General features: G+C 40.6%; 3 protein-coding genes and 1 long non-coding RNA gene across 14 annotated transcripts; 1 reads left to right on the plus strand and 3 right to left on the minus strand.

Annotated features, from left to right (window-relative positions):
* Positions 1-39,297: 39,297 nt before the first annotated feature.
* On the minus strand, positions 39,298-56,230 carry ppfibp2a (PPFIA binding protein 2a). 11 transcript variants are annotated; one of them, XM_040202831.2, is made up of 23 exons: positions 56,040-56,230; positions 54,912-55,159; positions 51,970-52,056; positions 51,031-51,144; positions 49,240-49,371; positions 47,364-47,630; positions 46,990-47,082; positions 46,293-46,404; positions 45,580-45,641; positions 44,832-44,910; positions 44,545-44,669; positions 44,388-44,455; positions 44,241-44,301; positions 43,927-44,056; positions 43,033-43,174; positions 42,681-42,809; positions 42,167-42,317; positions 41,864-41,975; positions 41,565-41,653; positions 41,340-41,462; positions 40,906-41,031; positions 40,619-40,807; positions 39,298-40,519 (listed from the first exon to the last, which is right to left on the minus strand). In XM_040202831.2, the coding sequence occupies exons 1-23, from the start codon at positions 56,101-56,103 to the stop codon at positions 40,298-40,300; spliced, it is 2,925 nt and encodes a 974-aa protein (XP_040058765.1). In that variant the 5' UTR covers positions 56,104-56,230; the 3' UTR covers positions 39,298-40,297. The 11 variants fall into 11 exon arrangements, with proteins under 11 accessions (XP_040058765.1, XP_040058773.1, XP_040058791.1 ...); XM_040202839.2 differs by lacking the exon at positions 51,031-51,144 and having other exon boundaries at positions 56,040-56,229; XM_040202857.2 differs by lacking the exon at positions 47,364-47,630 and having other exon boundaries at positions 56,040-56,228.
* A 1,359-nt stretch (positions 56,231-57,589) lies between these two features.
* syt9a (synaptotagmin IXa) lies at positions 57,590-70,997 on the minus strand. The gene is made up of 7 exons (XM_040202903.2): positions 70,436-70,997; positions 65,894-66,389; positions 65,021-65,576; positions 59,847-59,967; positions 59,583-59,754; positions 59,253-59,382; positions 57,590-58,352 (listed from the first exon to the last, which is right to left on the minus strand). The coding sequence occupies exons 1-7, from the start codon at positions 70,581-70,583 to the stop codon at positions 58,284-58,286; spliced, it is 1,692 nt and encodes a 563-aa protein (XP_040058837.1). The 5' UTR covers positions 70,584-70,997; the 3' UTR covers positions 57,590-58,283.
* Positions 70,998-73,642: 2,645 nt separating this feature from the next.
* Positions 73,643-78,729, plus strand: LOC120834714 (uncharacterized). Its single transcript, XR_005714493.2, has 3 exons — positions 73,643-77,152; positions 77,267-77,453; positions 77,604-78,729. It is a non-coding gene; the product is annotated as an uncharacterized LOC120834714 (long non-coding RNA).
* A 5,756-nt stretch (positions 78,730-84,485) lies between these two features.
* On the minus strand, positions 84,486-121,687 carry spon1a (spondin 1a). The gene is made up of 16 exons (XM_040163694.2): positions 120,827-121,687; positions 119,807-119,913; positions 116,141-116,274; positions 111,974-112,047; positions 111,432-111,554; positions 108,753-108,901; positions 95,081-95,145; positions 90,753-90,954; positions 89,032-89,172; positions 88,176-88,251; positions 87,885-88,067; positions 86,797-86,967; positions 86,528-86,695; positions 86,055-86,219; positions 85,510-85,776; positions 84,486-85,383 (listed from the first exon to the last, which is right to left on the minus strand). The coding sequence occupies exons 1-16, from the start codon at positions 121,500-121,502 to the stop codon at positions 85,220-85,222; spliced, it is 2,865 nt and encodes a 954-aa protein (XP_040019628.2). The 5' UTR covers positions 121,503-121,687; the 3' UTR covers positions 84,486-85,219.
* Between the last annotated feature and the right edge of the window lie 209 nt (positions 121,688-121,896).

The raw sequence follows: 121,896 nt of genomic DNA on the forward strand, positions 1-121,896 counted from the left end.
CTTATCTTGTTGAACAGCATACAGTATGCTAGTTTACTCCTAAACCTAAACATGGTAATTCAGCAACAGATTTGATTTTTTTTAGAAAACAAAGCAGCAGAAACATCAGCAACAAGTGTTGTACAAAATGAATGTGAAATGTAGAATAATTTGACCTTGATACAAAAGTCATATAATTAACTAAATTAAACTGTAGAGAGAAACCAAGCCTGGCTGCAACGCCTCCGCTGAACAAATATCGTCAGTTATGTACATTATCCTACACATCACATTCCTCCCACCTCAAAAAACCCCTTTATCTCCTGCTAATGACGAGAGGCCTTTAGAACTCTGCCTTCTAGCATTATGTCACGACCCTACCCTGAATCAATTCATCTAAATGTAAACTGGACTCGGTACTCGGGTCGTGGCTCAGGCGTCGGCCACGAGGTACTGAGTGGACCTGTGAAAACCTCCAGCTGGGGTCCCGCTGGCATCCACGCCATCTCTGCTATCCAGCGGTTGTCCTGAGAAGATGGACTTCATTATGTCAACACAATGTTTAATAAAGTATGTGATGGAGTTGGGTTGAGTTTTGACCGAGGGCTCGGTTACAGATGCAGTAAAGTCTGACATTTGGGCCGCAGGAGCACGGCGAGGAAAAGAAACCTAAGCTGGTTTAATGAGAGGTCAAAGGTCATTCTGGGTCAAGTACCTTGCCTGGGGACAACATGTTAAACACACTCCCCGGGGAGAAAGACGGACAGCACAATGTCGGACAAGATCAACAACGCTGGGCTAATTAGAACAAACACAGACACCGGGGTTCAACCATTTCTCTGAAGAGTAAATGGAACAAAGAAAATCTCCCTGTGTGTCGGTATTGTTTTGAAATAAACTTATTTCCTTGAATTATTCTTTCCTCTTCACTTAGTCCTTTAGTTTACCCCACCAACGAGGATTTACCGTCTGCAGTGCAATTTGGAGAGGCTCCTTGAGGAAACAGTCTCCTCAGGGGGAGAGACAATTAGTCCTTCAGCAAACAGCACGGATCAGTCGCTTTCATTAAACAACCTCCCCCATCGTTGCCCCATCCCTCTTCCTTCCAATTCCCCTCCCCTCCCTTTCATCCATACTTTTTCTCCTCTCCTTATGCGAAGGAGTCAGGATTTCGAGCCAAGGCCAGATGAAACCCTAATAATTTGTTGTGTGGCTTGGTGAGCTCCTAACCAGCGGATTAGATGGATATCGGTCGGTGGTGTAGTTTGTGGAGTTAGCGCTAACAGGATTTACTATCTACTGAGTATATCAAAGGCGCAGTCCTCTGCTAAGCACTATGCACTTCTCCAAATTAAAAAGTGACCCACAGGTGGGCTCTCTGCTCTGTTTGTGCCGATGGGCCATGATGCTAATTGCTTTCTAACTCTGTTACGAGTTCCATCAAATCACACTCGTCAATTAGAGTGAAGAGTGGTGTTTGGAAGGTCTGAGAGCTTATGCCAATGATCACTGCTGTGTGCTTTTATTCTGGAATAATTGCCCACTGGACATTGAGTCAGATACGGACAACGTGAAAACGATCTCTGTCTCTCTGTTTCGTTTTTCTGCTGCATAGTTATTTAGAACGTGGACCAATCAGGAACAGCCAGGCCAAGCGATCTCTTAAACTTGTTAGACAAACACTAAACAGATACCATGGCCTGCGTTATTCCTGTTGTATCCTAGAAGATCGGGAGGTGATTAACGAGTGTTTGCTGCGAAACGGCAAACACAAAGCCTAGAAAGTAGAGTAGCAGAGAAAACAAAACTGAAACAGCACAGGAAACAACTCAACCAATTCTCTGTGATGGAATGTGCTCTAGCGTATGTGAACCCGATTGATTTGTGTTTGTGTGGGTGTGGGTGTGTTTTCATATGTGTGTGCATTTACTTGAATGTGATGTGGTAAAGCAGTGAGAGGAAGGCAGGATGTGTACGTATGTACGACCTGTGATTTTGGGGAACCCCACTGTTGGCTTTCAACTTTAAAGCATGTTAAAACGCTGCAGCTTTTCTTGTGCTGGTGTGAACGTGTTTCTTTGTGGACCGTATGTCCTAGAAAAACCGTTTAGATCCCTTTGATTGCACAACATTTACTCTTATGAAGTTTCCACAAGCAAGACCTTGAAGTTCCCCGTATCAGCTGTAGGTTCACTAAATGTAAAACACCATTTTAGTATATTTAAGGGAGAAAGGTCAATATGTTAACTTCTTAATAAACTTCAAATCAAAAATGGTCTCTTGTCAAAACACATAATGTTAGCTAATTTCTATATTGGTGTTTGACTAGTTTGGCATTTGTGCTGTATCTTCTTAAGTGTTGCTGCGCTGACAAGACTTTCAGGGAAGTTTTTATTTTTGTAGCTCGGTGACCCATAAGCCGAGTTTAGCGAGTGACATGCGCTTGGTTAGAAGACGGGGGTGTGACATGTGTACTTACTGGCAGGCGCAAGGCGCAGCCTTCCTGGAAGAGGAACAAAATAATGGGGGAAGAGAACAAAGAGAGAACTGACTCCCTCCAGACAACCAGATCAGACCACACACCTGTCGCAGGAGGAGAGCGAGTGGCTTTGCCAGGCTCGTAATTCCACTTGCACTACCTGCTGTGGGCAAACGTCCACAAGTGCATTGATACTGCAGTTGATGTCCCCACAAATTAGTGGACAACTTGAACTAACATTAAAGTCAAGGGTATATATTTATACTACCCAATATCACAAATTTGCATACGTACCGTGTCCCAAAAGCCTCACTCGCCATGTATCAGTGTTGAACTTTGTTAACTTTAAATCTTTTCGTAATGTAATATTTTAAATTCCGTGATTAACATTAAAGTTATTAATCCCAATAGTGGAAAGACTGTTAGCCTGGTGCTAGCCTTTAAGACCAGCACTGCTCGTAACTATAAACTGATCTGTAAAATGAACAGATCAGTGAATCAGATCAATGAAAAACTTCAATCACTAATCTTGTAAACACAACGCTACAGCATCCTGCGTCTGTAGTTTCAAATTTGCAGAATGAAAGGTTGAGAGTTCATGCATTCAATGATATGGAAATATATGTCATATTGTCATCTTGAAACATGCAAGGAGCCAATCAAGAAGCATGAGTTTCGTTTTTAAACATACAGTATTGCAAAATGGTTGTACATGTATGAGTGTGTGTGCTTATCACAGTGCGGCTTTAGAGATATTTTGCAGTCTGCACGTGCAGCAGCATGTCCTACTCTAGGATTGCTGACAGAAAGTCGATGTATTAACCATGTATTAACCATTTGGGCACCCTTACTTTAAGGTGTTAATGCTAATTGTAATCATCATTGTAAACGGTCAAATAAAAGCAGACACATTTCTTATGCAGCAGAGATGCCTTCTAATCTATGGCATATTTAACACTATGTGTAATGATACAGTTCATTTATTTACCCCACTTAGAACCACTGTAAGGATGTTCTAAAGCCAATGTTGAGGCTCAAAAAGTCATCCCCCAAAATATCCTCAGCTGTTTGTTTCACATTAAGCAGTGTCGGTGTCTTTGGCCGCAGTGGAGCAAGAATTGTTGCATATTTCCGAATACTGCAGACAAGCATAGTGGAGTAATATGACAAATAATACCAGATAATTATAAAACGTTTGGTTGGCTCATTTGGAGATAATTACCAGATTAAATGTAGTAAAATGCCAAATCGGGGAATGCATTATCTGACAAATGAAGGGTCAGATGAATGTTTTCTCACCTGCGTCACATCTGTATGTGAAGTGACTAATAACCTCAGTGATCTATGAACAGCAATCTGGGCTCGGCCAGCTTTGGAGGTGAACACGGAACATTTTGAATCTCTATAGTCTACATTTCCCCCCGATTCTACAAACCTTTCCATTCTACAAAGGGAGAGGAGGCTATTGCTAGTAAACACTAGACGCTTATCAAAAACAGTCTGAAGTAAAACAAAAGTTAATGCAATGCAGTCAATGCATTAAAACTGTCATTGCTTTACGGCTCTTTATGGGGCTTTATTTATTTTGGCTGGTGTACAAGCTATTTCACTCATGAACATCATTCGTCCAACAAAGCACACACAAAACTAAATGTACTTTAGTACAATTTTAGATATTCACATGTATGACAATTAAACCATTAAGGTTTATTTTTTGAAAAAAGTTATTTTCAAAATCTCCAGACCTCAAACAACAAATTACCCAATACACAGGGTTTAGACAAAAGTGATAAATGCCCTTGGCACCTCGTTCCTCTTAAAGAAAACCCACTACGTGTAGCATCATGTTCTGCCTGCCCAAAGAGAAGTGTGTCTAATTGAAGAAGACATGATGTTTGTCCTCACGATGTTGGGCTGGGGCCAAACGCTGAGCATCAGGGGGCCGGGCCCCTCCAGGCCATGGAGCCTCTAAGATTACCTCCCTCTGTTAGCTTACATCTTCACTGGCTTTGCAGCCCTCCCCCTTACTGCTCTCTTTTCTCTCTCTACATGAGGCCAATTTGTTGTGGCAGGCGTGCGTCTCAAGGTCTAGAGATCTTGTTACACAAATTTAGGTTTTGCTGGAGGGTTTTGGACCTGGTCCAGACCCGATAGACTAGGCGGTGTGTATCTCTAAGGAGTGTGAGGCAGAGAAGACATGATATGGGCTGTAATAGTTGATGCGATTTAATAGTTGCTCTGTGTGGTGTACAAACAGCAAAGTCTGTGTACGTTATGACGTCGCACATCACTTCCTGCGTGACATCAGAAGAACAATATTCTACAACGTTCCACTTCATGGATAAAATAACCCAATGAGCTCTGATAATTAGGCACAAAATGACAATACCAAACATGATGATTATAATCAATTCAAATAAATAATGATGTTGTGATTTCAGTTGCTATTCAATTAAACTATTTTCCTCCCGTTGAGTCCCGTTGCGCTCCTTTGCCACAGTCCACCAAAACCACAGGATGAGGATTAGCTACGAGAACACTCATCCGTTCCTGGATCAAATCCTGCTACAATCTCTGACATGGGAAGCAGTGACTGTGGGTTTTGTGTTCAAGAGGAAGAGGAGCTTCTGTGTGGTTTACACAGCACTGCTTTTATCTCCCCTTGTGTTGTTTTAGGGATCGGTTGGTTGGTGATGGCAGGCCGGGGTTGAAGTGGTGATGAGGGATGTCCGGCGGTGATTACCATCTCTAGGCAGTTTGATGACGGTACTCAGGCCATTACAGATGAGATAACGTGTCTTTCATAGCGGCAGACACACCATTCATGTAGGCAATGTTTTGTGATTTACATTTATATAACCATAAAAGCAAAGATTGGAAGAATGAATGACTTTGTAAATGCCTAGTCAAACATATCATGATGCTTTATTGTAAATATTTAAATGGGGGCATTCCCCTCAGTATATGAACTTTCCTCATTTTCGGGGTTTCATTTAGTTAACAACACATTCTGCATGCAATTAATCCCAAGTATATATGATTTTCAAAGTAAATGTAATTGAAGTTAATTAAAAGTGACCGTTTGTTTTATGCAGACGGCCGGATCAGTATTGCCTTTATGTGCCTCCTCATGCAGCACATCATGCTTCCCACTGTTGTGTTTTTTTTTGAGAAAGCTAACATCAAGAGCGGAATTCAGCTTGAGCGCTCGGTCTTGGAGGCTCTGTGCCTCTTTCATTAAATATGTCTTATTCCACGGGCCTCCGTGTCAGCGGGACGTCGAGCAGCTACTACGGTCTCCATTCCTCTCCTACAGAACAGTGGGCCGCACGGCTGAGAACAGAGGGCAGAGAGAGGCCTTTAGAAAGTAAACAGACGCAGAATTGAAGAAACAAGGAAGAGAGGGAGGCATCTGAAACACGTGGGCATTATGGGAATGTTGGATTACATGGACAAAGGCTAACTGTGATTGCTGGAAAGTATGAAATTGTCCCTCCTTGTTTGGAAAACATTACACAATTATGACCCAGGTCATTTTCCCACAGACCTTAGGTGAAGCATTGTGAGTGCGGTGCACTGACAGGCCTTTCAGTGCACAGGCGGAGGGAGGGAAGACGCGTCGATAAACTAGGCGTTCATTGTGAACAAGCTTGCTGTCTGAATAGTGATCAGTTCGGTCATAGGAGCACTTTTACTTTCTCTCCGTGGGCTTCCTTATGCCATATCAAATGATTTCCTGTAGATCAAGTCAGCTGTATTGAAACCGCTGGCTGTGCCGAGACGCAAAAAGACTAAAAGAAGCATGAAAGTCTGCTGCACACGTGACGTATTACTGTCATTAACGGCATCATCATGCCGGACTATAGTTATAATGCTGTTACACTAGCTGACAAGCAGAGGATTTAAAGAGGGCTGTATTTCTTTGCCAGACTCTTAAACATTTCATTTTCCATTAACATGAGACCTAGAGCAGCGTGTGTCACAGAAGGACATAAATCTCCCGTTTCCCTTCCCCCCGTCGCTGGCCCCGCTCAGCGTGGAGGCAGAGAACACAATCCAAGCGGAGCAGCTCTCAGTCTGACCCTGTGTGTGCTGCTAAACAAGAGAGAGACACTAACTAAAACCGTAAAACCTAAAACCGCCTCACCGCTTTCACACACACACGCACAATTTACCAAATATTACCCTTGTATTGCTTCTGTTTCAAAATACTTTGCATTTAGTCATCGCTCCAATCAAAATCATGTCCAGATCCCAAATCTCATATACACCACAGTGCACCATCCCACACTCCAAACAAAGCCGGCGAGACATTAGCCACTCTTCCTCTGGCGAAAGGGCATCACAGAAGCCGTGATGGAGAACTCCTCTCAGTGGTCCCCCAATAAACAGGCCGCCCGCTGTCTGATCTGCTCCAGAGGTTACATGCAAACAGCCGGGAAGACGGCCATTTAAAGCACAATCCTGTTATTGGAGACTGGCCGATGGTCATCCAAAGATCCTTTATGAATGACATGAACATTGGGAGTGATGCAGAGGGGAGATCCATCCACATAAGGGATTTCTCCCTTATGTGGAAAATAACAAACACAGATCTCTTTTGCAGATACTTGTCTGTTATGTCTAAAGAGCATTTTTTGCCTTCTTAGTTATAGGAATACTTAATGCCTTTTTAAAGCAGTGTATTAGTTACTTCAGTTGATTTTGTAAGTTTATGTTTATGCCAGGATTCTTGTCCATTCCAAGCATTAAACGCCCCCCCCCTATCTTACTGACACACTGACCTGCGAATGCAAACACACATTATTTGGTCATTAAGCGCATTCTCATTAGTGGTGAATGGGTCTTGATTAGGGGCAAGTTCACGCAATCCATTTGATGGCTTTCCACAGGGATTGGAGGAGGAGAGGAAGGTAGGGGCGCACAGCCAGTCAATTAGATAGCCTTTAGAGGTAGATGGTTCTGCTGATGGGGTCACAATTGGACACTTCTGCCTCCCATTGCACATTTCCTCCCTCCCACAGGCGCATATATCCTTCACTCTCAGAGCGTAAGCACCTACATTTCCACAATCCTCTGTGGCACATTGGGTACCGGGGCAGAAAACCCACAGTGTACAATGTCACAGAAGACAGGAGTCATTAGATGGCTTTGACACTTCGACGCTGCCAACATTTTTACTTGCACAATTATTACTGGAGTATGATGTAATATTGCAAACAACACTGACCCTCAAATCTTAGACAACCCGCATAAAAAGACCACTGATATCAAAATATGGAATTCAGGGTGAAATCCCACTTTGCTCCAAACGTACACAGCCGTTACAAAGCTCTCCCACAGTTATGTAGTGTATTTTTGTCACTAATAGTTACTTTATACAGAGAAAAACCTTTAAGTTTGAGTATATGTCTACTGTATTTTTCAAATAAGTAGGGTAACATTTTATATTCCATCAAAAATCCCTGAATATACACAGTAACATCTACTGTAAATGGAAGCCAAACTGCCTAACTGTCCAAACTTATTACACAAGGTGTTGGCTGAATGGAAGCAAGACTAATGTAGCAATGGAGTTGAAAGCAGAGTGAAAGCTTTTGGAAAATGTGCAGCGCACTCCAGCTTATCCTGAAGTGACTCAAACGACATTCTCATATGACCGACTGGTTGTGAGGCTCGGGGGCCCAGCCAGTAACCATCAGCGGACACTGCCACTGGGCCGCAAGGGTTTCACTCTCAGAGCTTCACACACAGCTGTAAGCAGCTGTTTTGGTGTCTGCCAACAAGCGCCATGGAATAGCTGAAGGAAAAATACAGGGTCCAATAAGGAGTCTAGTAGGCTCGAAGCAAAATTCTCAGGTACCGGAAAAATAACATACATAGACAACTGCATTAGCAGCAACAGTTGACTAGCCTGCCATGAATGAATAAAGGACAATATCTGAGTTTGGAGTAAGCGGACATGAGACGTGACGAGCACACGGCGATCTCCGTGGATTGAAGAAAAAAACGCAGTGGGCGTGTGAAGTGAAAAAATAGACGTAGACATAGCGGAGTAAAAGAGGCAGAGAATGACAGGGTCCTGGCTGGGATAAGTCCCACTGAGACATCCCCAAACCGCTGCTCCTCCAGAGGAAAATGTTTTCACCATCCCCTAAGTGCCCATTAACTGTCTATTCCAATTGCAGGCGCTCTGCGCGCCGTGCTCTGGCACAGCGGGAGCCATGGCGGGAGCCGCGGGGAGGCCAGGCCGTGCCGAGAGCTGAGTGAAAAACGGTAGAAAATTGGGTGGACGTCCTGGTGTGTGAAGACATGTAGGTCAGTTCTTATGCGCACCATGGACACAGATAGTGGGAGATCTCATGAACAAGAGAATATTCCCCTCTAAACCTTTGGTTTTTGATAAGGATTTTATTGCATTCAAAATCTTTTTTGTTGTACATTTATATTCCTTCTCTTTTAAAAGGATAGAGGAATAAGAACGAGTGTGAGTGCCGTTATGGGTGGCAGGGCAAGCTGCCAAAACTATTAACAAGTATTAGTAGCTTATTTACTTTCTGCCATTTGCCTCATAGATTGGAACATCTGAGGATAAGAAAGATTGCACCCCAATTAGGGTCTGATAACTAATCAATAGTTGCATATTCTGCAAGGAGGAAGTAAACGATTAGGCCCCTGGGAAAAGCAGTTCAAATTACACTGTTGTCAATGCTGAGAGGGTAAATAGAAAGACAGAGGAAGAGAGCACCGGGGTAGGAAGGGCACAGAGGTACGGAGAGAGGATTACTGAGAACTGAAGTTGCATTCGTGGCTTCTATTTATTTCTTTATTTTATTTAAGAAAATGCATCGAGGCCCTCTTTTTATTCTCAATTAATAAATGTAAAACACAGAACGTCATGACCCCTTTCAACCCCAAACCGTCTCAATCAAAACTACTGAAGTAGTTTTCTGCAGGGGGAGTGTGTGTGTGGGGGGATTGGTACCTCCCAGGCTGGATTCTGTGGTACGCAGAGTGAATAACTGGGAGGATGTTCCTACAACAGTCAGCGCAGCCAGGAGCCGACCACGGACAAGGACACCACAAGTGGAAAAAGGAAGAACCACTTCAACCCCTCCAACCCCACGCCTTTCTTTGTGTATTCCATGTGAAACCACAAATATGAAGGAAATTATGCAATTTGATGCCAGTGCCTTTCTATTTGTAAGTGCTGTCTTTTGCCGTTAGTGATTGGCTTCCCATCATCTGCATATTTTTAGTGGTCTGTATCATTTTCTTGGCACCTCATTTTGCAAATTCTCTTGGGGATTGATTAACTTTGGCCTATCCGTCAACAGACTGTTTCATACTTATGATTAAATACATTTCTATAGAAATAACAGCAAGTTCCTCCATTCTAATTAGAATGCGCCCTAGTGGTAACAGGAAGGGTAACCCTTGCATATTCACGTGCATAAAGCTTCCCTTTAAAGTATTATAAGTAGTATTCCCTTGATTTTATCTCTCTCTTTTGTCTTTTTTTTTCCTCCTGCTTTTTTCAAATGTCATCTCCAAGCCAATCGATAGTTTAAGGAATCATTCAAAGCCATTCCTTTTCAAAGCAGGGCGCTCGGAAGCATGATGTGGGGCATCGTCAACGCGTGGATGGATTAGTCTTGTCTTCTTTGGCTCTCAATCAAACTGGTGAGACAGGCCAGTCCACTGTCAAGCCGAGTGGATCAAAGAGGACCATTTCAAAGGGCAGTGTTGAAAATATAATTTGCATTTGCAAAGACATTTGTTTTGTACAATATTCACGTATGCTATAACATAACTTTCAGTTTGTTGTGTGCACTGCAGAAAATAATTTAGTCAAGGCTACTGTTGCAACACAATATATTGTCATGTTTTAAAAATACAGTAAGGAGCTACAGTAGCTGGAATATCTTTAGATATAATTGAGGAACTTTAATTGTAATGAAAAAGTTGCACTTTCACATTTTGTAAAAGAAGAAGGATGAACCAAGATTAAAAAAGAAAAAAAATCTATTGATTACATTCCTTATCCTTTGATGGAACCTAATCCAAGTCTTAGTGTGGAGATGTTGAGAGTAAAGCATGCATATGGAGAAGATTGGGCCCTTGGTACTGCCTTTTGCTTTTAGTGATGTGTTGCATTAATCTCTTTTGCTGTCAGACTCAGAATAGTGAGATAGATGTATGTGAGATCTTGTGTGTGTGTGTTTCCATGCTCATGCTTTTATGCCTGTGTGTGTGCGTGCCCTTAAACCTCTGGCTCAGTCTCGTGATGGGTTTGTGTGAAGCCTACACACAGTGAAAAAGGAGCATTGTGTTCTCCCGGTGGGTAAAGCTTGTGAGCCCCTCTACTCCACATGGGGCCTGCAGCCAAGGCTCTAAACTGTGGCCTGCAAGGCACCAGAGGCCGCTCCCTTTGAGACAATACCAGCAATATCCATACACCCGTTAAATATGATCCACGGTAGAAGGGAGGAACAATGGAGGCGGCCAGAGACAAAAAGGCATGTGTAGTCATAAGAAAAGTAGTGGGATCGCTGCGTTTGGTTTTTCTCTAAATAATAGAATGACTGAATTTGTCTCATTTGTTACCAGTGAGCAGAATTGTATCTTTGCTCCAATCTTAAATCCATAGTAAATAGCAAGAATTGACAAGGCAGATGCTTAGGTCACATATAGCACACAAGAATGAGCATGCGTTTTTTTTTCCACCTGTGGTAAAGTTTTCTTCACTCCGCACGCCGCATCCCAATGTTTGCCGAGCCTTTGGCTTGTACGATGATAAATTCAGTGCAGGTGTCATCCTGGTTCCGGCAGCTGAGGATTGATGGTCTGCAGAGGCCGGCGATCCATCAGCGTCGCATCGGGATTTCAGGAATCTGTTCCTGATCACACCGCGCTACGAGGGGCCGCGTGGTAACGACCCCTCTCAGTGCGACACCACAGGAAATCGATACCCGGCACTGAAGGTCAATGTACTGTTGGAAACTACTTAAGCTCCTGACGGATGGAGGACCCATCTTCGTATGAGACAAGTCATTGACAGTTCCTCCTCCTCCTCCTCCAGCAATCGGGATACGCACGCTTGTGCAGACGAGAACAGATATTTGTGTCATTTAAGGCCAGAGTTGTCTACGTCTTCCTAGTTACTTCTGTTTGTATCTTAATTAACGGTTTGTAATTTGAGAGGCAAAATAATGGCCAACCAATGGGATGCCTTCATATGATATTGAAAGGACCACGTAGCTGGTCAAAGAGGTTTTGCATTTCAAGACAAAGAAAAAAGTGTCAATGAAAAATGAAGTGTCCCACCTGATGTTATTTTAATTTGACATGAAAGCAGCGGTGGTTTGGATCAATTTAAGCCAGATTAGAAGTTGATCTGCCAGCAACAAAAGCTGAATGAATCTCATTTTTCTGAAGCTATTTTTAAGGCACAACACTTTTGCAGGCAATCCACGTTACAAACGTAAGCAACATACTACGATGGAATATAGACCTACACCCCTAATTGATTCCCCATGCAATCCACCATAAGAAAGACAGAAATATTTTTTAAACTCTTAGACAATTCCAAAATTCAGAGTAGTACACACAAAACATGTTGGCCTCCTTTTAAAAAAAACTCATCTACACAGTACCTCCCTATTGATAAAGGTCCAATAAGAGTATATAGACATCAAGATATCGAAAGGTGAAGAAGATGGAATCTCGTTGTGTTATATCTTCTCGCCCGTGCCATCATTTTCTCCCCGTTTGACATGGACGTGCACGTCTCTTTTAGCCTGCTTTTGTGTGCCATAGCTATTTGTTATAGATACCATGAATTAAGACACTGACGTTTCGGGTGAATTACTGGGTTTGTCTCAGCTTTGGCAGCCAACGCTTAGCCACAAACCCAGAAGTGGTGTAAGCTGTCCTTTCTTTTTCCAACCTCCTCTTTAGGTTTCCCCCTTTGGCGTCACGTTTGCATTACATGTCCAGGCCACTGGAGTAACACAATACGACAAAAATCACGCTCTGACAACTCTGACGCTTATCAGAAACCGATCCCCTCTGTTTAGCTAGATATACCGTACACATCGCACTCTACAACCCTGATGCTCACAAACGAAGCAAAATCAAATTTAGCCACATTGATTATTTGAAGATGGCCTAGTCCCTCCCTACAAAATATACAAATACCGACTTATTCATGGAGTACACTTCATCAAAAAGCATATGCATCGCACAAGTTTTCTTTTGCCACTAATACAGCTTTGTTCAAGCTCCACCACTCAATTGGTTTTCAAAAACATTTCTACCTCACCCTTTAATTCAAAATTGTACCTCTTGATTCTTTAAAAATGCACATTAATTAGCAATTAGCCATCTCTGACAACATGACTGTCCTAAGGATTTCATGTCATCCATTACTGACAACATACGTTCAAATACATTAATACAGGCAGAAGGAAAAGGAGACAAAATTAGACATACATCATTCAAATTGAAAATGAGGTACAATAATGAAGATGGTCTTTTAGTCATAAAAGGATTCTGCTCTTCATTCACTCAGTAGTAAAACATTCTACTAGGCCACAAGGTACTTTTCTTTGAGGTTACGTTTCTGTGAAGGTACCAAAGAACTACATCCTGTGTAGCCGTAACAACAGGCTTTCGAGAACCTGAAAGAAAAAGTCCAGATTGGTTGGTCTGTGATCCACACGCAGTAAAGCCACAGAGAAGTTTTTCGGTAAGAGATAAAAGGCTTTTTCGGTCACAGTCTTCCTGAATAGTTGTTAAGTACGTGTGCTGTGTATCATAGAATATCATCACAGGATCACTGCATGCTTGTCTGTCTGTTAGCCTCACTGTTCACCTTTAAATGTGTGCAATATTTTATAATTGCTAAATGCAACAGTTCATCAGGCAGAGTACTAGTAAATAAATAAATAATACCATAGATTACCTCCTGCTTTACTGATTGTAACCCGGTCAACTCACTACTTCGTTTGGGGAGTAATTTATGAACTGCAGAAATTTTGAGTGTTTTGGCAATTTTAACATCTCATTTGTGTGATTTTCTTTTCTTTTTCTAATAAAACACTTTTTGTTATTTTTACACTACACTGCATGCACAAACATATAAAGGGACAACCACGCATGCAGGAAATGTAATATGACGACTGTATTTTGTATCACACCCATACAAAACACATTGGGAATATTGCTTTCATCAACATAATGGATTATTTGGGGCACCATAGAGTTAGTCCATTTTACTTTCTCCTGCTCATCTGTTTCCTTTATTCTTTTTATGCCTACAAATAATGAGTGTATCTCAGCCGCACAATGCATTTTTGTTAGCTGCATTCTCCCTGGTAACCTATTTAAAGTCTGAAGTCTCCCATACAGACTGCATCCAACTCTGCACTTCACAAATGATCAGGTTTCACTTTCTTTTTCTTTATCTTTCCGTCAGTTGGAAGTATGATTTACGTGTAGTTTGTTGGCGCAAAACCACATGGAACAAAATTAACAATAGCATTAGCAGACAGGAAGCAGATTCTCAAGAAAAGGGGTAAAGAGCCAGGGATACAAACAACCATCTGTAACAGCTGTATGCCAGGATCCGGAGTCACAGCCCTGTTTGTCAGATTACACGGACAAGGGTGAGCGTACCACAATACCAGAAAGCACAAAAAAAACGTGGTTCTGACCAAAACTAAATGAGCTTCCACTGCTTCAGAGCTGTTGGTGATGGGATCCGAGCAGAGCTACAGAGACCAAAGAGAAAAAATGGCATTGCATTACCCAAAAGTGGCCTGTTCACTGGCTCACACATACTCATTCATCTGGCTCACTTGGCAACTTAAAAATCAATATTAGTAGCTAAGAGAATGTGTAGGACATCCCTTGAATGTTACATTTTTTCTGTGTAAAAAAAAATGCTTAAAACGCTTTTCTTCATGTCAAGTAGTTGTTTGTAAAAGGTGTTTTGTGTGATTTAATGAATCTGTCACTAAAGGCTGTCAGGCCTTTCTCGTGTAGATTGTTTGAAGAAGGATCAGACACTCCGGTTGGTGGACATGTTTTACGACCCCTGGAGGGCACGGACAAACCTTACATTAGCCCTCGTCTGGGCCTGGGAGTCCGCCGCCTGTTTGATCACAAGTAATTAGCCAGGTCCTCCAGACACCGGTCATTATGTGGTCACTACTCGGCTTTTCCACCATAGCGGAGCCAAATGAGACGTGGTACCGGGCCAAAGATCCAAACTTCAAGGCTGGCTATTCATGGTAGAACCTCTTTCAGGACTGCTAAAACCATACAGGGAACTGCACCATTAATACATGGGACCGTTGAGGTGACAGATGTTTAAGAAGACCGAACGTAGGAAGAGGACAGAGGGAGCCTATGGAACAGAAGGAAGTATCAAGTTTCTGTCTAAAAGCCAGCTCAGTATCTGCTGTGGAGGCAAGCTGAGTGTCTCACTCTGGGATCATCTGGCATGAGACAAGGAGCGGCCTTAAAAATGCACACCAACATTATATCTTACCCGTTACAGGAAAATGCCCTTTTCTGAAATAGATTATTTTATGATTTGATGCGATTTGTCCCAATACAAAAATGTTTCCCTCAATACCAGCCCCTAAAAGAATAAATGTCCTGATCCTGATCTTCATTTATAGTGTGAGGGTGAAATGAAGAATTTTATATAAATTGCGGGTTGGCAAGGAAAAGGCTTCCACAGCAAAAAAGGACATGAAGGCCCAAAGTTTAGTTAGTTTGCGTGTAACAAATAATGCTTGCATCAAACAAATAAGTTGATGCATTGGCCCCATAGAAGCAGAAAACATATGCATATAGACACACACAAACACACACACATAACAGCACTTTTAACCTACTTTAAACATTGTTTCCATCACTTATGTAATTAGAACTTACTCTCAGGTTATCTAGGGGGAGCTGACCTGCTTTAAAAAAAGATATACAGAAACATACAGTTTTTAATCACTGTCTATTTAGAAAGTAAAATCAGTGTAACTGCCGATGCCTATATGAGGCCATTGTTTGCAAGCTGCAATAACAGCGTTGTCATGGTTGTTTTGTGCGAGGCTCATCTTTCCCTTCAACCTCAAATAGCCTGTGATCATAATGCTCAGGCTACCGAGAGCATTTCAGAGGAAGGAGACACTGAGAGACAGAGGAAGGAAAGAATATTAAGTCAGCGAGAGAACATATAATGGGAAAAACAATATGGAGAGTGGATGGGGAGGAATGGAGCCCGAGGGCCGTTGTTGTGGCCAACTCTTGTTACTTTAACCATGATGTTAAAATTCCTCCTCATTGTGGCTCCTCTGTCATGACAGCGGTTAGAGGACATGGAAACGAAGCCAGAAGAGACCTCCTACTCACAGCGTCCACACCAACCGTAGCCAAAGCATTGGGAAGAACAATACAACAAACAGACAACCATAAACACATGTAAAGACAAAACCACACATATGGACAAACAGACGGGTCACAGGAGACACACCTCATACTGAACAGAAAGTGGTCCAGGAACCTGCGTGCACAAAGGTCAAGTTTGCATTCTCTGAAAGACAATTTCAGGTTTGCATTTCATTTATAATATATTTTATATTCTGTTAAATACTGTTGGGAACTTTATTCTAGTTGTGTCTCGAAGATCTATTTAATGATTTTAACCAGCATTGGATTTACTAAACTGAACCAAGTGTCTGTGATCCTCTCGGACGGAGAAAGGTTTAATAATTGATATGGGGCTTCACCTTACAAAATACAGTATACATTATACAAACAACTGTGTGAGAGTATATATGTGGGTGTGCACATATATTAAAGGTAAAGACATTAAGATCTTTGAAGTTCTCTGCTTTGCTTTTGAACAACAACAACGGTGCTCACCCATATGATCATGTACCTGGCTCGCAGTGAAAGCTGTGGTGAAATATAAACTTCTTTGTTTAGTGTTTCTGCAGTCGTGTGTATTTTGGGCAAATCCAGAAATTCTGCAAAAAAAGGCCAATGTGAATTAGCTTGACAAGAAAACGATAATTTTACATTTTGAAGATGTTTGAAAAGTAAATCCCCAGGACTAAGAGACTGATGTGAGGCTGTATTCACGTGACTACCTCACCACAACACTAAAACCTGGCGTGATGATGTTGAGACACATGTTGGTAACATAAAACATAACATATAACAATCTGTTGAGCTTGTGTTGATGAAAGGCCTTATATTAGGCCTTTAACCAAAACCAGGTTGAAAAAAAAATCCATTCAATTGAAGTTGCGGGAACCGGAAGGGCAGAAATGCTTACTCATTTACGAGTTTGAGGACTCGTTTAAGCTTTGTGAAGCTGTCCGACCCCACAGCTTCACGCACCGGGGTAGATGTTACAAAATGAAATAAAGCCTTTTAAAAACATATTTCACAACCCCATGGGACCTCTCTTCGTGAAAGATCTCCTTTGTTTTCGCATCTAATCACATCCTCTTAAAGTTTTAATGGCAGCCAGTAAAATATCGATAACTAATATCAGCTGGAAGCTGGAATGGGTTTCTGGCAGGTAGCCGGAGACCCCCTTCCGCGCTGCGTCAGCTCAAACTGGCATGTGTCCAGAAGCTAGGCGCTGTTCAGATGCGTACAAGACCCACGTAAAAGGTACCTTGTGTAAGTTTGTTTTTTGTTTGAGAACTGTCTAATTTCACAGGCAAACAGAAGTAAAGTCCACAGTTCAGCAGTCTGCCACTTGCCCTTCGGGGTTACTTACCTGACAAAGACGTCGTGCTGATTCTGACAACCCTGAGGCAGTATCTACCTCCGTACGGTGTACACGGCGCACTAACGTGACAGGCAGACACAGCATATTAACTGGCATTTAGCCCAAAGGCATGCTAACACAGGTCACCCCTCAGTTAGATTTACACTCATTAAGTGTCAAAACTGCAATGAACTGCAAAATCTTAACGCGAGTGAATAAATAACAACATTAGCACGGCTGCAAATATGTAAAAAACTGTCAAGTCAATAATTGCATGTGCATTTCTGCACAGTAAAACAAAAAGGAAAATTGCAAACTGACGCATAAGTTATCCATCAAATGCAGCGGGCAAAAAAAACACAGAAGCTGGGAAAGGCGTTGGCCGGGACATCAGAATGTGTTAAAAACGAAGAGACCTTGTATGGCAAAGATAAAAAGACTATGTTTACTCTCTTTGTAGATTCCAGGGAGATCTCTCATTTATCTCTCTTCTTAAACACAGTGGTTCACCCTGCTGTTAAAAGCCCACCTCAGCAGTTTCTCTCCCTCTCCTTACCCTTTAATATTGATGATTCTCACAGGATAAAATAAGTTAAGTGGAGATATGGTAATCCCTCCTCTGCATGCTGGACTCGTTTGTTTACTCTGGGGTGACTCCGGTGAGGTAGCTACGCCTTTCTAGTCGCATATAATTTCACGTTTAACAAATGCTCTCCTCTTTAATGTGCCCACTATCAAGGTCATGAATAGCTAAATTTGTTCAGCCTCTGGACTTAATTATTCACAGATATATCAGGGTTCTCTCTGAAACTGTTGGGGCCGCTTACCTCTTTGTCCAGAATTTTGTTCAATCACTTTCACGTGCCTTCTTTTTTTTTAATGTACATTTATTTTTTCTTCTTGGATTCAATTGTCTTTTTTTAGAGAATGGATATAACTATTTATGTCTAGCGTGAAAGTCACATGGTGGAGTAAACCAAGTTGATGGGATTTAGCAATTTTCCAAGGATTGGTTTATAGCTTTGTGAATGAGAATCTGTGAAAAGGGCGTGTACATGGCATGGAAGTCCGAAATCCAATATTCTTCTCCATCCTGCTGTTAAAATAACTGAACATTTTGTGCTCAGTCACTGTCAAAATGAATAACAAATTAATTCAATATGTTCCTGTGGGAGAAGTCTTCACCTGAGCATGAAATAAGTAAAGACCAGATTTTATTTTTTGGGTAATAAGAGCAATTATTGTGCACGGAATAGCTGGAGTCCTACTCAAGGTTATAGCAGTGATCGGCCAGGACACCCCTGTGGATCCGCTCTGCCCAAACATTAGAAATGGACTGTAAATTCCCTTAGATTAGGGCCTAGCTTCATTGTATAGTATGTTTGATTATGGATTAAACTCAGTAAATCCGTTACTTGATATGGGACTCTGTGTTTGAGTTATCTTCTGCTTTTTAGAGCTGTTATTCTTGTCATTTTCACTATTCTCCTATTTTACATTTTTTACAGAATAATCCCATAAAATTGTATTTTTTATTACGCCCTCTGCAGCAAGACTAATGGTCCACGATCCACATGCAAGAATTTAATGAAAGAAAACTAATAATATTTTAATCAAGTGTTCATCCGTAGTATCAATAGTATAAGCAGAAATATTTAACTGATTCTCACATTTATCTGTATCTTCATGGGAAGAATATTCTGAATAATGTTATTTAATACTATACATTTAGCATCAAAAAGAGCCACTGAGACACAAGTTAGCTACCCACAAAGGCAGTTGCACAATTTTGAATGGTGTCTCCCAACAACTGGTCACAAGATTATGGCCTCAGGTTGTGAACAGATGAGCAGTCAAGGTAATCACATTATGCCATTTAAGATCAATGCAACTCAAAACACATGCGTAGGTCACTTTGTTAGTAAATCATTCTTTTCTATGAATACAATTTTATAAAATACTTCAAGCATAATTTCGATGATGTCCATAACTGACATAGTTGTCAACATTTGCAAAGAACTCACTTTTGGAATGAACTATCCCACACTAGTTCCAGGCAGAGTCATTTAATAAGGCAAGAGCACATATTAAAGAGCAATTTAACTGATGTAGTTATTAACATACATACATACATTTCTTATTCAGGGACAATATTCTCAAGGATCAGGTGCATATTTATTGTTTAACTGGTCTGTTTTAAACAATAGTCTGAATGTGCTGTACGTGACAATCATGTCATATTGTATTTTATGATCTTAAATCATCACATGATTGTTGTGTGACCCATCTTGAGGTCAGGAAGGGATTGATCAGGGCGGTGCCTCGGCTTCCATTTCCTTTCCCTGCTATCTGTACAAAGAACATGAGGTAAATTGTATTGACCCATTTCATATTTACACGAACGCACACACATAAAGTGAAGGCAGTAAAGGCTCTTAAAGATAAACCTATCCTCACAGCAAGGCCTCTGTCAAGACAGACACCCCAGTAGGAACAATCCATTACAGCTCCGGCCAGCGTTCGCAATTAAGCTTCATCCTCCACTGCAATGCTGTCAAATTCTCATGCATTTGCCTTCTCTTGAATGAATCACTGTTACAGTTTAATTACTCAGTCTCCTTCCCCAAGCCCACCCACCATCATCAGCCTGCCTCTTGCAGGCCACATTATCAAACTAAGGCAATTTCCCCCAAGCAACCCCATTTCTAATGCACCGTTGCTTCAAACAAGAGTGATGATGGGCAATAAAAATGTTACAGTGAAGCTGTATAAATGCTCTGGGATAAGTGAGTGGTTTCAAATCCAAACAGGAAGCAAGAGCGAGTCTGTGACATTACTCAAAAATCAAAGTGTGTTGTTTTGTCTTTATGATTATTCAACTGTTCTATTTACGTTCCATTTGGTCTGTTTCTGCAATGCAACCCCAAATACACATTGTCATAGCACAAACTGACTGTGTAACTATCAATGTATTATATAGATTAGACTGCTGTGTGTTGGGATGAAGCATTATTTAAATTCCTACAGTACAAATGACAAAGCCATAGATTTCTCAATGGAACCTTTCACTTATTTGAGGGATGACAGACAAATGCTTTTTTTGAGTGACTAGGAGAAGGGATTGCTAATAACATTTACCAGATCAATAAATGACTGCGTGCGGCTAAATAAACTGTAAATCTCATCATAGATGGATAACAAATATTATGTCAAGCTAAAGTAACAAATGAAAATCATAATTTCACTTTTATTAAAAATGGGCCAAAGCGAAATGACAATGTCTAAATCCTAATGTATTCCATTGTTTCAATCTGAGGAAATATAGTACTATACACACTAAAGGTTTATGTTGAGCATCCTTGATCAATTAATACATAGCCGATTAAGGTCTCGGGGCAAGAGAGGATGGTGTCTAGTTGTTGGAAAAGCTTGACAAGAAAGAAAGCACGATGCACAAACAGAGTCTGATTAACTGAGCGTTAGTCTCTGATATGTCCCGTATCAACTTACACTCAGAGTTGCATGTTAAACTATCAGCACATGTTTCAACAAGGAGAGATCCTTAAAATCACTTTGTGTGAATATGTGCAGAGTCTTCTTAAGACAGCACAGACATCGTGGTTGTAATGACTTAATTGTGACTGAAAAGAAGACAAACAACAGCTTCACTTTTCATAATGTATATTAAGTCGACATATTGTATCATCTCAAAGTTTGAGGTAAAACTGAATTTTTTATTCTCTGGAAAATTGGAATAGAAATGTTGGCCATGAGACCTCGGGAGCAACATCTCTGCCTGTCAACTTTGTGCCGACCACAAATGTGAACACGGCTTAACTGTGCCCTTAGGCGAGGCCGGCCGCGCTCAGCCTGCAGGAGAGGGGGAGGAATCGTACTACACGCATGTCACGTGTTGTCCCACTCTCCTTTTGCGGTGCTTGTGATGAAACGTGTTTTGCCTTTCCGCTCTGCGGTGTAAGTCCTGGGTCCAGAGGCCAATTCTTTGGTGGGGAGCCATAAGTCACGTCTGGGTTTAGCACATTGCCGAGGCTGGCTGAGGTTCGCTGAGGAACCGCAGCCTAATTCACCCAGCACTGTGAGGAGACGGTCCGTCTACAGCCTAGAGCCATGACCAACCAGTGGCTTTACTGTGGGGCTGCACGCCAGAGATATTATCCCCTTCCCCTTATTACCGTATCACCCCCTCCTTTTTATGGGCTCTTGTGTATTTATTTTGTTGTGTTTCTTGCCTGTGGAACTCAAAACTTTGCTAACCTGTTTTCTACTCACAGTCTAGTATCCCTTATTAGCCTTCAAACCTGCTACATCTACCTCAATAATAAACGCATGTGACAAGGTTTCACTGCCAAATGACAAGTGGGATGAATGTGTTTGTGAACATTTCACTCAAGTCCTTTACGACACTGGAAAAGATAATCCAGTTTCAAGGAGAGAGGCGTGTGTTGGAGAGTTTGGGGTTTAAACAGCACAATAATCTCCTCATATCTCCTTCTTGACACGGCACACTCTCTCGCCGCCACTTACTGGAGATGTGTGGATGCGATAACCGAGAGTAAACATACTCGGGCTGCATGTTCAGGCAGAAAAACACACACACACACACACACACGTACACACTCCTCCTTTCAAACATTCCCTGGTGCCACCGCAGCTACTTTACAAATAATGGCCCCCATGTGTGTTGAGGGCTCCAAGGCTGCGTGAGGCAGGGGGACTGGGCTCAAAGCCCAGTCTGAAACCCTGTCAAGATCACTGTAAATTTTCTCCTGGTTTTCAGCAGCTGTAATTTAAGGGCCAGATGTGGAGGAGACTGAGGACAGTCTCAGATAAACAGCTTGTTATATATTTCTTTTCCATGCATATTATGGTACATGGACAACCCTTCCACCACACTCTTAGGTAAAAAGATTTTTTTTCTTCACATAATCTGAAATTGATGAGTTGTATAGTCTGCTTAACAATATACATCATATCTACATCTTATTTTGTCAACAATAATTGCCTGTTCTGAATATGGTTTGTGTTTGAATTTGAATGTGGCTGCAAAATGGAAAAAACACACAAAATGATATACTGCCTCACTTATCCAATTTGGTCTGACGCACACACTCCTCATTTAAAAAAAACAACTGAAATGCAGGCTTTTCACTTACACAGACTTACCCCCTTGTTAAAGAAACATTAGTGCAGCATCTCCATTACTGTAGATATGACAACGCCTTCTCCAACTAATAGCCCCAAGTTTCCTAGGGATGAAAACATCACAGTGGCCCATTGAGACATTAGCAGTGTAAAATGCTGATGTGATGTTAAACCTTTGAGAATCCACGCTAATTGAAAATATAATGGAGGATGAAGGGACACTGCTGGACCGGGCGGGAGGCCTGATGAATATGTGTGGACATTATACTGCATATAGAGGAATCTCTCGTGCAGCCTACTGCTCAGAGCCTAGTGTGAAAAGTCACACTTTGTGAGTTTGAGTGACCAAGGAATGTATGGTATGTTACAAAAAACTGTATGGCATCATTTATGTGTTAAATGCTACATAAATATCACTTGATCACGCTTTAAGGACTTCCCATCCTATCATTTTGATTCAGAAGATATTCAAGATCATTTGTATTTATTGTCTCAGAACGTCATCCATATCTAACTGAGATTATTATGTATGTCTGTACAGTAGAGTGTATTCCTAATCACGTCTTTGTCTCTGGGTATTGAAGCGTGACTTATACCCAAAGCGCATATTATTTTACACCCCCCACTTCGTCCTTTTGATTTCATCCTGTGGTGCTGCCAGTCTCAACTCACAGCTTCTACATACACACAAGATTAATGCTGCTTAATTAAGAGCACAAAGTGACTAATTGGGGGCACATGTCAGAGGTATATGTGTAATTTGCAGATCAGTAATGATAAGTTTGGGTGCATCCCTTGTGTCAAAACATATTTAATTGAAGCTGGGATTTATAGCATTGGTTGCTAATGCCAGGGTAATTACATATGTAGAGAGACAAGTGACATGTCATATAATGGAGACACACTCATATACAGTATATACAGCAGATAAAACACACTAAACAGTTAAGGATGAGGTGTAAACATGACAAATATAGACAGAAAATTGTGGGTAAATATTAAAGCATCACGATTGCAGGCTTCATAACGGGCTCCACATTTGTCAGCATTCGAATATGATAATATGAAGCTTGCAAAGGTTGAGGGCCCTGGTGTTCATATGAAACTGAAAACTGACGGCAGTCCTCCAGTTTTAAATGTAATGGAAAAAGCGATTCGTGCAAAAACAAAATCTGCATGAAAGAATCGGGTCTTCTGGTGAGTTACACCGTCAGAAGCGATCGACCGTCTCCGCTGAAAACAAAGAAGCATCACGCAGTCAAAATAAAACCTAGGTTTTAAATACACACAAGCCTTCTATTTATGTTTGCTGTGCATGATTTACTGTGAACTTGTGTGTCTGTGTGCATCCTGTAAAAATGGTTGCCACATTAGCCGTGGCCAAGCAGTCTGTGACCACACAGAGAGTGGCAGCGGGGGGTCGACACCTCCCTGGTTTACAGCCTTCTGAGGAGGGACCCTCATTTTCTGCCGGTGTTGGCTTCAAATTTTATTTTTTTCTGCTTATAGTACGAGCACTAATATTAGATCAGCCGGGACCGCGGCTCGATAGAAAATGCTTTATGCTTGTTCAAATAATTGCTCTCAGTTTTCCAACTCATAAAATTGCCTTTTTAATTCGGTGGGGAACGTATCTACTGAGACAATCACTCTCACGCCAGAGTGATGGCAACAGTTTTAATTAGTGGCATCGAATTTCTACAGAAATGAATCCTGTGTGAAGCTCAGTGAGGTAATTGTTGAGGTAATAGTCTATTAATTCTGCCACACTTAAGGGGGCAAAAAAGCAACTCCAACTCCCCCTCCAACACAAGTCTCTAGGGGCAATTTCGGCAAATCAATTCATTGTATTTATGAATAATAATGTTTGTACTGTTGTCTTGCTGTAGCTTTTTCCAGTTTGGGGCACATGCCAAATCTGCTGTGATGCTCACAAAGGCCACAGCTCCGTCAGTCCTCCCGAAGAATTCCGCCCAGAATTCCTTTGTGTCACGGCGCTCTTGGCTGTACGGCGGTTGCTACAGAGGGCTTTCACACAGGCACGGACCCTACTGGTGTAATCCCATAATCCGCCTGCACAGGGGTCTCAGAACTAGGGTTGGGGTAGTGTGCTATAATTAAGATCTGAAAAGGGGGCAACAATGTTGATGAGCAGAGGAGGGAAATTGAAGGAATGGGGGGAATTTTAGAAAAAGGGTTATGTGTATGGAAAAACACATGCATGCGCATCGTTACGCCAGATTGTTCAGATGTGAATTAATGACATTTACTGTGGATGTAAAACACAGCTAACTAATTACTGCCTCATTTTGTTGCGGACAATGGTGATCATGAAATGCTGCTGAAACTGAATATTTGATCTATTGCCAGGAATTAAAAAACTACGTCACAAAATTGAATATTGCAAATGAACAATACAGGGTCTATTGCTTAATGAAACTCATACTCTTCAATACAAATCATCTTATTTTCAGTCTGTCCTCTCTCGTTGTGTCTGGTTTCATTCCCTTCATTTAGTCTGCATTATTGCCTCCTCTTTTGTGCTATTGATTTGGGGCAATAGGGTTATTACAGCATAAAAACAACCAGTCTCCAGCTATTCATTGCACTGTAGGAAGCAGGGGAAATACGGTAGAAACAAATCAAATCTCCAATTTACATTGACTTTAGCTGGAAAACATTTACTTTTGTGGCGACAATCAATATCACTTGCAGTATTTCTGGAAAGGTAATGTTACAGTAGGTGTGGACGCGCTCTACTATACGTGCGAGGTAACAGGGGAGATACGTTGTTGTTTATTTAAAGTGTCTTTCAATCTCATCATTTTAGTTACTTATCCATTTAAAAGGTGGCATCAGATTATAAAACATTTGCACAAGAATGACTTTTTTTCATTTCCCCTTGACTTTTCTCAAACCCCATATCCAACTGCGAGTGTCTTAGGGCAATTTAAAGCTCGGGTGAACTGTCAAAGGCCTCGGAGGCCACGCAACAGGAAACACCTGAGGTTCTCTTTGTGTTGCCAGCAGCGCTGGACCATCTCTAATCCAATCATGGAAGGACAGCAGGGCCTGATTCACATCTGGTCAACTCAAGAACACAGATCCAAAGTTCTTTTGTTTCGGTTGGTTTAATGTCTCATGTATGTGTCTAAATGCACTATTATTTCCCAGACTTGTTCAAATGTGCCATGCAAGTGGGTTTTCCCAAAGGCTTTAAAAATGTAAACCCCACACTGTTTATCAGGTCAACATTGAAGTGGCTTGCAAAACAATACGTATGATTCCACAGTTATACTTCAAAATCAATGCTCGGGAATTTTAAAAATAAGTACATATTTCAAATGTTTTTTGATTTAATACAGTGAAAAAGACCCCCAGTAAGCACTGAAGGTATCTAGCAACTGAAATAAGTAAGTATATATAATTCCAGTTTTTCACCACTAGTCTGGCCAAACCATTGTATTTTGTTATAGCCGATTGTTTCAGTTTTGTATTGCATGTAACACTCCATGTAAAGGTTTAGCGAAACAAAATCTTGAATAAAGATTTTACCTTAGTGTAACAATCGTATAATCCGATTATATAAAATCATATAAAAAATCATACAAGGTCAAAGGTCACATGTTCATTCATACTCAAATGCCTCCCTTATCAGAGTACAATGTTGTAATCATATGACACGCACAGTTGACCCGGACAACTGACTGATAAAATCTAATGACATTTCAAAGGTTTCCAAAGCAGGATCAGCCAGAGGAAACACCCTCGTTAGAATCATGACAGTGTGTCTCTCTCCCCATGCAGCAGTGTAAGCTACTGTATAAGAGGAGCTTCAGCAGAGGTGCTGATGTCACTTTCTCAAACACCGCATGCATGTTGTTTCTCTGGGCTTTTGGCAACCAAACCTCCACATTTGGCTGGCGATTTTGAATTTGACATTGAGAAAGATCTGCCAAAATCAACAAAAATGTATCTGCATAATGGAAACATGGTCTCCAACCAATCCGAAAGCCTAACTTAAACAGTTAGGCCCGCGTCTCGCTATACCACTGCCTTAACAAGGGGTGTAAAAATCCTTCGAGTCAGCCAGGAACCCTTGTAATTAGGTGTAGCGCTGGGTAGGACTATTGTAATACAAAACTACACGACTACTTATTCTAAGGTCTTGCAGACCCACAGCTAAATGGATAATAGCTCGGCCTTAGAATGGAACGTAGCTGAGCCTTAGAATAAGAGATATTTAGCCCGATTTCTCTGCTGAATACTGAAACTAAATCAAATTAATAGAATCAGTGTAATTAATTACACTGACTGTGAGTGCGAGCCAGTTGATAAGAGCGCGTTGAAGACTAGATGATTCCCTGATGTGCAGGCAGGATTACCTCTGTAATCTCTTCTGTCACGTACAGTGATGCCCCAAATCTCCCCTCGCTCAGAGGAGCGTTCAACCCGTCAATTGAAAGGAAAGAGGCCTTCTCTCCCTCTCATGGAGCACTCGGCCCCTGCTGATGTTGTGTACACTAAAGCTGGGAGATCAGAGTCTGTTGAGGTGCAGGAGGAGCTTGATTCTCATATTCCTTTAAAGAAATAAGTTGCACTCTGTTAGCTATCGTGTGTGTGCGTGTGTGTGCATGTGTGTGCGCATGTGTGTGTGTGTGTGTGTGTGTGTGTCTGCGTTTGAGTGTGAGAGAGAGATAGAAAGTAAGCTCTCATTGAATGAGTTCCTCTTGCAACATGAATCTAAAATATTTGGAAACAACAATGTAGTATACAAGTTATGTAAATAATTTTACAAAAAAAAGAACAAACATGATATATAAAAAAATTATGAAATGTTACCTGATGAAATAGTCCGGGCAGTATGCTAATATTTCAATTCCCAGTTGGAGTTATGGGACTGAGGAGAAGGAGTCCTCCTTCTCTGATATATTATCATAAATCATAGTAGGCCTATTTAGTCATTCAATACCACACTGTCCCTCAGGAGCATAATCTGTTTACAGGAGCACTGCAGCTTTGCATAGTACTTTCAAATCCATACCAAATGCATTTTTAATTGGTAAATAAATGCAAAATGCATGCTAACAGGCAATTGTGGCAATGCTCCTGAATGCTTAAATATGGTTCCAAGCATGATGTTCACATTATAGATTTTGTATCACCGTGTGTTTCCAAGGTGATTTATAATCAGCCAAGCATCTAGTCTCTGTTACAGCATAATGGAAGGTCCCGCACCAAGCTATGACTTCATCACATTTCAACAGGAATAGTGAAGATTTCCCAGAGTCTATGTGCAAGAATACATATCCATCTCATAATATGTATTTACCAGTCCCGACTTGTTCTGTGCTTTAACATAACTCCAAAGACTTCAACGTTATCCTTGCCTCAGTAAAAATAGTATAGTTACATGTTTTCTACTTAATAATGAGGGTAGCTAGTTAAAAGTATTAAAAGTGCAATCATCTTCACACTGCTTACAGCTCAATTTCTCTTCGTTGCTGTGTAAGGGCACAACAGCATTACATGTGCACATACATCAATGTGCTTCTTTGATAGCCAAGACCTTTTATTATTTTAAATGCAACGGATCCAAAAAATTAGTAAGAACTGAGACACCGAACCGGCCTTTACTTTTGTGTATCACCTGAGCAAACAACATTATACATTCATACAGGAACAAACGTAATTGCTTTTCAATTCATTATCTTTCTTGGGACGGCATTAACTTTGTTAATTATTTTTTAGCAGGATCCAGAGCGTGCTTTTAATGTGACTACTGTTCCACAGCCAGCCGGAGAGCAAAGGTCAAGGCAAAGCACTGTGTGGTGGAGCACATGATTCTGTCACAGGTTAGGGCGTAAAGAGCATTACATTTGCTTGATTACCCAACAGTTATCTCATATGATAAGTTAATATCTGTTAAGGGAAAAGAAACCAAAAGTCTTTCATTTGTATTTTGAGGTGAGAGACACTTGTCAGGTTTGGTGTAAAGGGAAAACATTTAGCGACTGAATGAAGTAATGTAAACCTTTTACTTCTACAAGGGTGTAGTTTGCATAAGGTCCCTATAGGGACTCGTCACAACCAAAGTTTGGGAAAGACACAATTGTCCCACCTAATATTTTTTTTTATTTAATTCCCTTTTAGACAAAAAGTTCTATACGATGTTCGTCACCCAGACGAGTAAAAGATTTGATTTGGGAAAAGATTTCCCAATGTTACAACGCCAGGAAATAATAAAGCTTCATATTAGTATTTTGTTTGCTCTCAGCACTGTTATCATTTGTCCCTTTGTGCTCCTTTATCTTTTGGTGGCATTTTGGAAGTCTTTTGTGGCTGCCCAACTGGGGAAAGTTTTTTTTTTACTATATTTTGGATATAGAATATACTGTTAGTGTGTACTGGCATTTTAGCAGAACATTTTTTTAATCCATTTTGTTAGTCATTATTATTATTTATTTGGTGCAGAATACTGTTTTGTATTTAAACTAAGGTTTTATCAGTGTTATTATGTTTAAATCAAGTTAAGTGTCAAGTTATACAAATGTTAATATATGTTTATAATGTTTACCTGTTAACAAAATAACAGCTACTTTTTTTATAAGGGGGGGGCGGCTGGTAGTGTCCCTAACAATGCTGAGAGCAAACTTACGCTCTTATACTTACCGTATACCATATTATTCCACTTTATTTTGCTGGACATTACCACCCACAGTATTTAGTACATGTGACATTCTCACGACAAACATTAGGATTATTTTGTATTTATTATCAGGTTTGTGGATGTAAACAAAAGTTTATTCAAGCTACAGTGAACCTTTTTTCAAACTGACTGACCTTAATTCATAAAAAAGAATGACTTTACAGCAATCGGTAACTATTATGGCACCATAACACTATCCTGTCAATAATCCCTGGCAGTACTTCCTGAGAATACAGTGTCTGTAAATTACATCCAAAGTCTAAACATTCCATTTTATTACCTTAATCGAGGTTTTCTTGACCTCATTTAAAAGCTTGCTTTGTTAAGCATTATGCGAGGTTTCTTTTTTATAATGAAAAACACAATGCAATAGATACTTGGAGTGTTCAATATCAATCTTGTAATTAGAAAAATTACATTTGGTAACACTTTGTTTTAGTTTCATTGTAAAATTTGAATCCATTGAATGAAGTGGAAATTCATTCAATATATATCCTTATCCGAGGAAGGAAGGAGGTGGTGCTACGCCATTTGTACCAACAGGCAGTAAATCAATGCAACCAGAGATTTTAGATACTGATCTTATCGTGCTTTTATCACATTCTTATCAAAATATGGGCTCCTTCAGCCTCGTGGGTGATCAATGAACATTCCTCCTGCTACTGAAACAAACACAAGGGCATCGAGTGCTCGAGTCTGCTCTTATCTAAACTAGTAATCATCTGCTCATCACCCATTATTTCATCAGTGCTCAAAACCAATTTCTTATATATTTTCTTAGAAGCTGTCTCACATCAGCTGTTGGAATCACAAATTCCTTTCCTAACAAGTAACGAACCCATTAAAGATTAAATAGAACTTTCATATAGGCATAAAAATAAACAGGATCAATCTACAACACATTACTATAGTTTACAAGACCGTATTCTATGACACTTTTCTACCAAGAAGCTTTCTGTGTCTTATCTAAAGCTGTATAAAGCTGGTGTCAGCCATGAGATGCTGGTAAATCATCGACCACGGGAATATAACAGTACGACAACCTGGTAAACAACCAGACAATTATATTTTATACTCGCTGTTTTCAGACAAACGGTGTGGAATGTTCTATTAAACTAAACCACCATGTGTTAGACAACTGGACTCAACATATCTGTTTTCCCTAAAAGTTGATACTGCTTAATTGTTACACATAATTAATTGATTAATTGTATTATCTTAAATGGGCCTTTCCCCCAATCATGCAACCACAGTCAGCCACTGTATTGGCAACGGCAAAACATTACAAAAGTCAGCTGTTAACATGATTTGAGTGTGTATCTGGTAACTGTATATATTTTGCTATACAATTGTGCTATATGCTATATATGCTATGCTATATATAGCATGTATATATATAAAACTACAAGAGCATGTAAACCAACAAAGAGCAAGTGTGTGTGTGTTTGTGCCAGATAGGGTGGTAGACAGCTTACACAGACCCAACAGCATATCACCTTGTCTGTCAATCAAGCCACAGGGGAGGTGAAGGGTAAGGAGAAGACAGGCACGCTGGCTAATCATTTTGTAATCAGGCGTCAAAACAAAACAAAAAAATGTTTATCTGATCAGCGCGGGCGGCTGCCAGAGTGACATGAATGTTATTTCCTCCCGTGTCATCATGTCAGGGCTAATGGACACTGGTGAGGAGGGGAGTTAATTACTTTTGACAACGCTCCTTGCTAATTTCCCATTTATATGGAGTCCCTTTTCTCCTCTGCCATCGGCCGGGCGGACAGAATGCTTTGCTGCCGTTTGCATCAGATCCATCAGAACATCTACGCCATGTCTTTGCTTAGCAAAACAATATGCACACCATTGTTTCCTTTCCTAATTGTTTCTGGAGCCAAGACACAGCGACACTGGACTCGCGTTGTGACACCAGCCGTCTCACACCTAAGAAACACTGTCTGATTTGCAGACAGGCATTGCAGAGGTTTCTCCTCGGACTTCCTTTCACTGTGCGTTAGTGAGGCTGTGTCATCCAGCACATAGTCACAACATTTGTCACTTTGCTTTCTGTCCCATCCGTTCACAAGTTCAACTTCTTACCTCACTTCCTTACTTTCCAGTCATCAATTCACACCCTTGATACATTGTCCTCCTCATTTTATTGTCACTCTCACCTAACCTTCCATTTTACGCTGCTCAAAACTTTTTAGAAAGATTTGCAAGCGGCATATGGTGGTAATTTGACATGTGTTTTATTTCGTATGGTCAGCGGATACGGCAGGCCAACCATTATTTATAGTATCCATTTGTCAAATTCTTTAAGCTCTTTGAATAAGAACGCTACATATATGCAGTTTAATCATGAATAATTGATGAATGAATAAAAAAGAAAAACGTAGCAGCAGGTATACAAACACCAAATATTGTTTAACGGATATTCCGGTGTTATCTCCTCCAAATTTCCCTCAACGAGCTCTGAATCTCTATGCCCCTGACATCTGGCTCTGAGACCCACAGAGCCCCCCCCCCTCCCCTCCAAACCATTTTACATTATTATATGTTATGCTAAGAGGGCAGTCAGCTTACTTCTAACTAGTGCCGGGCCTGATAAACGATGGGCCTTCTGGCACATGTACGCGGAAGGGCCAAAAGTGGAAAGGGACATTTAATTCTTGGCCATCAATCTGATGGGGATCTGTGGGCACGAGGAGGGACGGTGGTAATTCATTTTGAAAGGGTCCCAGTGGGCTGCGAAGAGGCCCTGAGGGGTGGTGATGGGTCCTCACCCTATGATTGAGATTCTGAAAGTGGAGCTGTTTTATGGGATTCTTAATTTAGAGAGGCAGGCACTGCCAAAGATGTCTCGTCAGTAAGGCAAAGGGGCAAAAGGGGCATCTGGGGCTGACCTGTGAGGGGCACATTAATTAACCATGAATTAGAACGTTTTCTGCTCACAATGTGTGTGCTTTTCTTCAGGGAAATACAGAGTGAAAGATGCAGTCAGTATACTTTTTAGACGAAAGGATATAATCTCTTACTAGGAAGGTGTATTCACAGCCTTGAATGATTGATATTGGTCATCTATCTCTGATTGAATGGGAAGTGGTGACGTCCATATACCTTGTAGGTCACAGAAATAAATGATGATACACTGACAAGAAAGTCCCCCGTGTCTCCTCACAGTCCATATGGGGAATAATAATCAATCTTTCTGCCACAGATTCTTTGGAAAAGTAACAGTGTTGAACGGCAACACCTTGATGCGGCAAACAAGGGGTCTGTGAGGGGTTGATTCTTTCAGGAACGGCTTTTAGAAGCCGAGAGATTGACGAGCATTTACGCATGACAACAATCAATCGCAAAGACAAATCCTCTGTGTCACTCAGCGCTGTGTGCTATTCTATGGGAGACAGGCATTCTCCTTGGACGCAAACACTGTCCCCGATTTGTCAGAGACACAATAACAGCGCAGCCAGACCCCATTTGCATCACTGTGTGAAACACAAATGTAATTGATCGAAATATTGATTATAGTATTTTGGAGAAAAGGGATGTCCCGGGAGAGCAGTAGAGGCGGTTGCACATTTAAATACTTCTTTGACCTTTCGAATACATTTTTTAAGTATATATTTGAATGAATAAACAAGCTGAAATGTAACCTGATTTGGACGCTTGAGAAAAGATTTATGTACAGAAAACATAGCAAGACATGTCTTCCATAAATGCAAAACTATAATATCTTGTATCACATCTTTTATTTTATCACACAAGATTCAAAGATTTTTATTGTCATTTACAAACGCCCTGTGTATTGAAATTCTTGTGCTTGCCTTTCCGGAAAGCCGACCCATTTTAAAATAAAAATAAAAATACAATATTTACATAAATGTACATGAAATAAAAAATAAAAATGAGATAAGGAGGAAAAGTGCAAAACTGAGCAGGTTGTAAAGGAAAAAACTTAAATTAAATGAAATGAGTGCAATATAAATTACCAGCACTAAAATGACAAGGAAATTAGTAACCAATGAACATTCAACATATGTATATGTAATACAATTAAATACTACAACCTTGGAGTGCTGTAATCATGCACACAGGAACATTAGCGGTAATAAAAGGAGGAGGTTTGTCCCATTGATATCGATATCAAAGCGTCATATCTTCCTTACTCGGCCAAAGTTGAAGAGTTGGAGCCTCTTCAGTTCTGCCGTCCGTCAGCAGAACAAATGATACACTTTCACCACTTGTTCGAGTCCGCGAGCAAACAGAGTAACGCTCTAATTGAAGATGTACATCACACTGCAACTGTTGCATATTATTAACACACAAGACAAGGGCCAATTGATCATTAGTGCATCAATATGTAGTTTGCATAAAATTATTTCCTTTAAATAGTCTTGTGTTTGAGGTGACCCAGGGTTGGCTCATCAATAATGTAAATGAGCCATTAGAGCATTAGGAGGCTGTCTGTGGGAATGACAGACCACCAGGCGTCAGTGAGTTAATATCCAATACAGCCCTTCCTGTCACACCGGCCAATGGCTTGCGAGTGTGTAGACACATATAACACCTAATACCTGGCCCTTTATAATCAGTCTGAATTTCAATTACGTGTGTTTTATGTGTAGATGACAAAATATATCTTGTGTCTTTGATATCATTTATTAATTTCAATATCCTAAATTGTTGCAGTTATCTGAAAACTGTTGCCTGTGACACACTTTGAGATAAAGAGTTATTAGAGCTGATTAAAAATGTGATGTTCTCTTGAGGAGAATTCCCAATGAGAGCTGACCACAGTGCCCAGTGCCTCAATCCATAAGTGCTCTTGGCTGCCACCTGCAACCTTGAGTCTCCCCTTATCCGCATCTCCCTCCACTCCTCTGCATGTCTGCCAATACCACGGAGCCAGATGAAGTCACAGAGGAGATGTTTACCATGAAATTGGGTGTTTTATCTTTAGAATCTGTGATGCAAGCAACAGATTGGGATATCAATGCAATCCATCACACCATTGATTCTTGCAGGACAACAGATTCAAACTCACAGGCTGAAGAAAGGTCTGTCAGTCCGTAGCAGGTTGCTGTGTTTAGACAAAGGTGCAGTACGATACAGTAACCACAACACTGACGATATTTAGGATTAAGACTTTAAGTCACAAAGCAATTTATTCAACCTCAGTGTACAGATTGTTGTTCAAACTTTTCTCGCTCTCTGTACTTCTCAACACCAAAACAGAAAAAATCTGATGCGTCATATGAATGTATATGTCAACCTGACGTGTCTACATCAGATTGATACTGTAAATTAAGCCTATATTCAAGAGGTTTGAATAGTGATGAACAGTAACAGCTGAAATAATATGACCATATATCTCAGCATGAGTGAGGCGTAACCTGCCATGCCACTCAGTGCCCATGCTCTGCCATCATCTCGTAATGCTAACACACAAGGGGGCTCGTTAGCCTCCTATTACGGATGTGACAAGCACACCGTGATAGCGCAATTATCCCAAAATGCCAAATTTCACTCCAAAGGAAAAGGAGCCTGTAGTGATTAATGGTGAACACTTAAGGGGAAGAGTTAGACAACGCTGTTGGGTAGGAGAAAATATGTATGAGGCTGCCACCACTACAGATGCTTCCTCCCTCCTGACAACTGCAATTCATTTGAGATGCTATTAACATGCATAATTATGCTAATCAAGCAGTAATTAAGTGCCAATTCATCAGAGACCTTTTTTTGGGGGGTTTGTAATTTCATCAAGCATGGCTGTTGGGGTTTTTGTTTTTTCTTGCATATTTTGTGAAACAATATTGCCCAAATGAGGAACTCTCATTGCATCTAAAAGCCCCTTTGCGGAGTGTTTTTGAAGATTGCAAACAGGATGTGTAAGAGACGGGATGTAATGCATCCCATCGCTGAGACATTCATGTCATTTACACAACAGGTTTTTAAGACCACACTACATGGTGTGTTCATGAATGATCACTATCAATACAATTCTAAATCAACCTCAATGACAAAATTGCCATTCGTCAGTGCTTTCCAAAATAACCCATATGATCAAAAAAACGACTTATGTACTTATTTTAATTTTGTTTGATTAAGTGTTTTTGTTGGTTACTTGGGCTGATCTGTGATCAGCATAGCAGCTGTGTCCTTGTGCGTGGGAAACCGGTTTACTGTAAACACTTCATCCCATGAGAGATGGGCCATGACATTGCATAATTCTTCAATTGATTTATCAATTTATACTCCAGGTCATTCGAAGAAACAACCAATGCTGACAGATATTTTACCTCGACATATTTTCTGGAAAAGTAAGCACAGAATTGGTTGTGTTAGGCATTCAAAACAAATGCAGTTGTTTTTTGGTGAGGTAAGTGATGTGAAAATTGCATAAATGATGAATGTGTGTTGTCTGCGTGCTCCAATCAGAACTCAAATGTCATCAAGTGTCCACAGCGCTAAAATGCAGAGGAGGCAATTTTACTTTGCAACACTTCAAGAGTGTTTTGTATTCATTGGCATTTCTCACTACAGATTGTCCACATTAACCTCCACTGATTGACTTTCCCTTTTGTGTTCCCGTAATGGGCCCTGAAGAGTAAGAATGAACCCAACGCACCCAAAGGACTGTGCTCTTTGTCTGGATCATCTTCACGCTGTCATCTTATCCCAGGTGCTACACAAAAAAAAACTTTGAAAGTCCGAGAGAGACAACAAATAGCTTTTCACTCCAGCATGAAATCCAGAAATCATAAAAACCTTGATTGATATATATATATATATTTTTTTAACCTTCTTTATCTGTTATTTTTTTATATTTCTGCCCATGCTTTAGTACACCATGTTGTCTGAGGTTGTGCAGCACATATAAAATGTTATCTGCAATGGCATTCCTCTGTCCACTTTCCCCCACTAAGTCAGACAGGTGTTCTCATCGGACATGAAAGCCTCTGGTGATGCATGTCAGTCTTGATCACCCGTGATGAAGGCCCGAGGTACGGAAACTGCTTCCATCCCTCTGACACGTGAACTCTTTTGAGTTTTCAGCACTTTTATCATAGTTTTGGCAGTCAGGACCACTAGTCAGACGTTGAGAAGCACCGTCCCAACTGCGTCGTTTATGCTTCCATTTTCCAGTCCTTTCCTTGATTATAATGTAATCTGTCATTCCTCCCTGTTTTTGTCTCAGATCACATGCCATCTATATTGTAATGCCAACAGTGGCTCCCCTGAGCCTAACGCTTAATCTCTGTGTTGGTAACATTTTCCTGCTGAACCAAAGCTTCTGGAGCCTTTTTTTGTCATAATGCTCAAAATTTGTTAGATCGGAGATATTTGTGATTTACAACTTTTTTCTACAATTGTCTCACCTCATCATCACTCCAGTCGCTCCTCTCTTTCTATGGACTCCCCACAAAAGCAGGCATGATAATAAGTAAGTTGACGATACAACAGCATGCAAAGCCAGGTCATTACGCACAGCAAGGAAAGCAAAACAGCCTGGTTGACGGTGGCTGGCTGCACAGGAAGAGATGGGCTCTGAGGTTTGATGGGGCAGAAAAAGGCTCACGCGGACGGCTGGCTGCTCCTTTTGACGGCGTGTCTGAGTTGGCTCGCAAGCTACTCAGCCGCATCCGGGTGATGCAGTCATCATTGTGGCAGGCCTGTCAGAACAAACTGGTGCACCGGGGACAGATACAGCTTTAGTGGCAGGATGGGGGAGTACGCAACACATGCACCACCCTAACATCAAATATGTTCCCCAAACTGGCAAGCTGGTGGCAAGTTAATGACAGGAACGACCGGTGACATCATATAAAAGCACGATTACGCTCCGCTGAAGACATCTGAGTGAGTCCGTAGATCAAACAGACAGGGTGATGACTTAAAGCACTAACACACTCGCTACTGGCATTACTTTGAAAGGAGCCTTGGTAACACAATGTAAGTCGGCCTCTGTAATTTAAATGGGAAACTGATACGGCATAAATAAACACTACTCCCCCACACACACACACACGCACACAGAAAGAAGATGAGAACGAGACGGGGAGAGAAGATTGAGGGCTCAGACATTGCCAAGAGGAGGTTTGTGTTGCATCACCAATGCAATGTTTGTTTTTTGTCATGGATTCAAATGAAATGACAGTCAGTGGGAGGATAATGGGTAATCATTAGCCAAGGGATTGCAAATTATTCATCCAACCAACCATAATAACTGACTTCAACCATTTTCTTTTTTTTGCTGCCATTTATTTAAAATTAAATAAATGTCACAATCCAAACAATCATTTAATTGTCTGGAAGCACAATCTGCTTTCAAATAATTAAAACAATAGGTACCATATTACAGGGTGAGATGTCAATCATACCGGTCTCCTGCTAAAGCGTTGTGAGAGGGCGACACAAATAATAGCTTTCAAGCTGTCAGCTAGTGGAGGCTGGATCACATTACTGAAATTAGAAAAGATGATCTATTATAAACGATTCCCTCCTCTCTCAACACATGTACATGGATAAAGACAGACAACAGAATGGAGAACTAAGTTTTAAAATATATCAAAATGTAAACGTACATACAGCCATGTTTTTTTGTTTAATAATGTCTGTATTTATTTTTGAGATGAATCGTTTGAATTAAGAGTTTAACTGATTGTCCATCAATTAAATGACCAGTATGACATCACACACTTCGGAACCACATACAACACAAAATTTAATTGAAATCCATTTATGTCCTTTGTGCTATCATCCGTGTTCTAATTCGTCCAGTTTAAGTATTGTAGTCCAACACACCGCACATTCTTTTGGCAAATCCGGCTCGAGGCCGTTTCACACCCCTCCAGTATAAATATGAAAATTCATCAAGACGGTAAAAAGACAAAAACCTAAATACAGAGTGGAATACCTTGTTAAGTCAGCAGGGAAGTTGTTTTATGGCCACGACGTATCCGTGGGCAACACTGACATCTGCTGGTTTAAATTATTTATTTATTTTAAACCGTTACTTTTACATGTTTATGCTGCCTTTCATTAAATGGAATCAGACGTTTCCCAAACGTCACATTTTTTACATGGCAATGCTTTATTCTGTATTTTTTGCTTGTACATCTACAAAGCCATCCCAATCCTACTTCCGTGAGTCCGTCATTTTCCATTTAACATGAATCAATTGAGTTGAGTTACCCACTTATCAGCAGGACACATTTATTAATGAACCTGTCATTTATAATAATTGATCATGGTTTTCTCTGTTAGGACACTAATGATATGCACAGGTAAAACATGGCCCGATTATTGTGTTTGGTCTAATTGAGACTGTGCTTCTCTAATATGGTTCAGCTGACCGCCGCCCTGTCTGCCACACTGGACATCCCAGCAGATTCACTAAGACTTTGTTTCATTACAGGTGAAATAGAATAGTACTGCTTCTATAATAGGATCTGTCTTATTTGGAACGTACAAACAAAATAATCAAATACCAAGCCAAGCAAATCTAGCAATAACTAAAGCGATCATGTCCATTATTTACTATCTGGTTGGAGCGCACTCATGAAAAAAAGCATTTATTTTGAAACCCCAAAAATTCTATTCAAGACAACAGGTCGCTTAGGTAATGTCAACAAATGACATTTTCATAAAATAGATTCTTGAATAAACAAAAAGGCCTCAGAGAGGCGTGGACATGCTATGATTATGGTCTAGCAAAATGTTTCCTTATATAGTCAAACATAGTTAGGGTCAGCTAAAAGTAGAGGTAAAAAAAGTGGACCATATTGCTGTGGGACCACACCAATAGAGAGTGTGATCTTTCACTGTTTTGATACGTTTACAAAATCTTTTCACAGACGTTAAAACCCGGCAATTAACTCAAAACCGCCTGTGTTCAGTGCTCGGTAAAGTTTGAGGTACAGAGGCCACATTATGCTGAGCTATGAGATTTACAAGATTAAAAGAACATTCTTATCGTCTATTATAATATATTTTATAAAATATAATAAATACTTTCAAATGAAAAAATGAAACATTTGTCAACTGTCTGAAAATATTTCCATATAATTAGAAAATAATCCCAAACAAAGATTTTTGTCATTTCTAAAATCACTGACCTTTCAATTTTTGAAAACAAACTTAATTTAAACCTGTTAATATTCACCAACAAGAAGATCATTGATTTTTAGAATTTATTTTCACTAACTCAACAACAAAATCAGAACAGGTTTTTTTCAGTCTTGTCAGCTACATTAAAGTCTCTATTAAGGCCACGTTCAAGCTGGGCTGGAAACACTAAACACAGTACTCTACATACTGTGACACAAATCATTCTTGCTTTTTCAAATTTTGACCAGTAGTCGGCACTCTTGGATCTTCTGCCCATTCAACGTCCTGAGGAAAGAAGTGATCTTTTGCCAATCTACATCTGTTACTCACATAACTACAATAAGCCACAGCTGACCATACATGTAAATATAATCCATCTGTTCAGTGACAGCCGTAAGTATTTAGGTTCCCGAAAGGCTGCAAAAGCACTTGGCCTCAAAAAATACAAAAATACGAACTATTGACATTGTTTTGATCATATTGCTGCATATTCACAAGGCAACAATTGGGTAGATCTGTGTGCATCTACTACTGGGCCTTCAGACATCCAGACCACCGGAAATCGGACTAAGTATCTTTTCTTTAAACCAAGCTAGTCTGCTAAAATTGCACTTTCTTATTTCTTGTTCTTTTGAGTTTGTATCCTTATGGTTGAAATGCACTTATTGCTTTGGATAAAAGCGTCAGCTAAATGACACGTAACGTAATGTAATGAGATCAAACAAACCTTATTCAAAAGTGCAGAAGTGAACCATTTTTAAATTCAAAAGACGAATGAATTGCACTAAATGATTCTACTCTGCAGATAAAACAAAAGTGTCTCCAAAATTTTAACTACATCTGAGGAAGTTTACATACAAATTGTTGTTAAAGCAAAAGTATAAGCTTTGGAATCCAACTGCGTACGGAATGCAGAGAGCAGCATCTGGTTACAAATACATTAACAATCAACAGCATCTTTTACAGCACAGCCATTCATTTACCCCATTAATACATCCTTTGCATCGGTAATACCACTTATTCACAAAGTTACTGAGTGAGTGACAGGGGGAGTGTGTTTTATTTTAAATCATAGTTTTGGGCTATTAGCCTGAGCTACTATCCCGACTAGCTCCCGCTTCGCGGCCTGTCGGTCCGAGGCGGGGCTGCAGCCGCGGAGCGCTGTGGAGGGAAGGCGAGAAACCCCGTTGAGCGTCACCGCCCCGCTGTCTATGGGACAGATGTAGTCCGCGCATTCATCAGGTTTCCTCTTCCTGAGGTGACTGAACTGCGTGAAGCCCAGCTTCTTTGGCTGAAAACACAAAATCAATTTTAACCATCAAATTAACGAATTAGATTCAAGGCTGCTCCAACCAGTGAAATATTTTTATCATCGGGACTGTTCTCTTACCTTGACCTTTGCAGTGGTAGTCAGGGGCACATGGCCCGTGGCGTTGCCGTACTCCCGCTTCTCCTGCGTGGCCTGATGTCCCACCAGGGTAGAGAAGGCAGTGGCGAGGTGGCGGCGGAGCAACGTTTTCTGAGGAGGTATGTTTAAAAGTAGGGCTAAAGTCTCCGAGCTGAAGCGAGGCTCCAGGATCTGTCGAAAAAGAATTTTTGCCCATGTCAGCAAACGCGTTTCGTATCACAGGGTTTACGTGAAAAAGTCAAATCTAAAAAAATAAAAAAAACACTTACAATCAGCCCGCCGTGGACGCCGCTGCCCCGTAGGTTGGGAGCAAACTCGGCCAGATCGACCGCTCTCAGCCACTCCATGACGCGGTGATTAGACCACTGCACCACCTCTGAGGGGGAGGGCTGCTTCTGAAGAAGTTAAAAACAGGAGGACAAATTTTCAATCTGACTCACAACTGGTGGACCCTTTAAACAGCCTAGAAGCTTTAATAGCACCTGGACTGTCAAGGCAAGAAATGTGAGAGCAACAAAGCGCTGCATTGGAAAGAATTCTAATAATCTGATGCCATCTCGTGGGTAACTGCTGGGACGACACCTACTACACACAAAGTGCGGCTCAACACAACACACGTCATAAAACATACACAACGGCTACGTACACCGCTCACTTGCACGATCCACAATTTCAACTTCTGCTTTTTTCCATCTCGGCTTACCTCTTCCCCTGGCCTACGCCTGAGACAATTGGGGTTAAATTTGTTGGCGTGAAGAACGTGGATGGCACATTTAATACTGAGGTGGTGAAGCTGACTGGTGACCTTCAGAGTCAAGAGGTCATTCTGAGGGAACAGCAAAGGAACATCGGTAAACTTTATGAAAAGTATACAGGTGTCCATTTTAATATATTTAATAGTTACAGTAGATGCAGGATTACGTCTTACCACTGTGAGGTATTGTATCATTCGACCATCCACTCGGGCCTCATGGAAGTGGTCTTTGTACTGAGGCAAGCCGATATCATCCAACCAGCCTAAAAGGGCGATAATCAGATTATAATTTTACACAGCTGTCAGATGTCAAAAAACTGTTCAGTTACGATGCGGTTCCTGATTTTGAATTCTGGAAGTGGCTATATTTGCATCTTTTCTAAAATATTGTCTTTGTCTTTGCTTGATTTGTGGCGAAATACGATGCCGCTGCTATATGAAAAGTTCATAATATTGCATTTAGAGAGTCTCACGGGTGACCCAGATGTAGTCCAGTTGTGATGATTTCTCTATGACTTTGGTGGGGAATGCCTTCAGAGCGAGCTGCAGCTTCTTCCTGTGCAGTGGATTCTTCATACCCATTTCCTGAGGTGAGAAAGAACTGTTTGTTAAAAAACTAAAGCTAGATTTACCCAGACCCCATGCAGATCAAAGTTTCCAATTTATGGTCTGATTGAAAACTTAAGTACTTTGTAAAGTTGTAAATACCACATATTTTCACAGTGTGTGTGTGTTTTTTTAAAGGGCCAATGGTTGTGCTTAGCTTTTTCTCTGACCTTCTCAAAGTCCTGAGGTGTGGCAGACAGCAGCGTCTGTCCGTTTTCAACCCACTGCCTGGTAAGATTGACATACTGGCCCAGTCCATAGTCCTCTAGCCAGCCACACACCTGCTCTTTGGTCCACTGGCTGAATGGAACGTTCATATCACTACAATTCAAACAGAAATCAGATATATATAAATGTTTACATTATTATATTAATGCATTGCAAGTATTTAAAATGCCCATCTTAAAATATAATTCATATATGTATGTTTTGAAAATGACTAAAGCCTGAGTGTGACCTTTTGGTTCTAGGACATGGTGGAAGCAGGTGAACCAAACAGGATTACTGTATCTAGTGCCTCCACACTGTCGTTGTCCGCTCAGGTCACACTATTCCACTACATGCTTTTATTGCAAAGTAAAGTATTGTGTGCTGTTGAATAAATAGATGACCTTCACAGGGAAACATTATAATTGTGAGTTCGTTGGCACCCTCAAATAAAAGTACAGTATTACTTTGCTTTACCGTGAACTGTCATAAGATTCAGGGGTCCTGGTCAGTCTGGGTCCTGCTGTCGACCGTAGTCCTCCTCTTCTAAACTGACTCAGGTCTGGATCCACTGCCTGGAGCCCTGCAGACTGGGTTCTTCGAAGTCTGTATGGGTGAGTGTAAAAATAAATTAAAACTTTTTGAAAGTACATTGATATTATATCTCACACAAAAGTGGTAGATAAGTTTAATAAATGCATAAATTAGTTATTTAGAAGGACTCTTTACATCACATAGAACTATAAAATATTATGTATACACGGTTTATTACATTAGATGAAAAACATCATAATAACAATATTATTTAGACTTATTGTCGCACACTCACTTCCCCCAGAGTCTCTTAAAGCTTCTGTTATTCTTCATGTATTCTGGTGAGCCCACAGCTCTCTGGAGGGGCTGTGTGTTCGCACCACAATGAACAGGGGAATTATCTGGTGAAGGGCTGTCATCAACCTTCTCCATTTTTCCTACAGAAGGTTACAAAAATCACAGTCAGATAGGACTCAAATTGCTAAGCTGTTAAACTGTTAATGGCTGTGCGACATTTTATAGATGCATTAGTTAAAATGACTTTAAATAGTTGTGGCGTATGCGAGAAGTTTCCCTAAATTGAGGCATGGTTGAAAACAAAATCTGGATGATGATGATTACGAGGATGATGATGATGACTAATAATGAGTAGAATGTATTAAAAGTGTCTCTTTTCATAGCAAACAGAACATTAGGAGATAAATAGTACACATATCTGCCTTTTCACAGTGCTCTATTCAGAGAGAGAACACAGCTCACAGATCATTGAGTGTGGGAAATAAAGTTTTTTCGAGATGTGATCTTTATTATACGTGCTGCAGAAGGTCTCCGGTCTACTGCAGAATGCAGCTGGGTGAAGTCAGGGTGGGGCACAAGTTAAAACGGGTGAGCGGAGCCGAGAAAGGGTGGAGCTGGTATGAATATGGTCAATCGCAGCCAGAGGGAGGGTGTGTTTGGTCTGAAACGCTATCCCATAATCCATCTGCTCTGACGGGAGTCTCTTCAATTAGATGTGATCAAAGGCGCAGTGGTTGTCTGCTAAAAGGAGAGGGGTTCGTTCCAAATATGAATACTTCCTGTGCTCATGGGAATTACTGCCCCTGCAACCGTTACACAGAAAGAATAAGTTGAATCGTGCATTAGGGATTATTACTGCACACTATCCATCATCATGTAGAGACTGATTTACTTTTGCTGGAGTCTCCATCTTCGCTGCCATCTGGGGACCTTTGGCTCTGGATTTCACTGCTGCTGTCTTCGCTTACATTCTGCTCCGAATTCACGATCGGCATCTGACTCCTAAGTTCCTCCACACCACTCTGGATTCACCACAAACATACACAACTGTTAATAGGAAGCAAATTGAATTACCTCATGCTCCAATTCATGTAATATACGGAAACAGTAGCTTATATACAATGTAGAAAAATCAAGGATTGGGAGCAATCGGGTTTATTTTTATTGATAAATTACTGCCATATTTGTATGATGGTGACAAAATACCTTTTGCAAAGCTCCATTTGTTAGGTCATTGGTGCTGCTTGATGAAGTCTGAGGTTCTGTTCTGAGTAGATGGAAACACAATCATCTCAGCAAAATATAACAAGAGATATTGGAGAGTTGTCCAGTGACGAAAAGGTGTCTCACTACCTGTATTCACTGTCCTTCTGTGCTGATGAGACGGATGTTGGTTGGGAGGAAGAGCTGCTTGTGGAAACCTGTGTTGGGTAAAAAAATAAATAAAAATAAAACCACGTTAGTGTGAACAGATCACTTTGAGCAGTGGCTGTAATTAGTTTGTACCTACTTCAGACTTTACGTCCACAGACTTTGCACTGGCGGAGTCACTATTCTTCGTCACTGTGTTCTCTTCTTCCTCACTGCTGCTTGACAGAGTCCTGCCATTTGCCAGTGAGCGAACAGCAGGTGGAGCTACAGTAACAAACAGAAAGTATTTATTCTTCTCCTGAACTCGGTTGGTGGCATGTGTTCCTTTTTAAGGAGGGAAGAATAGTGGCTTTCATTAAGCTCCGACGTGGACGCTCTCTAAATGCAAACACAAAAAGGGAGGAAGAAAGTCATCAATCCCATCACCTCGTCTCGCTGTGTGAGTGACCTCTCTGAATTGCTTGCACTGATTCAGGAGCAGAGTGAGTTCTTCAATTTGGCGGTCCTGAAGACAACAGAGAGGAAATGCAATTGAGATGTTTCTCTTATGACAGAAAACACGTATGTAGACTAACTGCTTCGCTCTATGTTACGGACCAACGCACGCAGCTCTTTCACCATATGGCCTTTACATCATAACGGCGGATGGGAAGGGGATTGACGCTGGCGTAACGGGGGGATTCTTAGTTGTGGTTACCAGCTGTGTGCAGTTTGTGTGTTTTGAAGTGGTGCCCGTGTCTGGTTTTGTCATGGTTCTCTTAATGCAGCTCACTCCAAAATTAGGGCTGGCAGATCGGGGCCTACTTAAGTGTGGCTTTGCCCGAAATGGTTCGCCTCGGGGTGTGTGTGTGTGTGTGTGTGTACGTGTGTGTGTGTGTCCGCAGTAGTGCGCCACATGTAGGACCCCGTCTGTGAGTCTTTAAAGTCCAAGACTCTCTGGGAGGGGTAATACAAAAACCCGTCTGCACTAAAAGCGGTTGGAGGGCGTCGCCCTTCAGAAGCGTCTAACCTTTTGAGCAGCATGATGACAGCGCTTCTATGATCAGGCCAGTGGGACAGTTTTACATTGTTCTAAATTAACAGCAACACACACGATGCTGTGCGTCACATAATCACATACAGCTGATGAGCAGGGGGGGGAGGATGTTTTTCCAAATGAGTGGTAATAACTTACCTTTTCATCATTGGCAGCTACCAGGGATTTCATTCCACTCCTGAGCCGCTCCATCTCCTGATCTAAATGTTTAAAAAGAAACCTCACACTGATTATTAATCTGTATCATTAGCTACTCAGGTCATATAAATTCCTATTTCGTATCAACGTATGCTTATTTAAAAGGAAAGCAATAATACATTCGAACCAGTGCCGTCCAAACCGTGTATTTTTAGATAGGTCTGCTTTTAATCTTAAGTCGGGTCAGCGCTAACATAGTGTGGATCACAGTCCATATATACTTCCTATGTAGCCACTGCAGGCACACATGCTAGTGCAGGCACAGACTTTATACTCTTAGGAATCCATAAAAACAATATAACGGCGAAAGGGAAAAGAGATCATGTCATTTTTGGAATCCAGTTTGTTGTTGTGAAATGTCCAATGAGAGCAGAAGGGAACAAACATACTAAATAAAAAGACATGTCTGGAGAAAGGAAAAAGATTATTCATAATGAAGACATGGCCCGTGTTTTTAATACAATTTCAGGCTTATGTTTGTTCCGTAAATCTCCTCCGAGAGACCCTACATGAGTTTATTAAGGGTCAAGACAGATTTTTAGCTTTCAGCTTTTAACTGGTGTTAATGAATGCAAAAAGGGTCAATTAACTGTGCCACCTATCGGGCTGGTAACAGTGAAAGGCCGCGGTTGGCAGATTGGGGCTTTGCTCACCTCTCTCCGGGCTCTCGGCGGATGGAGAGGGTCTCGCCAGCAGCTGTGTGTGCAAACTCTCGATCTCTGTGTTCTTGCTGAGCAGAAGCTGCTGAAGGCTGCTGATCTCTGCCTGTACGCGTCACACAGTGAGGAATCTTAGCAGAACGGACACAGAGCTGAACAGAGCTCAGCAAACCACGGTGGAACCTCCAGAAAGGATTCAGGTGTGTGCATATTTTCAACGCTTAAAAATGATGAAAGCGTTGTGACTATAAGGTCAACCAGGCAATACCTGAATGAACCTGAATAAATGAAACTACTGTTTGAGTGTGTGAGTGTGTGAGTAGGGAAACACAGTCAAATATATCTCAATACAAAGACTGCAGACGAATAGTGTATGAAAAGGGAAAGACAGATGGCAATGGGACAGCTGATGATTTTATCATGAAAGAGGACAAACGGCTGCTCACACAAGTTCAGGAGATTAATGCCATGTGAGAATGCAAGTGGGGCTTTAAAAACAGACTAAGTTACGACAATCTATTTTTACGAAAACGCAAGTGTCCATGCAAAACCAATTGACTCTCTGGCTGGAACGTTGGATTGGCTTTTTGGCAAGTTGAGTGGCGAGTTAGCAGCGGAATGTTGGCAATGATGGTATATTGAAACCTCTAGACACCACTATAATGATAATAATAATCAGAACCCACTTAACCTTTGTTGCTGTGAGTTGTCTCTCATACTGTAACTTCTGGTCCTCCAGGTGTTCCACTTTGTCCTTGAGTATCCTGAGCTCCTTCACTAAGCCCTAAAGGAGAAACGTTGAGAACATTTAGCTGGTTAATACATATGCGCATTTTATTCCATAACACACATTGGTAAATAGGGCATTAAATGCACCTATTAGTGTCACACACTGATGCATACCATTTTTACACAACAAAAATAACCAAGTAAAAAAGTACCATTTGGCGCTATGGGAAGAATATTTTGTGAGTCTGGCTCCATTTGCATCTTCAGCTATGAATAACACGCGATAAAGCGACATAAACCATGCTGCACACAACCATGCAGGGAGGCTGTGCCTACACTTTTCTCTCCGCAGCCGTACTGCTGGTTTTCATCTGAGCTCGCCTCTCCCAGGCTGTCTCCATGTGTGTTCCCGTCGGGCCCTTCTGGAACCTCCTCTGAGGTCCTCTCACAGGACAGCCAGCAGTGTGAGCCCTCGCCCGCCGAGGACTCAGTCGGACACACCGCCTCCAACGCCAATACCTTTTTCTCCTGGATCTTGCTATTGATCTCCCTTTGAAACCTACACATCTGCTCCTGCAGCTCACTAATGAAATTCACTACAGTCTGACAGATGCAATAGGGGGAAAGAATTGAGAGACATGTTAAGAGAGAATAGAGGAAGTCTCTGATAACCACAGAGTTGGTGTATGCATGTGTGGGAATGCAGTCCTGAGAAAGTGCAGATTTGATCTTGATGAATGTGTAAATATACTAGTAAGCTAGTGTTGGAAACACAAATATTTGGCTGTTCCCCATAAGTCGGATGAGACGAAAACCTCCCATTCTGTCTACTGGCCCAGTTAGTGTCTGTGCACAAAACTTGAAAAGAACTCTGCCGTATACTTTATTATTACTCAGTTAACATGTATATGTGTTATTCTGTGCAATATTCCAGTACATCCAGTTCATAAAATGGGTTTATTTATTTTGCATTCATTTAAAACAAAAAGGTGAGTAGGTTCGCCATATTTTAGAGGTCTTCCGTGACTGTGTTCCTTCCGAAGGAGTGTAAACAGCAGCCAAGCTATGCCCAGACTGTGACAGAGGAAGTCTCACTTGGCGTCCACAGGAGCGGATATGACAGATGATATGGACTGCCTGAATGGCTAAATTTAACTAAGAGCATACTGTCTCCACTGCAAGAAGGCTTCCACATGATGTTTGCGTGTGTGTGCACAAACACGCATATGTGTGTATGTGTAGTAGAGGCAGCATGTGGGAGGCCAAGTGTTCAAAGCAAATTTTTTCCTATTCCCCTTAAGTCCAAACAGCTGTTGTAGTGAAAGCTGAGTTTGTGCACATGATGAAAGCAGTCAAGAAAGTCAATTTATACTCAATGGTGCATACTGTATGCTGTTATTTCTGCTTTGAAATGCAAATACAATCCCTATGAATGCAAGCACCATTTTATAAATGATTTGTACATAATTCAATTATGTAAAAAACAATTGCAGACATGCCGCCAGTTTATTTATTTTCAGAATGGAACTATTACCCAACACCAACACCAAAGCCTACCCACACTCATATTTGGCCGGCCATCCATCATGCAAGCTCTGCTATGCAGGAACACTTTTAACTGGAGAACACAAAGGCTCTTTGACCGGCAGTGTTTTAAAAGTAACCACATAGAGTATCCTGTCTGGTGGTAGTGCTGCTTTCCCCGTTTGCACTTTCCCCAATTCATATGGTCACTAAATGCCCTGGACGTCTGCTGGTAACTTAACACGTCGGTCTTAAGCAAACATGTGATTCAGTTTGAACGGACAAAAAAAAAAAGAAATCCTTTTTCCTGTGGACTTTGCTGAGCATCAACAGAGCCAGGGTTTGGGTGAATATTCCTTCCCAGATTTTTGTGTGTAACTCTTCATTCCTGGCAGAGCTTAACTAATTCGTCCTTAAAAAGGAATGCTAGAGTATTAAGAAAAAGTTCTTAAGAGTTAAATTATTTATAGTGGAAAGTTAGAAAACTTTGCTACTAAATAATGGAAAGAAAGTGAAGTAAGTACACAGGCGTTACTCAACATGGCAGCCTTGTTTGGATGGTTACATGTTGGCTTCAAATGAGTAGCTTTAAAACACAACCATAATTACAGACTGCACTATACTGTACTATATATTAAAGAATAAAACATCCCAAGGAATAGATATAACTGACTGCGAAAAGTCCTACCTCTGCCTTGTGTTGCCTTTCAGCCCCATGGCCCTGCTTTCCCTCCATGTCTGCCAGCTTCAGTTTAAGGTAGGACACCTCCCCCAAAAGATTCTGCTTCTGGTTCTCCAGTGACGTCCGATGCAGGAGCTCCTGTTGTCAACAACACACAGCAAGCGCATGAGGAAACACAAAGGGACATAGAGTATATAAAGATACATACGTACAGTGTTCATAACTTACCGAACAAAGGCCACATTTAGTATGACGCACAGCACACTTTCACATCTGAAATAACAGTCCCTTCAAACAAACCTACTGGATTCAGACGCTGTTTGAGTGGCTAAATATACACAGCCCATGACCACTATTTATAATGCCTATTTCACTGCTCACTCAAAATACGCAGCGGACAGAGAGAGAGTGAGAGAGAGAGAGGGATACCAAAAGCATGCGAAACATTCATAGAAAGAACGTCAGAATAACCTTGACAGGTGCATTTTCGTCTCCCTGTGAACTGCTGCCACTCAAACCTGGTCCTGAGGGACAGTCTGCTCTACAGTTCTGACTCTCTCCGTCCTCAGTGGCTTTCAGCCACTATGCAGGCAGATGTATTACTCATTTTGTTGACGTCAAGCAGGTGTGAAATCACAGAAATAAGCATCAGATGCATGCAAAGGGAAACATCCGTTTAAAACTCTCTGCCTTTGGAAAATGTCCGGGTGTCTTCCGGGGCGTACACGTGGAAATCATTCAGGCTTTGTCACCAGAAAGAGATTTACGGCTCATGTCCAAAGCCTCATAATAGCCGTGTCTCCAAGAAACCAACCCCGGCTGCCCTTTGATACCCCGCACACATAAAGCTCTGAGCTTAGAAGTCGAAACGGAAGAATCGTCCACAACTCATCAGATTGTTAACAGACACATTTCTGGCACTCAAAAAACTGGTCATGAGTGTTAACATGAGCTTCGTCGACTAATTAAAAGACACAGTATAAGATGAATGAGATAAACTGATTGTGTGTAATACCTGGTTCCTCTTACTCCAGCGTCCACTCGCAGCAGAGGAACCGGAGGTGTATTCTCTTCATTAATGCAGGGGTTTTAAGTGCCTTGTAGTATCACTACATTAAAGTTTCGTACATCCATTCAATTCAGTGTCCCTCGTGGTGTTAAGTAAAGTCTGTGTAGTAGGTTTCAAGTCAAAAGCAAACAACTGTAATTTAAACGCGCACACACCTAAAGGAGCGCCACCTCTATTCTTTCTCCCTCCCATCTCCTACTTTTTAAGCTGCTGTCCCGCTCTCCTTCCCTCTGTTGTCACCTCCCTCTTTCTCTCTCTCTCTCTCTCTCCCTCCCTCTCTTTCTCTGTGTCTCTCCCCCTCTCTGTGTAAACAGGCAAGGTCACGTAGGCTGCAGGATGGGGTGTGGCAGATGGTGTTGTAATCACCTGCCCAGACAGACTCGTCTGGCGTGAACTAGAAGAGCAATTTGCTACTTCTGCGGAATGAGTCTGAGATTCCTAAATATTTTGGTTGTCAAGGTGATCTAAGGCCAGAAACACTGGAATCTTAGCAAGGAATTTGTTCCGAGGAAGCCAGACTCATCCTGAGTTACAGCTCAGCTTATGAGAAAAGATTGGGTCTGCAGAAGAGTCATTAAAAAGATTGATGGACAGTATAGAACCATTGGAAATAAGAACAACGTGGATGTAAAAACCCAGAAAGCCTCCTGACGAAAGATTTTTTTCAGTAATACATCGAATATTTGGTATCGCCGACGCTTTTACACAACATTCTTAAAGCTGTGTACCTGCTGTAGCATCTCCTCTGTGGAGTTGAGTTTTTGCTGATGCTCCACCAGAGAACTCTGTAGATTGCTGATCTGGGCCCACTGAGCTTCCACCTGGTCTGTCAGCACACTCACCTGTGTGTATTTGTGTGTTTGGACAGCAATTAAGTAGAGATCAATGACACCAAAACCTGACCATAACAAAAGTTTTCCATCATTAAGTTTCATATTTGATCATATAATTGCTCCCCAGGTCCAGCAGAAGGCTTGAGGCCTTGATTCGCTCTCTCACTGCAGGTCTTCCCGCAGTACACATTGATGCCAGCTATTTTCAGTCAAACAGTGGAAAAATTTCCTTTGAGAAAATGAATGATCCTTTGTGCTCCAGTAGACGCCTCATGGCTTACACAGTTACACATTAACTGTAAATCTGCAGAAGAACTATTACGACCACACGCCATGCTGGTCACATGCTAAAAGGCCGGTCGGACCAGCCAAGTGGAACAAACAGGACACCTGCTCTGACACACACCTACACGTTACAGTTCATGGTGGTGCTAGCCTCAACCTGTCTGAAATAAGGACTTGTTCAGCAGTCTTCACATCTAAACACATGCGCATTTGCAGTCATCACAAAAACAAGACATTCGAGTGTTGCGAGAGCACCAACCCCGGCTTTACAACCCGTTGCTTCAAATATGCAAAAGTTGCGCAACATTTATGACGTGATATTCCGACCTACCTTTGCCCTTTCTTCCACTTCTGTGTGATATGGGCACTGGGAAGAATCCGCCACCACTAACAGTGTGGTGTCATAGCTCCTCTTTTATTTCAGCAGGCTCATACACAATGCAATTGATTCACCTTTAGCGAAAGTCCTGACATGCTTTCATTTAAAAGACATATACACCTTGTAAAACAGCAATGTTTGGTATTATGAATGTAGATGAGACATCTCACCTGAAGGATTAGAGATTCTTTGTCTTCCTCAAGACGTGATAACCGCTCCTGGTAAGACTCACTATTGCCCGATGGATGGAGGTTTCCCTTCAGAATGAAGGGTTAGCTGTTAAATTCAATAAGTTCACTGCCAGTCGCCCAGTCGCTCGGATTTGTTTTGTTTTTCAAATGAGGTTGCATTCTCACACAAGCACTCTCAGTCTTGGCGTGTCAATGGATCATGTGTGGAAAATTCTGTAAGAGGTTTACCAGTCCTAATCCAGTACTAAACATTGTGTCCAGCATTTTAATAAAAACAAAAATGCTGGATGAAGGCTGGCACAGGGCTGCCTGTGCAATTAGGGATATTTCCGAGCCATCAGTGCAAGGGAAGGAAAGTGCTACCAAATGGAATCAAAATTTTCCCACAGCCATGGAAACATAGGAGATCAGCACCCACCAGCAAGTGGTTTGCAATAATCTTTAAATACCGTAGAGTTTTTAATACAGTACTCTCTAAGCATCAGAAAACAGAATCCATGGCAGCATACGGTTTGAATTGACAGTATATACACTTTAAGTGTTGTTAGGATTTCATCATGTGGGTGGAATAAAGACAGGGGCCTATTTGTTAAAATACAAGTTGAACCGGTTTAAACGGCACCCAAACCCAACCAGGCGCTAAAATCTCACCCCAGTGTGAGATTTGGTCCACACCACAACACTGGCGCCTCATTCAACGAGCAGCAGAGGAATCACAGGGAGTCCCTGTGGCACTGCCATGACAGCACTGAGACACGAACACCAGCCCATTCCTTCACTCTGCGCAGTCCACATTGCTTAAATGAGGTGGATGGACTAAAAAGTAGTCCTAACTTAAAACAGACTGTTTGTGGAATCTGAGAGAGAATCAGATTGCTTTGCCCGTTTTCCTCTTTTAACCTGCAGGAGGGAAGTCACAGAATTCCTGCGTTCTTCAAGTCAACTTTGTCAATGTTTTCTCCACGGTCAGAGCACGAAAAAAGTTTGTTTGATCAACCGAGCTGTTGTGGTAGTTGCTAGCGTAATGGTGTTGATCCGTGGGGCTTATTTCATGTTGTATTTAATGCTTAGATCAGCCACCGCGAGTAAAGTTGGTGTATTGCAGTTTTCCAGTGAAAGGACCAGTGCAGCAGCTACTGAATCTCAGTTTGCCGGTCAGGCTGCTGTGCGCTAAGGAACACACAGGGGACTTATTCTTTGGTTTTTTATCTGTTGATATTCATATATGTTTTTTCAGAGCACCTTGTATTAAAAGAAAAAACCTTTCTACTTACTCAACATACAAACTGTTTGTCTAAGTGATTCTAAACTTTGTCATGAAGATTTTATTTATACCTGTGGTTTATGGAAAATATCAACTATTTAGTCGTGTAAATTTTTACTTAAATACATGAGCATGAGTCAAAAGTTGAAAATGTTTCATATAAATATTAATTTATTATTATTATTATGAATTTATCTTATTATTTGTTTCCACCTTAAAACAATATGTTTTTGTATTTAAACCAATAGCTGTTATTGTAAACTAATTTTTTACATCATCTCTCTGCTTCTTTCAAGGAGCTAGTATACACAATTGTTGCATATTTTGCACCTCTTGAATTTACAAACAAAGCAAGTCCTCCTCCAAAATCATCTACCATGGCAACCATCACTATGTGGCAAAAGCAACAACACTGCAAGCCTAAAATTAACAACGCATATCCGTTGAGGAAACTTAAAAAAAAAATGTCAATACATAAGGAACAATTTAGAATAATACTAATAACAGGCAATCATATCTTACCTTCCCCAGCCAGGCAAAATGTTTGTGGAAGTCAATATCACACTCCATTCTGTAGGCCCATTGTACTGTACATCTGGTTCTTAATGTAAACTAACAAAATTGAGCCTGTCCAAAAAAAGCATCAGATAGACAAAATCCAGAGTTGGATTAAACAATGCTTCTTTACTGTTCTGCATTGAATCCAACTCTCCTTCTTTCATGCACCATCCTTGTTGCAGTTGTAGAGAGAGCAGAGAGGAACTTAGTCCGTGTGGTTTAGATTCTGGGCAGTCTGAGACTTTTAGAGCTGAGTCGTATAACTCAAACTATGCCAGTTGGCTGTACTTCCTCTCTTTCTTTTCTTCTCTGTTCTTTTTTTCTACCTCTTTCTAACCCCTTTTTGCTTTTTTTTCCTCGCTCTGTCCTCTCAGGCGCATTCAAACAGCTTCAGTATATCTGCTGCATTTTTGAAGGACCTCATGATTATCCTGATCTCCTATGATCGTCTTGTTCTGTCCTCCCTTTCCTTCCCCCGTACCTCTCTCTCTGTCTGTCTCGCTCTGCCTGAAGTACCTTTCGGTCGAGTGAATTTCGTGGGGCTTCCAAAAGGGGCACAGGGGAGAGGAAACGCTGTGCAGCATATGCTTGTCAGATGTGTTGCAGGGCAAAGAGTCAGCAGAGGCGAAGCAAAAGGGAAGGAGGAGGCCATGGAGGAGACTGAAAGGGAACGCAAGTGTAAAGTTGACAGTATGAAGTTAAAGTTGCCTGGACCAGAAGATCAAACAATTGTTTCAGAAAATTGGGAGAGAAGTAAGGCAGAAGTAGAAGAATGTGATGAGATAATACGTGATTGAAAGGGGGAGAAACGGCTGTACCATAAAACAGGAGCTCTGGATCTTATTACCGGTGCAGTTAGCAGTAAATCCAGCTAGCTGCTTCTTAGCAGACATGAAAAAGCCCTCCAGATGTTAATGACCAGGATCAAAGACCACCATATCACACAACCAAATAAACCCATAGACCAATGTTGCAGTACAACGTATAAGCTGTATGTAAATCACCAATGCAAAATCCTTTTCCCTTTCTCATTAACTGCATTTCAGATTGGATATTATATGTTTGAGTGTTGAAGGACTTTAGATGACACAGCACTCACCACATCTCTCTCCAGCCATTTCAGTATCACGTGTGCTGAATCCGTGGAGACTCGTTTCCTGAGACAAACGTGTTCTTCCTCGCTGCTCTGCCCCTGCAGCACTACCCTGAGGGCCTCTGTCAGTTGAAGAGCCCTGAGGGCCGGGTCCCTGAGGGGGGCAGGGGTCAAAGGTGATGTGTACGTTGAGGCTTTGCCCTCCCGGCCACCACACCGCATTAGAGCACTGAACAGCCCCTCGCCCATTTCGCCTGGAGGAAAGAACAACAGGAAATCACAGAACGGGACCTGAGAACATTTTATTACAGCATCTTTATTTATCGGACGTTGGAACTGAGTACACTGCTGATTTAGAGGAAAATGCAGTGAATAAATGGACAATCTCTGAAATGGCCTCTTGAGGTTGCTGTTGTGCACCAATTTAGCTCACTGGATTGAAATAGCATCCAATGGCTGTGCACTGTGGGTTCTAAAACCACAAATTGGAGGTTCAACTTCACTTCACAAGGTCACTGTAATCATCCTGTCTAAATTGCAAAAAGAACTTTTCATATGCAGTCCGAACTAAAATTAAAGGTGCAGTAGACAGGACACAAAATGGACTTGGTTTTGTAACGTAAGTAATTTCAGTTGACAAAGTGTGATTGTTGGTCATGTGTGATTTTTGCCATTAGTGTGTCCTAATGGTTGCACTGTCACCTCTATTAATAGAACGTTGTGGTCTGACCCTGTGCAAAAGCACCATCGCACTGCTGAGTTTGAGACAAACAGCTCTGACTTAAATGCACCTCTGTTCGAAAATATAGAAGGGAAACTTAAGTAACTTAGGAGTTTTTCAGTCAACACTGAGATTTGAAAGCCAGAGGAGAAGCAATACAAAAAACAAACATTAAATGAAGCGGAGAATACAGAGAGGAAACAAGTACAGAAATATATCAAGTAAACGCTTTGCTTTTTTCCACTCAAACCTCTCCAATGGAAACAAATAATCCCTCATTCTAAAAAAATGCCTTGATAATTATTGTCTTGCTCTTGTTTTGAGATTATTCTTGTGGAGCCAATTTAATGAAAGTATGAAACTGCAATCCGGGCAGTCTTTTGAAGCTCTGATAGTAAAACAGAAACTCTTACCAGCAATAATATCATCCATTTGCTCCAAGGCAGACTCCAACATCTGGCTGGCATTTGACGCCATGGCAACAAGTTCATAAAACGGCACTAAGAGATCCTCATTCACCGGCACGAAGAACGGCGTTGGCTGGTGGGATTCAGGAGAGTTTGAGATCTTCAACAGAAACACAGAGTGTTGCAGCCTTCTCCCCTTTCTTGTAAAACGTAGATCCTTTTAAAGAAAGTCTACAACAGCTGTTCTGACATCTGAGGGACCAAGAAAATAACCTCCTAAATGCGGCTTCTGGTTTTCAACTCGCCTCTCATTTTGTGACCAGAGCCATTCCCATTTTTTCAAACGATGCCAAAGCTCAGGTTTAGAATAGTTTGCTTCTTTGTTTTTTTGCATGGTCATTGTTTATCTCTTTACACTTTCACTCCACATAAACTCCAGAATGTTGTTTGTTAATGTTTGTTGGAAAAAAAACAGTTTTGTTTGAGCCACAGAGGTCACATCTGGATACAAGAACATAGAAACCCAAACTGGACGGATAGAGGACACACTTACTGTAGCTATGACTAACCACGAACAGTGAAGTGAATATGAATTTGAATGCATTGTTCAGTTCACTGTATATTTTATTAACACACAGACCTTTGCAGAGGTTTTGGTGGCCTACTTAGTATAGGCTCATGTTAACTTCACGTTCAAACACTAATGGCTGCATATGTGCAGAGGGAAAACCATGGCACTTAAAAGATCCAGAAATCCCATATAGTGCAATGAAATGTTCTGTTATAAGGAACTATGATAATGTCTTCAGATGTAGTGGCCTCCACCTGGCACCGTTCCCCGAGCCACTCCCTTCTCCGTCCCCTCTGCAGCCGAGCCAAACCACGCCCGCCACCACACACACGAAAAGACATGCTGGCTTCTTAAAAGTGACACTGTTTGTCTTTGTGCCATCGATTAAATGTCAGAGAGATAATCAAATCACCAAGAAAGACGATTTCTGGAAACAGTGCCTGTATCCCTCCACGTTACCGTCTACCTTGTCGGATCCCATTTGTACAGCCTACTCAAAATGTGTCATACAGAGTGCCCACTGACCAGACCTCAACAAGCAACCTACACACCTGCGTCTCTACAAGGACACCCACACCCACCCGCTCCTTTTCTCTCTTTTAGATGATATTGCATGATGATTCACACACACACAGACACACAGAGGTGTAACCAGGAACAGAACAAGTCAAGTCATGGTCATTAACCAGATGGCAGCAAATGACGGTTAGTTGCCATCGTGACTTTAATACAAACGGGAAGGGATCCATTGCAAATGTGGTTTCTCCAGACTGCTTTTGAGTATTTGCTTATTGGCAATTATTTTGGAGCTGTGCAGAGCCTACAGGTGTCCATGATCCGCTCAAACAAACAGCTTGGCTGCCACTTGGTTGTCTTTTTATGGACTGCAAGTCCAACAACACCTTTTACATTATTTTAGTAATGTAATGGATATACAAACATTTTATTACAACTTTAACAGTGTATAATTAAAACTCTTTTATCGTTTAGTTTTTCATGTTTTATTGTTTCACAGATGTCCTAGTTGTCCACCATGTAGAACTACAGTCAGTGCTTTTTCTTATATTTCCTTAAATGATTAATTATAACTGGCCGAAATAAACAACGTATTTTTTTTTAATGGAATGATATTTATTGATAACATTAAACACATTTTTCCTACAGATACTCTGTCTAGAAATCAACCATCACTGTACATCAACTGACAGAACAACACATCCTATTCCCCAAAATAGAAACGGAAACAAACAAGGAGAAGATATCCCACCAAACCAAGACCTCATGCACCAATTCATTACCAAGTGAAAAAACCACACAGTACAGGCAGTTCAACTGGTTGTTAGAACATTGTGCAATTACAGACTCACCTCATTAAAACAAGTAACAAGACCATGTAAAAATTAGTAACTACCGTATAAACCCAGGAATAGCAAAGACTTCAATTGTCTGCATATGCCTGTTTTTTTTTTCTTCCTTTGGAACAATATAGAAAAGAAAACATCCATCTTTGCATTCATTCGACATGCAACAGATCCTATTGAGCGGAGCTTTTCTCTCTTTCCAGTAGTTTCTCAATGAACGGATTATTCTTTTATGATCGTACGTGTGCAGCACAATGTCCAGAGGTGCAGCCAATGCTTCAGGTTGATTGGTGCTCTTGTGTGAAGTGTTGTTCAAGGCTACGGAGAGGGAGGCGTCTTTAGAGAATTACAGGATCCGCCCTGGCTACTGCCTGTAGTCCCTTGGTACTGCAAAGTAGAGTCAAGCGGGCGTCGTTATCAAGCTGGTCATCTTGAAACTTCCAAATAAATGTACCACCCACTCACAGTTATAAATTGGGCATAGGAAACACTAAATAAATCCCATTTGGCATTATTTCTGGGGAATAGATACTTTGCCCATTTTATTTACCAACTGGGAAGACAAAAATACAAACATTTCTGAGTGACTTACATGGTAAACAAACATGGAGACCTGCCTTATTTTTAAAAATAATGTTATTTTAGGACTGCTGTCATTACAGTTTCAGGAATGGTTTTAGGATGAGAGGATTCAGCTCCTTTAAATGAGATTAATTGGGAGGAAATAAGTAATAAACAGGGTTTCTCGAGGCTTTAATATAAATTTCAAAGTAGCCTACTAAATAGTCATATAGCCGCGTAAAAAAAACATTAAAAGCTCAATTTCCAGTTTTCTATCGTTGTCTCCTTGTCTTACTTTGCAAAAGAGAAACCTTTGATATGCACACAATGCACACAATGAAGGCCTTTTCTTATAGATAGATACCATCCGTCAGCTTCTCAGCAACACTTCCTCTTCTCTGCTGTAAGAATATAATCTTCTTAGTTATCCGTCTCATCCACTCTACTGCACCCCCGCCACCCTCCCCAAGGGTAGAGATTTGTATAATTGCATTTTTTTAATTCACCACATATTAAAAAAGTCCCCGCAGAGAGAAGAGCGGCTATTGTTTATAACCCTATACCAAATTTCAATTAATGTATTCATAGATAGACTTTTCTCTAATACTTGCTTGCTAGCAGCATGCCTAAGGGACACAACTTAAATGTATAAGAGCAGCTGTGACAGTGTTAGTTTTAACAGTGTGCATGCTAGGAAACACACGCGTCACAGAAATGTCACCTTACCTCGACAATTGGATGCCAGTGGGCAACAGGTTTTCGGGGACACGTGAGCATTTCACTCCAGTGGTTTCGGCCGAGGCTGTCTGCATCATTACCAACTCGGCACACACCAATGACCTCATTATGGCCCACTCTGTGGGTACAGGAGGGAGAGAGAGGACAAGGCATGTGATCAGAAGCCACCATGTGCTCCAAAAATAAAAATGCACCACATCTTGTGCGTGTGAAAATAGAAACAGTCCAACTATTTATGTGACAGAAACATCAATTTTATATATATATATATATATATATATATATATATATATATATATATTTGTAGAAGTTCCTTACCGGTCATAGTCCATCACTGCAATTAAAAGGCTGATCTGCTCTATATTTTCTGGAGGGACATCAAAGACAATGGCCTCGTTATAGACGGGATTCAAGGTGTTCCTTTTTGTAGATGTCTTCCTCTTCTTCAGTCTGCGACCATCACACATTAGTGAAACCTTCACATATGGATCTGTAATGGTGAGAGAAACGGGAAGATGTTCATTTCCATTCAGGAGACCAGTGAGACTCCATAGTTATAAGTAGTATCAGCTTCCAAATTACCAGATGCACCAGTGATGTCCATGGCCTTGAGATTGCGAGCCTTTATCAAGGTAATTGTCAATCTGCCGGCAGTAGGCAAGTAGCAGAGTGAAAACATCAGATCCCCGAGATCCACATTATCCTGAAAGACAACACAAAACACATTTACTCTATTATAGGTTTATCTTTGATACTGCTATTTTTCCTTTTAAGTATGACAATTGTTTGTTATGCAAATATGTATTGTGTTTGAAAGCAACTTCACTCTATAAATTATATTACTGAGATTATTTATAGTAATGCTGCTTTTCACTATTTTTTACACCAGTTGGAGGGGACAAATAGTGGTTGTGTCCAAATGACATTTGGTTACAGGATTGAAACATCTTCCTCTCTCGTCCTTCTGTCACTTTGCTCAAATAAAAGCCTCCCACATTTCACCTAACACGGAGACTTCTGTTCAGCTGCAGAAAGGCAGAAGCTTACTTCACACTTGCTCTTAAAATAACATAACCGAGGACGTGAGAACCAGGAAAGCACACAAACATGTCTGGTGAAGACAACTCCTCCTGCAGTAGAATCTCGCCCTGATATACTGGTTTGTAAACGAGATGGCCTTTGTATTATTAATTATTACATTCTATTAACTTTCACATTTTTTAGCCAAATGAAAATATGTGCAGTATGCTTAAAGATTTTACTAAGTTACACATAGTATAAAATACAGTGCAATAATATGTGTATTTGCCCCAAAAATGTCATACTCTATGTCCTCTCCATTTCTCGCTTAGCTTTATGTACCACTGTCTGCCAAGCATTATTGTCTTTTTCTGTTACATGGTAGTGTTTTTTTATGTGCATTGTGTGTGTGTGTGTGTGTGTGTGTGTGTGTGTGTGTGTATGTGTATTTCTTGTGTGTGTGTGAGTCTGCGAAAGAGAAAGAGAAGTAAGAAAGATAGAGAGAGAGAAAGAAGCAAAGAGAAAAAGAGTTCCTGCCTGAGACCTAAATTGACATTTATCTTTGTTACAATCAACCTCCCCTAATGTTGCAATGCGCACACACTGAGCTTGTTCATGTCCCAGCTCAGTGAAAGGAAAAAACAATCAATCCGCCAAAATAATAACTTAAACAATGAAGCAAATCCCATTTAATTGTATTGATTTGTAATTGTATTACACAAGGTCGTGTTGGCGTGCCGTTGCGGTTCTCAAAAATAAAAATATTCAAAGACATTTCTTTCAATTACAGAGCTACACACGCCAAATCTGGCACTGAAAACAAACCATATGGTCAATCCCATCAGCACTGACGATTTAATAATACTATCGTTCTTAACAACTAAGTAAAAGAATAGACAGTGATCATTCTTTCTTCTGCATTCAATATTTACTGTCGTACTTCTGAACTGGTGGCGAAAGATAATTAGCTTGTTTATGAGTGTATTTGTGTGGGGCACGTGTGCAAATGTCTGAAAACAAGCAGCTGCGCAAGTGTGCGAGTCTGTGTGTACCATGTGTGTGTGCGTATGTCTGTGTGCGTGTGTGTGCGTGTGCACGCACATGAGCTGACTGTAGCGAGAAACCAAAAAAAAAAACTGTGAAGGAATGAATAGCTGTCACTGTATTTCTCAAGTCCCCATTGCCACCTGTCATATGCAAGTATATCCCAACCGTACAGCAGCAGGGTGAACGCGGTGGTAAGCTATCGAGTCACGGTTGTTGGTTGAAACCCGCCCGGTGGCAGGCGTCCTCTACGTGGAGCACACAATCCTTCCTGCGGTCAAACGTCCCCCTGGTGGGGCGAATGCTTTGCCTTGATGTGAGAGTGTTGTTGCTGTATTTTGCTTTTTCAGAGGTTGGATATAATGCATTTGTGCATGGCGCTCTACTTTTCCTACCCCAGTCTGCCATGATCTCTCAAGGTGGTCTTAAGGTGGTGCACTTTGCCTCTGTGGAGTTTTTAGGATTTATTGGAGGCTAAAGACTAAGAGGTGCAAACAGTTACACAGTGTGACACAAGTACAACATGCAGACAGAGAGTAGTCACCCTGCTGCCCCTCAAGCTACAAATGCTACATCTACATACTACACAGTAACGTTACAAATGAACACTTGAATATTGTTGTTCACTGGTTTTGTAGTTTACAATAAACTAAATGTACTTTTCCATTTTTTTCTCCAATATTGAAAGAGCCGTAAATTGAGCTTAGCTATTAAACTTACACCAACTAAAGATACTAAATATTTTCTTCTATGATTTTAATGCAGTTGTCTTCTAACTTTCTCTAGATCTGAGCACCTTCTCTTCCATCTCCTATGCACACTGTAATATGAGGCTAGATTATCCGTCTACACCATACGAATGTTAATTAATTAATTCTTTCAAAATTAAAATGCATTTATTTTGTTTTTTTCAAGAACTCAATACCCAGTTAGACTTTGTATGCAGAGTGAAAGTGGGACACGTCTGCTGTTTTTGTGCATGTGCCAACTGTCGTTATGTCATTATGGCTTATACAGTATCGAGATTGGCCTATATGTGGAGTACATGTCGGATTCTCGCCTTCAGAATGAAAGGATGTTATTTTTTGATCGGATGTACTCCACTGTGCCGAAGCTTCAGTCTCCTCCCTGGACTCCTCCCACCACTGTAGCCATTCCTCTTGCTAAAGGAGCCACAATGTTAACTAATGTGATTATGGAAATTGTTTCTGACATTCACGGTGCAAATTCATCAACTGTTAATATAATAATCGTCCTCAAAGACAAAGATATATACACTGCTATGTACCGTCATTTCCAATACCTTTCTGAGCGTGAATGCTACATTACCATTCAGATTCAGTCATGTCAAATAGTGTAAAATATTATTTTTGGCATGACATAGATGTGGTTTATTTTTATGAATAAGGTATATTGTAACGAGTATGTAACATACGAGTATGTAACATGTAACAGGCAATTGTAGATGGTTATAAAGCTGTTACACAGATTCACCACAATCAAAACACGTTCTACAGATGCCGCCAAACTTGAATCAAGTTTCATAGACAAAAGAAAAAACAATACAGAAATGTATATAATAATATATAATTTCAGGTTTTACATGGTTGCGCTTTTACATTTAACAGGTTTCTTTACCCGGCTAAATTATTGATATATCAGGATAGCACTGTTCCTGTATTTAACTCTGATTGACAGTTTGATTAGTAAGTCAGTGCAATTCAGGTTATTAAGGTACAAAGGGTATTTAACATTGACAAGGGACACACAGAGACACAGCAGCTAAATCCCAAGGTGCCAGGTTGCTTTATAACTGCACATTATGGAATTTATTATATTTCTCTGCTTCATGTAAGGTACATTATACTGTTTTCTTAAGGAAAACAGTATAGTGCAACTTGGTAATCTTAACTGGGTGAGTTTGATTGGCTATGATAACCGTCATGAACATTTCCCTTAACCAACAATGTGGTCAACATTTGTGAATTCTTCAACATTGCCTAATATATGTCCAGCAGCACAATAAACCTTTGCAGTCAGATAGGTATCAAACAACTTCCACATTAGTTAAAGTGAAATGTTATTGTTGCAGATATAACCGAGGGCAGGAGCTATGGGAATTTAACACACCATGAAGTTTCACACTCATTGATCTTGCTTGGTTGACGTCCCAAGAATGTAATGAATTGTCTGCAGCAATCAAGCGCCCGGGTTCCTATTAATTCCACTGAAGCCTGCTATGAAGACAGAGACCAATGGTGCATTACACTTAGATGAGCTCTCACACACCGAGATGCCTGTCAATGAAGCGATCACTGAAAGCATGTCCAAAAATATTTATGTTTTGTCTATTTCACAAAACGCTTTTCATATATTTCAGTTGTAGGCATATAATGTGTCTTAGCAAAAATAATCAAAAACATGTAACTGTGACTTCTGTAGATATTGACAAAACAATAGTAATGTGAAATTGGAAATTAGTGAAAGTTTGACACTCAAGTGCTCAAGTTTACACAAATCATCTCTTCTTCTTCTACTTCTTGTTCTTCTTCTTCATTACCTTGATCTAAATATCCACTTGGTTCTCAGAAAGATAAATGTGCACGATTGCACATGCAAGAACGCAAAGTCAATAACACGCTGAGGGAAATTGAATCCCATTGACTTAAGGCAGTCTTGTCCTAGATTTTTAATTTACATATATTTAAAAAACTTGCGGTCCCAGCCGAGGGGGCTGAATTTAGAGTGGTAGTAGAGAACAGTTAATGGTTTTCGTCATGCAAATTTATTTCTTTCTTTATCCATAGCAACTGCCTGATGTGATGAGTTATCTGATATGAAAAGGGAATATATTTTAATCGGCAGAGATTTGTTGTCTTCATTAATTGCTCCTCCATAAATCAAATGTATAAAAGTTGTAATACATCACTAGATATCCCTGAGACGTTGGATTTTGGAGATGATTGTAATGGCAAGTCTGTAAAACGGTGGAGACAAGGATTTAGTCCACCATGAACAGATTATTTCACATAATGCTGCAAGACTTAATCCCTTTTGAAACCCCTTTTCTTTAAAGTGAGACCTATTAACCTGATATACAAACTAAGGTGCTCAGCTAAGTGTGTTAATAAAGACGGTCAACTTAATTTGCATTTCAAGTCTTTGGAAGTCATTCAAAGTCCTGTTATCATTCGTCACATACAGAAGCACATTAACTAGGTTAATTTAGAGGTTAAGAAACCAAAACTAGTTTGTAAGGTTCTTCATGAAAAATATTGTTTGGTTTAAAAGAAGTACGTAATTTGAATTACACATATCAGTTAGGTTTTTACATTGGAAATAAGCAGCAGGCCCCTGGAAGTAATTTGTTCATCTGACCTATCCGTACACTGTCCTTGTCTGCATATGGATTGTCTGTCTCTTTGGGTCACCTGACCTCATAGAGTCAAATGTAGCTGCAGTGTAAAATGAGGTATTAGAGAGAAAAAAAATGCACAGTAAAAAGCAGCAGGTCATTACCACTCCATTTGTTGATATTAGGCTGTGTGCTGATATAAACTATCCATTTAAGCCAAATATGTCCCTCTCAATAACAAGAAATCAGACTTTTGCCCTTTGTGGTATAGATAAGCTAAATGTAACAGATCTTGTCTAATTGAGCATGACACCATATTGAACATAAGTTGACTCACCGAGGAGACGTACTGGATGTCCCGGCAGAGTTTCGTCTCCCTGGGGAAATCGGCCAGATCCAGGAAGTTGTCCACCACCACTTGGCCAATAATGTCGTGGCGTGAAAAACGGTCAAAGTCATAGACACTGAAGTGCAGCTTACGTGTGGGAAGCTCAGAGTACGCAACGGGAAACAGGAAGACCTCATCAAACACAGGATTCAGCGTCTTGCGGTGCACCTTGGTCTGGTGCTTGGTCTGACGATCAGGGAGAAGGTAGATCTTAACATAAGGGTCAGAGGTACCTGAAAAGTCCTTGGCGGGCAGTTCCTCTGCTTTGTGGATCTTAACTATTAACTGTTCCAGGTCGCAGTCAAATTTGAGGATGAAGTGGAGGCACCCACAGCCCCCGCCTCTGCGACTCCCTTCATCTCCCTCAAGGGAGCGCTGTTTGTAGAGTTCTGGTTTGAGACGACCGAGGCCTAGTCCCATTCCAGTGAGAGAGTCCTGCCTTTGGAACTGAGCGACGTTGAAGTCTGGGTTGGAAAGGTTCATGTGCCTGCGAATGGACCCTTGTCTGTTGGCAGAGAAAAACGACAGAAATCTCAATGCATAATCCATGAATTGATTCATAATGGACTATTCTGTCCTTCACAATTTACACACAGTGGTATTATAGGACGTACTTTGCCCTATATTTAGTAGGGCAGAAAGCTGTGTAAAATGAAAGTAGCTGCCATGAAGGAGACCAGAGTTCAAGTCCTGTCACAGACCTGCAATTGGTGTTGAGAGCCATGAGTAGGTTAGAATACCAATGAATGTGGCAGCACATGTTTACCAAAATCAAGTAGTGCTGTTAAAAGACAAAAAAACGTAACTAAAAATTTTACTCACCCTATTTCAGATGTTAAGTTGCCAGAGGTTTGGGGATCAGTGGTCTGTCTCTGCATACGAGGGTTGGTGTTAACCCCATTTTCACGGCTTTTAGTCTGGGCATCCAGTGGGATATCCGGAGATGTGTGACTGATCTTCATAGCTGCCTCAGGTGTGGCCACGACCACAGGTGGTGGTGATACTGGAGTTGATGGAGCCTCCACTGACACCACAGATGCCACAGGAGTGGGCTCCCTGGCGATGGAGCAGTGTGATGACTCACGGCGGTTGAGAGGCAGGGGGTCCACGGCTGTGTAAACTGGCTGCCTGGGTGAAAGGTGCGAGTGCAGAGGGCTCATTATCGGGTTGAGGTGCCCATGGGCCTCCTTGGTGGTGGGGGAGAGAACACGCTCCCTCCATGGTATCCAGCAGAGCTTCCAGGACACAAACAGGGAGACGCCAAACAGGGCCAGGCCACAGGCAGTCACTACCAGTGACAACAGACTCACCGATATGTCTGAGAAGGTGAGAAGATGGACAGAAAATAAGGATCCGGCAGTGAATTATGTTCTCTTCATGATTTGTTGCAAAGCTATCCCTTCAACACTTCATTATCACCACCATCATTGGCTATTTTGCCACCTTACAGTTTTTAAATCGCTTGCCAGGATTTTCAATAAAGAAACTAGAATATAACTTCAGCATATTTCTTATATTTCATGCATGTTACACATTTTATTATTTATTATTTTGAATAATATAATAGTGTTTTCTTCTGTAGTAGTACCTGAAAAAAATGCGCAACATGAATGAATGTCAGTATACAAGCTCTACAGCAGTATTACACCAGTTTTTTTAAAGATAATATAATACAGAAAGAATGTATTTCTGACATTAGTTATTTTTAAGACTACTGTAACTCTAAAGGTACAAGCATCATACGCATTCTACATGCTCTGGTCCCTCCATCTCTGTTCTTCTATGCATGAGTTAGTTTCCTCAAGGTGAAGATGTTTGGAAGTGCTGGTCATTGTAATCATTGAAGAATATGATTACAGCAGAATGTTCATGTTTATTTTGGTCAAAACAAAGTCTTCAAATGCACAATATGGGTTATTGGACTACATCTCAATCCAATCGTATTTAAGGCAGTGGGAGAGAAAAAAACAAAAGACATCAATCAACTTACGATGACAGTGTGTCAAAATAATGGCTGGCACTGCAAATATTGTTCTGAATTCGAATAAGCCTTAATAACAGCTGTGTCCATTTGGCCATTGAGAGCATATAGAACATATATTGCCATGCGCAGCATTTTCTGTACATGGTTTGTTTTGAAATACCTGCCATGTGGTTTTTACTTTGCCTAATGTATTGGCACATATTTGTTTTCAAGTCTAACATAACACCGTACTCACATGTCCCTTGCAATACAGGGAATCAGGCGCTCTTTCCTGGGATAACTTATTTATGTTAAATGCTAAAGTACAGGTTAGCTCTGTTTTATAATAATACTATACTACCGGGCTGCAAAAAGACTGCTGAAGCCATGGTTTAAAAAACTGTGTGGGTGGGCTAGAATAGCAATGATGTATTAGAATTTTTTTACAAAGCCCCTCATATTGGAATGAAAAACTGCCCAAACTAACAAGCAACCAATTTATACGCCATTCTGTGAGAATATGGAACTGTGGTCACAGGTTTGCAAACTGAAATAAGCCTCTCCCTTCTTTCTATATGGAAGAACCCAGTGAAGTAAAATTAAAGAAATATTAAAATTACATCACATTTGTATGGAAAGGAGTAATTATTACGGCTACCAACAACCCTTTTAATGTTCATATAGGCCTGTAGGCACTATATTAACATGAATCATCAATAATAATGTCCTTTAAAGATTTTGATATTGTATTTATTCATGATACTGAATTAGTAGCATCATATCAGCCAATTGACTTTTATACAAATAGCTTAACAGATTGTGATCTTTTCACAACATCATTGATGTCCAATGTTGGGGATATAAATTGCATTTCTCTATGATGCTAAATAATTAGTTAGTTATTAATTCAGAATATTTGACACCCTTTTTTTATGCACTTCACGTCTCTGCTTAGCATTCTATGCACCTTTGAAGTGACATGCCTCTATAGCTTCTGTGCTGTTTACTACATTGAAAGTACAGGCTCCTGCAAGGTGTGTTTTTAATACCATCAGTCCACTATATCAGGGTTGCCCGATGGGTTGACCGCCAAGGCGGTGCCGGTAGATCGCCTGCCATTGATGAACAAATCCTGTCCCGTCAATTGTGCACAGTCGACCGCGGAACCTAACGGAAAACTAATGCTAATGCTCGTTAATTAACATGCATATCAGTTTAATGTCAGTTAGACTTTATGTTACACCACATTTAAAGACCCTGTCGTTTCAGCAGCAACAAATCTCCAAAGACTTTGACAATAATAGTTCTGTGTGACTTTTCCTCCAAATCCAATCTTGTTTCTGTGTGTGGGCGCTGTCATTAGACCTCACGCAGGAACTCAGACAATCTGTCCTTTCTGTGCTTGGAGATCCTGTCAATACCAGAAAATGTGTGATTTTGGAGGATAATGTGGTGAAATAGAGGCACTTGCCATCTGAGGACACTGAGCACACAGTGAGCTCGACGGGCCTCCTGCAGAGGTCCGCTAGCAACGATCTATAGACAGTTGAAGGGAATCAGAGACTGTATCACCACAAAGAGGGTGTAGCAATTTTAGAATAGAGGACTCTCAAAGAGGGAATGGTGTAGGAGTCAAAAAGGTGTTGAAGAAGCAATGTACAAACTTCTACCGCTTTAGATGTTGTTGTTTGCCATTATCATTTCTTTGCATTTATTAGTTGAAAATTGTCGGCTTGTTTTAGAACATTTGAGATTTTTTTTTTTTTGCCTACAGATATAGACACGTTTAAGTGAAGTGCGGTAAGTGAAGCCATGAAGTTCCTCAAAGTCGCATTCTCTCTTCTGGCCATCTGGAGAGTAATAATTCTTGATTAAAACTCAATAAATATTGTAAACATGAGTTTAGGGTTTCCTTTTTTAGCTTTATCTCCTTAATTATAGCACGATGTTCATTTAGTAAATGATGGTCCAGTTTAGAATAAACAGTGAAACAGGGTATGCTTGAGGTCACTGTTACCTTTTCATTGACAGCCCGCTACAACCAGAGGTGTATGAAGCAGTTCTACATTAATACGTCTTTATGTCCAAATATGGTCAATTCATTAACTGGTTGCAAAAAAACAAGATGGCGGCGGACAAAATCCTAGATGGCGATTGGCCATAACGCCGAACTTGGGACATAACAGCAGTCCACAAACCAAAGGAATGTTCAGGGTGTTTGGGAAAACATCATGTGCAGGGGCCACAAAGACGCCCATCCGCCGCGCTCCTCCCTCGGATTATCTTTCTGCTACAGCTCCATTAACTTTTACCATTGTAGGTCCCTGAAAATGCCAAATCATGATAATGTTGAATTTCGAGCATGTTTGTGAAAAACAGATGAATTTTTATTCATTGTCAAAACTAAAATTGAGCCTTATAGGAAAGCCACCCAGATAGCCAACTCCACTGAAACATGTAAATTGAATATTCAAACTGGAAAAGGAAAGGCAGAAAGATGATGTATGAGGGAATGAGGCGAGAGCTGGCAGGAACATAGGAAATTAGTAGAAGGGAAATGTTGAAGGAAAGAGGGGCAGAGGGACAGGGGAGTCGTGGGGATTCATAATGGATTTTCATTTGTAGAGGAATGATTGATGATAATGCAAACTAATGGAAGCAAAATGAAGGTATGAGGAGGATTGCAGTTAGTGTGCCTTCTTGCTCGATCAATCTCCTGCACAAACGCACTGACACACACACGCACACACACATCTTACAACATTCCCTTGAAGACGGTCATTATAGATGACAAGTGTCACTATGTGGTCACGTTAATTATTCATATGGGACTGGATATCCGTCGTCGTATTACAAAACGGTAAGATGAAGACTTAAGTTGTAAACTTTCAAAGAAGTAGAATATAGTTGGAATGCGACGATATGGAAGAGCAGGTCGAAGCGCTACTCATGGAGCAGGGAGGAGAGTAGCCTTTGTGCAGGCGTAGCCTATGTGATGTGCAATACTGCGACTGCACGATATCCACTCCTGGCATCCGTGCACGTGTGTCAAGAATGAACTGGCGTAATATCACATAGTCGGACTTACTTCAAATAGATTTTTTAAAAAGAAGTGTGCAATTTCACGACTAAAATGTGTCTCTCTGTGAAAACGAGAGCCCGATGCCGTGCAAGTGCATTTTGTTGCACAAAAAGCTTGATCATTTTAGATAGAATGATTTAGCTAGATAATTGGAAATGTGAGTGGGTAGAAACCAATCAAAAGGGTTTTCTTTGTGAAAGGGTTACATCCACTTTAACCCCCGTTGAGTTGTATGCGCAGAATGAAAGAAGATAAATGCGCGTTCACTTGAGATCAATGAAATGCAACGGTTGGATTACGCGTGTAAATGATGCTTTACCTGAATCCGTATAGCGTGGCCTGGCAAGGTCTCGGAAATAGTAGATAAAATCCAGGCAGTGTTCGTTCTGCACTTCCCCCTTCGAGCAAAGATCTGAGAGGAGTTCGAGTGCCTTTTGACAAATCTCGTCATCTCTGTCTCCAGGCATTTCCCACCAGCATCCTTATAAACGGAGTGTCTCTTAGGCGCAACCACCACTCCGACCGCCTTGCTGTCACTATTCCGCGCTACTCAACACGGCTTCTGGAGCCGACCACGCAACCGGCAGCGGCACGCCTACTCACGCGATGGAGACGCTCTACACTGGAGGAAACCAACCTATTCCAAGTGCTCCAGAATGCAAAAAGCGTTCTCCAGGTTTGGAAGACAAATAGTCAATAAAAACGTCCCCCTCGCGATGCTCTCGTTGAAAGCAACCGGTTGAATCCACGCGTCGCCACTGCGGCGTCGTGCGCTTTCCAGGGTGCTGAAATGTGTGTGCGCTACAGAGCAGGACTCTCGCTACGGTGAATAGCTGCACCGGGCGGTCCGCTGCAACAAGGTGCATCAGCACATCAGCTGTGAGAAGCTCAGGTAAAGGTTCACCAGCATTTGAGGGAGGGGTTGTTGGATTTGAGAGCGGTTCAACCTGCAGCAAAAACTACAGTGAACCTGATCTGGTTTTACGCGAAGGCACGTGGCCCATCTGATGATTTTTCTTCCGTTTTGTGAGATTGACTAATTGTTGTTTTACAAGACGTGTGTGCGTGTATCTGTCGTGTGTGTGTGTGTGTGTGTGTGAAAGAAAAAGAGAGAGAGAGGGATTTATTTTATCTTTCTGTCTTTTACTTTTTATTCTTCTGAATTGTTCCTGAATTGCCTAATTATAACTCCACGGATGAACTCCACAACTGCTGTCTAATCGAGAAACTACACAGGGGTGTTCGATATGTGCCACCTTGTGCCATTCCTGTGCTGAGGGCCAGCAGTGAGGACGTGCAGCTGTCCAATCTCACTAAAATCTATAGCACCAAAGAATGAAGAAATGGTTATTTGGGGGTTATAGGTGGTGGATATAACAGATCCTTCCAACGTCTTGAAATATCTGGACCGGCTGTGAGAATATTTTGTATTGGATGCTATAGTATGATTGACCACTTTTTGTTGTTTGAGAATAGGGATGACGATGGAGGATTTAAAGCAGAGGAGAACAGTCCGGACAGAACGGAACATGTCCAATATTTCTGTGGGCCCAGACCCTCAGGTCATTGGTGGAAGCAGGGGAGATGCAGCAGAAGGGGATTTTGCAGTGTTTTGCAGTGGGATTTTGCTTGTATATTTTTAACGTGTGTGTGTGTGTGTGTTAAACCGGATGTGTTGCAGTTTTGCCAATGTTTTACTAAGATTGGCCCTGGATGAAGTCCCATACTAAAATAAGTTTGGACTCCTGGTGCGCGGCCTCCTTCTCTGTATCCTCGACCCGCATGAGTTTAAATAAACACCCATTGGAACCAATGTAACCCAAATAGCCAACATCATTGCACAAGGAACTCTAGGTCGATGAAGACTATGGCTATGAAAATGTATGTGTTACTCTGATTGGCTTGTTTTCCCACAGAGCCCCCAAAAAACATGGTATTGGGGTTTACATGGTATCAAAGTAAAATACATATCCTTTGTTTTGTTTTTTGGAGGCGTGAGTTTTGTGAGTGGATAGACAAGTAGATGATGGAGTTAACAATTCTGTGGTCTTGTGTGTATTTTCGTTTGAAAAAAATATTCACACCGCAGAAGTCAGCTTTCTTGGTGTCCATGGCAACTGTAAAAGACAGAAGGCAGTCCGTAGCCCATTTCATCTCTTCCACTCTCTTCTGTCAGCCTCCTCCACACCATCATTCATGTTCTGTAATATGTTTTCTCCTCCCTCCATTGTAAACTAGCCCCTAATGTTTCCAAAAATTTGAATGTTCTCTCGACCTTTCTCCCCCCATTTATGTCTAAATCCGATTAATTTACTCCTGGACTGATCTATTTTTTGGTTTACCAGTCGGGATAAACAGATCAACATAATTGGGGCAGTCTTTATAAACACTGCACTCCCATAAGCTCTCTCGGCTTAAATGGAATGGGGATGGTGATCCAAAAATAATTTCAAATGATAATTTATGGATGGGTACATAGGAATAAATTAGTCTATTCCTAATCTACATCTTTAATCCTTGAATCAGCTAATCAATCAACTGTAGACTGTCGAACAAATGGACGGAAAATCATATTTTATGATTACACAATCAACAATTTGCACAGTGACAAAAGGAGGGGGTTCTATTGAGGACATCCCTCGTAGGACACAAGTGGGTGAGGCAACACGTTGTGTATCGTATTGCATCACTTGATAGAAAAATCTCATGGTGTATTGAAATGATTGGCGTGCTGATAACTATTTAAGCTTGCACAGTGATTACTTTCGATTGTCAAGTTTACCAAAGGCAGAAGTGATGTAGTATCAGTATCCACTCAAGATCAGCACAGGCAGTCAGGATTTAGACTAATGTGCACAGAGACCACAACACAATAAGGAGAATTTTGCACGGTTTAGATTTTCTTACAATGAAACAAAACAGCACAGTCACAAATGGACACATTGGGAAACAAAGTGGCCTGTAGACAAAAATGGGAATACATAAAGAAAGCCCTGACAATAAAAGGTACAGTAATTGATTGAACATTCCTGATAGCAAATACTGGTTTACATACACTGTAGGTTTGACGGTTGATAATCTGACAGAATGGGTGAACAGTTGGGGCTTAATTAATGACACAGCTGATGATTATCTGAACAGGAAAAAAGGGCAAAAACAAAACAATGGAAACTAAACAATAATAGGAAGTTGAGTAAAATGGACGTAGGTTAAATTATTAAATAATTTAAAATGTATACATATTTGTTGTTATTGTATCATTGTTTTATCCCTCTTTGCTTGCATTTCTCCTTCGGTCACAGACGTGGTAGGAGTGTCTGCCTCTGGCTTTGCAATACTGAGAAGATAATGTCAATTGAACGGCAGCTGCTGATATTGAATTCAATTCATTTGTCTCAGGGATCTGGTGGTAATTATTCCCTAAGCAAGTGTTTCACATTAAGCAAATGGGGTAATAAAAATGTTCCCTTCGTTTTTTTTAAATGTTTATCACAGAGGCGATCATCAACATTCAACAAAACAACACAAAAATAATCTTTCTGCTCAATTGTTTCTTCCAGTTTATCATATAAGGTACAAACAAAATGAATGTTATGGATCCAAAATAATTTGAATATACTGACTCACGACATTGAACGGCATAAATGGAGTTTTCTTAATGTTTGTGTGCAGACATGACAGGGAGAATTAGAAGCACCTCTTTTGGTAAATAAATCCATCAGCCACAGGTCATCAAGAACCATATATGTGACTAGATAAGTGTGGAAGGGATCATTACTTATTATTTTCCCTGAAATTTCACATCTGCTTCCCAAGCTTCTCAGCATTCTTTAAATCCCACAGTGTGGTTTGAGGAAAAGCCGTGGAGAGAAGAGGAGCAGGACGGGATAGAAATTTCTATCATCTCAATTGCTCTTTCTGTGCCTCTATTTCTCTCTTTGGGTGGAAGAGAGGCCTTGAGTGTTTGAGCAACTGGTCTCAAAAACCAAAAGGCACAAAGGCTGAGCCAATTCAAGTTATTCTGGTATGTGAGAGACAGTGTGAGATTGTGCTATGTATATGAAGAACATAATCTTGTAGGGTGTTACTGTGTATGGGGGTGGGTTAAGGATGGGAAAATACACCGAGTGAGTACAGAGACCAACTGGGATTTTAAAGACCATACAAGTAATGCCTATGGTTGACGGCAATGCCCTCATTTTAAATTACAACCAAAAATGTTTGGATACACCAAACTATGTCAATTTATGCTTCATTCACAGTTCACACGTCTGACAGAAGTATTTTTTACTTTGACATAAATATTGCAGAAACCGGTGAAAGAGTATTTGCACACAAGAGCAGGGAGAGTGAAGGAGACACAGGCGCAGACAATCAGGAGGGGGAGCTGCAATCAGCACAGAGGGAAGACAAGAGAGCATGGCGGTCAAGACATCTGATCTGGTTTTCTGGAAGAAAAAAAAAAACGTTAGATAGCTCAGTTGAAACAACAAGAAAGTAAAACGCAAAAAAAACAGATAGCAGATAACTTGCGTGGTAATTAGAACGGTTCGAACACCGTGGCAGGTTAGATGATGGGAAAGGTCCCCATGGAGAGTGAGAGACTATTTAGTTACAGGTAACATAATGAGCCATTTAGGGGCAGCTGTGTAGGCAGACAGAGGGTCACAGGGGTAATAGGCGTACGTGGGTATAGTTGGTCATGGCAAATGGATGACTACACAAGAAAGAGGAAACCAAGAGGATAAAAAGTGATCTAATGAACAATTGTTGTCAAGCCACCCCAAAAACCTGCCAGAGAGGCAGTGTGAGTTCCATCATATTATATGTTACGTGGGGGTTGAGGGAGATTATTCTACCAGTCCACCATCTTCACCTGTATGATTGGCAGACTGCAAGCAGCTTTGGGAATAAGCAAGTGTTGCTCTGCTAGACTCCATATTGCCTCAGGACGGTGCCCCCCAGAGAGAGGTTAACACCTGCCGAACCTGCTGGGGCTCGTGGGAGGACGCTCCAATAAAAAGGATTTGGCTGAGGCAGAGGAACATAAACATGCACCACATCCACCTCCTTATTGTTGTGCGATGGGTATGTTTGATGAAATGTGCTTTTGATTTATTATGATTCATTATTATGAATGTTTATTGTAAACAATTCTCAATAGCTCTTGACCAAAGGAATTCCATACATCATACCTACTTCTTCTTGTTGCACAACAGCTGTTATTTTCAGTAAATTGGTGAATGTCTAGTGGGAATAATGTTAATTAATGAATTTATTCCAATTCAATGTTTAACCACCAGTGGGTTGTAGTAAAGCAGTAATTAAGAGATCACAATCAGAAGCCATGTATTGCCACATATGTTACACAATGAGGAACTTGGCTTGGTGATTTGCTGCAATATAAGAATAACATTGAATAAAATAAAGTAAAATCAGAGAAAAATATACAATGCAAGAATAACATTGTGAGTGACTTCCACAGCAGGCGCTCAGCTCGTGCACATGCAGCAGTCGGCTGCAAAACAGCTTTATTCATTATTCATTATTGTTAAGTTAAGTTGCTGAATAAAACAGCATTATTATTAGCTTGTACCTATTATTGTTCATCAGTTTGGTACCATGTTAACTAATTACCAAATATAATGCTTAAAACTATAATTCCTTAGAATGTCTAGGTTTACTAGTTAATAAGAAAATACTGTAACATATTCAATAATTCAATATGTTGTGTTTAAAAATATCTGATCATATGAAATGTGTTGTGTTTATATTACTTCTACACATAAAAATATGTGACCATAAACAAACATATCGACAAATGTCAAAACATATTTTTGCCCAGATGGACAGTCAATTTGAGTAATGTTATTCTGTATCCTACGTAATGACGCAGTTTTACGTTATCGTGTAATGACGTCATCACGCAATGGCATCACAACGTCATTTAGCAAAAAATTGACCTGAGCAGAGTTCACACCGAGGCTCGGTATGATGAGGAATTGGATGTGTGGCGGGAGTGCATGACTGTCTCGCTCAATGCGTGACACTTGAGAGCCCTGTATCATTTCCTGTTAAAAGACAGACAGTCCGTCTGTCCAATCAGAAGGGTCCGTCCTCTGCTATCTGCTACAAGGCCCCTACCCTTTCCGTAAGGAGTTAATTTCGTTGTGTTTTCCTATTTGCGGCTGTGTTTTGCACTTCAGGGCCACCGTAACAAGGCCCAGTTTAACATCTTGGTCCATCTCGCTTGCGTGTTCATGAAGAAATACATGCCAGAAGAAAGGGCGACTAAGTTGGAAAAGAAGCCCTCCAGCCGGAAGTTTCTCCACGTATCCCGATGTTGGGATTACAGAAACATGTGCAAGCTCTTGCCATACAAGCCCAGCCGTTTAGCGTTATTTATGCCTACAATCTTGAGTGTGTCACGTTTTTGTTACGTAGTTTGAGGACGAACAGCATCAATGCTGCCTCGGAGAGTGCCAGGAGGTTTTGCAAGATGCTAAAAAAGACCATAACACATTTCAAAAGTGTGTCTCAGACAAGAGCTGCTCCAAAGGCTCTGAAAAACTGTTGACAAATTACAGATATTACTGCGAAGCGATCTTAGTACTTCGGCACTTTCAGCGTCCGGCAGTAGTGGAAGAAATGAGTTTGAGTTTACTGTATTTCTGCTGTCAAGTTACTGTTTCTTGTTCCCACAGTGGTTTGACGCGTACTATAAGTACATTCACCCCGAATACACAGATGAACACTGTGATAATTTCTTCAATGTCAAAAAGAATAAAAGTCTATAGCGTGACTAGTAACCTCAAGCGTCTGCATACGAGGCATGTAGCTAATTAAATCCATATTCTGATGAGTCACTAACTATATGTACCATATTAACAGACACAATACCATCACAACTATTTGTGTCATCTTTACTTGCGGCCTGTTACATGGCTCACCCCACCGCCATGGCACCGCATTGCTACAGGACGCGGACTGCAGCACGTGTGGTGGAGACATCTACACTGCTGGCAAAGTTGGCTGAGTAGGTTTCTTTCTCTTAAATGGACAGAACACATGAAAATAACATCTGAGAGTTGGTACCATGCTGTCTGACCTTGTGATCATTTTGAAATCCTTATTTTCCTCAATTTTACAGCGATTCCATACAAAGCCAGTAGCCCGGGACTCCTCTGCAAGAAGTCCTCGCTCCAGCCAAAGGATATGAGGATTTTACCTTTCAATTTCCTGTGACAAATGATGGCAAGCCCCCATCCAAGAAGCGGAGGATTGCTTATGATATGCGGCGAGGGGAGCAGTATATCAAGAGATCAAACATCTGCTGTGTAAGTACCCCAATCCATAAAGAACTTACACCCAGCAATTAATTTAGTTCATTAATAAAGATAATAATAAATAATAATAATAATAATAATAAAGATAATTAATAAAGATTAATTCATTTAGACTTAATATATTTGTATTCTTTCCATCAGCATATTTCCAAACTCGCAAGCCATTACCCGCGATGGTCTCCGGCTATACTGAGAAGCAAGGGTGGAGGAACGACCACCCCGCAGTGGATGAGTTTTTGAGAATGTGGAAGAAAGCCTCGAGACAAAAAATTGAGGGTGACAAGCATATCGTAAAGAGCGTGGTCACACAGAAGTGGAAGGGAGATTCTTTCAAAGACTTTGGTGGAGAAAAAAAAGGGCGCAGTAAGAACACAATTACCTTTCCTTGTAAAGGGAGACCCTGAAATGAACATTTTAGGCTCGTTGCATTCACCCATTCAAATCTGGTTATGCAGTTTATATTTTGAATACATAATGTTTGTGCAGCTGATATTTAAAAATAACCTGATACTTTCACGTTTCTTGATTACAGGAGTGATTGCAATCAAGCCCTTTTTTACAAAGGCATTGTATGCGGCTGCCATAGTGAAATTATCACAGCCAATGTCGGGAATCAAATGATGGAGACCATAATGGACAAAGCTCCACACATGCTATTCTTTAAGAGTCAGGATGAACATCTCTGCGTTGATAGCCGTCCGTGCAAGTGCCATCCGGGAATGGAGACGGTTGGCAGATTAATCAATCGTGCCAGCAAAAACCTGAGGCCGCTTCACCGTGTCTTGAGTATTGATGTAAAGGTCAGCAACATAATCCTCTTAAAGGCCCGAAAAGACGTGGACGAGGAACTTGCGTTTCGGCTTCCTCACATGGGAGACTCGCTAGAGGAAGAGATACTACCTGGCGAGGCTACATTCCATCAGGACCAAGGCCCTGCAAACAGTCCCCCCCCCCCGTCTGCAGATGGAACAAAGCCTGACAACGTTCACTCCCCTGCACGTAGCCGTTACACTTATGCTGCACTTGTTATATTACTGGTATCTGTACAGTTTCTATGTGCTGCTATTTTAATTTTACTTACTTACTGTGGACACTGGACTAAAAGTTGTTCATGTCACCTTTCCCCTGTTCCTCATTTATTGGGGCGATGCTAAATTCAGCTGATTTATTTATTTATTTCTTTGATTACAGATTACAGAATATTAGAAAACGCAATACGTTTGATATTTGGATATTGAAACATATAAATAAAGTTCTGTGTGTCTGACCGAGTCAGTATGATTACAGACAAGTCGTAAAAACGGTTACATAACGGAGGTCAAAAATGTGTAATTGTGTCTGAAAGACTGACCCAACACACGCGGCAATGGGCAAAGCCAGAAAAATCCTTTAGCAAAGCATGTTTCTAGGGCTCATATTATATTTAACATACAGTACCCACCTCAGGGACTACACTGAGAATGTAGTGTACATGTATCTCATGTACACTATTTCCTCAGTAATAATTTAACAAATAGAATCAGTAATGCTGGCTGTTCATATTGCACATGGGTTCAGTGGACCCAACCACAACTGGAATCCGATATGAAAGTGGTGCCATTATGGAATATAAAATTATATTCAAATAAAGATACTCTTTGTTTATCTTCATTATTTGATTTTTTTTCGTACAACAACATATACATATTAAAGCAAAACGGGACGAGAAGAGACCACAGGCACAGTTAACAAGATGCTTCTTCAATGGTAAATTCTGTTTTTCGAATGTTCTACTTGCTTTGGTTTTCGGTCCATTTGACACACTCAGATCTACACGAGTCCATAAGTCTGCGTCCACCAGATCAAGGTGGGTTAGAAACCACTGAACCATTCTGTCTCCTGGAGGGCAGAACAACCAAAGCTTAACCACCGCACCAAACCTCCAACGGACAATCTCAGAAAGCCAATGATGCTGCCCGACCCCTGCACAGCCTGTTGCCGTGGTAACAGTGCGGCAAGTACCTCGGTGTCTGTTCACGGTTATGGGTGTCTGTTGCCATCCTTCGGTGAAGGGATTAATCATTACTCTGATGACCGAGTGTTGAATCAGGTTGGCACTGCTGCGCATCTGACCGACTACCTGTCCGTCTGCCGACAAAGCATGTGACACCTGGCGGATACACGCACACCCCTTCATTCCTTCATCTGCTCCAGCCACACGGAAATGGGGCACATGCACTCCCAGCTGGACAGTTCTCTTTGGCACTAACATTGCTTCTTGTTTTTGACGAGAATGTTATTTTTCAGCCTCTATGTTTAGAGCGAGCAATGTTTTCGGCGATTTTGGTATTTCAAAACCTTCTTTGACTGTAGTGGGTTTATCAATTAAGATCATTTTCTGTGTTTTGTACCTTTAAGATTAAGATTGCTTAACCACACAGTTTGTCTGTGTTTTATTAGTATAGTTTTTGTTTAACTGTAATTATTTTCTTTCTTGTCTTTCTGTTTTGGTTTAGTTTTCTTTTATTTTAAACCTGTTGCTCTCATACCCCCCCCATTCAGGTGGTGAGTCTGCGGTGGTGAATTGGTGTGTATATATATATGTATAGTATATAGCACAGAGAATCATATCTGGGTAGTAAGTATCCTCGTTTAATGATGATGTAAGGAAAAGCTCCCTTGCTGCTTAGCAGTGGTGTGCTGTCATTCATGGTATTGGTTAGCACACCTTCTAGGTGTAATAAAAGTGATCTCATCTGCCAGGAGCCGTGCTTTTATTTTTCAAAAATAAGTAGTAAGGCCAAAAGAGCTTTTGATACAGTTGGAGACTTCACCTTGACTCTGACATGTGGCCTGAATGTACTTTCCGATATGTTCTTGGTATTCTTGGTTGGTATTCTTTCTCAAGAAACGTTGACACAAAAAACTTTACTCTTATCCCTGTTTGTCTTTGGTTCCACATGTAGTACCACAAAGTTTAAAGGTTACGATGTACACAAGCAAGTGTAGTAGTTGAAATATATATTTTGTATTCCTTAAACTATGAACCTTATATATTAAATTATATGAAATATTAAAATGAAAATTGAATACTTTAATAGATGTTTTATTTAACTTTGGCATGCAAATTGTGTCAATAAAGTGTAAAGTGTTTTAACACAAATAGTATCTCTAATAGTAATTCAGCAATGCTATCAGTGCTAAACGTACACTGAGGAAATGGAGTCTTATTCGCATTGGAAAAACACTGTACTGGTCTACTTCCAGCTATCTGCTAAAGTTTAATCTAACTCTAACAATCCAACAGGTTTCATCCGAGTCAAAAGGAAAAGGAATTGTAGTAAATATTACTGAGGCCGCTGCAGACAGCAGGCTGGACTCCCGTCGTGCACCGTGTACAAATTGCACCAGATTTGACACGGTACTCCCCTGCTTCCCCAACAACACACCCAAATGAGAAGTAGAGTAGATCCATGATTGTCGAGATGCAAAGGACATGTAGACCTACAGACAGAATGAGTTTTATGGATGATGGCATTATAATAGATCGAAACAATACATTTCTGTAGAAACACATTTTAGTTTGAAGAGGAGGGGCTTAAGCCGAGTTAGCCAAGTTGAGATCTTGTATAATTCAATGCTAGGTTTGTTCTTTTGTGTCTTTCAGCCTCCAAACTTCAATTTAGATTTACAATCAGGCTGCACGGAGGTCTCATAGTGAGTCATTGTAGCCTCGTTGTGGAATGCCAGTCAATTTCAGATCAGTGCTCGGGGTGAATCCCTGCAACATGTGGTTGCTCCAGCAACAGGAAGATGACACGACAGGAAAATCATCCTGTGCTATTGTTGAAAATTGGTTTCTTATCCTTTGCCAGGAACGTGACGTGACAGTAACTTAAAGAGAAAGAAAAAAATGAGCATTACAATAATCAGAAGAGCCATTTCAGTTTTGTAATTAAACATAACACTGGAGCCAGATAGTGAGCTGTACCCTCTGGGAGGCAATCTGCAGCCCAGTGCTGCAAACTTCACACAGAAAAGCGCCACCTCTACACACAGTAAATGTTTATTCAACTAATCATTCTGAAGATGCTTCACTGCTAACTGTCATCTCACGGAATGCTCCTGTTTCAAGTCTGAACAGGTTTAAAATTTAGGACATTGATTGCTGCCGTGGTCTATGTATTTGAAAAATGATCCTGGCAGGGCTAGAAAACACATTGATTTCCTCTCCGGGGTTTATTGGTTTATGAAATGCAATATTCCCCCTGTCCCCCTGCCCAGGCTGAGGAACTGCGTCCAAGGCCTATATAAACAAGAGCTTTAGCGAATTTAGTAATTCAATCACACGCCATATTTTTCCTCACTTCACCCTCTTTACAAAACTAACAAAAATGTCTGCTGTCAAATGGAAAAACACAATAATAATCCAATTTATATAACCAATCTCCGTTCAATAAAGGTTTTCCCCTTTCATTTACAATCATTTAATGGGAGTCATATTATTGTTTAAAAGGTTTGTCACATTATGAGGCAGCTGACAGACCAGCTATGCAACAATTTGAAGACTAGGCTTTGTTCTTAAGTAAAGTGATCAATAGAAAAAAGGTAAAATAAAGTTATATAAAAATAATATTGCTAATATTCATGATACAACTTGACTAACATGTATATTATTGTAGATTAAAAAATGGGAAAGGGACAGTTATATAACCTAATTAGGAGCTTAAATTCCTAAATTCCTACAAACATGTAACAGCTCGGTAAGCAGCTGAGAAAATGAAAAAACACTTCCCATAATTAATCTCCTACACAAACACATTTTGTTTCAACATATTTAGAGATGTAGTGTACAGTTTAGACTTGCATGAGATATGCTGACAAAAAAAAACATAAAGACAACAGTCCCCCAAAATAGGGACCTAAGACTTTTGTAAATGGATCTCTTGAAAAAACCCTAATGAGTCCTGATGTCGCTTAAAGAGGACAACTGTCCCTTTCAAATGACATCACGTGTGAGGGGGTGTGGCCTTACCAACTTGCCTTTGGCGGTCTTTTCAAAATGGCAGCCATCGCGACAAGAATAATGGAAATAAGAAAGGTAGGCCTGAAATTTATACATACAAATTTTTTTGTGTTATATTTATATTGGTTTTAGCAAGTAAACATCTAAAGAGTAATTTGAGTGAGTTTTCAGAGCTTAGTTTATTTATTGTCATGGGAAAACAACGAATCTATAAATGTACACTGTAGTGCGCGTCAGGACTTTGAACTTATTTCAATCTTTCTTACTGTTGAATCAACATTAGGGAAGTTGTATATCCTGAAATGACTAAGTGAGTCCATTTAAAAACATCCTTAATTATGTGTAGCTATGTATTTGGTAGTAATGTGACTCTCCCCTCTTTATGAAAGTCAAAGATACTTTATTTACATCACTATTTCTGTTTGTCCAATACATTCAAAACTAAAAACATTCCCGTCAGCCTTCCACCAGCTGTACTTTGTGCTATTTATCAAGCGCCTAAATGCTGACACACCAGGTATAAACATTATATCTGCTAAACATGAGCATCGCTCCATTGAAAGCACATAAGCATGCTAAACTTAGCTCAAAGAACTGTGAGGACATTATCATATCACAGTCATGTTGGATTAAGGGGTACACATCTTGAAATTGAGTCAAAGGAATTGCATCTCTGTTAAAGTGTGCTCATAGATGGCCGATCAAAAGAAAATAAATAAGGCATGCCACCCATGAATTTGATCGATACTGTAAAACATTTTTTTAAACAAATAAGGTGTTGCAGTAAGCTAGAGCACATTCATTTCTGTACATTCACATTCAAAACAGTTGAGGCACAAATACAGTTGTTCAAAAAGGAGAGCTCGTATCATCATAACATCGACCTGAAATTCCCTCCCAGTTATTGTAACCTTTGAAGCTCAGTGAGGTGCGGCCTAATTGAGGGAGAGGTGTGAGTTCATTTTGTTACGACAGGACTGTGACCTTCCCCCAGAATATAAATATTAATGTCCATAGAGAGAGGAAACTCATTAAAATATCACAGAGACATGAAAGGTCTACTTGTAAAACTGCATTGTTGAGTAGAATTTTCAGTGTGAGTCTGATCTCGGAACGACTACAACAGCCTGCACCGCACTACAGGGCTACATTAGTTTTAGTCCACAGACAAAAAACACACATCCCTCTGCCATTTATGTATTTATTACTTTACCCCTCCCCCCCCCCCTGCACCCCTTGTCACAGTCTCTGCAGCAATTCATGTTTTAACGGCTCAATCACAAGCATAATGAACCCTCTCCCATGTGTCCTACGCATGTGAGTGGTGTGGGCTTCCCCCCCAGTGTGGATGTGTTGGCATAGAAACAAGAATGTGTATTGAATTCCCACCTGTCCCCACAGTGAGGAGAGCATGAGACCATCCCCTCCCCCCACCTATTACACAAGAGAGTAGGGGGGCAGATTCTTTCAAGATTTCAGCCAGCACATACAATTCACTGCACTCCAAACTGGATGTTCCTTCACAGTAAAACCTCCTACTCACTGGGTTAACAAAAAACCTTTGAATGCTCCTGAATTCCGCTCTTTTGTTTTAATTGACAAGTCGTTATTCAGTCTGAATATTTTGTATTATTATGATTTACCTTTTGTTGGCCAACCTCACTTTTTTCATTGTTGATATATATTGATGCAATACTTTGTATTACATCTTATAAATGTATTCACACCATCTGCTGTTTTTACTAACCCTAACCCTATTATCTAATTAATTGTTCCACCATTGACCGAATTATAATACATCAATTAATAAAATACTCTTTGCAAATTTGAAATAGTCTGATAGGGGTGAGGGGGGCACAATGGACCAATCAGCTGGTGTAGAATGAGGAATGAACATTTTCCTTATGGGCGACAGCGGTTTTAAGCTCGGTGTCGCCACCTAGTGGCGCGCGAGTGTAAACCCCCGGCTGCCTCCCTTACATCTTCATCCTCTAAAATAAGACCACGGATCCCAAGTGGCAAGTTGTCACAATTACTTTTATTGTAAAGGTGATATTATTCCAAAATATGAATATGTTAGAGGAACAGAGATAAAGAAAAGGAGGAGAAGACATATAGAAAACAGCAACACAAGACTTTATATTAACAATCTTGGGACATGTTCTTATCAAAATTTCCACAGAAAAAAATAGCACAATTGTCTCACAATGCTCCAAATCATATAGATCTCAGTCCTGGTGCATCTACATGTATAACAATCTATAGCTGGATAAAAAGCCAACTGGGAATTTATATCCTAGAAACAACTTAGCTATCGAAAGCGTATAAAACACTGGAATGGCTGCGCCCCTGTGCTTTAAAATCTGGAATATACTGTACTACTTAAGAAAACCACAAGGTATAACAGTTATTTATATTATTCAATCAATTGATATTTAATAATCATATTTTTCAAGATATATTATACCACAACACGTTTACAGTAATCTTGCAAAATAACTATTTCAAAAGCACAAAATAATTAGCCTAGTGTAAATCCAGAGTTTGCCAGTAAGTTACCAGGTTTAATTTCATCTTCTCTTGGTGACAACAACCCGAGCTCTGGATGTAACCTGGACAGCTTCAAGCATGTGCTGTTTCAACAGAGTGCATTGGATCATTGTGCAACAGTGTGCTGAGTCCAGTCCCGTTCCCTGCTCCATAGTCGTCCCCTCCCTCACTTCAACTTCGCCCTCCTTTCCCCTACTCGCTACTAGCAGGGCTGCACATTGCACGCCCTGATCTCCTTCCTGTCCTTGCAGCTGGACAGCTGCGCAGTCTTAAACCTCTGCTTAACTGTCATGAGCCGTTCTTGGATACCTCCGCCGCACAGCTTGGTACACTCTGTCCAACTCGACCACGGCCTCATCTTGCACCCTAAAGATCGCACCCAAGAAAAAGAGAGCGAGAGAGAGAGAGAGAGAGAGAGAGATTATCACAATAACGCTTCTCTCAACACATTTTCTTCATTATCTGTGTGGCATTTGAGTTCTTAATACAAACCCAGATGCTCCGTGGCGACCTCAGCCGCGCCCTGTTTGCTCCTCCTCTTTTCACGCTGTTCCTTGCGGCGTTTCTTCTCGTCGCTGTTCGCCTGTCCTCGGTTGCACTTCCTTATTTTGCACTTCTTCCTCTGGATGGCCTCGGGACACGTGTCTCCTCCAAACTGAGACTCAAGCTTTACGACGCGTGTCCGGATGGTGTGACCCTTCCCACAGGACTTGTTGCACTCGGACCACTCGGTCCACTCTGACATGACGCAGTCGATGGCTGAGGAGACACAATAGACATGAGAGTGGTACATTATTAACTAAAGGACAAAGATAGACAGGGTTTGATTCAATGTTCCGTGTACTGTACTGTCATCGATTATATGGGAATCCATATTCAGGGAAATGTGTTTAATTGGCATAATTTGGCAGTTTAAATTCAATTAATAATTCTCGAATTTTGTTTTCATTTTCCGTGCACCAAAATAACACTGACATCGTTTTGATTTGAATCACTTGAATTTGTTTTTTAAGTAACCGTCAAAGTAAAATACTTACGACACTCAGGCAGCATGCACTTCTCCACCTGTTCTAACTCTTCTGTGCACTCCCCCAGCTCCACCGGGGACTTCAGCATGCGTTGTCGTGTCCTTGAACCCTTTCCGCAAGTCACGCTGCAGTCGCTCCATGGAGACCATGGAGTCAGCATGCAGGGGATCGTGTCTGTAACAGAACAGGAGGCACACACATGTTTGAATGACATGAACTCAAACTGATCACATTGCATCATAAATAGCTGCAGCAAAACAGTACTTGGTGTTTTAATCATGAAGGACAAGTGGACAAAATCTCACACACAAGTTTTATTGTTATGAGATAATAGTTTAATGGTGAAATAAATAAAAATTCATACGATTAAAGTTAAGAGATTTGCTGAAGCAGTAATACATGTAAACTGATCTTCAGCCACCTTGTACCGTGTGCCTGGTTGCTTAATGAGTCAAACGCCCACCAGGTGTCAGTATACTCACGACATTCTGGCATCATGCACTTCTCCACTTCTAACACCTCAGCCCCGCAAATGGATCCGTCTGCAGGAGGCATCTTCACCATGCGCTCTCTCCTCTTCATGCCCACTCCACAAGTGGCACTGCAGACGTCCCATTCACCCCATTCTGTAACAAGACAGCTGCTGGAAGCTGAGGCCAGAGAGGGAAAGACGAGGCACAGTAAACCTACAGTGTCACATTGGATCTATAGTGTGAATGATACACGTGGCAGGGAAAAAGGGAACGCTCACAGCATTCCTCGTTGACCACACAGTTGTCCGTCTCCTCCGTGGGCAAGCTGCAGAGTGAACCATCATCAGGGAACTGCTTTACGTAACGCTCCCGAGAACGTGTGCCCATCCCGCAGGACAGACTACAGGGAGACCAGGTGATCCACTCCGATAACATGCAGGTTGAAGCATCTATGAGTCAAATTACAAAAAGGGAGATGTTTGTAAGATTTACCAGATGTTTTGACCAAAGATTTTTTTACTTTATTTTCATTAACTTTTGTATTATTTATTTATTTTTAATTAATTTTCAAATATTCTTTTCCCTTTTATTAATAACATTTTTCCACCCAATATATTTCTATTGACATTTGTGGACCTGTTTTCATTTGAACTTTTTAAAGCTAAATCTTCTTTTTAATTTTCTGACCTTGTATATGTTTAATTTTTCCCATGTAACTACTACACACACGTGCTGTCTACCTCTCTGCAGGAATGCCTGTGGACAAGATGAGTAAATATATGAGTTAAAAGGTGATTTTAAACACAGCACCATTGCTCTTGTGGCAAATCAGTGAAACTTAACAGATATTTTTTTATAATGACATTTTTCATGATTGCCATTTAAAGAGTAACCCATTTTTAAAAGTAATTATAACTATGTTATATTGATTAATAAATCAATTAAAAGCCAATGACTAATTTTGATCTCATAATTCTGGGGTTAGGGCATAAGATCCGATCTCAGCTAATGTATGCAGGTAAAGCACAGGCTAAACAATAGAACAGGGACAGTTTCTTATTAATTTGGATCTTTACCTTATTTCACTGCACCGGAAATGAAATGGTGATTGTGAGATTGAAATGCCAACCTTCAGTTTAGGTTTCAGGGTGTGTACAAACACCAGACTAATTATATATTTCAGACATTATAACCCATTTTACACAACATTTTCTACAAATGAATTGACTCAGCGCCGCTTATGCAGTCGGCTATGGTGAAGGACACCAGCGTGTGTGTGTGTGTTACGTGCGCTCAAAGGACAAGCAGCTCTACTTTCTGTGCTTCTTTTTCATCTTCAGCTACAACCCTTCACGCGGCTACTCACCCTCATCACTGCATCCGGGCCCCATGCACGGCTCAAAATCCTGGGTGTGGGGGCAGGGCACACTAAGGTCCAACTGGGCCTTTAGCATCCGCTGTCTCATCCGCTTGCCCTTATCACAAGTGGCCGAACTGCATGCAGACCACGGAGACCAGTTTGAGTAAATACACGTCTCGGGGGTATCGTCTGCAAGGGAATAAAGATGCTATAATAGCTGTACACTGTTAACTAGACTTTACATATTGTATATGTGTGTGTGTGTGTGAGAGAGAGAAATGGAAGCAGGATCCAGACCTTCCTCTTTCTCCTCCTGGGCAATATCTGCTACAATGTCGTCCACGTTGTCCGGCACAATGTTGCACTGTTCGCCCTGCGGATGCACAGAGGCACAGTTATGTGGGGACGGACACCAGCACTCGGGTGCTTTGTTGTTTTATTCAGATTTTTGATTTATATAAATCCTTTGATTTGTTTTCGCTATAACAACAATGAACGGCTGAGATTAGTTTTTTTTTAAGGATTGTATTGAATACAAGTACATACATTTTGTAATTCTTAAAATGCAGACTGAGTATGTCTGCATGTGTTGTAATTAAATGATGACAAATGAAATCACGAGAACTCCCCACAGCTGCCTCTAGATGCCACTAAAAGACTGCAAACCTTTCATCCATCTCTGGTTGGAATCTTACCACCATCGCATAATAAAAACAGTATATTTCAGAGGTGAATTGTAATAGCAGCCTTACACCTAAACTGATACGTGTTTTAATCATCCTTTTTAGCTTCCTGCTTTATGTGTTTTTTATTGGCTTAAGAATAATGGTTATGAAGGGTCAGACATTACCTCTTTTTTGTCAACACTCATCATCAAATAAAGCCATAAAATACCAATTCTTTATAAAAAAAATAGGAAAATTACCAATACACCCACCCACTACTGTCTGCAACTTTCAACACACGTACATTTGACTGCTTAAAACGCATGCAAGTACAACAAATTCAAGTCTGATTTGTATATCATTTCACTTAACACTGAATGACGGTCTGGGCGTTTACCTTCATGCTCGATGCGATGCTTGTACTATAATAGTTATCGTTGGAATTGACAAAGTATCTCCACTTGCATCAAGAGTGCGTACAGACAAACCTTTCTGGCAATGCGTTCCACCATCACCCTGGCCACTGGGGTGATGGGTCCCCCTTCAGGGTCATAGAAAGGGCTCTGTGGATGATCCAGGCTGGTCAGGGGACGAATCTTGCCCGGGGACAAAGCAGGCTTATTGGGAGACTAAAAGACACACACAGAAAGACAAGAAAAAATACAAAGCAGCAGGGATTTTAAAAAAAATAACACGGTCACGATTGTTTCCCATCAATTACAATGAGCTCAAAGTCGTTCAAAGTTACACAAAGCACAAGTCACACACGGGACATAGAGTCGTAAAGCAGCTGTGTTGTATATGGGTGATGCTCTTATTGGTCCACAGCAGAGGACGGAGGACGGCCAGCATGGGGTTGATAGATGCACCACCGCCAGAGGCTGTCTGGCAGCAGAAGACTAGCTCGTCCCTCAACCCCCGCTGAGACCAAAACCGAAAAACAAAAACAGCAGTTCTGTTTGTGTTTTTGGGAGCGAGGTAGATGGAGAGAAGGGTAATGAGAGGCCGCTAATTAAAGGGTACAGTACAAGTAATGGCAGAGAGAATGGATCTCACTCAGTTTGAAAATCCCAGCTGTACACAATTCAAATTCTGCACGTTCAGTTTACTGAATGTTTTACAGATGATTTCCTGTGATATGTTTTTCTGTGTTTAAGGATTAGGGAATTGTCCAATAGTGCATGCGACAATTGGCCAACTGAAGCTGGGGGTTGCTGCAAAAAAAATCACAAAACAGTGCGAACAGAACTTTTTTCTAGACAATAGAGTTTAATTTAGTGGGTGTGAGCCACAAACGTGTCAGCAGGGACAGGCATGATGTACAAAGGAGAATATGTGTGTGTGAAAGAGAAAGAGCCAGACACAAAAACAGAAGACAAAGGGGAAGATGACGGGAGACAAATTTAGTGGGTTCATGGGTGAGCTCCAAGGAATCATCCAGAGTTTTCACCCGTGTCTTTAGAGTTTACTAAAACACGCACATGCATTTAATATATCGGTGCTGACGGGCAGGTGTAAATGGCTGTTTATGGACCATCGAAGGACTGATGACACTTAGACTGTTGCAACAGGCAGAACGTGAGGAGGCAGGAGAGGGAGAGATTGCGGAGGTGAGCAGACAGGCAGATGAAGGGGAAAAGGTTGCTGGAAAGAGTCAAGGTCAAAAACGCAATTGTGAAGAGAAGACTGAGCTGAGAGAGTCTGAGAGAGTGAGGAGGAAGGTGATCGCTGAGGTGATTGTTGAGGGATTATCGGGTTAAAACCTCAGTTACGTCACACATTCAGGTGAACATGTATTGTATTAAGGTAATAATAGATTATTTTACTTAGTTAGTTTCTTTTCCGCCAAGGTTTAAAATAAAATATCATTGAAACAAATTGAAATTTGAATACATCTGAGAAGGCAATTTTACAAAATAGTCAACAAAGAAGCAATGGGTCACATGTACCTTTCACTAAGCTTGTACAAGGACACTTTCTAGATTTTTAAACATATCTTTTTGAAAAAAATATGCATTTTGAAAGTTTCTGTGCTTCCTTCAAAAAATAACCTTGAAATGAATACCAGTTATGCTCCACCAAAGGAATCACGTAACATCGTAATACCCATAAGCACACATAACAGAAAGAGGAAACATTGCTGGTTTAGCAGCTAATTACTGAGATGACATTTTTTGTAAATTATTAGCAATTTATTTTTCACACTGACCTCATATGTCACCCCTGTGTCCGTGCCTGCATCCCAGGGGATCAGGTCCTGGACGACCTTCTGGACCCAACCACACTCCTTAGTACACAAGTCCTCAGCAGACATACCCACGTTCCAGTCCGGGCTGGGCCCCAACATGGTGAGGAAGGACATGAGATGACGACTCCGGTCCACTGAGAACTCAGCCGAGGGGGCCGCGCGCCTGAGGAGGGGAGCGAGAATGAGGTGTGTGTTCAAGGGGGCATGCAAGTGTGAGTAAGGGGGAGAGAGAGAGAGAGAGAGAGTGAATTGGCTTAAAAAGTTTGGTAGTAAAAGCTCCGGATGAAAGTTGAGACATTTTTACTGACAGGTTTCCAGGTTAACACTAATACCGCAACGAAAACAGGAAGGTAACAATTCAAAACCAGACTCTGAACAGGAGGCTATGAATAATTGAATGCAATGTCAGACAGTGGGAAGGTTTATACAATATAAACAGTATGGTATGCCCAAGGCTTTTGGCCCCGTCGCCACTATTATAGGCCGTGTCCCGATACCAATGACCATCAGCTGTCTAATGCAGATAAATACGCAAGTATAGCAGCAAAAGATACACAATCTTGACTGAATACGTACGTTTTTGCTTCCAATTATAAATGGAGTATACTCGGTTTGTTCAGATTGATATGATGTGAAATAAAGTACAGCTCCTGTTATTAATGAAACTGCATTTATTAGAGTCCGAGATCATGTGTTTCGGGGTGTTAGAACTCACTCCCACCGTTTGGAAGCTCACATGGAAGTGGGAAACGGAAAGATACTTCCAGTGCCTCTGTAAAGAAAGACTGGCAAATATTTAGTCTAGACTCACACTGCCAGACCACGTCTGGCTCCACTGCACATTCACTCTCTTCCAGGAGGCGAGACACATCTCTGACTGTCTGTCTTGACCAAGGATTGACAGCCGGACTAATTAAGAATTTTCCCTACACAAGACGAATTAGGAGCGGGAAGAATCTTGTAACACGGACAACTTGTTAGTGTTCTTTCTCTCACCTGTCATCACGCTCCATTTCACTGCAGCTAACTCTGTCTCTGCCCTTGTACACTCGACTAATGAAAGCCTACGAGGAAAAGGGCCGTTATCCTCTGAGAACACACAATTCGACTTCAGTCTGCAGGACTTCTGCTCAGCGAATACTGCAGTCAGAGGTTTATTAGGCCGCTACTTGGACTCTACAAGAAATGTAAAGTGCAATTGACTGAAAAGGAGAAACTGGGCAAGTCTGATAGCAAATGAGCAAGGCATCAATCAATCTAGGGGGAAAAAAAAGTCCCTTCGTCAGTCCAGAATGTTCTCTGAGAGTGTAGGTGTGAGTTCTACAAAGTGTTATGGTGCTGCCTCATTGATTTTTGAAAATTGGATTGATTGGAGCTTCACTTTGCTTTACAAGCAACTGCACCAGAGGTTTTACCAGATTGTGGTCAATAATGTAATAGAAAAAATGTTAGTAAATTGTCAATAAGTAAAATATGTAGACAACATTGTTTAAACATTCAATTAAACTACTTTGTTAAAATCTGCTTCGTTTATAAAAGCTTCATATTTCACAACAATGACAACCTGTTTATATTTTTAATTGCTTATAGCTACAGCGGAACACAGCTGGACTGGGGATACAAAAATGAGATAGTTGAGTATCATTGACTTACTGTAGCAGTCGCAACTATGTTAATCAAGAATAAAGTTAATTGATAAAAGATGGAAGGATACCGGTGGGGGAACGTCAGGGCCAGCAATGCTTTCTTTGCTGACATAATCATTTAATTTTGATATATTTTCCACACAAATATGTAATAAATGTTTCCCCAAGGTCTACTCCTTTCCCTTTCTCTTGGTTCCGCTGCTTCCAGCCTCAAGTCGAAAATATGTTATATAAATTGTTCCACTCAATACCTGTGCACGTCGGCTCCTCTGTAAGCCTCTTGTCTTTAAAGAAGCACAATAATTACAACAGCACTATTATACATGTGTTAGGCAAGAAAAAGAACTCACTCAGACACGTGTCCAGGAAACCTTGATATTCATAATATTTATTGGTTGGTGGAGGTTTTTATAATCACAGAGTTTTAGGACCGACTGAGACATTTGCATGGGTTGATTGAGATCAGATGGAATATATTAGTCATTTAGAAATGGCATAAAATCAGATTTTATATAACACCTTTAGTGTAAAAAATGATGTTGAAATGAAAGGCCGATAAAATGTGGCAGGTTTCTCTTAGCGACAAAATGACTTAGTCGATAGCCAGTCTGGGACCAAAGCAATTGCAATTTTAGTGGACTACATAGAAAAGCACAGTTTGCCACGGCTGCAGTCATACTGCTGTGATAATGGCTGCCACTTCAGCTCCAGTCCTTTGTCATCCTCTACCTCTACCCTCATTCTTTGTGCTTTGCACTCGGTTCCCAAAATTATTTTTCCTCTTACAACCAAATGAAATTGCTAAATTGTTTTGAGAAGAGGCACTAACCTGAGACGAAGCACGTAGTCTTAACCAAAAGCCTCATATCACTTATCACATGTTTTCCGTTCTCCCTCTCTGCCTCTCTCTTCCTATCTCTCTTATCAAAACAAGGACTATTGAAAGCTATAATTGACGGTTATTAAGTCTAATTTAAAGAAAAGCTTTCCGTTAAATGACGGCAAAATTCCCTCATTATGCTGAAATGCACAGACCCGAAAAAGCACAAACATGTTTTTGTGCACGGAATAACTGTAAATAAATTACGCAAACAAAACTCATCCAACTCTGAAAACTGTTTTGACATAAATATGCATGCATGCATTTTTCATGCAGCACATTATAGCTAATGAACTCTCTGAGGACCCTTTTAATACTTAAAAGGGTACATTTCCCGTTGACTGGGTAAAAATGTGACTTTACTTTTTCCTACTTCCATGGTGACGACACTTTCATGTAGTTATCAATGCAAAACGTCCTTTCTTTTTGTTGCTCATAACCAACATAATGGGTCTGCTGTGCCATGCACAATCCGTGTGTAACACAGGTAATTAGGAGCCTGTTCAGCATAGAGTGTCGAATTAGTTTCTATCAATACTTCCATTCCTTTGGTCTTTAATGTGGAGTTTAGAACTCTCACTGACGGCGAGTTTTGGGAGGAAACCGCACTGCACAAGCATTTGCAACTGAAGTTCTCTTCAGCTTACTCAGCCAACAAGCTTTTTATTTTTCTCATGAATAAGAGATTAAATGGCCTGCACGCTGTAAGCATCTCGTGGCAGCGCACCTTTGAGCTGTTTTTTACCTATTTTTTTACTGATCAGCAAACTCTGGGTCTAACTTTACCATGTTGAGCCTACGGTATCATATACGTGTATGTTGATTAATTTGAATGAATTAGTTCACCAGTGGTGATTATTTAAAAAAAAGAAAGGATTTCATAAAGGTTTTTAGATTGACAATCATTACACTAATTGTGATTTGGTGTGAGTTGAAAACTGCTTTGGACAATCCATCACAGTGAACAGAACCACAAAAACAACAGGACTTTACTGTTACGTTGTACGACCCATCCCTCCTGATCTAAATATCGTCTTGTCCAGTGTAATCCTTTTTTTGTTCATTTAACCTCTCACATCTGTTACTAAAGAGTATCAGTGGCAGTTGGAGAATAACTCATAAAATGGAAAGTGAATCCCAGTTTCTTTTTTTCCCTATAATCTGTGATTATTGAAAAGATGATGAAGATGCATCTTTGACTTGAGGTGTTCAAATTCTTTGTCTCAACGCCCCAAAAGGAAGCAAGATAGATTGTTTGATTAGGATGTCATTCAGAAATAGATTTGTTTTGCCAATAATTTAGAAAAAAAATGTGTTGCAAACAATGAAGGCAAACATTTTGATCTTCAGTTCGCTCTCTTTAATTTTGAACTTGGTGGATATATATGGAGCACACTGATCAGGCTCATGCATTTGTGTAAGACCTAAGAAGTTTGAAATAGTTATATGCATCACACAATAATACAAAACGTCATTCATTCACGCATTAGTATATATATTAAGACTATATATATATATATATAGTATGAATGCACCCGATACTGAATTATTTACACTATGATATGGTGGGTCTTCTGTTCCCTATTGTCTTGAATATCTTGGACAGCATGATGATACACAAAACCTCTATAGCAGCATTAATACGAGCGTGCATAATTGTGTTAAGTAAAATGTTTGATTAAACTTGCAGAACCAGCAGCACTCAGCAGCAATCAGAAGCAGATGTGTAGTGAGTAATATGATAATCAGGATGTATTACTTACACATTAAGTGGTTGCCAAGCCGGCCACTGCGCTTTCATTTTGATGACTGTCAGGACGTCATCACCCTGATGAGGGGGGACAGAAATAAGGTACACAACATCATTTAATCATTGAAATAGCTGATGAGCCACTCTGGAATAATCCCGCTCAGTGATTACTGAAAGAGGGATAACTGGACTATTTCTTTCCATTTCTCAATTTAATGGAGAAAGGCAGCGGTCTGTGATTAAAAGAGCCAAAGCAGGGTCCATTTGAAACGAGTACAATCCGAAGAAATCTGTGACCCTACAATCTGCTTTACACTTGGAGACCAAAGGACACACTTGAATTGAATTATAATGCTAAAAAATAAATTATTGTACAGGATGAAATTGTTTTGTTTTGTTTAGCATTTGTGTTATCGCGTCGAACCGCTGTTGGATGCAATTTATATTTTGCCCATGAGGGAAACCTAAAATACTCTTAACTGTTGAGCAAGGTTTGTGTTAACATTAGTCTGTATTTACCCTCAGATACCGAGCTGGGATGAGAATCTATAATGGTGAAAATGAATTCTGCCAGTGTGAGGATGAATCAAACTTGCAGCCTTCCAGGCGAATGCCCACAGCGCGGCCGAGAGCCACGTCACAAATGTTCTCCTAACACGATGCAAAACAGATTAAGTGTTTACTTTCCATGCAAGTTGATTGCTTTCACAACACAAAAGTGTGTAAGTCTATTCACAATGTGCTATTATTATGCAAGAATGTCAGTAAACCTGCACCTAACCTAATACACGTCTATTGCTCTGTGTTATTGAATTCCATCTCAGCAAATCTGACAGGCAGATAATGAGCACCACAGACTAATCCTGTTTCACATTCAAGGATGTTACCGATCAGTTGTCCTTGTGCAGAGGATTAACAATTCAACACAGTATTGCATTCTTTGGGAAGCTTCAGGTAAACATTTTAGCCACTATTGAATCCTAGTCAGTGCAGCTGACAAATGCAAAAAGATAAGGTGCTATTTCTGATTTGGGGTTGATCAGGTGAATTGACACAGTGATCAGTGTTTTGGTTAGTTCCTCCACCATAAATCAGATTTTTTTTTAAAGATTTGTTGGTGCAATTTCTTAAGTTATTGCAGATTGCAAATAAAAAATGAAAAGATTTCTAAATGTGATGCAGAACAGACGTTTTTATTGTCTAACTTCCCTTGCTAAAGTTGAAATGAAAGGAGCTTGGAAATGCAGTTCTTTCGAGGAACAGGGCTGGCAAATATTCCTCGACACCTTAAAAAAGTGATACCTACTAATTACCAGAGACCCACCTCTTAGTAATTCCCTGGACATTTTGATGGAATGGATACGTTTTATAATTAATTGTCGACTTTTCAGTATTCAGTCCGCATGCTGTAGCCAGAGGCTCATTAGCCCCTCCGATTAGTACTATTATTTTTATATTTCCTTATCATTTCCATCATCAGGGACCTTCTCTGTATGTGAAGATGTATTTAATTTACGTATCTGCTTAAAAAAATGTGCTGGTCTTTCTTAATCTCTTCATTGCATGTTTCTGTCATATTTGTGAAACCCTTACAAAAATATGGGCTCTACTTGGTCGTGTTGCAGTTTGATTTGCGTACAGTTTGAAATGCAGCAGTTTTTTTGTCATGTATGATATTGTAAACTGCTGTTGTACTGGAGAGGAAGCAAAGATTTCTAATTGTGTTCTTCCTGTAGAGATAAACATATTAAAGCACGCTGCCATGAGAAACTGACTTCTGACGCTTCACACAACCTTGCTGTGTGGTTTAATGATCGGTAGCAATGACATCATCGGCTTATTGAGCGACGGTGTAACAGATCGTTACCTTGTCGGAGAATCCCAAGACTCTGAACGCATTTTTAAATTAGAAAGTAAGACTGCGTTTGCAACTGTTCATTTAGTTAAACAAGTAGTGTGTCTCTGATAACATAAAGGACACTTTTAAAAGAGTGACAAAGAGTACCCAAGAAGGACATACACAACAGACACATCCTCCTTATTGTGTGTATGTTGATGTATTTGTTCATTTGTTTAGTTTTTGGTCTTACAGACTATATGTGCAGTGTGTGTACAGTGGTTTTGTGTTAGCAACAACACTGGCATTGACTTGGCTGTTTTGGGACTAACGATATGATTTAAGGGACGATAAATTATATTGATATTGATATTAATTAAATATTGAGCCGAGCATACTGGGCAGTGTGCATGTACGTATCTCAATAAATTATAACCATTAAATATTAGCCAAGCGATAGCTTGGTTTGAAATAAAGAATACATATTTTTGACCTCTTCAATATTGTGAGGAAGGGACTAAATACCAGCAGCAGTGCCAAAACTCAAGAGTTGTATTTTATTTTTTAAATATTCAAAAATGTTTTATTTAATTTTAACTAAATAAGGTCACTTATCTGAAGATTTTATAGAAAATATTCAATTTAATAAACGTTCATACTGGTAGGTATGGTGCATATAAGTATGAAAAGCGAGCAAGTACCAATGTATTTAGTGGCAGGAAGTATGGACACTCATTAATATGAGGAGGATTTGGTGAGGGCCCATTTAGCTTTTCAGGGGGGCCGTAACATTTCACACAGCCTTTTACTTTTATAAAGTTGATTTTTGTGAAAGTGTTTTGTCCATTTAGCTGTCTTTGAAAATATTGCATTCAGTTTATTCATGCCTGAATCACACAGTATTACATCCCCATTTAAAGTATTCCCCCTAAAGGGAATTATTTAAAAGTCCACTCCCGTTTTTATGTCAAAGAGAGGGGTCGAATTTCAAAGATTAAGCTTCGTGTAAGTAGAGCTTCTTCTGCTCAGAGGGAGGCTGTTTCTAATGACAGGGATGTCTACTACTGAGCCCTATTAGCAATAGATCGTGTCCCTTCTTTCTTGCCTGTCATTTCCTTCTGCTAATTAAATACGAAGGCAAAAGTGAGTCTGTAATTCTGTTGCATCCCTCAGGGTGGTGGCTAAGGGACAACATCTTAGGAACTCATTAGAGTGGGCAGAAGAAGTGTATTGTCAGCTCATATGTTTTTCTACGGCCCGCCATTAGTTACTAATAAATTTATTTTACTGAAGTTTGCAAAGTTAACAAGCAACGTTTAGTTGGTTACGCATGTATGAGCAATGTTCCATACAACTGATTGACATCCTGTGCTGCCACCCAAATATGTTTTTCTCTTTTGTCAGCCTTTTTTTCAATTTAATCTTAGCCAGTGCAGTTCAGTAATTATGACCACAGAAAGCGTACCAAGGCAGTGATGGATATTTACATCAGTCTCACTAGTGCATTATTGCAAATGTAGGCCTTCATTTCTATTTGATTTGGCTTTTGACTTCAGTTACATAGTTACATTATGTGATCCCATGGGGCCATGCGTGTCCTGCTGACTGGCATCGCCCTGTTGAAGTCCGTCACAAGTCTGAGGTTCTAGTCTTTATATATTCCTTCTGTGAGGTAATACTAAAGTAGTTCATGGTTCTCTCATTTGCCTGAAAAACTTTAGAAACCCTCCAGTCTTTTCCTTTTCTCCTGTGACCCGGACAAATTTATACAGTGTTTATTCTTCGTGCTCACAGGGACTGTTGCTACTCAGGCAATACCTTTTTTAACAGTGATTAGAGGTGAAGGATGTGGGATTTATCAGAATGCAAAGTAAAAGCACTTTAATTGCAGTATTATTTAGTGGTATAAAAGATTGTTGCCGTTCCGAGAAGCGTACGAATTCCCCCCACGGCTTGAACAAGACTACATACAATACATCAGTTCCTTATCTTCAACCTGCATCATCCATGCAACGTTTTTTAAATTATTTATCTTAGCCAAAACGGTATTTGAAGAAAGATATTCTTGACCGAAAGCCTCCCAGTATAATAAGGATTATTAACTTGTTAGACGGTGTGGACAGTTTTTTTTTTCACACCTGTGAGTCCTGAAAGGAAGTGACTATGGCTTAAATATGTAATCTCTTCTCTACAATAGCTTCTATTACGCAGAACAGAACTGTACGTATCCATTAGAGAAGAAACATCATGCAGTGCAGATAACAGTCTCCCAAATTTTTGATGGCAAAGATTCATATTGCATGAATTATTTCCATCTAGTCCTGACAAGCGCTTGATTTAGCATCATCTACTTATCTCTTAGGCAAGAAATGGAAGTTAAACTGGCAGCGTTGCAATAAAGAAAAGGGTTAACAGAGTGTTAATATGGTTATATATCGCATGCTTTCTACACTGACGTTTGTAATGGTCAAATATTAATAGAGGCCGGAAGAATGACAGAATGAATAATTAAAAACGTCCAGACTTTTAAATCAACAACGCTGCTTTTAAAAATAGCTTAATGAAGCATTCCTGTTATGGTACAGACATTTATTTGTTGTAAAACATTAAACAGATAATGTCCAAAAGTACGTGACCAATAAATACACAAACATCTCAGTTAAAATTGGAAGAAAAGTTTTGAGTAAGCATTTGGATGTAAAACATACCATCACTGGTCATTGCAAGCTTCAAGTAGCATCTAAAAGAAAGGTGTGTATGTATACATACTGTACCTTTGCTAACATACTCTGCTAAGGTTAACTCTACAGGTTTTTTACATACAATCGGAGTATTATAGAAATGTTGTTCTAGCCTCTCCGGGTAAGTAGTATCCCTAAAATCAAACTTTAACCATGACCAGCTTGAAATCCAGTGTTCATGATTCCCCGTAGCTCATCAGTCTGTCTGACACAGAAACAAAAGACTATTGAGATTTTTTTTGAATCGCCTATAATATTCACACGATTGTGAATATTATAGGAAAAGAAAAGTGTAGTCTCAGCTCCCGGTGACTATGCAAACAATATGATGGAGGCAGCACACTATTGCTCTTTGCAATGGCAGGAAGCATCAGTCACAGCTGGAGCTTTTTTCACATCCCATTGGAATATCAGCAGCATATAATTGTATAATCACCATGCTAAAAAGATCATTAATACTAATTGTCATGCAAATACCTCTATTATATTTCACCTAGTTAATATTATTATACATGTTAATTTCCCCTGAGTGCAGAACCATGCTGTTAAGCTATGCATGTGCTTTGTACCTACTGTTTACATATCATGGTAAAGACTATGTGGCTTGGACAATCAAATCCAATGTGGGGGAAAGAACTTCTTTCAAGAGCATCATTTTTACTTTAAATCTTAGATATAATTTGAGATGGTTAAAAAAGTTTGCATTTTCTGATCATAACTATTCAAACCCACTAAATATGAATATGTTCATTACATCATTGCTTAGCTTTGCATATTTAGTTGTGTGTCAGTAAGATTCTTTTCCGGCTAGAGACGATAAAATGCCTCATTCCACGTTCAAAGGGATTCAAACTATTACCTAGGAGACCACACGTACGGTTGAATTTAAGAGCCGCGAGCCAATGCAAAGCTTGGTCTAAAGAAGCCTTTTCCCTGGGTGAGTGAGAAACTCCTCTGATGTTGTTATCAAAGTTCTGCCCAGGAATATCTGAGCTGTCTGTCACAGCACATACTCCAAACTATTAATAAACTTAAAATATTGCTTCGAATATTCCAACGGGATGCAGGCTGGCAGTTATCAGTACACAGCGTAAAGGCTTACACGGCCTTCAGGTGTTAATTAAATCTCCTCTGAAAATACCCACATCCTGCCCTGCAGAATAAGCAGCAGATTTGCTGCGTATGTGAATTTACTTCAGTCGAACCAATCTCGCTCAAAACAGAAAAGGAGAAAGTTCCGCCGGGGTCATGACGAAACGTGGCGACAAGAGAATTGTCCGCGCTTAAGGCAGATGAGCTTGTAAGCGGCGACTACTTCTCCAGACAGCTGTGAATTGATTTGTTGACCGTGGTTGTCCTCGGCAGCAATCCCTGGGCCTCGCAGCGGAGTCTGGAAGCCTTCGGTGCTGCCTGCCACACTATTCATCAAGCAGCCCGAACCATTAAAACGGGCAGCTCCAGCAGACCCGAGCCCAGGGCTGAGGGATATTATTAGAGATGAATTGAGGTAACTGCCTCCTGATGACCCAGTTCATCCACGTCTCTCACTCTCCTTTCGTTTTGCTAACTCTCATTCTTACTTTCTAAGATCCTTGGTTTGCAAAGTGGTCAGTGGCCATTCCCGCTCACAAGACTGTATAACAATCGTGACACTTCCCACCGCCAGCAGAACACTACCAGCTCCAGCTGATGAATGATTAGAGACGTCTTTTACAGCCTTGCTGAAGCACTAGTTAAGAAAAATCCCAAAAGGCATCCTCTCCTCATTACCTCCAAATGGGAAAATCAAAACAAAAACGTTGATAAACAATATGCAAAACCAAATAGACATCTAGATCTCTTTACAGAATATGTAATGCTTACCAAAACGGGCAATATATGCTGTAGTCAGCGGTGATAAATGAATGGGACAACACAATTTAGTATTTAAGACTGCTCACTAAACTCTTCAATAATAACAAGGAGAGCTGGCCAGTGGCTGTTGCAGCCCCCGAGCTCATAACAGAAACGCCTGTATTTTATTTTGTTGCTGTTCACACGCAGAGAAGTATCATAACCACGGAGCAACGTTTATTACTGTGGGTGCAGAGAGATCGGGGGGAGAGAGAGAGTAATGATCTGTTTAATGGATTTGAGTAAAATTAATGCAACATTAGAAATGAAAGATGTCACACTTAAGATAATAGAATTTGCTATTATTGAAAAGGTAGTTTCGACTCATATTAATGACGCTAACTGACGATGATACTGTTTTCAGTAGAAAAACAAAATGTTGGTTACGCATGTATTCTGGATGCTCTATTATATTCTTTTCTCTTTGGTGACCCACGTCAGCAAAAACAGACTTCAGGTCCAAAAATAACACAATGATATTACAGTGGATGTGGGGCTTCAAAGCAATGGTCTCATTTACATGAAGACAACATAAAGGCTAGAGCCCTTGGTGGAAGCGCATTTGTCAAGGCCGACTTCATGAATAAAAGATCCAAAAATGTACATTGAGTGTTTAGTGTCTTTATCTGGCCTTGATGTAATGAAGATCTTGAAAGAAACTCAGTGAAGTCACTTTTCTCTTTACCAAAACCTCATTCAGGAGAATCAGTACTTTTTACCGGTTAACTTTGTACCGGTTTTCTTCTACCTCTAATTGTGTCACCTTGAGTTCACACAGCAAAATCCATTTGGGGGATTATTTGGGTTGCACTGTACAGTGGAAAAAACAAACGAGGATGAACGTTAATGAGGAGGAAATCAGACTGCTGAACAGATGAAATGAAATGAGGTGAACAAAACTTTCTTACAACTCACACGAACCTTTTACATTTGAAAAAGCATATGTGAACCGATCAAGTATGTTGTTACTAGTTACATTTTCTAAATAAATAGACAAAAAAAAAGTCGACCCCAAGAGGTGGATTAACAGACTGATAAGATATAAAATGGTAGAGACTACAAACACAGAGTCAACTCATAACAGCCCAATGTTTGGCATACATTTCAATTTCCCTTACATGCGTCATCTCAGACATCTAGGAACTGAAACATATTCAGAGAAGACTCCTGGGACAGCCAAATGAGATGCACAAGGCAAATGTAACTAAGGGTGGTCTGCAGCGATATCCTGTCCACTCTCCTTTGCCTGTTACTACTCGCAAACAAAGTTGCTTCCGGCTAAGATGTTTGAGATTCCACATCGATACAGTTTTTATCTCTGTGACTGTGTGTGAAGCTGAGCCGCACTAAGCACCATACATACATCAAGCGTATACCATATACATGAAATACCTGCGTAGGAAAGCTATTATAACCTTATGATGCAGGAAGATTTTTCCATTCTTCATTATTGTAAACCTGAAGAACACGCACACACGTAATCAAATTATGGGCATGTGCACACTGAGACACACACACATGCGTGAATACACAAAGCAGATTGGCTAACACAACACCACTGCCTTTCAAAACGTGCTTGCCTCCAGCTGTGATGCTCGATTTCAGCAACCGTAATTACAGTGCTGGGAAGCAAGGCAGGCATTAGGGGTTTTTTATATGCAGGAATATCTCTGCCTGGCTCATAAAGCTGACTTGACAGGCCAAGGAAAATCAGCCAGCTGAAGTAAACAAATCACTCACTACTAAACGTGGTTATTCGCTTCTAGACCTCCAAGAGGACACCCAAAAAAAAAAAAAAGAAAGTTAAGCCCCAGAGGAGTTGTGTAGCTGGGGCAAAGTGGCCATGGAGGTCAACGGCACAGAGCAGCAGCATTTCGGCACGCTCACACACCCGCTGTGGTTTGGCATAGTGTGCCAGCACTCGCAGAGGTTGGATACGGAGTTGGGATCAAGACTTTGAAGCTAATTGGTAGCAAACTGTAGCAAAACCCGACTTAGTGCGGCAGCATGCGCACACTGAGATACGCACGGAATATGGGGAGATAACGATAACAGAAACAAAGAAAGGAAGCAAAAGAGCGTGTAGCTTACGTGTGACTTATCATCTTAAAATATTATGCCTCCTTGCTGTGTCCAGAGGGCTGGAGAAGCATTTTGTTGCCATTTTACACGATCATCTAAATATCTGAAGACAAATATTATTAAAAATGTTGAATTTTGAGAAAAAAAAGCCACTAAGCAAAAAAACTTTTTTCTGTTTGTGGTGTATCTCATGCATGTTAGCATATTTTACATTGTTTAAATGATATTTAAATTGAAAAACAATTACACCTCTTGCAAAGATTAAATAGTCATTTGATTATATTATGACACGGCAGAGAGAGGATTTTAACACAGCGGCACAAGAGCGAAAAGAATTGGAACAACTGTGAATTGAAAAAGCATTTCACCCCCTAACCCGACACTACTTGACCCCTTTCAACAAAACACTTGCCTGAAGCACACTTGAATACAGCAGAGCGGCGTAATATAGTATATTACATCACAAACACCTTTCATCTCAAATACAACAGCAATACAAATATGTTCTGAATGACTGTTAATGAACTAGACCCTTTTATAGAGGATGAAATAAAAAATGTAATTGATGTATCATACATGCTGAAAGGAACACCATATATTCTCCTATACAGTAAACCCGGGCACAAGATAATTAGTTGGCCAAAAAATTAATGAAATTCGTTGGTTGAAAGACCAATTCTGAATGACATCAAGGTGAAGAGATGTTTCATCTCCTTTTGTTTGATGAGAAAAATAAATTGCAAAGCGTAATGACGCTAGAAAAACTGAACCCAAGTCATCCAGGCTTCTCTAATCGGTTTGCCTCATGCAGTTCCTAGTGCCATTGAAGGCATGTGCAGAAAATAGAAAGAATTCTCAGGGGCTCAAAATGGAAATGCCAAATCTTACTCTTTTTTGTCCTTGGACACGATTGCTTACAAGCAGCAAGTTGCAATATTTTACCCGCTGTGTAAAAACTCTCCACAAGCGCCGACTAAAACACTTGATTATTAACATCACTTCATTATGAGACATTGCAATAAATAATATTAAGTAAGACGCACATGCACCATTTATCATTGCTCTTTTCTTCATTCTTTTGTCTTAGCATTCACTTTGAGTGGGTAAATATACTTTACTGTAATTGTTGATTTAATAAATTGAAAGAGTCAACTGTGCAATAATTGGAATGGATTGAGTGTAAGTGTACTACAAGAATACACTGAAGAAACAACATCACCGCTCCATTCCAATACAATGTGTGAAGTATACTGTTGGTTAAACACTGATTAGAATGAAACTCATCTATAACAGAGTTGATTTGTACAATTAAATGAAACAATGATCTATAATTGTAGACAGTAGAGAAGACGGTTTATCGATTACACCATCTATTACATAGTTACATATCTTGGGAATTTCTTCCAGCATAACAATTCCTGATAAGATGTATGACTTTTGAACACTAACACAGGAGATCATTCAAAAGTGTGTTCCAAAAGACACATGTGGAATGCAGATGTATGTGCTTTGAAACATAATTGTTGAGTAATTATCTGAACATAAAGAGGAACGTACCTGGTTATTCAGTGAGAGGCTTGGACCCAAAATAACCTGCATATCTATTAATCTCTACCCACGCACCCGAGGCAGGGCTTCCTCTAGCAGCTGGCAGACCTTACTGTTCTCAACACAACTGAACTTAAGAATGATCATTTCAAACCTTGTGAAGTGCACTGAAAGAGGAGCATAGGGACCAAGATGAAAAAATACTGTAGCTGATATTTTCTTGGATAAAACCTTTTGTTATTTTGCTCATCATGCAAACTAAATTCAGATATAAAGTTCCTTGCAGATTGTGAAATAGCTTTTGTTGACCTGGGTGAATATGTATATAGCATTCCAATTATCAAACATGTTTGGTCTCTCTCTGTGCAGAATTATCCTTCAAAAAGGAATCATGAAGCATGACAGGAGTCTCTTGAATGATCCACGAGGATCATCTGCACATTTACTCTTGTGAGGGAAGAAACTGATGCCAGACAATATAATAAGAACCAGAGTTATATCAAGTAACACAGATCAGTATTTCCCCTCATTTATCTGCAATGTCTTTGTGTGCATCTGGGGAGCTCAGGATAATATAGGATTCTGTTAGCGTCCGCACTGTGCAATAATGAAAAAAGCCCCATGCTGCGAGCGGAAATAGGAGATTCTGTCTGAGACCTCTGCCCTGGTCGCTGGTCCATGGAGAGAGTCTCATTAAACTTCTCATTAGGGGCACACACAGCTTCTGTAATGACTGAATGCATAAACAAATCACCTCGTACATGAGAGGAGGGAGATCAACAACAGACCCAGACCGCCGCCAAATGCTCTGATAAGGGCAAAAAACAGTATTGCATATCTGTTTTTATAGATCTGGGAGTGATTGAGTAGAAGGGGTTGTCAGTTATTTACTAAACCGCAGTTGGTTCACCAGCTCTTTTACTTTGCATGTTGAAGTGTTCTTGGGTCAGAGCATGGGGCCCTAAATTGCTCCTTAAGGCTGTGACATCAGTGTGTGTCAGTGAGCATTAGTTAAGAATCTCATCAGCAGATTAGAACATTGTATGACCCATGAATCAGCAAATGAATGTGTGGGTGTGCATGTTGACTAGTAGTATTGAGTGCTTTGAATGGTCCAGAAACTAAAAAGAAGATAGATAAATAAATAAAGTCCATCTACCATTCACCATGCTGTAACTTAGCAAGCGGAACTACGTGCACTAAACGTCGCTGACTTAAAGCTATACACTTACTAACTCATTAAAATACAAATTGAATATGCATCTTTGGTGGAAAGCAATATTAAATCATAATGCCTTTTCCTCCGTTTCATTGTTAATTTATGCTGTTCATTTCATTATATGAATCATTAAAAGGGCAGTAATGGTTTCGCTTATAGTCTTAATAACCAATATGATGAGAGGCATGCTGTCATCATTGCTTATGTGCAGTGCAGAGGGCCTGAGATTGTGTGGGTCTCGGCTATTTTTGAGAAAGTCTGACATCCAATAACATTTTTATTACCAGCCAGTCGCCAGCAAGGACAGAAATACAGAGCCAAGTTTGTATGGGATGCACAAATTAAAAGTGCAAGTCGTTTAAAATTAAAGATTAATTCTTCAAACATATTAAGTACTACCACTTACCACGACTATAGTTTTGTAGTTTAATAAAGCGTTAATTCAATGAATTAATATATTCACAGAGGACCGGGAGGGCACAACACATCTAATGAGCAGTAACAGAAAGACAGATGGGGCAGCACAGTCTTGTCTAAAGTCTGAAAGCGCGCAGATCTCAGAAATAAAATACAGCAATCACACTAAATTGACACGAGAATGAGAAGGATTGTTCTGTGTATTTGTGTGTAGACGTGTTTCCAAGGTCTTGCATGCCTGATCGGCTCTGCAAATGAAACTTTGTATGAACATCCTGATCAGTGCACCCCTCGGCTGGAGTGGTGCCCGGCTATGAATATCAATATTGCATTCAGGGCTAGATGTTCCCCCCCCCCTGACACAAAAGACAATCAGCTTTCTGTTTATGTCAGCGTTTACGCACTGCATGGCTCAAAAGAGGGAGCCTCCATAACCCGGCCCCCTTATCTCAAGGGCAATGCCAGGCTATGCAGAAGTATACTTGTGAATACAATATACACATGCATTAGATTTCTCCGGGCAATACAAGACGTTTTAGCTTCCGGGTATCAAAGGAGCTGTGACGATAAATCACAGAGAGACCAAATGTCACGTGACTCCAAAACAAACAGCTCAGCGCAATCACCTATTTAAAGTAAGATCATGTTGTATGTCAACAAATGCACATAGATCCAACAACCACAGCTTGAGATACCCCTGGAGATGATATCATTGCTGGTTGTGTGTCTCATCATTTTGTTCAATCACTCAACCACATTTGCTGTTATAATACACAATCGAAGGAGGAACCTATAGAAAATAAAGGGTTGTCCCTGATTGGTGGGCAAGTATGTATGATTGATTGTGTGGAAACATTCTCATTCTTTGTGCTGCAGAAATAATCCCAATTAACTGATGACTAATATAATGTATTATATTGTTAAAAATAATTTTAAGTATTCATTACACTGACATTATTTAATATCTCGCCTATTCACCCTGCACTTTAAGCTGAGAGGAAATGCTTCTAATGATCTAGGCTGAGAGAAAATAATAGTACAAAATTGTGTGCTGTGTTAGCTTTGAGACGACAGCAATGCATAGAGACACTTTTTCTCTCCCTGTGCACCTGTGACCTAGGGTCTTTAATATTAGCCAGCAATAAGCACCGCGCAAGACCATCCGCTCTTATTCCAGGAGGAAGCCATGGATATACAGGAGGAAACGAGAAGATATGCCAAGCTGTTTGTGGAAATACTAATGTGAAGACAGGCCCAGGAGACAGAGACTTAGGAGTTAAGCGCAATAAATATTTAAAAAATAAAACTTAATATCTAAAATTAAGGTGAGTGCTGATGGAAGCCATTCAAAGTATGGATTATTTTCCCATGGGGAAAATAATTGAATGGATTACTAATCAACACTTAATGGTGGGAATATCAGCTACTTCCTGTAACTCCTTCTGAGCATTATGAGCGTCATGTCCAGCCCCACGGTCTAATCAAAGATAAACTGTTCAATTGAATGGTGAGCCTTTAGAGGGAATCTATTATTGACCTCATTTCATGTCACACCAGGAAGTAACATATCTTTCTGAACTTTTTTTCGAGCATCCCAACTGGTCCTACAGCCGTACTCCTCCCCCAGAGCCTGTGTATTGGTTGTGTGCACAGTACGCAGTAGATGTAGAGTCAAGCTAAGAATGGCGTAGATGCTTGAAAGCACTAATCAATCTGGAGAACAATGTCAAACCAATTCATGCCATGCTGAACTCGGGTGTGAGCACCCCAGCATCTCAAACTAACCTCTTACTAGATTTGGACAAGAAAAAGATTTACAGAAAAAACAAAAAAACTGAACTCTTCCTTTTGTTGAATACCTCGACTTTATATCTTGTAGAAATGTTCAGTGTGCATGAATGTTTTTTCCATTGTACTTCATGCATCATTCATCGTCAGAGAATCTTACCTTCTGTCTGATCTCCTCCTCCATTTTCACAGGGGAACCCAGCTCAGCTATCTGTTTAACTCCATCGCTAGAAAGGCTGCCGTATTCCCACAGCACGTAGCTCTTAGAGTGGGAGGCTCCAATAATCGCCGACCAGTGATTGGTACGACCTGGTGGAAAAAGACAAAACAGTAGCTCATCAAGTGGACTGCCCGGCCTGTTTCAGAAATTAGCTGATCATTTTTGCCACCTGTAGAGGCAAAGCTCTAGAAATTTCAAGTATGATCCTTCTACACACAAAAAATTTCACTGTAAATTAACGGTATTTTACCGGCAGCAAAGACGCCAAGAATTGACAGTTTTTACGGTATAATACCGTAAATGGTTTTTACACTATGTTACCGTAAACGGATTAGTGTATGTTACCGTAAACTTGAACCAATTTTACTGTGAATCAACTGCCATTTACTGTCAGTCGACGCTAGTAACTTACTGTTTTATTTACAGTGCCCTACCGTAATATACGGTATGTTGTCGTATATTGGATTACAGTTTGTTACCTTACAATTACAGTTTTTGTGTTATAAATACCAGAATGTTACCGTTTACTTATAATCGTATACTTTTGCATTTAATTCGCCACAAATTAAAGAAAGACAACCAAACTCATTTCGGTCATAGTGGTTGGAGTTTATTAGATGCCTTTAAGACAAAAATGTTCGGCATTTGTAACCAAGAACAAAACATAAAATATGCCGCATGTATACAACATTAAAAAAATGAATCATAAAATCATTAGGAACAAGGTAAACTAACTGCAACAATATGTTATGGAACACTTTCAAATGACCGCGGCAAACGTCTGGCGTCCTTAATCCAGAGTCTCTGTAAAACAAACCAAAATAAAATATTTAGAAACACTGTCATTGGAAAATATTAAAATTACAAAGATGAGGAAGACAACAAGATGTAAGGAAAGAGAATGGTAATCATGCTAGGCAAATAACACTTACCAACGTTACTTGGAGAGACGAGGCAATGAGAAACTCCTCCGATGTTGAACTGCACAGGTGTTCTGGATGAACTGAGATTACGCGTTTGACCTCACGTTCAGGAGCAGTCGGTCATGATTGACACTCAAATGACTTTTAGGCAATGAACACTTTGAATAATACAAATATTTATAATCTTTACATTCCAGCCACTGAAACAACAGCGAAGGTGGCACATGGGATAGGGAGGGTGTGCCGTACAGCGCGAGGTCGGCGGTTTGAATCCTGGCTGCTCCCTATGCCAAGTTGAAGTGTTCCTTAGCAAGACACCTAACCCCCAATTACTCCAGTTAAAATGATGTCAAACCATGGGCGTTTTGCATAAAAGTGACAGCTGCATGTATAGTAATGTCCTGAAAGTCATAATCGTATCTCATTATGATGACTTACGGGACCTGTTTTTCAGTGGCTGACATGGGCTTCCATACATTAACCTACAACAGATGTAGATGGATTGTGATTCACTCTACTTGTATGTGTATTTCCACCACTTCATAAAATATATGTAACATGCAGTTGAATTACGGTAGCTGCTATTATTGTAAGTTGACAGCTTTAACTGTTTATTCATGACATTGGCCGTTAATTTACAAGCAAGGGATGGAAATTTAACTGTATGTTACAGTTATTATGGCATACTGTAAGATACCGTTAGAAATGCACCGTAAATTTACAGCAATTTGTTACAGTGTACGATCCTTGATTGCTCCATTGCTCCGTTGATTGACAGACTTTTGGTTCATCACATTGAGCGATACTTTGATTTGATTCATTTTAAACCTGAAAGCCCTTGTTTTTTGCTGGAAAGAGTGTATAAGTTGAATTGTATGATTGCTCATAATGCTATCCTCTATGGGTGCTCACCCACATACTAAGGATATGCTCTATAGAAGATGACTGACTGAGTTAAAAGTAGAAGGATGATTTCAAATTAGTTGCATATCTCAGGGAGCAAAAAGTACTACTTAGAGTTTACTCTAAGTAGTACTTTTTAAAGCCATTTTTTTACAATTGAAAATAGCATCATAACTCAAGTGAGGACAGATCGTCATGTGATTACAGTACTGGAGTCAGTGAATAGTATTGTGCAGAACTCAATATGCAGTGTGTTCAAAAAACTGGTAGCGTGGTATATGACTGCAAGGAAAAATCCAACTGTGTCGCTTTTTGAGTCACGTAACAGACACCACTAAGCTTGCCCTATTATCTTTTAGGTTTATCTATCTTCAAAGTGTGTTTACTAATCAGTATGTGAGAGTGAACCACACACAAACTACTACCTCCATAAGACAGTAAGTTAAGGTTCCCTTTCCATTTCAGGGTTTATCCTATTTCACTCTAATCAGTATATTGATCTAACCAGCCGGATTTAGACAAGAAAGCCATTGTAATCCCGAATCCCATTCACTTCATGATAGGATGGCTCGAGTTTATACACACATAACACTCAATCAAAGTACCACACTGCAGAGAGTTAATCACACCATCGCTATTGAGACCCAGGTACCCGGGCAAAAACAGCCATATCTCAGCAACATATCCTGCAGTATTTTAGAGCTACCGAGCTGCAAAAGACCTCTCAATTTTTGTTATTGTTAACAAATTGTATTATAAGACCCCAACCATCAACATGTTGTCCATTTCTTACGTGGATAGTCTTTGGGATGAATTTTCTCCGACCAGTTCCCATAGAAGGTGACTCTGTACTTGGCCGTTCCACAGGCACAGCAGTCAAGCAGAGGTTTATCGGTAACGTCTCCAAACAGGGATTCTGCACAGCATCGAGGAGGAACGTGAAAGATACAGAGTGAGAAATACAGAACAACGTGAGAAAGCCGTAAAGAGATTGCTCATTCGTGTAAGGAGCAGAAAAGGAGCTGGGTGCTTAAAGAAAATGCGGAGCAGAGGGGAGGAAAGAGTGAGGCCATGAGAAAAGCGGAGGATATAGCATGGCTCTTTTGATCTGTTGCACAGTGTGACATCCAATATTATGCACAGTCAGGGGGTCATACTCATTTATAATCATTTATATGCCAGAGTGAAATGGCAGAGAGGACTGTCCCTGCATCAAAATCAAGAACGAGAGTAGAGTAAAAGAGACCAAAAAAAGAAAAGTGGAGTAACGTCAGGGAGATTGAAATATCGACATTCATGATAAATTATTTTTTAATATCACTAAAAGAAGCCTACCTTTTTCACACATTCGCTTGGTGAGTGAACCTTCATCCTGGAAATAGATTATCCTCTTTTGTACAATGCTTGCCCTGCACAAGTAGAATAAAAAGAGACATAGGAAGTCAGGAGTAGAGCATAAGGTGCAAAAGTACATGGAAAAGAGAAGTTTTAAAAATAAAGAGAAGACGGCAGGCAGCAAGAAAATTCTGGTTGTCAAGATGTGGTAAATTCTGAACAGAAGATCAGATGGTGCGAGCAGATTTATTCATAATCATCTTCCTGTTTTTTCAGCAGACTTCTAAAAGCTGCTGTCCGAGCCCACACAATCTCAGGCTGTCTTTCAGATGGAGGTACTGTCTTACACAAAGACCACAAAAAGCGACGTATTAATACGATGTATTAAGAAAACTGAAAGACAGGAAATAACAAAATAATTTCTGGAGTATTACTTTGTGCATACTATTTGTACTATGTAAACAAAATCCACAGAAAGAAAAATACATACAATATAACAGGCTGTGCACTGTGTCAATAAGAACTGGTTGACAGGCCAACGGTAATCAAAGACTCAGCAGAGGGGACTTTGTCTAGATTGAGCTGTCTTGAGAGGCCTGCTTCACCGGCTGGTGGGGTACACAGGTCTGAGAGGGGCCTTGACATGTAAATCAGCCACAAATAAACCTTTTCAGCAGTGTGGAAGATTAAAACTGAAAAAGGGCCTCAAGGCACATAACTTCCTCACAAACACCAGCCTTTTACACCATCCATGGCTGCCGGAAGGTTTCCACGGGGATGAAACCCAACAATGATGGTGCAGGATGGATGTGCTCCAGGTGGGCCGAGTCCAGCTGGACTGCTCGGGTGCCATTTTGTAACGCACTAAGCTTAGCTGTGTTTGGGCTTTGTCGAGCTGAGCCGGTCCTAGAGGCCATCCCCGACCCCAAGAAAAACAGTGACTTGATGGAAGTTAGATATTCATCGAAAAATGTTTATCTAATTCCCTGTTTTGTTGATGTATTTAAATACTTTGGCATTATAATGGTCTACTACACCCTTTTCTGCATGTTATTTCATAGCAAACTCTGGATATTTAATGGCATACAATACTATTACCTTTCCATCCTTAAGTGTAAGTGCAACTGATACACACTATTATTCACGCTTGTAACACTATCATCTTTACTATACAGGATATATTGGTGTACATGTGAGAATATGCGGTGTGTGCAAAAGCAAGTATGATACATGGCCAAGACAAACTAAAAGAAATGATATGAATAAAATGATTACAGGTAAGTAACACCAACGGCACATCTCTAATCGCTTTAATTCAATCCCCCCCTATTTCACGTATCTCCCTGAGAGACAGGAGCTCACTCTGCCTCACTGCTTGCCCACTTTTTGAGGGCTGGCCAGACAATCAAGTGGAGTAATGCTTATTTAACATCCAATTTAAATTCTATCTCACTCTGCCGTATCCACACCACCACTCTGATCCCAATCACCCCAAAAGTGCACTGATTTGAGTGTGTGTGGGGCGCTGCAGTAGATTTGTATGCAAGTTTTAGAGCATAATAGAAAAAAAAGATGAAAATATTAAAAAGAAAAAAAGAAAGGACCAAGATAGATTTTTCCTTTTTTTTATGGCAACTTTTAAATTTGAATGCCAAGTATCTACAAAGGAACCAGTGTAATGATTTATTTGGTTCTGTCTGCTCCTACTACATCCAGGGATCATTACTCTACACTACAAAGATGAAACAACTAAGACACTATACAAATCCTGTGCACAGGGCAAATGTGTTTTCATTTAATTTCAATGGGTCTGCTTGACTATAGTGGCCTTTAAAGTCCTCCTTCATCCGACCTATCGTTGTGATGAAGGAGATTAACAGACTGTGACACCTGCATTTGGTTGTGACATTCAAATGATCGCTGATATACTTCGTTAGTCAAACAGACCATCAGAACAAATCACTCGTCTCCCATATTGCACAGCGCTGGAGAGTAATGACAAAACATTGCTTCCTTCATACAAATTGAAAACAATAATAGATTGCTGCTACTTCAATGTCAATCGTTTTTCCATGAAGTTTTGGACATTTTTTGGACATTTTCACCAACATTTTTTTACCACATTTTTGACCAAACTTTCTTTTTGTGCCATTTTTTAACTTAATACTTTTTTTTACTTTTTCTCCATGCTATTTTATTTCCATTAAATTTTACTTTCTTTCTTTTTGGATATATTTTTTTTCATGTTTTTTCCATGACATTTTGTACTAAAGATTTTCCCTTCTCTTTTGTTGTTTTTATCAGCTTTATGTTTGTTGGTTTTTATCTAATTTTGCAAATGAATAAACTAAACTTAGCTTAACTTGAAAGGCACTTATAGAAACATCTTCTTAAATTTTACTTTCTTTCTTTTTGGATATATTTTTTTTCATGTTTTTTCCATGACATTTTGTACTAAAGATTTTCCCTTCTCTTTTGTTGTTTTTATCAGCTTTATGTTTGTTGGTTTTTATCTAATTTTGCAAATGAATAAACTAAACTTAGCTTAACTTGAAAGGCACTTATAGAAACATCTTCTTGAAAGCACGACGGCTGAAAATAACTGGATTGGATGGTAAGATTTTCATCCTCCGTGTTCTGAGTTCAAGAGCACCGTTGCCTGGCCCTCTCATCACAGACCAACCACGGGCGAAAGCTAACCACCGAGCACAGTCTTTCTATTTTAATGACATCGGCTGCCCCTCAATTACACCTCTCAGAAACCACCGAAGAGGAAAAAAGAGGTTTCTTTCTAACAGAAACATAAATGCCACAAACACACTTCTAATTTCAGCCAGATGTTTTCTTAAAATCCCAATATTTTTCAAGCAGGCTGACTAAGCTTTTTTGGAATGCAAATTTAAAAATAAAATTGCCCTGCTTGTGCTAATGAAAATGTCCTCTTCATGCTTATCTATGAAATAACCAATCATGTCACATTATGTTGCTTCTTTCTGTATATTTTTTGACTGCACAGTTCTCATTTCATGTTCCCATTTTTTCCAGCTGGCGTGCATTTCCCACTGTACACAGCCATAGTGTACAATTATGTTGAACAGTTTACATATGAAAAGCCCTATCAGTTAGTTACAGTGGTTGAATCTCCTCAATCAATAAGACTGTTGAAGCCTGAAGGCATACAACATGAAGGAGTGGCACATATCCACTCAAAACCTGTATTCAGGATCTTCAAGAGGCATCTCTTTCAAAGTTCTCCCTCGCCACCCTGCCTGCTGCCCCGGTACTACTACATCCACCCCTCAGCCCCTTTAAGTACCTCTTTCTAGGCCGTACGCTTCGTCCCTCTCTCAACTTTTTAGTTGTACTGAATCATAAATTGGATTTTGGCCACCATCTGTCTTCAGCTAAACATCACTACCCCTATGTACCCAAGCAAGCCCAAAGGATGGACCAAAGCAGAGTCGATTGGTGTCAATCAGCTAAATAATTAACTTTTAACGATTTAACCGTGCTTCCCTTTGAGGAAGGCATGTGCATGTAGATTTAATATATACTCGAGGCACCGCTAGCAATCCCCGAGAGCTGCAATTTATGATTAAAACTTACCATATAACAAAAAGCAATTAAAATCATCCTTTTTTTAGCAGTAGTTCAAAACATAACTAACTTTTTCTGCTCTTTGCCATTCTACTCTTTGCCAGTTTATTTGCTAAAAGTAATGCAGCCTAACACAAAAGGAAAGCAATACATTCTTATGATAATTGGAGTGTGTAGCTTTTGTTGCACAATGGAATACGTAGTCGCTGCCTATAAGGTGGAAAAAAGAAAATATAAAATCTTATAATATGCTTTGAAAATTATCAGCAGGAGAAAACTACAAATCAAATATACTCTTGATACTTGGAGACTGAGCCTGCATCTTATAGTCTCCACTGATCTGTGGGCATTCATGCATTGATCTACAATTTCTATAGAGAGGGGCGGCCTTACTCACACATGACCAGACCGCATAGCGCATCATTAATTACCGTCTCACCAAGTACAGGCACCGTTTCAGTTGTAAACTAATCCTCTACCATTAGTGTGTAGATTATCTCTAAGCATTTGGGCATTTTGGGCACTATGGCATTTGAGGAATCTTCTCCTCATGAGTGGTGGTATACATACTTAATGATGACACAGCCGGATCCACTCGGGGGCGCAGTCCAAAACACCTGGATGCTGGTGCGTCTGCGAGGAGTGCTCTCTGTCACTGCAGGGGGGCAGTTGGTCATAAACTGTGTTTCCTCCTCATCAATTATCTGTAAAGCGAGCGCATAAATACACACATAAATACCATCAGTATCATCATTGTTTTCTTATATCATATCAAGGCTAGTACTTTACATTATGCCTTAGAAAATGCTGCATTAATGTTCTCTTTTACTTTTAGCTCAAGTGCCTACAAATATAATTAGAATATGGAGCTGACTTGAAATTCATATTTTTACTAAGGGGATTTATCCCACTTGGTACAGCATAATAAGATATCATTAAAAAACGTTCTGCCATATAAAGTATAGGTAATATATGATGCTTTTTAATATTTACTGTTTTTATTTAGTTAATTATTGCATACTTTGTCAACACAATGTAACTGTAATACTGTTTGACAAGATAAAACCACCTCGTCAGAATAAGAGAGGCCCGCTGATGTTCCTAATTTCACTGTCAAAAAATGTGTCATTTTATTTGTTGAAGAAAAAGACAGAAGTTTCTTAAGCTGGTTAAAATAAACTTTACAGCAAACAGCAAAGTAAGTCTCGTGAAGGAGGGACACATCGTTCAGCGTCCTTATGGCATGTCAGCTTTGTGGCTATTAGTAATAATACTGAGTAAAGTCTAAATAAAGTAATTTGAAGTCATCAGTGTTGAATCAACCACAGAGTTCACACCATCCCGACTATCACTGTAGGCGTGAGTCCAAATTGATGGCGTCCTTCATTCAGGTGCAAAACTAAAACACTGAGCATCTCATTTATTTGAACTGGACAGGATATTACTGTAGTAGAGGAGGTTTCATGAGGGAGCACAGCGAGTGAACAAATATTCACCGCCCAGACGCTAAGGATCTTTTAGATATGAAGTGACATCAGGGCAGTAAAGAAGGGGAATTTTCTCCTTCCATAAAGCTGTCAGCTGAAAATTTCCTTTGTCATTCCATGTTATGAATGAGTCCCCACTGGAAGATTACTGTGTGTGGATGCTTCTGTATATATGTGTGTGTGTGTGTGTGTGTGTGTGTGTGTGTGCGAGTGTGTGTGAGTGTGTGTTTGTGTTTGCTATATGTGTTTGTTTGAGTTCGACAGTGAGAGAGATGTGGTCAGAAGGGGAATCGGGGGCTGTGTGTGTAGGTGTGTGTGTGTGTGTGTGTGTGTGTGTGTGTGTGTGTGTGTGTGTGTGTGTGTGTGTGTGTGTGTGTGTGTGTGTTTACACGTGCGGTGCATGTGTATGTAGTCTGGAGGACCACACAGCCCACCCCCTCCACGTTCCCATGGTTTCTATCAGGCATCCCGGGGTGGCATGAATAGACCTCAGCACACTTTTACACCAGTGAAGTAATGGAGAATGTTTAAAAGATAAAACATCTTCACGTGTCACGTAACGGTTTCATGTCAAACATATTAACCTCCAATTGAATCATTTTTTAGGTAAACGCGACGTAAACATGATTCACCCACAGTCTCCGTTATGGCTTCATCATAGATTATGTCATGTCGCACTCGAAGGGGCAATGATTTCCTCTCTTCTGATAGCCACGTTTCGGCTTTTCTTGTTCTATCATCTCACCCTGCTGAGAACTAATGTCTCACTAGACATCGCCAGCGTTGCCTGCCGGTTTACTCTCTTGCCAACAAACACACATACACACTGTGGCATCTGACCTTCCCAGAGAGCTCAATAAAAGTGCTTTTCATCAAGTCGGGCGCTGTCCAGAGACGGCTGAGATGGGGCACACCAACAGATTTCAAATGAGCCGTATGATAAATAAAGCCTGACGTCTTCTGTTGCAGATTCTTTTTTTCTCTTCTCTCAATGCTTGGGGGCCCGCCCACCCAGGGCTCTTTCAGAATGGGGGAATAGTGTGTGCTTCTGGATGCGTGTGTGTGTGTTTCTTTTTGACATAAAAGATAAAGAAACATGAAAGACTAACAGAGTATGATATCTCTTTGGGCGGTAGGTTATTCTTACTGAATATTCTTACTTACTGAAATTAGTGCATGTTGCTTTTAATGAAACAAGCGAACATCTACAGCTGTGAACGAGACCTTCAACTTCTCAGAGCCGACCAGACATCTCTGTTATTTTCAACCATATCTAAAGACTATGATTACATATGTCTATATATTATGCGAGGTGCACTCCACACTCCTTCTCATCAATGTGGGGAATGTTTCCCCTCTATACGTCTCTCTGCCATAGCGCTGAAGAGGCCGCTCAAGGCCGCTACTAAATAACAACAGCATGAAATCAATAGCAAGTGGGCTCTGACCGACCAAAAACGTAATGTTCTTGTTGTTTATGTCATCCCATATTCAAGGCTCGGGTCACAGAGAGTGCCACGGTAGGTGTGATTGGAGCAGCCTGAAGGCGCGGCTGTGCACCCCACCCCATGTATTCCACTACAGGTTCAGTACCACGACGGGCTTTAATGTGTGACTGAAGCCGACAGGTTCACAAAAGTCTGAGAAAGAGACCTCGCCGCACGCTGGTAAACCCATCGAGCTCTGCCTTAAGAATAAATATGATTTGAAGTGATGATACTGTGGTAGACTGTTGAGACATTTTGGGTAATTGATATAGCTGAAACAAAATCCTCGGATGCTCAGCGTTTTTTAACCCTTGAAGACAGGACGACATCCTCTGCACTGTAAACTCTATGAAACTTGCAGCTTTGACTTTGATGAAATAAACTTGACACAGTAAGCTAAGCGCATGAGAGATCTACAAGAAGAAGGTGAAAAGGTTATGAGGAGAATATTACATCAACTTGACATATAGTTCTACACTGTGAATGTGCTGTACTAGCACTAGATATACACACATACAATGATATTATGTATAGCATGCAGCATGGTATATATAAATGTCTGGAGTCAATCCCAGCTAACATCAGGCAGGAGACGGGATTCACCCTGGACGTCGATTATTGTTGTTCTTTGTTTAAACTCACTCACGTACACGCGCATGCATACACTCCACTGTTCTTCTTCTCTCTACAACATGACTCCTCACACTGTATAATTATTAATACTTCGCATTTTTGACTTCTTTCTCTTCCGTTAACAGTCTTGGGCCCACTCTGTTCTCTCTTGCATTCTACAGGGCTCCCACTTGCTCTGCCTGTGTAAAATGCATATGAGCCTTAGAACTGCACCCATCGTACACGCCATAAATACCTGAACTGTGTGCATGCTCGTGAGCACACAACTCTTAATTGCAACACACGTGCACAGTCATTTCAAAGCCTGGAAACCTGGGCTCTGAGTATGTTCTTTTCATATGCTATATCAAGACCATTAGAGGAGGTGAGGTGAGACTAATCCCACCTCGACATGTGAAGACAGGAAGGCTGTGCAAAGAAAATCTGTCAAAACCCCCATCTACAGTAAGAGACACCTTCTTTTTTATTTCTTCACGCAGAGGAAGGATTGCTATTAATGACCAGGGTATAAATACATGTGTGGTTGGCAGATATGGTTTAATTAATTGCCATGTAACTGCAGTGTGATAAGAGAGAAAACATGCCAATGGGGTCTCATTTTCCTGACATTTCTTTAGCTGCAACTGTACCTGGAAATTTCCAGCGTAGTCCTCGTCCCTGTCTCCCTCTGCGCCGTCCCTCAGGGCAATAAGGGTGAACCCTCTGAAGTAGGAGGGGCTGGATGCAATCACAGTCACTGGATGGAATCATGCAGAGACAAGCATCACTGAGCTAGAATACAGTCGTACACAATTCGATACCCGCACAATCCAATGTTTCACCTGTTTCAGATGACACTCATTTTGATAGTTCCATCTCTGGCAGTATTCCCAGGAGAACTTTAGTGTTTTGATAGATTTTTCTGCATAACATAAGACAATTTAATTTTAATCGGCTGATGACAGCTTTATCAGCTTATTGGGATAATGCTTTTGAACATTCAAATGATTTCTAGGGAAGTGCAAACATGTTATTGACTTTCGATGATGTAAATCTATGGTTTAATCCGAAAAGAACGAACGAACCAACATGCAACATGAGTCCAGAACAGCATGAGCCTTGGAGATTCACAGAACAGATGGCACATGCCCATTAACAGCTCCCAACAACATCCACTTTAGACAAAAGCCATGAAATCAGGGGCTGCTGGCTTTTTAAAGATCAGTTTGAAAGAGAGTACCAAAATGGAAGAGTTCACAGAGGGATTTGGCTTATATGAACCTTTTTAATGGTGACGGAAATATTAACACGTAGCCTACTATTTACTCATGGCTGCTCATATGAGGTTTATTCATACGAATACGCATTTCTATTATTATTCATATTATTCAGTAATGGCTTTAGGTGGTTCACACAAATTATACTCAAATTGAAATGCCCTTATGTAACTACATAATAAAAACTAATAACAAGCAAGAAAAGGATTATATTTGGCATTAAATGATAATGCCATAAAGATACGGCGATGTTCAGGGGACGTGCATTCGTGTCGCAGCAAAAGTAAATAAACTTGTTTCAAGTTTGCATAGTCTACTGTCCGCGGGTTGTCGTGGATATTCCACAGTGCCGACCGACGCCGTTTGGGGTAAATCTCGTGGATGAGCACCCACCTCTGTATGTGCTCCCCGGCTGGTAGCTCTCCGGGTCTCCCTCGACGCGGAGGCGAAACTCACTGTTGCCTTCCTTCCGGCTGCTCTGAGCTTGTAATATCCGACTGCAATAGCCGTCTCCCTTCACGGCTCTCTCGGGGGGCTCCTCGGTGAATGCAAACATATTGCACGCCGCGGTGGAGACGAGGCACAGCAGGAGCATCAGGTGCGATTGTAGCCCGGCGGGTTTCATCATATGGCTTATTAGGTATCCGAGAGCCAAGTTAACGCGCAGGGAGAATATCTGCCAACGGGAGAAGGCGTTGGATTTCAGCTCCCGGTTGACCCCCCCAAAAAAATAAAGAGCTAAACTTATCAACTGGCGAAGTAGATCGTTGCAGCGGAGAGTCGATCCATCCCGGCGCGTGAGTAGACAGCGAGGAGGAGGACTGCCTGGGACGCGCTGTGCGCTCTCGTTCTCTGCGTGCGCCGCGCCGCGCCGTGCGTGCTCGCTGGTTAGACTGAGAACAGGAGAGCAAGGGGTCCGAAGAAAGGAACCGAGGGAGGAGTGCGCGCTGCGCAGGGTGTCTCCAAAAGCACAGCTATTTACGCACCGACTACCCAACTCTGAGCCAACGGACAGAGGAAGACCAACGCGTTCCACATAGTTGGACTGAACTATCTGTGCGCTGTGCATGCCGTCACCCACTCACCCACTAACTCACTCACTCACTCACTATGTGGCTTTACGGAACACACGAAGACATCGGCAAAGGAATTCGTGAAGCGTTGCAGAACGGTCGTCTTTGTGCCCAATGCTACTCGATAGGCAATGTGTGATTAAGCCCTCCGCTGGGGGGTTGGATTGGCTGCTTTGCTCTCTTCGCGGTGCATTAAAAGGGACAATTGTATTACACGTTGCAGCAGAATTGATGACAGTGTGTCAATCTGATTTAACACATTAGTGAGATCAAGCAAAATGAGAGCGGAGAACGCATTTGAGTCATATAGAGAAGAGCTGTTGGGCGACTGCAACACATTGTTTCAGTGTTTGGTGGAAGGACAATAACAACTAAGATGCATTAAACATT

The sequence above is a fragment of the Gasterosteus aculeatus genome, chromosome 12 (assembly GCF_964276395.1).
Source record: "Gasterosteus aculeatus chromosome 12, fGasAcu3.hap1.1, whole genome shotgun sequence".
Classification (NCBI taxonomy): Eukaryota; Metazoa; Chordata; class Actinopteri; order Perciformes; family Gasterosteidae; genus Gasterosteus; species Gasterosteus aculeatus.

Coding starts and splice junctions, on each gene's coding strand:
- ppfibp2a (XM_040202831.2), bottom strand. CDS start 56,103: ATGGCGTCAAATGCCAGCCAGATGTTGGAGTCTGCCTTGGAGCAAATG. Junction 49,372..51,030: donor CAGAGGAGATGCTACAGCAG/GTACACAGCTTT, acceptor TGTTGACAACAG/GAGCTCCTGCATCGGACGTC. Junction 42,318..42,680: donor GAATCTTATGACAGTTCACG/GTAAAGCAAAGT, acceptor TTTGAATTGTAG/TGATATGAACGTTCCATTCA.
- syt9a (XM_040202903.2), bottom strand. CDS start 70,583: ATGCCTGGAGACAGAGATGACGAGATTTGTCAAAAGGCACTCGAACTC. Junction 65,577..65,893: donor AACTTAACATCTGAAATAGG/GTGAGTAAAATT, acceptor CTCTGCCAACAG/ACAAGGGTCCATTCGCAGGC. Junction 59,968..65,020: donor ACATCCAGTACGTCTCCTCG/GTGAGTCAACTT, acceptor GTTGTCTTTCAG/GATAATGTGGATCTCGGGGA.
- spon1a (XM_040163694.2), bottom strand. CDS start 121,502: ATGCACAGCGCACAGATAGTTCAGTCCAACTATGTGGAACGCGTTGGT. Junction 85,777..86,054: donor GTGCATGCTGCCTGAGTGTC/GTAAGTATTTTA, acceptor GTGTCTCCTCAG/CCATCGACTGCGTCATGTCA. Junction 85,384..85,509: donor GGTCGCCACGGAGCATCTGG/GTTTGTATTAAG, acceptor TGCGATCTTTAG/GGTGCAAGATGAGGCCGTGG.